The sequence below is a fragment of the Dipodomys spectabilis genome, unplaced genomic scaffold (genome assembly GCF_019054845.1).
Source record: "Dipodomys spectabilis isolate Male_0828 unplaced genomic scaffold, ASM1905484v1 ptg000692l, whole genome shotgun sequence".
Taxonomy (NCBI): domain Eukaryota; kingdom Metazoa; phylum Chordata; class Mammalia; order Rodentia; family Heteromyidae; genus Dipodomys; species Dipodomys spectabilis.
This window is the reverse complement of record NW_024871369.1, coordinates 371,687-483,528: the sequence shown is the minus strand read 5'-3', so window position 1 is coordinate 483,528 and position 111,842 is coordinate 371,687. Positions and strand designations below refer to the sequence as shown.

The 111,842-nt window shown below is 54.3% G+C and overlaps 5 protein-coding genes across 13 annotated transcripts; 2 read left to right on the top strand and 3 right to left on the bottom strand.

Annotated features, from left to right (window-relative positions):
• Nucleotides 1-1,808: 1,808 nt before the first annotated feature.
• On the top strand, nucleotides 1,809-14,711 carry Znf512b (zinc finger protein 512B). 3 transcript variants are annotated; one of them, XM_042672290.1, is made up of 17 exons: nucleotides 1,809-1,842; nucleotides 4,545-4,670; nucleotides 4,924-5,066; nucleotides 5,405-5,533; nucleotides 5,627-6,141; nucleotides 6,243-6,469; nucleotides 6,568-6,639; nucleotides 6,734-6,880; nucleotides 7,035-7,159; nucleotides 7,241-7,333; nucleotides 7,443-7,541; nucleotides 9,832-10,002; nucleotides 10,996-11,187; nucleotides 11,446-11,547; nucleotides 11,881-11,943; nucleotides 12,384-12,482; nucleotides 12,749-14,711. In XM_042672290.1, exons 2-17 carry the CDS (start codon nucleotides 4,547-4,549, stop codon nucleotides 12,998-13,000), a joined length of 2,553 nt encoding a protein of 850 aa, XP_042528224.1. In that variant the 5' UTR covers nucleotides 1,809-1,842; nucleotides 4,545-4,546; the 3' UTR covers nucleotides 13,001-14,711. The 3 variants fall into 3 exon arrangements, with proteins under 3 accessions (XP_042528224.1, XP_042528226.1, XP_042528225.1); XM_042672291.1 differs by lacking the exon at nucleotides 1,809-1,842 and having other exon boundaries at nucleotides 4,648-4,708; XM_042672292.1 differs by lacking the exons at nucleotides 1,809-1,842; nucleotides 4,924-5,066 and having other exon boundaries at nucleotides 4,597-4,670.
• Nucleotides 14,712-15,769: 1,058 nt separating this feature from the next.
• Uckl1 (uridine-cytidine kinase 1 like 1) lies at nucleotides 15,770-32,469 on the top strand. 2 transcript variants are annotated; one of them, XM_042672293.1, is made up of 15 exons: nucleotides 15,770-15,922; nucleotides 24,843-25,033; nucleotides 25,112-25,218; nucleotides 25,309-25,479; nucleotides 25,557-25,628; nucleotides 26,202-26,391; nucleotides 26,481-26,542; nucleotides 28,690-28,706; nucleotides 30,181-30,279; nucleotides 30,347-30,440; nucleotides 30,513-30,575; nucleotides 30,653-30,775; nucleotides 30,877-30,984; nucleotides 32,067-32,223; nucleotides 32,312-32,469. In XM_042672293.1, the coding sequence occupies exons 1-15, from the start codon at nucleotides 15,798-15,800 to the stop codon at nucleotides 32,389-32,391; spliced, it is 1,659 nt and encodes a 552-aa protein (XP_042528227.1). In that variant the 5' UTR covers nucleotides 15,770-15,797; the 3' UTR covers nucleotides 32,392-32,469. The 2 variants fall into 2 exon arrangements, with proteins under 2 accessions (XP_042528227.1, XP_042528228.1); XM_042672294.1 differs by lacking the exon at nucleotides 15,770-15,922 and adding an exon at nucleotides 20,070-20,152.
• A 7,388-nt stretch (nucleotides 32,470-39,857) lies between these two features.
• On the bottom strand, nucleotides 39,858-63,893 carry Dnajc5 (DnaJ heat shock protein family (Hsp40) member C5). Of its 3 annotated transcripts, none has more exons than XR_006146414.1 (6): nucleotides 63,731-63,893; nucleotides 42,233-42,350; nucleotides 41,279-41,492; nucleotides 40,572-40,743; nucleotides 40,418-40,489; nucleotides 40,071-40,162 (listed from the first exon to the last, which is right to left on the bottom strand). XR_006146414.1 is itself a non-coding variant. In XM_042672295.1 (5 exons), the coding sequence occupies exons 2-5, from the start codon at nucleotides 42,337-42,339 to the stop codon at nucleotides 40,059-40,061; spliced, it is 597 nt and encodes a 198-aa protein (XP_042528229.1). In that variant the 5' UTR covers nucleotides 42,340-42,350; nucleotides 63,731-63,893; the 3' UTR covers nucleotides 39,858-40,058. The 3 variants fall into 3 exon arrangements, 1 of the variants encoding a protein (XP_042528229.1); XR_006146415.1 differs by having other exon boundaries at nucleotides 40,149-40,168; nucleotides 40,423-40,489; XM_042672295.1 differs by lacking the exon at nucleotides 40,418-40,489 and having other exon boundaries at nucleotides 39,858-40,162.
• A 3,411-nt stretch (nucleotides 63,894-67,304) lies between these two features.
• Nucleotides 67,305-92,515, bottom strand: Tpd52l2 (TPD52 like 2). Of its 4 annotated transcripts, none has more exons than XM_042672237.1 (9): nucleotides 92,344-92,485; nucleotides 84,741-84,886; nucleotides 79,905-80,053; nucleotides 79,064-79,123; nucleotides 74,120-74,221; nucleotides 71,885-71,911; nucleotides 70,891-70,935; nucleotides 69,912-69,960; nucleotides 68,756-68,957 (listed from the first exon to the last, which is right to left on the bottom strand). In XM_042672237.1, the coding sequence occupies exons 1-9, from the start codon at nucleotides 92,360-92,362 to the stop codon at nucleotides 68,862-68,864; spliced, it is 693 nt and encodes a 230-aa protein (XP_042528171.1). In that variant the 5' UTR covers nucleotides 92,363-92,485; the 3' UTR covers nucleotides 68,756-68,861. The 4 variants fall into 4 exon arrangements, with proteins under 4 accessions (XP_042528173.1, XP_042528171.1, XP_042528172.1 ...); XM_042672238.1 differs by having other exon boundaries at nucleotides 70,891-70,932; XM_042672239.1 differs by lacking the exons at nucleotides 70,891-70,935; nucleotides 71,885-71,911 and having other exon boundaries at nucleotides 67,305-68,957; nucleotides 92,344-92,479.
• A 1,695-nt stretch (nucleotides 92,516-94,210) lies between these two features.
• Nucleotides 94,211-95,647, bottom strand: Abhd16b (abhydrolase domain containing 16B). Its single transcript, XM_042672286.1, has one exon. The coding sequence runs from the start codon at nucleotides 95,645-95,647 to the stop codon at nucleotides 94,211-94,213; it is 1,437 nt and encodes a 478-aa protein (XP_042528220.1).
• Between the last annotated feature and the right edge of the window lie 16,195 nt (nucleotides 95,648-111,842).

The following is a 111,842-nucleotide window of genomic DNA, read 5'->3' as shown; positions in this document are numbered from 1 at the left end:
TCAAAACCAAAAACATACCTTTAAAGTCAGTTCTAGACCAGGCACTGGTGACTCACACCTATAATCCTACCTCCTCAGGAGGCTGAGATCTGAGGATCAGGGTTCAAAGCTAGCCTGGGCAGGAAGTCCTTGAAACTCTTCTCTACACATAACAGAAAACCAGAAGTGGAGCTGTGGCTCAAAGTGGAACAGTGCCTAGTCCTGAGGCCGACAAAAAGAATAAAAGTCATCAATACACATGATTAGACAAGGTTACAACGGTATTGTGGGCACAAACTGGAAACCCAGCTTTCTGAGCTCCTACCAGGGAGAGGTGTGCGGTGACCAGCAAGAATGAACGGGGCTCTGGACGCAGGCTGGGGTCGGCCGACCTGCGGGGTTCATCAGGCCCGACCGGTCTTCTGCCTTCCTGCCGTCAGCCTGCGCTTGCCTCCAGCTCACCTGAGTCAGCACAGTGCTGGTCTCCACGTGGGGTCTTGTTAACATTGGGCCTGGCTCCGGGAACCAGGTTCTGGGCTCAAAGCCGGCACCAGGCCTGGCCGCGGGTCCAGGGCTACTGCCCGCTGCGCTGGGAGAGGCTGGGGTTGAGTGGTGGCTGGGGGCCGCCCCGGCCACGTTCACAGGAGGCCACAGCCCACGGGCGGCCAGGGCACACGGAGGCCAGGGCCCACGGGCGGCCAGGGCACACGGAGGCCACGGCCCACGGGCGGCCAGGGCACACGGAGGCCAGGGCCCACGGGCGGCCAGGGTGACACGGGCGGCCAGGGCACACGGAGGCCAGGGCGCACGGGCGGCCAGGGCGCACGGGCGGCCAGGGCGCACGGGCGGCCAGGGCGCACGGGCGGGCAGGGCGCACGGGAGGCCAGGGCGCACGGGAGGCCACGGCGCAGGGCGGGCAGGGCGCACGGGAGGCCAGGGCACACGGGCGGGCAGGGCACACGGGCGGGCAGGGCACACGGGAGGCCAGGGCGTACGGGAGGCCAGGGCGCACGGGCGGCCAGGGCACACGGGCGGGCAGGGCGCACGGGAGGCCAGGGCGCACGGGAGGCCAGGGCACACGGGCGGGCAGGGCACACGGGCGGGCAGGGCACATGGGTAGCCACAGCACACGGGCGGCCACGGTGCTAGCTGCGGGGAGGACAGGTCCTGAGCTCGGGCCCAGGACTGGAGGTTGTGCGGCTTGAGTGGAGGCCAGGGCCTGAGTGCCTCCGTTTGCTCCTCTTCATAGAGGCTTCCCCGCACTACGGGCGGGAGCACCGCCTGGGGCGGAGGCCGGGGTCTGGGGAGGCCGGGGCCGGGCGGAGGCCGGGGTCTGGGGAGGCCGGGGCGGGGCGGAGGCCGGGTCTGGGGAGGCCGGGGCAGGGGAGGCCAGGGCCGGGCGGAGGCCGGGGTCTGGGGAGGCCGGGGCCGGGCGGAGGCCGGGGTCTGGGGAGGCCGGGGCGGGGCGGAGGCCGGGTCTGGGGAGGCCGGGGCAGGGGAGGCCAGGGCCGGGCGGAGGCCGGGGTCTGGGGAGGCCGGGGCCGGGCGGAGGCCGGGGTCTGGGGAGGCCGGGGCGGGGCGGAGGCCGGGGTCTGGGGAGGCCGGGGCGGGGCGGAGGCCGGGGTCTGGGGAGGCCGGGGCGGGGCGGAGGCCGGGTCTCTCGGAGGCCGCACGCGGCCCCCTCCCCGCCGCACGGCGGCCGCAGGAATACCGCGAGAGTTCGCCCCCCCCACCGCAGTAAAACTGTCAAAGCGGGGAGGGGCGGGAGCGCGCATGTGCGCAGCGCGGCGCGCAGCCGACGCCGCCCGGACCCCGCGCCCCGGCCCGGCCCGGCCCGGCCCGGCCGCACCCCCGGCGCCGCAGGTAAGCGCCGGCCGCTGGCCCGACCCAGCCTCCCCCGGCGTCCGCCCCGCGCGGGCCCCGGGGCCCGGCCCGTCGCCACCCCCGCCCCGCACGCCCGGACCCGCGCCGCGCCCCGCGCCGGCGCCGTCTTCCTGCCTCCTCCTACAGAAAAACGTCGCCATTTTGGTTCACTGCCTGTGCCCCCCCGCCCTTCCGGCCGGGCGAGGCCGCGGGCCGCCGGTGACAGGTGGGGGCGACCCGCCTCCAGGTGCGCCGGACGTGGGCTGCCCGCGGCGCCCGCCCGGCCTCGGCCCCGGCCCTGGCCTCCGCGAGATCCGGCCTCCGCCCCGCCCCGGCCCCGGCCCCGGCCCCAGTCCCGGCCCCGGCCCCGGCCCCGGCCCCGGCCCCGGCCCCGGCCCCGCCGTCCGGCCCCAGTCCCGGCCCCAGTCCCGCCGGCCGGCCCCAGTCCCGGCCCCGGCCCCAGTCCCGGCCCCGGCCCCGGCCCCGCCGTCCGGCCCCAGTCCCGGCCCCGGCCCCAGCCCCGGCCCCGCCGCCCGGCCCCGGCCCCGCCGCCCGGCCCCGGCCCCGGCCCCGGCCCCGGCCTCCGCCCCGCCGCCCGGCCCCGGCCCCGGCCCCGGCCCCGCCGTCCGGCCCCAGCCCCGCCGTCCGGCCCCAGTCCCGGCCCCAGTCCCGGCCCCGGCCCCGGCCCCGGCCTCCGGCCCCGGCCCCGGCCCCGGCCTCCGCCCCGGCCCCGGCCTCCGCCCCGCCGCCCGGGCCCGTGGAAGGAAGGTCTCTGCCTCCTAGGCCGGCCGGCCTCGGGCTCCCAACTCGGAACGCTCTGCCCAGGCCTGGACTGGAAGGGGCTTGGACGGCGCCCCACCCAGCCCGGGGTCTTCCAGGCTGCGGGGACCAGCGCCTCCCTGTCTGTCCCCGGCTTTACCCGGGAGGATGGCCCGAGAGCTTGGGCCACAGGGACCCCGGAGCGGAGGGCCGCCCTCTGGCTTCGAGCGTCGGCGGGAGGACCGCACGGGGCTGGCCGGGCTCGCGCCACGAGGTGCCCCCAGCAGAAAAGCTCCTTTGGAGCGTCATCCTCGGGTGACCGCACAGTCCCATCACTGCCCTGGCGGGCTCTGGAGCCCGGGTCTCTGTTGCCAGTGTTGGTGGGAGGGTGCCTGGCTAAAGAGGGCTCGTAGAAGAAAACCCAGAGGCTGTGGGGAGGGCGGCCGGCTCGCCTGTGGTAGCATCCTCTGGGTGGAGAGGCTCTAGCTGAGCACAAAGTCCAAGAAGATAGCCAGGCAGGATGGCTCAGCAGGCACCGAGACCAGTATGGGCTGCTGGTTATCAGAGAAGTGCTTGTGTGGTTGGAGGCTGGGCTGGGGGTAGGAGTGTCAGCACTCAGCTTGGCCATCTAATGCACCTGGAAAAAAGGATCCAGTAGTGTCTGCCCGGGTAGGGTGACAGTGCCAGGCCCCGGCAGCTTGCGCACCAACAGCTGTGCTCATAGGTGCCATCATCGGCCCCTAGGAGGTATGTTGTCAGCCTCCTTCCTTCTGCGCAGATCGCCTCTCCTGAGGACCATCCCTTGCCCAACCTTCAGTCCTAGGGGATGGCCTGGGGATTTATTTGTCAACGCTAGTGAAAGGGGCTGGGAATGTCACTTAGGGGTAGAGCGCTTGCCTAGCATGCACAAAGCCTCGGGTTCAATTCCCCAGCACCACATGAATAGAAAAAGAGCTAGTGAAAGGTCTCAGGCCCTTTTCACTGCTTTGTGCTGTGTGTTTGTATGTGTGTGCATCATGCACACACATACACATGTATGCATGCATATGTGCATGTGCTGGTCCTTGAACTCAGGGCTTGGATGTCTTTTTATTTTTTTGGTGGGGGGTCCGGTCATGGGGCCTGAACTCTGGGCCTGCGCGCTGTCCCTCAGCTCTTCAGCTCAAGGCTAGCGCTCTACCACTTGAGCCACAGCGCCGCTTTTTTCCTTTTTGCTTATGTGGTGTTGAGGAATCGAACCCAGGGCCTCATGCATGCAAGGCAAGCGCTCTACCACTGAGCCACCTTCCCAGCCCTGGATGTCTTTTTATTGTTGTTGGTTTTGGGGCTTAAACTCAGGACCTGGGCACTGTCCTTGAGCTCTTTTGCTCAAGGATAATGCTCTACTACTTTTTTTTTTTTTTTTGTCGGTCGCGGGAATGCTCTACTACTTTGAGCCACAGCTCCACTCCTGGTTTTTTGAGTGGTTAATTGGAGATAAGAGTTTCATGGGGACTCTTCTTCCTGGGCTGGCTTCAAACCACAATCCTGAGTATCTAGGATTATAGGCGTGAGCCACCTGTGCCTGGCTTCCCTGAGCTATCTTTTTGCTCAAGGCTGGCACTCTACCACTTGAGCCACAGCTCAGTTGGAGATGAGAGTCTCACGGACTTTCCTGCCTGGGCTGGCTTTGAATGGTGATCAGATCTCAGCCTCCTGAGTGACTGGGATGGCAGCACCCAGCTGCTTTGTTATGCCTTTTGGATTATCTAAGAAGACGTTGGCTTTGAAGCCTCTACCATGAGTCAGAAACTCGTTATCACTTACTTTTCCAAGTGATGGACACTGGAAGCCAAGTCTCCTTTCAGACCAGAGGGGTTGGCAGAGGCAGGCTCTAAGGCGTCCCCCATGAAGGTCCTGAGTTGGGTCTCTCAGGCTCATAGATCTGTGTGTTTGCTCTGCAGAGATGACTGACCCCTTCTGTGTTGGAGGAGGCCGCCGGCTCCAGGGATCTGGCAAGAGTGGATCTGGGAAGGGTAGCGGCCGGAAGGAAGCTCGACTTCCCATGCTGCAAGACCCACTGAAGCTGGGTAAGGGGTTAGTGCCAACATCAACTCCAGGGAGTCAAGTAGGCAGGGGTGACCTGGGTATCCCGATGGGCCTGGGGCGGGGGGTGGAGACTGACTTGGATATAGCCTGAGGTCTGGGCTTTTATCCTGGGTGGGACAGACATTCTTGTGCCTTGGTGTTGGTGAGCTCAGTCAAGACTCCCTTAAGTCTACTGCCCCTGGGTGGCTGGTGATGCTGTGCAGCCCCTGAGCATTGCTGCATCCTGTGTCACAGGGATGCCAGTGGCCCACAGTGGACAGACAGTGCCTGGCCAGGCCCCACTCTGCTTTGACCCAGGAAGTCCAACCAGTGACAGGACAGAAGGGAAGAAAAAGGGGCGGCCGAAAACCGAGAACCAGGCCCTCCGAGACATCCCTGTGAGCTACCAGAGGGTTGGGGTAGGATTTACGCTGGGTCAGCTTGTGAAGGCCACTGCCCTGCTTAAAAACTGCCTTCAGCTCTCCTGTGTCATCTCTGAGTTTGAGCATGTCTCCTGGGGTCCTTGTATCTGATGTGCAGTGAGATCCCAGGGGACCACATCAGTGGCCCCCGGCAGAGGTCTGGAGTAGGACTTAAGTTCTCACTGTTGTCCTGAGATGGAGGGCTCACGTGGCTTCTGTGCCCTACAGGCCTGGGGAAGGCTCTAAGTCTGGCACTCAGGTTGAAGAGGCCTGAGTGGCTGAGGGTTAGCTGCTTTGTCTTTCCCTATGCCCAGCTCTCCTTGATGAACCAGTGGAAAGATGAATTCAAGGCACATTCAAGGGTGAAGTGTCCAAACTCGGGGTGCTGGCTGGAGTTTCCCAGCATCTACGGGCTCAAGTACCATTACCAGCGGTGCCAAGGGGTAAGGGGCTGTGGGTTGGGAAAGAGGAGGCCTGGGAGTGTGTCTGGGCAGAGGTCCCCCGGGCCCCATCCCACACCTGCCCTCCCTGCCCAGGGCGCCATCTCAGATAGGCTGGCCTTTCCTTGCCCCTTCTGCGAGGCCGCGTTCACCTCCAAGACCCAGCTGGAGAAGCACCGGATTTGGAATCACATGGACCGCTCCCTGCCTGCCCCCAAGCCTGGCCCGGTCAACAGGCCGGTCACCATCAGCCGGCCTGTCGGGGTCAGCAAGCCCATCGGAGTGAGCAAACCCGTCACTATTGGCAAGCCAGTGGGGGTCAGCAAGCCTATTGGTATCAGCAAGCCGGTCACAGTCAGCAGGCCCGTGCCGGTCTCCAAGGCCATGCCAGTCACCAGACCGGTGCCAGTCACCAAGCTTGTGACAGTGACAAAACCTGTGCCAGTCACTAAGCCAGTGCCGGTCAGCAGGCCTGTTGTGGTCAGCAAGCCAGTGCCGGTCAGCAGACCCATTGCCATCAGCAGACATACACAACCCTGCAAAATGTTACTTCTGACCAAGTCTGAAAACAAAACACCTCGTGCCACAGGGAAAAACAGCAGTAAGAAAAGGTATAGGAACTCGCTTCTGGGTGGGCAGTCCTGGCCTGGGCCTGAGGGTACATGGGGCAGGCCCAGGCCTGCCTGGCCTTCATCCTTCCCATTCCCTGCAGGGCTGCAGACAGCCTGGATGCCTGCCCCATCCTGCCCAAGCAGGCAAGGTCAGAAAATGGGGAGTTTGGCCCATCCTCCATGGGTCAGAACCCAACTTTCCAGCCAAGTGCAGGCTCCAGTCACAGCTCTGCACTGTCGGGGAGCAGGTCCTCAGCTGGAAAAGAGCTGCTTCGGTCTGCAGGCCCTTTGTCCTCACCTGAGGAGGACCCGGAGCGCACAAAGCACAGTAAGATGGAAGCGGAAGGGGCAGTGGGGGGTGGGCCCTGACCTCCCAATCGTTATTTGACCAGAATCTTGGTCCTCGCTTTCTCTCCTCCGAGTCAGGAAGGAAACAGAAAACACCCAAAAAGTTCACAGGGGAGCAGCCGTCCATCTCGGGGACATTTGGGCTCAAAGGTGAGACTCCAGTTAGCTGGATACTTCCAGCCTGGGTGCATCCACATACGTGCCAGCAGTTAGCCTCTACCTCCCACCCTGTATGTGTACACAGGCTTGGCCAAAGCTGAAGACAAGGCCCGGATTCACCGCTCCAAGAAGCAGGAGGGGCCCGGCGCTGATGAAGTGCGGAAGAAGGTGCCAGCCACTCCCACCACTGTCTGCAAGGAGTCAGCAGCTCCTGTGGCCCACCCAGCCCCAGGTGGGGGCTGCCTGCGGGGGCCCAGGGCAAGTCCCATGGTGGGCTGGATCCCGTGGTGCAGGCATGGGGGCTGACCGTGCTGCCTAGGTGCTGCCCCTGGTGTCCAGGGTGTCCCCTGGTGTCCACAAGCCCGTGGCCTGGCCCTGCCTCACAGGTGTCCCTGAGGAGCAGTGGCAGCGAACCATCCATGAACGGGGGGAGGCTGTATGCCCCACCTGTAATGTGGTCACCCGGAAGACCCTTGTGGGACTCAAGAAGCACATGGAAGTGTGTCAGAAGGTAAGGTGGACCCGGGAGGAGTCCTCAGTGGAGGTGCCTGGGCTTCTTGAGCCAAGCGACTCATGGCTGGGCTGTCTGTAGCTTCAGGAGGCACTCAAGTGCCAACACTGCCGGAAACAGTTCAAGTCCAAGGCCGGCCTCAACTACCACACCATGGCAGAACACAGCGCGAAGGTATGCTGCCCGCCCCACCCCACCTCTGGCTTCTCCCCATGCCAGTCCTCGGACCCATGAGGCCCAGCCCATGGGCCGGTGTCAGTCCTGAGGTTCCCCCTATCCCCAGGCCACCGATGCTGAGGCCTCTGAGGGTGGGGAACAAGAAGAAAGAGAGCGGCTCCGGAAGGTGCTGAAGCAGATGGGGCGCTTGCGCTGCCCCCAAGAGGTTGGTGCAGGGCCTCTGCGGGGTGCTGTACCGGGTGCTCTGTGCGGGGTGCTCACGGGGTCTGTGGAGGGGCCCATGCGGGTGCTCACGGGGCCTGTGGAGGGTCTGTGCGGGTGCTCACGGGGTCTGTGGAGGGGCCCATGCAGATGCTCACGGGGTCTGTGGAGGGTCTGTGTGGGGTGCTCACGGGGTCTGTGGAGGGGTCTGTGTGGGGTGCTCACGGGGCCTGTGGAGGGGTCTGTGTGGGGTGCTCACGGGGTCTGTGGAGGGGCCCATGCGGGTGCTCACGGGGTCTGTGGAGGGGTGTGTGCGGGTGCTCACGGGGTCTGTGGAGGGGTGTGTGCGGGGTGCTCACGGGGTTTGTGGAGGGGTCTGTGCGGGGTGCTCACGGGGTCTGTGGAGGGTCTGTGCGGGTGCTCACGGGGTCTGTGGAGGGTCTGTGCGGGTGCTCACGGGGTCTGTGGAGGGGTGTGTGTGGGGTGCTCATGGGGTCTGTGGAGGGTCTGTGCGGGGTGCTCACGGGGTCTGTGGAGGGGTCTGTGTGGGGTGCTCACGGGGTCTGTGGAGGGTCTGTGCGGGTGCTCACGGGGTCTGTGGAGGGTCTGTGCGGGTGCTCACGGGGTCTGTGGAGGGGTGTGTGTGGGGTGCTCATGGGGTCTGTGGAGGGGTGTGTGTGGGGTGCTCATGGGGTCTGTGGAGGGGTCTGTGTGGGGTGCTCATGGGGTCTGTGGAGGGGCCCATGCGGGTGCTCACGGGGTCTGTGGAGGGGTCTGTGCGGGTGCTCACGGGGTCTGTGGAGGGGTCTGTGCGGGGTGCTCACGGGGTCTGTGGAGGGTCTGTGCGGGTGCTCACGGGGTCTGTGGAGGGTCTGTGCGGGTGCTCACGGGGTCTGTGGAGGGGTGTGTGTGGGGTGCTCATGGGGTCTGTGGAGGGGCCCATGCGGGTGCTCACGGGGTCTGTGGAGGGGTGTGTGCGGGGTGCTCACGGGGTCTGTGGAGGGTCTGTGCGGGTGCTCACGGGGTCTGTGGAGGGGTCTGTGCGGGTGCTCACGGGGTCTGTGGAGGGGTGTGTGCGGGGTGCTCACGGGGTCGGTGGAGGGGCCCATGCGGGGTGCTCATGGGGTCTGTGGAGGGGTGTGTGTGGGGTGCTCACGGGATCTGTGGAGGGGTGTGTGCGGGGTGCTCACGGGGTCTGTGGAGGGGTCTGTGTGGGGTGCTCATGGGGTCTGTGGAGGGGCCCATGCGGGTGCTCACGGGGTCTGTGGAGGGGTGTGTGCGGGGTGCTCACGGGGTCTGTGGAGGGTCTGTGCGGGTGCTCATGGGGTCTGTGGAGGGGTGTGTGTGGGGTGCTCACGGGGTCTGTGGAGGGGTGTGTGTGGGGTGCTCACGGGGTCGGTGGAGGGGCCCATGCGGGTGCTCACGGGGTCTGTGGAGGGGTCTGTGGAGGGGTCTGTGCGGGGTGCTCACGGGGTCTGTGGAGGGTCTGTGTGGGGTGCTTAGAGGGTTTGTGGAGGGGTGTGTGTGGGGTGCTCACGGGGTCTGTGGAGGGGTCTGTGCGGGGTGCTCACGGGGTCTGTGGAGGGTCTGTGCGGGGTGCTCACGGGGTCTGTGGAGGGGTCTGTGCGGGTGCTCACGGGGTCTGTGGAGGGGTCTGTGCGGGGTGCTCACGGGGTCTGTGGAGGGTCTGTGTGGGGTGCTCATGGGGTCTGTGGAGGGGTGTGTGTGGGGTGCTCACGGGGTCTGTGGAGGGGTCTGTGCGGGGTGCTCACGGGGTCTGTGGAGGGTCTGTGTGGGGTGCTCATGGGGTCTGTGGAGGGGTGTGTGTGGGGTGCTCACGGGGTCTGTGGAGGGTCTGTGCGGGTGCTCACGGGGTCTGTGGAGGGGCCCATGTGGGTGCTCATGGGGTCTGTGGAGGGTCTGTGCGGGTGCTCACGGGGTCTGTGGAGGGTCTGTGTGGGGTGCTTAGAGGGTTTGTGGAGGGGTCTGTGCGGGTGCTCACGGGGTCTGTGGAGGGTCTGTGTGGGGTGCTTAGAGGGTCTGTGGAGGGGTCTGTGCGGGTGCTCACGGGGTCTGTGGAGGGTCTGTGTGGGGTGCTCACGGGGTCTGTGGAGGGGCCCATGCGGGTGCTCATGGGGTTTGTGGAGGGTCTGTGCGGGGTACATACAGGGTCTGTGGAGGGGCCTGTGTGGGGTGCTTAGAGGGTCTGTGGAGGGGTCTGTGCGGGTGCTCACGTAGGACTCAGGATTTGGTGCCTCATCAATCCCTTACTCAGCTGTACTCTGGACCTCCAGGGCTGCGGGGCTGCCTTCTCCAGCCTCATGGGCTATCAGTACCACCAGCGGCGCTGTGGTAAGCCACCCTGCGAGGTGGACAGCCCCTCCTTCCCTTGCGCCCACTGCAGCAAGACATACCGCTCCAAGGCTGGCCACGACTACCATGTGCGCTCAGAACACACAGCCCCGGTGAGTGCAGGGGACCCAGTGTCTTTATGGCTCTTGTGTGGTCTGTGCTGTGTACAGGCTCCTTCCTGGGTGCTGTGCATCTGTTTACGTGTCCACGTGTGGCCTGATACGTGTGATCCCTTTCTTTAAAAGTTACCCAAGCAGCCAGGTGCCGATTGCTCGCGCCTATAATCTTAGCTACTCAATAGGATGAGATCTGAGAATCACAGTTCAAAGCGAGACAAGAATGTCTATGAGACTCTTATCTCCAAATAACCACCAGAAAACTGGAAGCGGAGCTGTGGCTCAAGTGGTAGAGCACTAGACCTGAGAACAAAAGCTCAGAGACAGCGCCTCGGCTCAGAGTTCAAGCCCCACAATCACCATCACCACCAATAAGTTATCCTAGGTCTTGTGTTCTGGTAAGAGGGAGTATGGAGCCAGGCGCCGTGGCTCACACCTGTCATCCTAGCGACTCAGACTGAGATCTGAGGATCGCGGTTCAAAACCAGTCTGGGCAGGAAAGTCTGTGAGACTCTTATCCCCAGTTAACTACCAGAAAACCAAGAAGTGGCGCTGTGGCTCAAGTGGTAGAGCGCTAGCCTTGAGCTGAAGAACTGAGGGACAGCGCCCAGGCCCAGAGTTCAAGACCCAGGACCCATACACACACACAAAAAATCCCTGTGTAACTCTTACCTCCAATTAACCACTCAAAAACCAGAAGTGGTGTTGTGGCTCAAGTGGTAGAGCACTATCCATGAACTGAAGAGGCTCAGGGACAGCACCCAGGTCCTGAGTTCAAGCCCCTAACCGACCAAAAAGAAAAAAAGGAGCATGGGAGCCTGGGGCTTCATCTTCGCTGGCACTACTTATGTGGCCTACATCCTTCTCATACCTGCATGCACCCTGCATCCTCCCTGGGCTTACAATGGCCACGCACGGTCTGCACCTCATGCTGTCTGTAGCTATCCTGTGTTTCACTGTGGTCTCTGTGTCTTTCTCTTTGCTCTCCAGCCCTCCGAGGAGCCCACAGATAAGACCCCTGAGGCTGAAGACCTGGGTGTGGAGCGGACCCCAAGTGGCCGTATTCGCCGAACTTCGGCCCAGGTTGCTGTGTTCCACTTGCAGGAGATTGCTGAGGATGAATTGGCTCATGACTGGACCAAGAGGCGCATGAAGGATGACCTTGTGCCCGAGACTGCACGGGTGAGCAGCCCACCCGAGTGTTGGACAGCACTGGGAGCCACGGTCACTCCCAGGGTCTTCCCTCAAAGCCGCTGGCCTCCTGTCTGTGGCCAGGCCTTCCTTGCCTCATTTCAGAGGCCTCCATGACGGCTGTGCCCGTGGGGCCTTGATCATCTGCCTGTCCTCTTATCGAGGGGCCTTAAGGCTGCTGCAGAAACACATGTCAGAGCAGTGACACCTTAGCCTAGGCCTCAACAGGTGCTCTGCCTGGCTTTGCAGCTCAACTACACCCGGCCAGGCCTGCCCACACTCAATCCCCAGCTGCTGGAGGCGTGGAAGAGTGAAGTCAAAGAGAAGGGCCACGTGAACTGTCCCAATGACGTGAGCTGGGGCTGCGGATGGGGTGGGAGGTGGGCTCCGGCGCAGAGGGCCCAGGCATAGCCTTCAGGCAGCAACCGAGGCTGAGGCAGGCCTGTGAGGAGATGCCCACCCTCAGAGTGAGGCCCTGCTTCTGACCTGGGCTCCTGCAGTGCCTTAGGTGATGACCCACTGACAGAAGGGGCCTCAACCTTGAGCCCACATACCTGGCCTGTCCACACCCTACCATACCTAGGGTTAGTGCCCCTACACTGTCTCAACGAGGTCCTGGAACTCCCTGGGGCTGAGGTGTGGGGGGCCCTGACAGGGCACCCCATGGCTTTCTCCCGCCTACAGTGCTGTGAAGCCATCTACTCCAGTGTGTCTGGACTCAAGGCCCATCTTGCCAGCTGCAGCAAGGTCAGTGCTGGGGCCTCCCCGCACTTACAACCCTCTCCTACCAGGGGTCCGTGCTTATCAGTGCGAACCCTATCTTGGCCACGAATCTGTCAGTTGCAGGTCTTGCACTGGTGCTCCTTATCGGTGTGGATACAGTGCTCACTCTGACCTGGACACAGGGCATGCTAGTTTGATATGAGGACCTGTCGCTGGGGCACCTGCTTCTTCCCACTCCTTCACCTTACCTTTTGCATCCCCTGTGGCAGGGATGGCTCAGTGGGCCTCCTGAGGGGTGGTCCTAGGGGTCCTTGGAGCCTACCCATTGTATAAACATCTTGGCATGGAGACCGTGCGCTTCTCTGGCTGCATCTGCCCCTATCCATTAGCAGCTGAGCCAGGGCTGGGCCAGATCCAGTGATTGGGTCCTCATGGGTTGAGGACTATATTGCTTTGTGTTGCAGGGGGACCACCTGGTGGGGAAATACCACTGCCTGCTGTGCCCCAAGGAGTTCAGCTCTGAGAGTGGTGTCAAGTACCACATCCTCAAGACCCATGCAGAGGTGTGAAAGCAATGCTCTGGGCTTGTGCCCGGGGTTACATGGTGCAGCATGGGTATCTCAGACGGTGTACATGTGGTTTCTTCTCAAAGTGATGCCTAGCTTCCTGGAAGGGCCACAAGGCCTTGTTGTCCTGTGGTGGTGCCCTGAGCAGGAGCCTCTTTGGATGGAAGCCCTGCCCCTAATTCCTTGGGGTTGCCTGCCTAAAGGTGGCTATGTCTAGCTTTGGGGCAGGTCTCTGGTTTTTACTGCTGCTTTTCTTTCCCCAGAACTGGTTTCGGACCTCAGCTGACCCACCTACCAGACACAGGGGCCAGGACTCCTTGATGACCAGGAGAGAGAAGAAAAAAAGTCTAGCAAGCGGGAAGAAGCGGGGCCGCAAGCCCAAGGAGTGGTCCCCAGAGGAGTCTGAGTCCAAGCTGCCTCTCCATCGGGACGACTGGTCTCCAGGAGCCAGGGACAAGGGGGCCCGGGGCGGTATTGGGCGGAAGGTTGGAGCTGGAAAGTCCCCAGAAAAGTGAGCCTCTGGGGGCCCAGCCACCAGGCTGGCCATCAAGCCCCACTCTATTGAGAATAGGGGGCCAGTTTTGATCTCCGGTCTCCACTCCCCTACCCTTGCCCATCTGTTCAGTGGGAGGCGCCAGCTTCGCCTCCCTTCCCTGAAATAGCCCTTCCTGTTCAGGCTGGCTTGCACATCCGGACTGGGCGCCCCAGGGTGTCTGCGGCAGCAGCAGAAGTGCAATAGTCCGGGATACCAGCTCTTCCCACAGGCTGCACAAGGTCCTGGCAGGGCTTGGGCCTTGGCACCATGAGTGCGGTAGTGCAGTGCGTTCAGAAGGTCTTGGGTCCCTGCTGTGCCCTTTGGGCCCAGTGAGGTCTCCACTCGGGCCCCCCAAGGCTCAGGTCTGAGCCTGACCCAGTGGTTCTGGCTGATGCGGGCACCTGAGCAGCTGGCTGGCACCATCCGGGCCTCCCTCACCTTCATCCAACACTGGAACTCCGGTATCCCCAGCTACCTCCCAGGACAGACCCCGTCCAACCACTGCCATACTGACCTGACAGCCGCCTGCCCTCCCCCAGCCACCCTCTCAGACCCTTTCCTTTTGTTTCTACCTCTCTGGGCCTGCCCCTCTGTCATCCCTACTGTGCTTCAAGCCGCACCCTCCTCGCCTGTGTGCTCACAGTGCCACGGTGCAAGCAGCCCCACTGCTTGTTCTGCCTGCGGAGAGAGAGCTGGGCACCCAGCTGCCTGCCTGCTACCTGCCTGAGAGCCTGGTGTTTTCTGCCTCTAGTCTTCTGTTCCTGAAGCTGTAAACCTGAGATGGGCAGCCTGAAGCAAAAGGGCGGGGCGAGGGCTGGGCAGAAGGGACCCATAATGTGTGGCTTCCATGGGAGCAGCCTGGGCTTACCATGCCCGTCGGCCAGAGGCCTGGCTTGGGGAAAGCCCTCCCTCTTCTCCTCTATCAGCTTGCATGTCTGCTGGCTTGGTCATCTGAAATGAGGAACCAAAGGCCAGTGATGGGTGAGGTCTCAGCCAAGGTGCAGCCCTTTGGGGTTCAGGAGGGCCAGGTCTGCCAGATGGGCAGGGGCTGGTCTCCTGGGGTGGTAGCCCTGCATGCAGCCTCATCGGGTGGCTTCTTTCTTGGCCTAAGTTCCAGTCCATTTGCAGAGAGGAGGCTGGGAAGGGCTGGGTGAGGTGTTTTTCAGTGGGGGGAGGGCTGAGGGATCAGGCTCTGATCCTGGATGATGTGAATTTTGATATTGCCTGTGTGCGTGTCTTGGGTGTTGTGGATGCCAGTCTTGTTGCTGTGACAAGTAACACCTTTTTTAAAATTCTGTTTTTTATAAAAAAAAAAAAAATACATTTTGACATTTTGGTGCTAAGGGTGTCCTGGTGCCAGAGATGGGGCTGGGCTGGGGCTCTGGCCAAGGCCTCTCTGCTGCCCAGTGGGTAGTATTGACCCCAGCATCCCTTTTGCCTCTGAGGAGGAGGGCTCCAGGAGACTTGGGGGTGAGGCTGCTCTACTCTTACTATCTGGGAGGGATCTACCTCTAGGTAGCTCTGGCCAGATGGGCTGGTGTAGAGTGGGCTCCCTTACTCCCATACTCCTTGACCTGATCAAAAGATGGCTGCACTGGTAGAAATGGGTAGGATCGCTGGGCACCGGTAGCTCATCCTAGCTACTCAGGAGGCTGAGATCTGAGGATGGTGGTTCAAAGCCAGCCCAAGCAGGAAAGTGAGTGAGGCTATCTCCAGTTAACCACCAGAAAACTGGAAGTGGCTCTGAGGCTTGAAGTGGTAGGATACTTACCTTGAGCAAAAGAGCTCAGGGATAGCGCCCAGAGTTCAAGCCCCATGACCTACGAAAAAGAAAAAAAGTGGGTATGGGTATGATCTAGTGTCCAAGGGTAAGTTGAGGCTTTTGAGCAGTAGTATGCAGCTAGGTAGGGGAAAGGAGGACCAGGTAGGTGTACTTTGCCCTTGTTATTATGGCAGAGAAAGTTGTACCCCAACACCTCTGTATAGCATGGCCGCCCACCCCAGCCTGTCTAGGTACTTGGCACTTGGAAGGCAGTCCTTGAAGCCTACAGGAAATCCTGGTGGGAAATGGAGATCCTGGGTGACTTGATATTTAGCACTTTAACTCCCTTCTTTGTCTTTGAGGTCAGCGAGGATGGGAGCTGCTGTCAGAAGTGGCTGTTGGTTGGCCCCCCCCTTTCCACACTGGCGGCCAGCCGGTCCGCGTGCCTACCTCCCAGCTCTGGCCCAGTGCCCCAGCCCCCACGGCGGCCCCAGGGTCCGGCCCGGACCCTCAGCGCGACCATGCAGCCGGGGTTGCCTGCAGACCTACCTCTGGCGGGCCGCCCTCCCGCCCCGGCACTTTAGTTGGGCAGGGCTCCGGGGGAGGCTCCGGTTCTCAGCACACAAGTGCATTTTGGAAGACAGGTTCCAGCTATCCCGTGTAACCCTCTGTATACACGCGCACACCACACACGCACGCACGCGCGCGCGCGCGCATGCGCCGCGCACAGACACAGACGCGCTCTCTACAAAGTGTTTATTTGCCAGGTGTGACTGAGGTGAGCCGGCCCTGCCCGCGGCGGGAGGCCCGGGAGGCCCGGGAGGAGGGCGGGCCGCCGCTGTACGGATGAGAAGTGACTATCAATAAATGTCTATTGCTTTTTCCAGGCCTGGTGCGGCTGAGTTCGTGGGGGAGGGGCGGCTCGGGCGCCGCGCGGCCTTGTGGGGCTTGTAGTCCGCAAGCGCGGCCCCGGCGCCCCGCGCGTCTCCCCGGCCGCCACCGGGCTCGGGACGCCATGGCTGCGTCGCCGCCGGCCGCCGCGGACGCCACCCCCTCGCCCCCGCCGCCCGCCGCGGCTCACGACTCTCCGGGCGGGCCGGCGGAGCGGAGCGAGGCCGCCGCGCGCGAGTGCGAGGACCGGTAGGCGCGGCGCGGCCCGGCGGGCGGGGAGGGAGGGAGGGGGGGGGCTCCCCGCGCCGCCGGCTGCCGCTGCGGCCCCCGCCACCTCCACCCTCCACGGCTGAACGCCCGGTGTGCCCGGGCCGCCGCCGGCCCTCCCCGCTCCCCCCCGCCGCCCTCCCCGCTCCCCCCGCCGCCCTCCCCGCTCCCCCCGCCCCCTCCCCGCTCCCCCCGCCCCCTCCCCGCTCCCCCCGCCCCCTCCCCGCTCCCCCCGCCGCCCTCCCCGCTCCCCCCGCCCCCTCCCCGCTCCCCCCGCCCCCTCCCCGCTCCCCCCGCCCCCTCCCCGCTCCCCCCGCCCCCTCCCCGCTCCCCCCGCCACCCTCCCCGCTCCCCCCGCCCCCTCCCCGCTCCCCCCGCCCCCTCCCCGCTCCCCCCGCCCCCTCCCCGCTCCCCCCGCCCCCTCCCCGCTCCCCCCGCCGCCCTCCCCGCTCCCCCCGCCCCCTCCCCGCTCCCCCCGCCCCCTCCCCGCTCCCCCCGCCGCCCTCCTCGCTCCCCCCGCCGCCCTCCTCACTGCCCCCCTCCTCACTGCCCCCCTCCTCACTGCCCCCCCTCACGGGCCCTCCTCGCTCCCCCCCTCCTCACTGCCCCCCTCCTCACTGCCCCCCCTCACGGGCCCTCCTCGCTTCCCCCCTCCTCACTGCCCCCCTCCTCACTGCCCCCCTCCTCACTGCCCCCCCTCACGGGCCCTCCTCGCTCCCCCCCTCCTCACTGCCCCCCTCCTCACTGCCCCCCTCACGGGCCCTCCTCGCTCCCCCCCTCCTCACTGCCCCCCTCCTCACTGCCCCCCTCACGGGCCCTCCTCGCTTCCCCCCTCCTCACTGCCCCCCTCCTCACTGCCCCCCCTCACGGGCCCTCCTCGCTCCCCCCACCCCCGCTCCCCCCACCGCCCTCCTCGCTTCCCCCCTCCTCATTGCCCCCCTCCTCACGGGCCCTCCGCTCCCCCCCTCTTCGCTCCCCCTCCTCGCTTCCCCCCCTCGGGCCTCCTCATCCCCGGCCGCCTCTCAGCACGTCCTCTCCGTGAGGGGTGGGAGGTGGACAGGCAGCTAGTGCGTCTGAGGCCAGACGACGGACATGGCCCCTGTAGGACGGGAACACCTGGGTCGCCATCCCGAGTGGGTGGCCTCGACCCTGAACAGGCCGGCCGGTTGTGTGCTCGGCCCGCCCTCGGGGTCCAGCCCGCCCCTGCCCATCTGCGCCAGGGGTTTGGTTCTAGGGGTGAGCTAACGTCGTCGTGCCTCCCGACCGTCCCGCGAGGGGCTGGGCCTGCCTGCGCCGCGCCTCCGCGCCGGGGCGGGGCGTGGGCGTGGCCGAGCCGCCGGGGCGGGCGGGGCCGAGCCGCCGGGGCGTGACCGCCAGGGTGGGCGTGGCCGAGCCGCCGGGGCGGGGCTGCCGGGGTGGGCGGGGCCGAGCCGCCGGGGCGGGGCCGCAGGGGTGGGTGGCCGCCGGGGTGGGCGGGGCCGAGCCGCCGGGGCGGGGCCGCAGGGGTGGGTGGCCGCCGGGGTGGGCGTGGCCGGGCCGCCGGGGTGGGCGGGGCCCGCGGGGCGGGGCCAGGCTCGGGGCGGGGCCAGGCTCGGGGCTGCGCGGGCGGCTCTTCCGGGTCTGGCGCGCGCGGGCGGCCGCTCCGCGCCCCTCGCCGCGCTCCTGTAAGGTTTTCAAACGCCCAAGGCAGCTTTTGGGTCTCCAGCCTGGAGTCGGCCGCCGCCGGGCCGGGCTCGCCCTGCTGCTCCGGGCGCTCCGCTGTCGCCGTCCCGCGCTGGCTGGCTGCGGCAAGGTGGAGGCCGCGCTTGCCCAGCCGGTGCCGCACCGCTTCCAGGCAGCGCCGGCTCCTCCCTGGGCATCGGTCCCAGACCCAGCTTTGAATCAGGCTGCCCCTCCCTCCGGCTTCTCTCCGAGGAGCTCGGCTTTGTGTGGGCTCCGGGGGGGCTGAGCGCTGAGGGCCGCGGTTCGAAGCCAGCCCGGGCAGGAAAGTCCTTGAGACTTAACTCCAGTGACCCACCGGAAGACCGGAAGTGGCGCTGCGGCTCCAGTGATAGCGCTCGCCTGGAGCTGAAGAGCGCAGGGACAGCGCCCAGGCCCAGAGTTCAGGCCCCACGACCGACCAGAAAAGAAAAGAAAAAGCATGAGACAGAGCGGCCCTGGGCCCCGGGGCCGGGGGCGAGGCCGGGAGAGAGGCGGCGGGCGGCCAGGCGGCGAGCTTTCCCCTCCACAGTCCCCGGGGTGGACATTTGATTCTGGTTTTTCGGGCCTCGGGCTGTGTGCCAGGCCTCTGTGTCATCACCCGTGGTCTTTTATTACCGGTGAGGCACTGCTACAAGTCTCCCGCTTTTTTGGTGGGATGCGGGTCTGTCCCTAGCCTATGTGTTGTGTACCCAGTGGGCCAGCGGTGGCAAGATAGTGGGGTGGAGGGGCCAGAGCCCCACTCCACATTGCTCTGCAGGACTGGCCAGCAGAGAGCGAAGCCTGAGCCGGGTGCTTGTCTGCGGAGACGACTAGGCCACCCCCACCCCGAGGAAACTGCAGCGCAGGATGCACAGTTAGGGGAAGTAGGGCAGGACTGATGGGCTGGAGGCAGGGGGTTCTTTGGGGGAGTAGACTAGCTGCACACTTGGACTCAGACCTCCCTTTTCAGGGCTGGTGATGTGGCTGCCCAAGAATCTTGGTTTTTACCCATAGGTCTGGCCAGTGGAAGTGAGGACCGAGCAGGACAGGCTCAGCAGCCTGAGTCCCCACTCTTCTCAGACAGTAAGCTGCTAAGTCAGTAAACTGATTTCCTGGAGCTCCAACTCGGCACCCTGCCCAGGACAGCTTAAACTTACCTGAGGGCTGGGAAGGTGGCTCAGTGGTAGAGAGCTCTTGCCTTGCGTGCATGAGACCCTGGGTTCCATTCCTCAGCACCACATAAGCAAAAAGAAAAAAGCCAGAAGTGGCGCTGTGGCTCAAGTGGTAGAGCGCTAGCCTTGAGCTGAAGAGCTGAGAAACAGCGCCCAGGCCCAGAGTTCAGCCCCACGACCGGACCCAAAAAGAAACAAAAACAAACCAACAAACTTCCCTGAGTGTGGGCCAGGTCCTGCCAGTGCTAGAGTGAAGACAGCCCTTGAGGGTGGGATCCAATAGGACTCGCTTTTGGGGACATCTGGGGTTAGGCCTGCCTGGCTCAGGGGCCTCTGGAGGGGAAGCACCCAGTTACCTGTGGCCAGGGGAGGGTGTCTCCAGGGCCGCTCCCAGGAGCGGCTCTTTCACCTGCTTGAGGCCTGTGTAGATCCTCCCTTTTCCCCCGTCTCAGTGCTGGAAGCCAGCCGGCCGTCCCCCCACTCTGGAGGAAGGTGTGGGGCCAGCAGAACCCTCTGGGCAAGTCCCGTTCGTCAGCTGATCCTCCAGGCTGGGGAGAGGGAGGTGGCGGCTGTGTCCTTGCTGATGCTAAGCACTTAAGTGGGCAAAAGGACCTCCCAGGGACTGGGGGGAGGGGAGGGCAGTTATTCTCGGACGTGGGGAGGGTAGAGTTTCAGGTTTGTTTATGCTGTTGGAGGTACCCTGTGGCCAAGGGTGGGATGCCGGCTCAGCGCTGACAGAGTATCTGGCCAGCAGGGTCCTCAGATCCCCTGTTCTGTGTCTGGGGTGGGCAGGGACACCTGTGCTTTTTCCTGGGAATCCAAGGAGCTAGGGTGCTGAGCATGCCAGCCTGCACACAGGAGGGCAGCGCACACTGACTGCTGGCTGGCCTGGGGTTGTGCAGGCCACAGAGTTGCTGCTATTAATATCTGGAGTAGAAGCTTCAGCTGAGTGATCCTCTTAGGCCTATGGTCTTGGCCTCTGAAGCTGACAGTGAGTGTGTTTCCTTGCTGCGTTTGGACTTCTGGGGCCTCCAGCTATTGTGCCCCCTCCGGCTCGTGGAGGCTGCCTCTGCGAGGGGTGGAGGGCAGTGCTTTACCTGCAGGGCTGCCTGTAGGCGTGTTCCCTCCCATGGAGGGCCAGCTCAGTTGGCTGGAGCTCCTGGGCTGTTCTTGGGGGTGGCTGTGGGTCTGAGGTAGTAATACCCACCCTAACTGCCAACGCCTAGGCCACACACACCTGGGCCCCACTGCTGTCAGGAAAACCCACCTCTGGGACCTCTGGGCCCTCAGCCATGAGCAGCCCCCCAGCTTACCCTGGCATCAGGATCTCGGGGTGCTGGACCCTTGGAGCAGAAGGCAGGTGAGTTGCATCAGAGTCCTGCTGATAAGAATCCACTCCCACAGAGAGCTGCCACTCGACCTCGGTGCATTCTGCATGTCTGTGGGTATCAGGAAACAAACAGGCTGGCGGGCACTCTGGAGAGTTGTGCAGAGCTTGGGCTGCAGGCGTGGCTTAGGCTGGGGCTGTGGGTGATAAGGGTTTCTTATATCTGTGGTGACTCTATCCTTTTCTTTGAGATTCTTTTCTGGACAGGAGTACCCTTGTTCATCTGTAGAAATAAGCTCCTTTGAAAGTTTTGATAGTGTATGGTCCTAGTAAACACGGGGAGGAAAGCCCTTAGATACCTAACAGTAAAAAAGAAAAAAAGGAATAAGAAATAAGATCCTTTGTATAACTTTCTCCATTCAAGGAGTACCTTTGTTGAAAAGTCGGGTGGGGCTTTGTCCCTGGCTTCAAGAGGCAAAGACTAATTTGGGGGAAGGCAGTGGAGCTGCATTTGGTGCAGTCAGACCCAGGCTGGTGGTTTAGCCCCCATTACAAGGGAGGTGTGGGCCGGCAGAGTTCTGGCAAAGCCCTCCCCGTCTGCTTGTGCCTGAGCACCCTTCTCAACAGAAGGGTTTGCACTAGGTTAAGCACTAGGTTAAGAGCCTCAAGAAAAGCCTGTGGCTGGGCACTGGTGGCTCACACCTGTCATCCTATTTCAGTTTGAAGCCAGCCAGAGCAGGAAAGTGTAAGACTTTTTTTTGTTTTTGTTTTTGTTCAGTTGTAGGACTTGAGCTCAGGCCAGGATGCTGTCCCTTTGCTTTTTTGCTCAAGTCTGGTGCTCTAGTCCTTTGAGCCATAGCGCCACTTCTGGTTTTCTGGCGGTTAATTGGAAATAAATAGTTTCAAGGCTTTCCTGCTTGGGCTGGCATTGAACTGATCCTTAGAGCTCAGCCTCCTGAATATCTAGCTACCAGTGCCCAGCTTTCTGTGAGACTCTTATCTTGAATTAAGCACCAAAAAAAAAAAAAAAGCCAGAATGGAGCTGTGACTCAAGTGGTAGAACACTAACCTTGAGCAAAAAGAAGCTCAGGGACAGTGCCCAGGCCAGCACACACACAAACACACACACAATCTGTGCTAGTGTTCATGGGGGACCTTAAGGCTCCCAGGGAACCCTGTATGGTAAAGCCCAAGGGAAACAGGGACAGCTCCGGTTCCCTCCCGTGTCTGTGTTGTCCCTGCGTCTGTTACCACTGGGAGTCCCCGGCCTCCCAGGACAGCCTGCGAGTTTCTGTCAGGAAGTTAGAGGTTCAAGGCAGAGGACAGTTTCCTTTGGATCGTGAGTGCAGCACGGAGAGGAGGCAAACAGCTGGTTTGTGTTCTCTGCCTGCTCTGGCCTCCAGAGCTGCTGGCTCTGCCATCATCTTGCTGTTGCTAAGCCCAGGCTGGGCCACAGGCTCCACCCACTCTGCAGAGCTCTGGGCGCCTGGCTGTCACCACTGGGAGCAGCAGCCCTGGAGCCAGCCTCACAGACCCGTTTGTTTACTGTGGATGGATTAGTGTACCTAGGTAAGCACTCATCTGCCCTCTGTCCTGGGATCTGGGGACATCTAGGCAGGCCTAAGCAGGAGTATGGGAGGTAGCCAGCCCTTCAGGAAGCTCTTTACATCCTGGCCTATTTCTCTCACATACTGTCCAGCAACAATGCTGTGGGTACTTGCTCCCATCTGAGTGCAGGGTCCCCACTTAGCTGTCTCTGTACTGATTGTCTTATTTGTGCTCAGCCTCAGTGCCAACAGCTCTGGAGCCACAGACAGCTAATGAGTCCCTCTGCTTACTCCCAAGCTCTCCCGGTGACGGATGATGTAGCAACAGGTGGGCCTGGCTTCCTTTCCCCCAAGGACGAGTTCCCATGTTTTTTCAATCAGATGCAGATGGGCCAAGCTGTGTCCACATGTATGTGTCTGAGGATTGCCAGGTTGACTTGTTGCAGGTTAGGCTTCCACTTTTTTCTTTTTGTTGCTGTTGTTTTGCTTTTCCTGTCCTGGGGTTTGAACTCAGTGTCTGGGCATTGTCCTTGAGCCTCTAACTGCTTGAGCCACTTCCAGCTTTTTCTGAGTAGCCTATTGGAAATAAGAGCCTCACAGACTTTTCTGCCCAGGCTGGCTGCGAACCACAGTCCTCAGATCTCAGTCTCTGGAGTAGCTAGGATTACAGGCATGAACCACCTGGCAGGCTTCCTGGCTTGGGTTCCTCCCTGCTGAGCTCTAGGAGTACCTACACACTTAAGTGTTCCCAAGCTGGAGACGTTTAAGCTATTCTGAAAACCGGAAGAAGCTTGCCCAGGACCACCTTCTAGGCCACCCTGCTAAAAGAGTGAGAGGTCGCATCTCATCAGACCCTGACATCCCAACTGTCACAGGAAGCATGAATCCCTCCTGGCCAGGGGATAAAGTAATCACAGAAGGCCAGGCACCAGTAGCTCACATCTATAACCCTAACTATTCAGGAGATTGAAGTCTGAAGATTGTGGTTCAGTCTGGGCAGGAGTTAGCCACCAAAAAGTCAGAAGTGGACCTGTGGCTCAAGTAGAGCATAAAAGCTCAGAACCAGCACAAAAACATAAAACAAATTGAGGGACAGCCCCAGGCCCTGTGTACTGGCACCAAAATTAATAAAAGAAAAAAAGAAAAAGCAGAAGGGCTCAAGATGTGATAGAGTGCAAGGGTCTCAGTTCAGACACTAGCACTGTCCACAAGAAAAGCGTGTAAGTACATCCAGGCTGTGTTCTAGTGCATAGTTGTCCTCTGCTGTGGCCTGACCTGCGACAGCCCCTGGAGATGGGAGGGGTGACGGCAGGATGAACTTCCCAGCAGGACCCAGGGTTAGGGGTTTGTGTTTTGTTTTGAGACAGGACCTTATCTTATATCCCAGGTTTACCTTAAATTCACTGTGTAGCCCAGGCAGGTCTCAAACTCATAAGCTTTGCCTCAGCCTCTTGAATGCTGGAATCACAGGTGTTTGCTGTCATGCCCAGCTTCTGGCCTGGGGTTTGATGCTCAAGGGATTGTTGCCTGTAAGAAGTTCTAAAGGTAATGAGTCCCTTCCCAAGATTGGGAAATGTCTGCCCCCAGCTTTTCTGTGTGTGCACAGCTTGCTATCCAGGTGCACAGCTTCCATTTGTTTTGGCAGTGCTGGGAATCAAACCCCAGTCTTCTAATGCTGAGCCTCAGCTCCAGCCCTAGATGAGCATTCTGCTGCTGTTTACATACATGGAATCCTGTCTCCTTACAGTTTGCTTTTCTCACATAACTATGCTCCTGTTCTGCCCAGACCTGTAGATCTACCTCGTTCAGCTCAGGTGTACCTGGTATACCTGTAGATCTACTCGTTCAGCTCAGGTGTACCTGGTATACCTGTAGATCTACCTCATTCAGCTCAGGTGTACCTGGTATACCTGTAGATCTACCTCATTCAGCTCAGGTGTACCTGGTATACCTGTAGATCTACCTCGTTCAGCTCAGGTGTACCTGGTGCTTTGTGCAGTATTCCATCACTCATGGGACTCCAGGCCTTGCTGCTGCTGCTGGAAGGAACCCCAAAGATCTCATCCTGTACCACCAGCTTTTTTTTTTTTTTTTTTTTTTTTTTGCCAGTCCTGAGGCTTGAACTCAGAGCCTGGGCACTCTCCCTGAGCTTCTTTTGCTCAAGGCTAGCACTCTACCACTGAAGCCACTTCTGGCTCTTTCTGTTTCTGTGGTGCTGAGGAATTGAACCCAGGGTGTCAATGCATGCAAGGCAAGCACTCTACCACTGAGCCACCTTCCCAGCCCCACAGGCTATTTTTATAGATAACCTTCCGTGCCCTGGGACTCTGTCCTGCGCGATCATCAGCGGTCCACATGGGTGGGCTGACTTGTCTGGCCACACCACTGACCTGAAATTCAGGTGGTTCTGGGATCATGTGACGGGGCCGGTTTGCTCCCTCTTAGGCAGGGGCCAGAGTCTCTTCAGCCTGTGCTCATCGCGATGGGGTCTGTACGCCACCCCCTCAGGCAGACCGCGGAGCTCCCCTCTGGGTTTTGAGGCTGTGGCCACAAATGGCACGCCACCGTGAGGGCCCCAGGGGCCAGGTGGGGTGCGGGGTAGGTAAGGGTGCCTCCTCGGTTCCACGTTTCCTTCGTGGCCTCGGTGATGCTTCTCCATGCCAGCCCCCAGGGTCAGCTTCCCAAGCAGCCCAGGCTGGTGGCATTTGCAGGTTGCTGATGGTGTCCATCTTGGGCCCTCCCATCCTGTCTGTCCTGTTCCCTGACAGTCTGAGAGGCCAGGCAAGAACACAGCCTTGCACACGGCCTTTCTGTCGCTGGCGTCTGGCCTGCACACCGCTCTCCACCTCTCAAGGTGCCTGGCCCATGGGGTGACAGGACCAGACTGCTAGCGCGTACTGAGCTGAGGGGGAGAAAGAAACAGTCCTCCGTGGACCCTGTCCCTGAGTGCCTGCTTGCCTCTGGGAGCGGAGAGGAGCCGATGCTGTGGCAGTGCGTCCTGGTGTCCCCTGTTGCTGCTTGCTGTGGACAGACGGCCCAAGGCTCTGTCTGCCCCACGCCCGCCCTTGCCATGGGCTGCGGCCGACGTCGTGCGCGGGTCGTCATGCTCCTGCCTGCCCCCCTTGAGTGTGGTCTTGCCGGCAGCTGAGGTTGATGCTCAGTGTCCCTCTCTGCAGTGGCAACACAGGGTCCTTGGACAGACTCCTGCCGCCCGTTGGCACCGGGCGCTCGCCCAGGAAGCGTACCACCAGCCAGTGCAAGTCTGAGCCACCCCTGCTGCGCACCAGCAAACGTACCATCTACACGGCTGGACGGCCGCCCTGGTACAATGAGCACGGCACACAGTCCAAGGAGGCCTTTGCCATCGGTGAGAGTGGCGCCGGCAGGGCATGCCCGTGCGGCCAGCCCAGCTGCTCCTAACCACGGGCCTCCGCTCACCTGACAGGCCTGGGCGGGGGCAGTGCCTCTGGGAAGACCACCGTGGCCCGGATGATCATCGAGGCCTTGGACGTGCCCTGGGTGGTTCTGCTGTCCATGGACTCCTTCTACAAGGTGAGGCTCCTCAGTGCCCCAGAGGGCCCTCTTCCCTCTGCTCCCCATACCCCCGTGGTTCAGGCCTGCCTACAGTCCCACTGCCCCCAGGTCCTGACACAGCAGCAGCAGGAGCAGGCTGCTCGCAACAACTTCAACTTTGATCACCCTGATGCCTTCGACTTCAACCTCATCATCTCCACCCTCAAGAAGCTGAAGCAGGGCAGAAGTGTGCAAGTGCCCATCTATGACTTTACCACTCACAGCCGGAAAAAGGACTGGGTAGGCCTAGGGCCGGGGGCCGGACGGGGCAGCAGAGGCATAAGCTGGGCATTGACACTTTCTAGGTTCCTTTGCAGAAAACGCTGTACGGTGCAAATGTCATCATATTTGAGGGTATCATGGCCTTTGCTGACAAGACGCTGTTGGAGGTGAGAGCCTGCAGGGGGTAGGAGCCACCTCGATGCAGCTCCCCACTGGCTCACCCCAAGGCCTCCAAGCTGCGTCCCCAGAGCCCCAGGGCCTCCGAGCGAGTCCCACGCAGGTGCCCCGGGCATGGGGAGTGCTGCTGGCAGAGTGGGGGGTGGCTGCGGAGACCACGGTTCCTGTTTCCTCCCTCTGGAGCCGGTTTACAGCTGTTGTGCTCTTGTTATTCTCGTTCCTTGCTGAGGGCTGTACGTTAGGGCGGTTCACCTTGCACCCCCCCCCCCCCCCACAGAGTGAAGCCCGAAGCCCCTCTGTGCACACAACTGCCACGTGTCACCCGAGTGCCGGTCAGACCGGGTTCACCAAGCCCCTGCTCCCCATGTTTTGGGAGCTACATTAGGTGGTCACAGGAATACCATACTGCCCAGCCCAGGTCCTGTCTGATTCCTCAGGGCCCACGGCTCCGCACACCACTGCAAACCACAGCAGCTGGCCCTGGGTCACACTGGGTGCCAGGCTCCTCGGCCATCTGACTGCCCTCCGGCCTAGGCCTCAGCCCTGTCCCTGTCCCTGTGCAGCTCCTGGACATGAAGATCTTTGTGGACACAGACTCTGACGTCCGCCTGGTGCGGCGCCTGCGCCGGGACATCAGCGAGCGAGGCCGTGACATCGAAGGTGTCATCAAGCAGTACAACAAGTTTGTCAAGCCCGCCTTTGACCAGTATATCCAGCCCACCATGCGTCTGGCAGACATTGTGGTGCCCAGAGGTAAGCCTACCGGGCGGCCAGGCCCCTGCCTTGGGGTGGGGCGGACGGATACCTGAGCATCTGAGTGTCCCTCCTCTCTGCCCCTCCAGGGAGTGGGAACACAGTGGCCATCGACTTGATTGTGCAGCATGTGCACAGCCAGCTGGAGGAGGTGAGCTGCCCGGCAGTGCCCGGGGCCCTGGAGTCCCCCGCTGCTGTTTCCTCTCCCCTTCCAGCAGCTTGCTCACCTTCCCCCCACCCCCTTCACTCTCCCCTGCAGCCACCAGCCTCTGACTGCCCTAGGCCTGCACTCTGGGCCAGTCCCAGCCCTTTGTGATGGGCCGGGTCCAGGTGCTTGGCCCTGGCTGGAGGACTCCTCCCTGCAATGGTCCAGCCAGAGGCAGGCGCTGTGGGGAGGGTGCGCTCCCCTGTCCATGGCTCTGTGGGGAGGGTGTGCTCCCCTGTCCATGGCTCTGTGGGGAGGGTGTGCTCCCCTGTCCATGGCTCTGTGGGGAGGGTGTGCTCCCTGTCCATGGCTCTGTGGGAGGGTGTGCTCCCCTGTCTGTGCTCTGTGGGGAGGGTGTGCTCCCCTGTCCATGGCTCTGTGGGGAGGGTGTGCTCCCTGTCTGTGCTCTGTGGGGAGGGTGTGCTCCCTGTCCATGGCTCTGTGGGGAGGGTGTGCTCCCTGTCTGTGCTCTGTGGGGAGGGTGTGCTCCCTGTCCATGGCTCTGTGGGGAGGGTGTGCTCCCTGTCCATGGCTCTGTGGGGAGGGTGTGCTCCCTGTCCATGGCTCTGTGGGAGGGTGTGCTCCCTGTCCATGGCTCTGTGGGGAGGGTGTGCTCCCTGTCCATGGCTCTGTGGGGAGGGTGTGCTCCCTGTCTGTGCTCTGTGGGGAGGGTGTGCTCCCCTGTCTGTGCTCTGTGGGGGAGGGTGTGCTCCCTGTCCATGGCTCTGTGGGGAGGGTGTGCTCCCTGTCTGTGCTCTGTGGGGAGGGTGTGCTCCCTGTCTGTGCTCTGTGGGGAGGGTGTGCTCCCCTGTCTGTGCTCTGTGGGGAGGGTGTGCTCCCTGTCCATGGCTCTGTGGGGAGGGTGTGCTCCCTGTCCATGGCTCTGTGGGGAGGGTGTGCTCCCTGTCCATGGCTCTGTGGGAGGGTGTGCTCCCTGTCCATGGCTCTGTGGGGAGGGTGTGCTCCCTGTCCATGGCTCTGTGGGGAGGGTGTGCTCCCTGTCTGTGCTCTGTGGGGAGGGTGTGCTCCCCTGTCTGTGCTCTGTGGGGGAGGGTGTGCTCCCTGTCCATGGCTCTGTGGGGAGGGTGTGCTCCCTGTCTGTGCTCTGTGGGGAGGGTGTGCTCCCTGTCTGTGCTCTGTGGGGAGGGTGTGCTCCCCTGTCTGTGCTCTGTGGGGGAGGGTGTGCTCCCTGTCCATGGCTCTGTGGGGAGGGTGTGCTCCCCTGTCCATGGCTCTGTGGGGAGGGTGTGCTCCCTGTCTGTGCTCTGTGGGGAGGGTGTGCTCCCCTGTCTGTGCTCTGTGGGGAGGGTGTGCTCCCTGTCCATGGCTCTGTGGGGAGGGTGTGCTCCCTGTCTGTGCTCTGTGGGGAGGGTGTGCTCCCTGTCTGTGCTCTGTGGGGAGGGTGTGCTCCCTGTCCATGGCTCTGTGGGGAGGGTGTGCTCCCTGTCTGTGCTCTGTGGGGAGGGTGTGCTCCCTGTCTGTGCTGTGGGGAGGGTGTGCTCCCTGTCTGTGCTCTGTGGGGAGGGTGTGCTCCCTGTCCATGGCTCTGTGGGGAGGGTGTGCTCCCTGTCTGTGCTCTGTGGGGAGGGTGTGCTCCCCTGTCTGTGCTCTGTGGGGAGGGTGTGCTCCCTGTCTGTGCTCTGTGGGGAGGGTGTGCTTCTGTCTGGCTTTCCATGGAAGGAGTGCTCCCTGGGCATCCCTTTGGGAATGATGAGGATGATGCTCTGTCCATTGGCCTAGGCCTGTAGTTTCAGGGCTGAGTCCCACACCCAGCATGGGCCCCACAGCAGGCATTCTGCAGCCGAGTCTTAGAGTCTGTCGCAGACCTAATAGAGTGCTAGAGGCCCAGATCCTGCAGAGTGTAGCTAAGAGGTTCTGGCTCTTCCCAGACTGGAACAACAGGTTCTAACCCAGGCAGTCTTCATAATAAAGGGCCTTAGAAACTCACCGCCTCCCACTACTGGCGGCCACCTGAGCCTTTTCCCCATGGGGCTGTGGTGTGTCTGCTCCCGGGCGGGTGGGGTGGCCTGGCCACTGCCCCGGTCACTGATACGTCACCCATTCCCTTGTGTCTCCCTGTGTTGCTGCCACAGCGTGAACTCAGCGTCAGGTAAGACTTCCGCAGCCGTCTGCACAGATGGAGGCATTTCCACCATCCTCATGGAGCCCTGGGCTGGCTCTCCTCAGCCAGGCGGCCCGCAGCTCCCAGTCCCCAGACAGACCCGCAGGGCGGGGTGCCAGGGTCTGGGTCTGCCTCCGGCCGGCTGGGCTCCAGATGTGGCGGCCCAGGCTGGCCCTGGCTCCTCCCTCCCTGCCCAGCCCTGCGGTGCCCAGGCGGTGCCCAGGCGGGAGCAGCAGCAGGGGTCCCTCTGGCTGGAGTTGGTCTGGGGAGGGTGCGGTCAGCACCATGGGTCCGCCCTGCTCCCGAGCTGGGCCACGCGTGGGCGCCCGTGTGCCCCCAGGGCCATCTTTACCAGGCTGCCTCACTTCCCCACCACTGACCGCTGGGCACCGCAGGGCTCGGTCAGGGCCTCCCAAGGAAAGTGTCCAGGTGTAGCCAGCTCCGCTTTCCATTCTGGGGTCAGCCGAAGAGTCCAGGACGTTGCTGGTGTTAGGAGGGGGCTGCTGCCGGGTGGCCGGTGTGCCACCCCTCACCTCTGAGTGCCAAGGCTGGTGCCTGGCCTCCGCTTCTTCGCAGGAACTCTGCTGCTGCCCCAACTAAGTGTTCTTCTCTTTGTTCTTTTCCTCTTTGTAAACCCGTTTCCTGCCTTGTTCCCTCCCTGAACACGCTCTTCACCTGGCGAGCAGAGGAAGCTGCGTTGGGATATGTGAGCAGAGCGCGCTCTGGTTGTGCCGCGCTGTGTGCCACCCCCTCCCGCACTGCCCCTCCCCTCCCGTCCTCCCCTCCCCTCCCATCCTCCCCTCCCCTCCTCCTACTCTCCCCTCCTTCCCTGCCCCTTCCCACCTCCTTCCCCTCTTCCTGCTGCCCCTCCCTGCCCCTTCCCCTCTTCCCGCTGCCCCTTCCCACCTCCTTCCCCTCTTCTCGCTGCCCCTCCCTGCCCCTTCCCCTCTTCCCGCTGCCCTCCCTACCCACCGTGGCCCCTCCTGCTCCTCGCACCTCACCTCGCACACGTCCTCCCTCCCGGCCCCTGAGCTGGGCTGTGGGTGGGGCAGGTGCATCAGCGCCAGCCAGCCTTGCCAGCTCTCCAGATAGGGACTGAGCTCTCTGGGAGATTGGCCGGAGCAGGGCTCCGCCCCAGGGGTTGACAGCACTGCCCACCCCCACTGTTTGTCTCCCTTCCTCTCTGTCTGGCCCTCTGCTTCCTCTGAGCCAGGGAGGGCCCCTGGAGCCCCCTCCTCCCGGGGCCGGCGCAGCGGCCATGCTAGCACCTCACCTTTGCCTGGAGCTAAGACGGGGCTTTTCCAGCGAGGTTAACCGTGGCCAGGCAGCCCGCTCTCACCCTGCACACCCCGCTGCCCCCACACCTGCCCCCCAGTGCGGGGTGCAGCTGTCCTGTGGGGAAGAGCAGGGCTCTGGGCAAGATGCCCCCTGGGTGAGTCGCCCTGACCGGTTCATTCCCCAGGGCTGCGCTGGCTTCCGCACATCAGTGCCACCCGCTTCCCCAGACACTGAGTGTCCTCAAGAGCACACCCCAGGTGCGCGGCATGCACACCATCATCAGGTGAGCCTCTGCCCGGGGCGGGCCTTCTCTTGGAGCCCACGCGCTTCTAAGCACGCTCCCTCTCCAGGGACAAGGAGACCAGCCGGGATGAATTCATCTTCTATTCCAAGAGACTGATGAGGCTGCTTATCGAGCACGCACTCTCCTTCCTGCCCTTCCAGGTGCCGTGGGGCGGGGCTGCGGGTGGGCTGGGCGTCTGCCCAGGGCCCACTAACACTCCCCCCTGTGCGTAGGACTGTGTGGTGCAGACCCCGCAGGGGCAGGACTATGCGGGCAAGTGCTATGCAGGGAAGCAGGTAAGCCGGGGCTGGAGGTCAGGCAGGGTCTGGGGAGGACGAGTCCCCGGTCTTGCTCAGCCTCCCCCTCCTCCCAGATCACCGGGGTGTCTATCCTGCGCGCTGGGGAGACAATGGAGCCTGCGCTGCGTGCTGTGTGTAAAGATGTGCGCATCGGCACCATCCTCATCCAGACCAACCAGCTCACAGGGGAGCCCGAGGTGCTGGGGGTGGGCCGGGGCAGTGTGGGGCAGCGGCCCAGGGAGGGGCTGGGGGCCCTGGGAGCCCGACAGGTGGGCATAGCCTAGTCTGGCCCCCGCAGCTCCACTACCTGAGGCTGCCCAAGGACATCAGTGAGGACCATGTGATCCTGATGGACTGCACCGTGTCCACAGGTGCTGCGGCCATGATGGCTGTGCGTGTGCTCCTGGTAAGTGGGCTGCAGACGGCCACGGTGCCGCGCGCGCGCTCCACGGTGCCGCGCGCGCTCCACGGTGCCCTCCACGGTGCCGCGCGCGCTCCACGGTGCCCTCCACGGTGCCGCGCGCGCTCCACGGTGCCCTCCACGGTGCCGCGCGTGCGCTCCACGGTGCCCTCCACGATGCCGCGCGTGCTCCACGGTGCCGCGCGCGCTCCACGGTGCCGCGCGTGTTCCACGGTGCCGCGTGTGCGCTCCACGGTGCTGCGCGTGCTCCACGGTGCCGCGCGTGCTCCACGGTGCCCTCCACGGTGCCGCGCGCGCTCCACGGTGCCGCGCGCGCTCCACGGTGCCACGCGCGCGCTCCATGGTGCCCTCCACGGTGCCGCGTGTGCTCCACGGTGTCGCGCGCGTTCCACGGTGCCGCGCGCGCTCCACGGTGCCGCGCGCGCTCCACGGTGCCGCGCGTGCGCTCCACGGTGCCCTCCACGGTGCCGCGTGTGCTCCACGGTGCCGCGTGTGCTCCACGGTGCCGCGCGTGCTCCACGGTGCCCTCCACGTTGCCGCGCGTGCGCTCCACGGTGCCCTCCACGGTGCCGCGTGTGCTCCACGGTGCCGCGTGTGCTCCACGGTGCCGCGCGCGCTCCACGGTGCCGCGTGTGCTCCACGGTGCCGCGTGTGCTCCACGGTGCCGCGCGTGCTCCACGGTGCCCTCCACGGTGCCGCGCGTGCGCTCCACGGTGCCCTCCACGGTGCCGCGTGTGCTCCACGGTGCCGCGCGTGCTCCACGGTGCCGCGTGCGCTCCACGGTGCCCTCCACGGTGCCGCGCGTGCGCTCCACGGTGCCCTCCACGGTGCCGCGCGTGCGCTCCACGGTGCCCTCCACGGTGCCGCGCGTGCGCTCCACGGTGCCGCGCGTGCGCTCCACGGTGCCGCGCGTGCGCTCCACGGTGCCGCGCGTGCTCTCCACGGTGCCGCGCATGCGCTCCACGGTGCCCTCCACGGTGCCGCGCGTGGGCTCCCGGTGGGTGGCCTGGGTGGGCTGCAGGCGGCCCCTGTGGAGGTGGGGCTTACTTGATCCTTGTGCTGGGCAGGACCATGATGTGCCTGAGGACAAGATCTTCCTGCTGTCCCTGCTCATGGCGGAAATGGGTGTGCACTCGGTGGCCTACGCCTTCCCCCGGGTGAGGATCATCACAACCGCGGTGGACAAGCGGGTCAATGACCTTTTTCGAATCATCCCAGGCATCGGTAAGGCGCTTGGCCCTTCTGTGGGTCGTGGGGGCGGGGCTGGTGGTCCCTGGAGACCCCAACCACACTGGGCTGCCTCTTTCTCCAGGGAACTTCGGCGATCGCTACTTTGGGACAGATGCGGTCCCTGAGGGCAGTGACGAGGAGGAGGCAGCCTGCACTGGTTAGCACCCAGGCTGGCCTCGGCCGCCTCCTGTCCTGTGGATGGTTAAGAAGATGCTACCAATAAAGCTTGATTTACACATTCATAAAGCAAAGCTTCAGAAAGTAAAGATGTGACTGGTCAGCTGGGTTGCAGCGTGCTCTCCCCAGGAGTTAGGCTGCCCCAGTCTCACCCACCTCCACCCTGGCGCCCAGCAGGACTGCATGCTCCCGCTGTCCTCCCTGAAGAAGTTAGGATTCATTGCCAGATGGACATGAGGGCAGAACTGGGCCTAACAGGGCCTTCCTTTGCTAGACGGAGACCCTAACCACCTGACCTGGACCCAGGGGTCCACGCAGGGGCCTCTCTGACCCCTCCACAGCCACGTGTGTCATCAAGGGACTGCGCAGAAGCCAGGGCTGCTGTTGATAGAGGAGCTGAGCGGTTGCAGGAGGCACAGCTGCTGTTGTGGGCCAAGTGTTGAGAGTCTGGCTCCCCATGTGTAGCCCTGCCTTTGCCGCTGACTCCAGAGGTGCAGCCTGCCTCAGGTGGCTCACACCGTACCCAGGCTGTGTGGATGGCAAGGGGGCTGGGCCCTCCTGCCTGCCTCGGCTCACTGGGGGGGATGGGAAGCTGCCGTGTGCTGCCCGAGCCTCTGTCAGGCTGTCTGCGGGGTGGCCAGGCACTGGTGTCACACCCGAAGCAGGGTTGTCTCCAGGCCCCATGAGAGGGCCTTTTCCCATGCCTTCAAGACCCCATCCGTGGAGTCACTGACCTGCAGACAGGGTCATTCACTCCAGTCTTCCCTATGAGGAATGGGGGAAATGAATTAGGAGCTGAACAGGGGTCAGGTTATGGACTCCTCAGCCAGAGGGATTGTCTCCCAGAAGACAAAACCACATGCACACACAGTCTGCCTGCAGCGTACCACACACCACAGACAGACGTATCGAGTGTACACGGTAAGGCTCAGGGCTGGAAGGAATGGGCCCAGTGGCTTAGTCCCTCAGCATAAGTACTCTTTTTCTCCTTCCTGAAGCACAGAGGCAGAAGGCTTGGGCCTGAAGTCCTGCTTCACCCCGTGAAGACCAGGGTGCTGCTGGGAAGTCTCTCCATTAGGGGGTGGCCTGGGGCCTGCTGGCGTTCGGAAGTGACCAGGATTCAGCTCCCAGCTTCCAGCCAAGCTCAGCACAGCTGCTGCCATGACGAGGCTTGAAGCTAAATTTGGTCCTTATGCTGCCTTCTGGGTTCCGGGGTTCCCCTAGGCCCAGTGCAGGCCAAAGGGTGAGACGCCCCTGGGCTGAGGGAAGCCAAGTGCAGTGAACAGAAACCAAGCTGCAGACGGCCTGAGTTCCAGGGGCTGTGTGGCAAGCTGACGCAGCCCCAGCGCTCTGTGCATTCGTCCAGACAGTCGGGGCGAGGCCCCCGAGAAGCCCACCTGCTCTGGCTAGCAGCTGCACACAGGCGGTGCCTCCAGGTGTCTGCAGGGCATCTCCGGTTTGTCAGCCTGCGAGGTGCCGGCCTGCCCAGCACAGCTGGTCCATGGTGTGGATGGGAGCCTTGGTGGGAGGGTGGGGGGGGGGGGCTGAGGTGCTGGGAACCTTGGAGTGACACAGTGCTAAAAGGTACACGTGCCTGCCACCCTGACGGGGTCACGCATGCTGGGGGTGTGGTGGCCTGGGGTAAGCTAGGGAAGGCCCTGCTGAAGATGGCCAGACCAGCCCTGGGGAAGGCTGTTCTGGATGAAACACTGGCTAGGCTAGGACAGTTTTTCCCACCAGGCAGGAAGTGAGGTAGCCAGAGGGCCTTTTAGATTGGCGGGTTGTAAGCAAGTTTATGGGGAGCACGTGAATGCTGGCCTGGCTGCGTTTGGGTCAGGAGAGCAAGAACAGGGCAGCCCCACGAGGGTCTGGAAGGGTCGGGAGCCATGGCAACTCCAGAGGTGACGTCCAGGCTGGCAGCCTGGACTTGAGGCCTGGGTCGCATGCCAACAACCTTCCAGCTTAGGGCTTTGACTTGCAATGTCTAGTTCCAGTACAACCACACCCAAGCAGTGCCCTGGAGCTGGCCGGGCGGGGGGGGGGGGGGGGGGGGGGGGGAGGGGGAGAGAGGGAGCGCCTGTCCCTGACAAACAGGCCAGTAAGGAAGTCCGTGGGTCTATCCACTGGCACGTGCTCACCCCACTCCCTCCAGGTTTGCCAGTGGCCCTCCAGATCCTGCTGTGCCCCTCTCCTCCGAGAGGGTGTTGCCCTGGTCAAATGAGCAAGCGCTCATGGGGCACTGTGTTCCTGGACGGGACCGTGGTTCACCCAGCAGACCTGACAGCCAAACCCTGGTTCCTCTGGGTCAGGATGGCTTCTCTTGTGCTAATACCTTTTTTTCCTTTTGTGTGCCAGTTTTGGGGCTTGAACTCAGGGCCTGGGTGCTGTCCCTGCGCTCTTCAGCTCAAGGCAAACGCTCTACTGCTTGTGCCACAGCACCACTTCCAGTTTTCTGGGGGTTTACTGGAGATAAGAATCTCACGAACTTTCCTGCCTGGGCTGGCTTTGAACCGAGATCCTCAAATCTCAACCTCCTGAGTAGCTAGGATGACAGGTGTGAGCCACCAACGCTCGGCTCCTGGGCTGGCTTTGAACTGCAGTCTTCAGATCTCAGCCTCCTGAGTAGCTTACAGGTGTGAGCCACCAGCAAGAGCCCTCCCCGAGTATCACGCCTGCTGCCTTCCCAGTGTGTGGACTGGCCCCCAGGGTACACAAGCTCTCAGGCAGGTGCGTGGGGTCCCGCAGGACACAGGACCCGTCACTTAAATCTAGAGAAGGAGAACAGAGACCCAAGACACAGGGGCTGGAGCTAGTGTGGCAGCATGTCCCGGCCAGTGCTCTACGCAAGGCGGTGGGCTGGGCCACTGGTAGCCCCAGCTGCTCTGGGCGAGCTGCAGTGGTCACTGCTCCCGGAGACACACGGGCTGGCCCAATGTGGAAGCTGGGCTATGTTGGTGGCCTCTGCCCTCCGGCTGTGCTGCTCCATCAGGGGAAAGCGTCCAGGCACACGTAAGCTCAGGCGCTGACTTACAGCCGCCCTCACCGTTTCTGTGCTGCACCCATCTATTCAAACTGGAACTGGAACCAGGGAGGACAATCCCTACTGGGCAGAGTGAGTACTAGAGCACCAGGGAAGTTTCTGGAAGCCAAGGCAGGTGCGAGTTGGTCATGGTCAGCCAAGTGGATGGAAGAACAGGATGAGTCGGCTGACCAGCAGTGTGGCCCCAGGCTCACAGACGCTGTGGCTGTAGGGGAACATACTTACCCACGCAAGCCCAAACATGCTCCAAGCTTCCTTTTGCTTATGAGCTTCATTAGTTAGCAGATTCCTTTCCTTACTCCCATCTTGGTATCTAGAGGATAGAAGTGAGCAGGCGCTGGTGGCTCACACCTGTAATCCTACCTACTCAGGAGGCTGCGCTCAGAAGATCACAGCTCAAAGCCAGCCTGGGCAGCCAAGTCCATGAAACTCTTTTTGCCAATCAATCACCAAAGGGGCGGAAGCGAGGCTGCTAAGGGTCAGTGCCTCGGCAGACCAGACAGGAGGGAAGCGAGACTCTGGCTCCCAGGGGACCTAGGGGCGGCAGAGGTGCTATCTACCCCACGACAAGAATCACTGAAAATGGATTTCTGCAGGAACGTCAAGTAGGAGGCACACACCTGATCTGCAGTGAAAACATTTATTTTACAGTAGCTATCTTTATTGTTGGTCAACATTCGGACACAGGAGATGGAGGTCACCATGCGGAATCATCACAGCCTGTCGCGCGGCCCTTGGACTGCACGGGGGTCAGGCCAGCCTGGGATCGGACAGCAGCCCACACCATGTCCTCAGACTCCTACTGGGGTTAAGCCAGCGCACGGATGGCTGCTTTCCATGCACTTTTTAATTCTTACAGTTTCTATACTTCAGTGTAAACCTGCTCTTCCCACTGCGAGTGGCACACTGCCTGAAAGTCACCAAATGTAAGGCGCTCCAACCAGTCCCTCCCTAGAGAGGGTACCCCTGGGCCTGGCCCCTCCTGGCACACACAGCAAAGAGCTCACGGCTAAAAGCCGCCCTTCAGATGCGCCGTCACTGATTGTGTCTGGTGTTTGGAAAACTGTTTTTCATGTTTCAAGGGAGGAAGAGCTAGTTCCCTAGATTTCCCAAACCTGCAGCCCTGGGCGTGAGCTGAGGAAGAACCAGGGCCTTCCCTTCCCCACGCCTTCCACTCAGCCCTGCCAGGAGCCCGATTCTGATGAATGTCTCGCAGACAAACCCTGGTCCGGGTTTTGCCTGAACCAGAGCCCTTGTCTCTATCCAACTGGCCAAGAAACCACAGGCTGTCTTAGAGCCAACTTTTATTGTACTTGTTGATTCACCACTGGACAGCAGCACAACAGGCCTGCCGCATGATATATACATATACACATATGTACACACAGACACACAGCACAGCCCCACTCCGCGTGTGGCGACACACACGTGCTTGTGAGGACCGTGAAGACGTAGCTCTGTCAATCCCACAGGGTGGTTTATAACCAAAACAACAGAAACAGGCCAGTCAGTCCTGGGCTGCCTGGACCCACAGCTCAGAGCGCTAAGGAAGGAATGGGATCAGCCACTTGTTGCTCTCCCGCGGCAGGAACTCGGACAGTCGGCGGCGGAGGACGGACAGGACCCACCCAGGTTTTGCCACAGTGCCTGGAACCTCCAGGGACAGCGCCTGTGCTGGCACCGCGCTCTCTCCAGACCAGCCACGACAGGGCGACTGCTCCCCTACCGGAGGCTCCCTGGAAAGACCGCCATGGCTCAGCAGGACACCTGCAAGAGTCACAGCTGCTCTGATTCCGGGGCAAACGCAGCAACCAACAATGGAGGTGCCGCTTCTGACAGCCACAGCAAGTACTCGCTCCTTTTTCTAACAGGTTCCCACTGCGTTTTAGCTGCATTCACGGAGTATCACAGGACTAGGAAGGCTCATAAACACTGAGCAGTAGTAATATCTAAAGCCACTTTAAAATAGAGCAAAGCCAAAGGGAGACAAGACCACATCACTGAGTGCAACAGAAGTCCAGGTGCCAGCAGCTGAGGGACGGCGCGGAGCTCTCTCCCACACGCCTCCTGCAGGGCAGTGCCTGATACACTGCACAGGTCTTCGTGCACAGACCCCAGCAATGCTTTGGCACTGCACTGCCCAAGAGGCACGCCTATTTCAGCTACCAGCATAAGCATCTGGGGGCGGGGCAGGGCAGGAGCAATGGCCAACCCGATTGGCTAGTACTTAGACAGGAAAAGGCTCAGGCTAACCCAAGATTGGCCAGTTTTGCTTATGATAGAAAACAAAACCAGGGGGATCTTAAAGACAAACAGTAAAATCCTGCAGAGGGTGTGCCTGAGGGCTGGGTACAGGGCCCTGGGCCAGCATCCAGTCACCAGGAGCGGGGGCCGTGGATGACAACCACTGTCATCTTCAGCACTGTCCTATTTGAGTTTTCCAAATTTCACATGATTCAGGATTTTTGCTTTTCTTTTCCTTTTCCAGTCTTGGGGCTTGACTTGCCTGGCTGCCGTCCCCAAGTGTTTGCTCAAGGCTAGCACTCTGCCACATGAGCCACAGCTCCACTTCCAGCCTTTTTTTTTTTTTTGGGGGGGGGGGGAGGGTTGTGGAGATAAGTCTCAGATTTTCCTGCCTAGGCTGGCTTCAAACGTCTATCCTCACATCTGTCTCCTGAGTAGCTAAGATTATTTAGGTGAGCCCCTGGCACCCAGCTCATGATTAGTTTCACAAACCCCACCCAACACTGGGGTCCAGCCCCTGCCCTCCACACAGCGCTGGGCACAGAGCACCCTCTCCTCAGGACCATGCATCCCAGTGCCAGCTGGCGGTGCTCTACCCCTCCTCTGTACTGTGCACTGGTTCTTGGCTGAGGGAAGGCCATTGAGGCTGGCCGGCAGAGCCACCTGTTGCTGGATTTGCACACCACACAGTCTGCTACCTTAAGTCCTCCTTTTCCAGCATGAATCCAACAACGGATTTATGTGCCACCTTGCCTTGCCAGAGGTCTGATGTAAACAGATGACTTCTAATTCCAATCTAGCACCGTCCCCTTCTGACACAGACCTGCAGAAGGCCAGCTCACCAAACCCTGACAGGTTCTCTCGACCACTACCAAGTTTGTTCTCATGTCACAGTCCCTTCTTCCAATTTCCTGTCAAGCTGACCTGCCTACACCCTACACAGGTCCTGGTATGCCAGTGTGAGGTCGGGGGGGGGGGGGGGGGGGGAGTGTGGTAGTTCATCTGGGCCATACAGCCTCCACAGGAGCCTTCTCATTCTTCACCACCAATGAAAATGCACAAGACAGTCAGAAGCAGGCTTCAGAAAGTTTCTGCAGGAGCCTGGTGCACCAAATACAGAGAACCGCTTGGGGCGTGGGGTGGTTCTGAACCCTGGCCAGCACGGGCACTGTACGCTCACTTCCTCGGAAGCTTGGGGCACCGCACACGGGTCTGGGACATAAACCAGGCAGGGGTTCACAAAAGGGCTCTGGAGCCCAGTCCTGGCCTCGCAGACTGGCTGGCTGAGGCACCAGTGGCGCTCTCCTGGGAGCCATGCCCTCTGAGCCTTGGCCACCTTCTTTCAGGAACCCAATGTCCAGCTCTGCCTGGGGCATGAACAACGGGCAGGGGAGGGGGAGGAGAGGACAGTGGGTGGCCAGGGCTCTGGCAAGCACAGTGTGAAGGCAGGGGAGGAGGGAACAGAGGCAGTCAGGTAGTGAGGGTCTGTCAAGCCCAGCATGGCGGACCATGGCTGGGAACTCATCCTGCCCATCCCAGCCGGACTGACAGACCCCTGCCTGAACCTGGAGACGGGGGCTGCCATTCGTGGTTCTTGCAAGTTCAAAAAGACTTGAAAGATCATTGGGCTTGAAGGAATGTGGAGAGGAGGACTGGGGGAGAGGGGAGAGACTGTGGACAGTCAATCCAGCTCTTGGTCAGCAAAGTGCAGGAACAGTGGAGAGACCCAGGCGGAAACACAGGCAGACAGACAGACAGACACTTTCAGAAGGGGCAACCCCCTCTTCCATGGCAGACCTCTCAGCACAGTGCTGTGCAAACTGCCCAATGACCAACGCTGGCACTGCCTGTAAGGACGTGGCCCGGAAATGAGATCAAAGTCCATCTCAGGACACCACTCACTGTGGAGGAGACACCTGTCTCCAGCCCTCCCCCCCCCCCCACACACACGGGGAGGCAGGGAAGGCCCCTCCTTCCCTAGCCCACCTGGCGGGCAGAGTCTGGCAGCTGCAGCTTGAACTTTTCTGGACCCACTAGAATGAACGCCTCCATCAACCGGTTAATGCAGCCAGACTGCGGCACGTCCACAACACAGACATCGAACATAACCCATACATGCTATTAAAAAAGAAAAAGAAAAACAAAACAAAAACAAAAAAAAACAGAAGACCGTAGCTACACCGCTTTAAATACTGCATGCTACGCACTTCGTGTGTCAAGGGCGGGTGGATGGGCGGGCGCAGAGGGTGGAGGAGCCAGACCCAGCCAAGGCCGGCCGGTGACTGCCCCCATCTCGTGACTACAGTTCATGATTCTGGGTTGCAGTGGCCGGTACTGATTCATCCTCTAGGCACAGCTGCTCCTGAACTTAGTTGAACCCGTCGGTGTGGTAGCTGGGGTGGGAGTCAGCTGTGAGCTGGGTGGTCTCTGTGGCGGACGCTGGCTGTATGACAATTGGTGTGTCTGTAGCCTCTGAAAAGTAAGCAGGCAGACTCATCGCACAGGGCAGCGGCTGGGCTGCGCGCCCACCACATCGGTCCTCACAGCACAGCACTCGGCCACCTGGACACTCAGAGGGGAGAGGCTACCTGCCAACCTCCACCCAGCAGCACACCTCCTCACTGGCCGCAGGCCACGCCAGCCCTCGGCCCTCCCCGCCTTCTTGGCCCCTTGGATCTACGGCTACCACAGTTCATGGGTGGGGACAGCTCCCTGCGCCTGCTTTACCTCAGTGTCCATGTTCACACCTCAACCGTCCCCGCTGCCACCACACACACGCGGCACAGTGTCAGTGCCCTCCTGTTTGACAAGACAGTTGATGCCGTTGAGGGCCCAGCCAGCTCTGCCCCGCACACGCGCACCGGCCAGGGCAGGGACTCACCCCTCTCGTCCGACTGCAGCTGCGCCTCCAGGTCCTCGGGTGACACGTAGAACTCAGTCTCCTCGCCCTCCGGTGCCTTTGGCTTGCACCGCCCACAGCAGCAGTTGAAGCAGCAGCACAGGCAGCAGCAGCAGTAGCAGCAGGTGAGGAGGCCGCAGAAGACAAACAGGGCCTGGGGGAGAGAAGGCTCAGCCTCAACGCCACTACAGGCCACAGCCCAGGGGACGGCCTGGGAGGAGGGAAGTGGCAGAGGCTCTGCCCTGGGCTGAGGGGTGCTGACTTGAAAGAGCGAGGCGGGAGGGGCAAACGGAAGTCATCTAGAAGGGGAACTGAAGTAGACCAGGGAAAGTAAAAACTGAGCTTCCTTCAGCTAAGAGTCACGGAGAACTTGTGTTCTTTGGCCCTCTGTATGTGGTAAGCATGAAAGGGTCACGAAGCATGTGAAGTGACATTTAAAGGTATCTCTGACAACAGAAGATCCTACACACAGTTCGACGATAAGCTGGTTCCCAGGGCTGGGCCTCGGGTGGGGACTAACCTGAGGCTTTGAGCGACCCTCTCCAGGTGCCCTGCCCTGTGCTGGTCATGGCAGGGACACAGGAGGACAACAGGACAGCCAAGACCAAGTGTGGAGACCTCCGTCACATGCGCTTCCAGACACGCAGTGTGCCTGCAGCGAGAGCTCACCACCTGCCCCCTCTCCTCACCTTGGCCCACCAGCTGGAGAGCACGAAGTAGGTGTTGACATTCTCTTCCCCGAACTGCTCAGCCACATAGAGCCCCAATGAGCCATACTTGTCGTAGATGTTCCTTTTTGTGGCGTCGGTCAGAATGGCGTGGGCATTGTTGATCTCCTTAAACTTGTCTGCAGCCTCAGGGTTATCAGGGTTCTTGTCAGGGTGATATTTCAGGGCAAGTTTCCTGCAAACCAAAACCATTTCCTGGCTCTATCTGGTCTTGTGTTTCACACTTATCTATCAGAGTCCAGAAAAAGAAATGTTGATCCATTACCATTTCTACTTCCAACTTTCCAGAGGTCTAGAATGCTAGGTCCAAAGAAGTGCCTGCCACGGCTTCAGGGAAAATCTCCCTGGCCTCTGAATCCATGCACAGGGATCAGGCCCTGGGCAGCAAAGCTTTCAAAGGCAAGTCCTGCTGCTGACCTCTGGTGTCCTAGATAGCTAACTGCATACAGGCAAACTGCATTACTGCAGAATAGTGACACTGAAGCACAAGAACACAAGACCACTGAAAGTGTCTGAATTGATGACGATGGCTCTAGTCAGAGCTAGTCTTGTTATTCTGGAGGTAGTAGGTTTGAACTCAGGGCCTCAAGTTTCCTAGGCAAATGGGGCCAGTGCTCTACCCACCACCCGAGTCACCCCAGAAGTTGCTGAACCCCAATCAGAAGCCACACTACTCAGCACTGTGAGCTCTGCAGCTCTGCCGGTGTCTGGGGTCTCCACCAGTGTGGACCATGACCTCTTGCAGACTACGCAGCTGGAAACATCGGCCAAGTGTTTGTAAGAGAGTACCAACGTAACCGTTTGAAGACACAATAAGCACACCAGATACACACTATGAGCTAGGGAAAGGTGAAGTGCCAGGGTTCTGGTGAGACACAGATGAGTGCACATGGAGGCGCATGCGTGGCTGCTCACCTATAGGACTTTTTAATGTCATCTGAGGTTGCATTCTTGTCTAGCCCAAGAACATGGTATAGTGATTCCCCGGAGGTAGAGAGTGAGCGTTGCCTCTGATCAGCCATGTTAAGTTAATCTATAAGAGAAGATAAAAAGAACATCAACAGGCATGGATTTTGAAAATGTAAGCCAGGAGGTGGGTGCCAGCGGATGACGCCTGTAATCCTAGCTACCAGGAGGCTAAGATCTGAGGATCACGGTTCAAAGCCAGCCCGGGCAGGAAAGTCCCTGAGACTCTTACCTCCAATTAACCATTAGAAAACCAGATGTAAAGCTGTGGCTCAAGGTGGTAAAGCACTAGCCTTGTGCTTTTGAGCTCAAGAACAGTGCCTAGGCCCTGCATTCAAGTCTACAACTGATTAAAAAAACAAACATGCCGGGCTGGGAAGGTGGCTCAGTGGTAGAGCGCTTGCCTTGCATGCCTGAGGCCCTGAGTTCAATTCCTCAGCGCCATATAAGCAAAAAGAAAAAAACCCCGAAGTGGTGCTGTGGCTCAAGTGGTAGAGCGCTAGCCTTGAGCTGAAGAGCTGAGGGACAGCGCCCAGGCCCAGAATTCAGGCCCCACAACCGGACCACCCCCCCCCCCCCCCAAAAAAAAAAAGCCAGTTTGGTCAAAAACTCTTCCAGACCCTTATCTTCAGTGAATCGCCAGAAAATCAGAAGTGGCCCTGTGGCCCAAAGTGGTAGAACACCAGCTTTGAGTGAAAAAGCTCAGGGGGGAAGAGTGCCCAGGCCCCAAATTCAAGCTTCATGACAAAAAAGAAAAAAAAAAGTAGGGTCTGGGAAGGTGGCCCAGTGGTAGAGCGCTTGCTTCCCATGCATGAGGCCCTGGGTTCAATTCCTCAGCACTACATAATCAGAAAAAGCCAGAACTGTGGCTCAAGCGGTAGAGTGCTAGCCTTAAGCTGAAGAGCTGAAGGTCAGGGCCCAGGCCCAGAGTTCAAGCCCCACGACAAACAGACAGACAGACAGACACGGAAAAAAAAAGTTGAAAGGAGTCTTTCCTCCCCTTCTGAACAGGGGCTATGAGGACATAAGCTGAAGCTTAATCAATGCTTTCTACAATGTTTTATGTAAGTTAGTGTAAATTATATAATTTCTTTTTTCTTTCATGTTGGTCCTGGGACTTAGGAAATGGGTTCTGTCTCTGAGCCTCTTCACCACCCCCACCCCCTGGGCAAGCACTCTACTTGAGCCACAGCTCCAATTCCGGCTTTTTGTTGGTTAGAGGAAAGAGTCTTACAGACTTTTCTGTCTGCCTGGCTTCAAACCTCAGACGTCAGTCTCAGCATAGCTAGGATTCTAGGCCTGCCTAATTTGATTATGAAGCTGCTCAATCATCTTTATTCCTTCAGAATTAGGTTTTTTTTTTTCTTTAAATGGTCAGCAGTATTAGTATTTGAAGGGATATTCAACAAAATTAGTCATTTGGAAATGCAAACTAAAGTCACCAGATACTAAAAGACTGATGCATTCATTCACATAGGCCATCAGGCTATTGATGCATTCATTCACATAGGCCATCAGGCTATTGATGCATTCATTCACATAGGCCATCAGGCTATTGATGCATTCATTCACATAGGCCATCAGGCTATTGATGCACTCATTCACATAGGCCATCAGGCGATGCTTCAGCAAATGTGGCCACTAGATAACCCTGTTGCTGTCTCGCAGCCTGTTCTGCACACATCTGGGTGGCACAGCCTGCTACTACTCACCTTGGCCAAGGCAGTCTTGTTGATCCCAAGTTAAAAAGCATGCTACTGTGAATATAATAGATGACTGTAACATAAAGCTAAATGTTTACATGGCTAAACACAGGAAAAGGAACAGTAAGGACACAGCACACACGGTGTAAAAACTGGTGCACTACAGACAGGCGCTCGGCAGTGCAGCTTGCTTGCAGGAAGGCAGCATGGGAGGGGCCTGACAGCGAAGGGTGCTGGCCTCTATGAACACTGACGCTCAGGTGACTTGAAGGGTACAAAGTTTTCTTTAATAATATACTATCTTTTTTTTTTTTTTTTTTAAGTGAACTTGCCTTTTAACGTTTTCCTTTTGCCATGGTGTCTCACTCCATTCTGTAGGCTAGCCTCCTGCCTGCAGTGTGGGACCCTCAGCCTTCCGGGAGGCCGGGTGGTTATACCAGCTAAGACCAGCTGTAACTTAGTACCACTATTACTATTTTGGAAGTAAGTACTGGAGTTTGAACTCAGGTACTCTTCAACTCCAGCCATGCCGTCAGTCCCTTTTTTTGCTGTAGTCTTATTTATCTGTCTAGGGCTGCCCTGAGCAGCAGTCCCGTTTCCTATGTGGGCACATCACACATGGTTGAGATGATCCTCTTTGATCTCTGCTGTAGCTACCTTGTGGGAGAGTAGCTGGAACTACAGGCATGAGTCATTGTGACAGGATTTTTTTAACTTTTAAAAACTCCTGAGCACTGTGGTGTAAGCCACTAACACCAGGCTTTTCTTTGTCCTGGGGCCTTAACTCTGGGCCTGGGCACTGTCGCTCAGCTCTTCAGCTCAAGGATAACACTCTACCACCTGAGTCACAGTACCGCTTCTGGCTTTTTCTGCTTCTGTGGTGTTGAGAAATTGAACCCAGGGCTTCATGAATGCTAGGCAAGCACTCTACCACTGAGCCACCTTCTCAGGCCTAACACCAGGGCTTTTTTGCCGGGCACTGGTGGCTCACGCCTGTAATCCTAGCTACGCAGGAGGCTGAGACCTCAGGATTGTGGTTCAAAGTCAGTCCTGGCGGAAAAGTCCATGAGACTCTTATCTCCAATAAACCACCAGAAAATCGGAAGTGGCACTGTGGATCAAGTGGCAGAGTGCTTGTCTTGAGCTGAGGAGCTCAGGGATAGCGCCCAGTCCCAGAGTTCAAGCCCCATGACCAACAAAAAAACAAATCAAACTTTTTTTGGACTCTTTTATAACAACATTTAGCTTAAAACAATATATAGCTAAACAAACTATTTTCTTTCATTATATACTTTTTCCCTATCTTTCCTTTTTAAACTATTTTTTTGAGTGGAGAGGCAAGGTGGTGTGATGGGGGTGAGGCGGGTTGAGGATCGTTGTGCGCACTCAGGGACACGTGAAAAATGACCCCATACCCTGCGCAACCACCTGACACATGTGGCTCACACCTGTCATCCTAGCTACTCAGGAGGCTGACAGCTGAGGAGCACAGTTTAAAGCCAGTGATACTTTTATCTCCAGTTAACAACCAAAAATTGAAAGTGGAGCTGTGGCTCCAAGGCTGGTAAAGTACCGGCCTTAAGCAAAAAAAGCTAAGGGACAGTCCCCAGGCTGAGTTCAAGCTCTAGTACCAGTAACAATAACAGTAATAATAAGTGTAGGGAATGCTGGCCTGTTTCTCAGGAGGCTGACATGAGAGAATCTTGGCTTGAAGCCAGTATGGGCTGAAAAAGCCTGACATGAAGCCATAATTCACATGGTAGGGTGACAGCATTGAGGGAAAAACCGAGCAAAAGTGAGTTCCAGAACTGGAAAAGGGAGAGGAGGAGGCAAGGAGAGAACAGAAGAACCCTAATATACAATGCCAGGCGTGTAATCCTAGCACTACAGAGACTAAGCCTGAAGACAGCAACTGGTCTCAGATAGGTAGGTAGATAGATAAAATAGATATAGTTACAAATAGACAGACAGGTAGAGAGATACAAACAGGTAGAGAGATAGATGAAGAAAGGTAGACAGGCAGGTTGGTAGAAAATAATCAGGTAGAGAGACAGAGACAGATAGAGAGATAAAACAAACAGGTAGGTAGAGAGACAGAGACAGGTAGGTAGACAGGCAGATAGAGAGAGACAGGTAGATAAATAGGTAAAGACAGGTAAACAAGCAGGTAGAGAGATAGATACAATTAGAAATAGGTAGGTAGAGATAAAGATAGGTAGATAGGTAGGTAGGTAGACAGACATAGGCAGGTAGAGAGACAAAGAGTTAGAAATAGGCAGGTAGAAAGACAGAGACAGGTAGGTAGGTAGGTAGAAGAGATAGATACAGTCAGAAATAGGGAGACAAAGCAGCAAGGCCTAGACACAGGTGCCCTCTGGGAGGAGCTATCTTCTATGAGGACAATGTGGTCCTCCGGATCTCTACACAGGAACCACCAAGATGCTTTCTGAGAAGGAGGCTCTCTTCAGAAACGCACGTGGGTAACTTGTCTGGTTTCATTTCTGTCATCAAAGACTTGCTTAGAAGCAATACTGCACCATGTCCTGCACTCCTCTCCATGAATGAGCCCTTCTCAGTCTTGGGTCCATGTTGTTCAAATCTTTAAGGAGTTTGCTAAGTTTACAAACTGAGGTTTCCTAGGATTCTTCGGTAATTTCTGCCTCTTGATCCTTGTTCAACTGCTGTTCTTGTCTAGTTCCAAGTGCTCCTCATTGGTCAGTTAACTTCCAGGTCATCTGAGGCTCTTCCCACGTCCACTGCATGAACTACTCAAAATTCTGTTAGTCAGCTGGGTGATGGTAGCTCTTTCCTGTAATCCTAGCTATCAGGAGGCTGAGATCCGAGGATCACGGTTCAAAGTCAGCCTGGGCAGGAAAGTCTGCGAGATTTTTATCTCTAATTAACCACCAGGAAAACTAGAAGTGGCGCTGTAGCTCAAAGTGGTATAGCACTAGCCTTGAGCTGAAGAGCTCAGGGACAGCGCCCAGGCCCTCACAACCAAAAATTTTTTTTGTTCAGTCTCATTTTCTCTTCTTTTTCTTCTGCCAGTCCTGGGGCTTGAACTCAGGGCCTGGGCTCTGTCCCTGAGCTGCTTCTGCTCAAGGCTAGCTAGCGCTCTACCACTTTAGCCATAGTGCCATTTCTGTCATTTTCTGTGTATGCGGTACTGAAGAATCAAACCCAGGGCTTCATGCGTGCTGGCTAGGCCAGCACTCTACTAGGCCACACTCCCAGCCCAGTCTCATTTTCTTTTCTTTTTTTTTGCCGGTCGTGGGGCCTGAACTCTTGCCCTGGGCGCTGTCCCTTATGTGGTGCTGAGGAATCGAACCCAGGGCCTCATGCATGCAAGGCAAGCGCTCTACCACTGAGTCACCTTCCCAGCCCCAACTTCTGGCTTTTTCTGCTTATGTGGTGCTGAGGAATCGAACCCAGGGCCTCAGGCATGCAAGGCAAGCGCTCTGCCACTGAGCCTCCTTCCCAGCCCCAGTCTCATTCTTATCACACCTACACACGTGTGTAGGTATTGGTGCTTGAACTCAGGGACTGCTTCAGCTTTCTTCTTTTTTGGCACTACCATTGAGCCATATCACCACTTTTGGCTTTTTGGTGGTTAGAGGTAAGAGTCTCAGAGGTACCAGTGACTCACACTTATAAACCTAGCTATTCAGGAGGCCGAGATCTGAGGATCCCAGTTCGAAGCCAGCCAGACAGAAAAGTGCGTGAAACTCTTTATCTCCAATTAACCATCAGAAAACTCGAAGTGGTGTTGTGGCTAGCCTTGAGCAAAAAAGCTTAGGGACAGGCCCTGAGTTCAAGTCCCAAGACCAACAACAAGAAAAGCAAACAACAATATTTGGACAAGAGTACAGGGGAAGAACCCTCATACACTTGTTGGTAAAGCAGTGTAACCACCATGTAAGTAAGTATGGCAGTTCCTCAAAATACTATACCCCCTCCCCAACTAGGCATCTATTAGAAACAAAGTGAGTCGATACACCGGAAGGACACCTGCACAGCGATGTTTACTGCAGTACTATTTACAAAGCCACGAGGTGGCTTCAGCTCCGTTGCTCAACAGATTAATGTAATGACTGAGATTATATAGTCATACACCACACACCCGCACATTACGGAGTATCACACAGCCATAAAAAAAATGAAGTTGGCTGCCAGAGGTTCAGGCAGTAGTCTTAGCCCCTCAAGGGACTGAGATCAGAGGATCCAAGTTCGAAGCCATCCCAGGCAGGGACTCCTATTTCTAATTAACTACCCCAGACCCAGAAGTGGTAGAGACCAGCCTTGAACAGTCCCAGGACAGTACTGGACCCATTAAAAAAGTATTTGTTTTTAAAGTGAAAACCTCCAAAAGGTTTTTCTTTTTTTTTTTTTGGGGGGGGGGGTCCGGTCATGGGGCCTGAACTCTGGGCCTGGGCGCTGTCCCTCAGCTCTTCAGCTCAAGGCTAGCGCTCTACCACTTGAGCCACAGCGCCACTTCTGGCCTTTTTTCTTTTTGCTTATGTGGTGCTGAGGAATCGAACCCAGGGCCTCTGGCATGCGCTCTACCACTGAGCCATCTTCCCAGCCTCTTTCTTTTTTTTTTAATTGTGAAAATACCGTACAGAGGGGAAGATATTGTCTTTCTTTCTTATGTGTAACAATAAAAAATCTCAGCAATGGCTAAAGATAATGTATTTACCTAGTATGTACACAACCCAAGTTCAGTCTCTGGTACTACCACATACACCTAAAAAAAAAGTATAGTGATGCTAAGTCTTAAAGTCAGAATAAGAAAGTACTTTTAATGCAATCTAGCATCAAGGTACCAGAGCAGAATCAATCTAAAACCTAATCTACCAAAATTTGGCTTCCAGTAGGAAGCCAAAAAAGTAGGTGCGTGACAATTGGATAACTGGCAGTTTTTAAGTAATGATTAACTTTGTGTCCGTGTATTACAATTCACAAAAATAGTGAAATACTTGACACTCCTTGACAGTGATCACTCGAGGAAAAACAAACTACCTCTATTCAGGGCTCACATCCTTGCCTGGAACCTCCAGTTTCCCAAACTATAACCATTCCAGTGGTATAATTAACTACAGAGAAGTAAAAACCAAAGCTTATATTCTGAAACTCTTCTAAATCTATACTATACTATCAAGTCCTATCAGAGCATTCAGTAAGTTTTTGTCAAATTAATTTCATCAGTAATAATTTATGGTCTAGAAACTTTTTTTTTTTTTTTTTTTTTGGTAGGGCTTGAGCTCTGGGTCTGGGCGCTGTCTCTCAGCTCTTCAGCTCAAGGCGAGTGCTCTATCTACCACTTGAGCCACAGTACCACTTCTGGTTTTCTGGTGGTTCACTGGAGATAAGAGTCTCACGGACTTTCCTGACCAGGCTGGTTTTGAACCGTGATCCTCAGGTCTCAGCCTTCCAAGTAGCTAGGATGACAGGTGTGAGTCACTGGTGCCCAGTCTAATCAAAGATTTTAAGTAAACTGATGCTTAGAATAATTGAAAAGGAAAAACAGGTCAGAAACTAAGCAAAATAACGATAGATCTATGTTTATTTTTTCCTTCAGACTGAAACTTGAACTCGGTACCTGACACTTGCTGACTGGCTGGCGCTCTACCATTAGAGCCATGCATCCAATCCTAGATCTGTTTTTTTGTTTTTTGTCAGTCGTGGGGCTTGAACTCTGGGCCTGGCCGCTGTTCCTCAGCTCTTCAGCTGAAGGTCAGCACTCTACCACTTGAGCCACAGAGCCACTTCCGGCTTTTTCTGCTTATGTGGTGCTGAGGAATCCAACTCAGGGCCTCATGCATGAGGGGCAAGCACTCTACCACTGAGCCTCCTTCCCAGCCCTAGATCTGTGTTTAAGCACAAAGAAAACAAAACACAAAACCAAAACCTGGTACCTTTCCCCAAACCTCTTATTCAGGAAGTTACCTATTTTTTTTAGGGGCGGGGGGGGTCAGTTATGGGGCTTGAACTCTGGGCCTGGAGGCTGTCCCTCAGCTTTTCAGCTCAAGGCTAGCACTCTACCACTTCAGCAACTGAACCACTTCCAATATGCTGGTGGTTTTATTGGAGATAAGAATTTCACGGACTTTCCTGTCCGGGCTGGCTTTGAACCAGGATCCTCAGATCTCAGCCTCCTGAGTAGCTAGGATTAGAGGCGTGAGCCACTGGTGCCCGGCTAAGAAGTCACCTATTTTTGTCTACTCTCCTCCACTGAGTTAACCATCTCTGGCCTCTCAGTCCTGCCTGCACAGCAGAGAAAGAAAGAGATAGTGAAGACAGCAGGAAATGAGACCGGGAGGCTCTGTGACACTGAGCTTGGGGCCCAGCCCAGTGAAGGGAGACCTCAGGATCAAGAACCGCTCAGAAGGGGCTGGGAAGGAGGCTCAGTGGCAGAGCGCTGGCCTTGCATGCCTGAGGCCCTGGGTTCCATTCCTCAGCACCACAAAAGCAAAAAGAAAAAAGCCAGAAGTGGCGCTGTGGCTCAAGTGGTAGAGCGCTAGCCTTGAGCTGAAGAGCTGAGGGACAGCACCCAGGCCCAGAGTTCAGGCCCACGACCAGACCCCCCCAAAAAAAATTAAAAAAAAAAAAAAAAAAAAAAAACTGCTCAGAATGCAGTGTGCACCAGTGAAGGGAGACCTCAGGGTTAAGAACTGCTCAGAATAGTGTGCATTAGGCGTCAAATGCACTGAGCTGTGCACAAAGCTTGAGACAAGATCTCAGGAAAGAACTGTTATTCTGAGCTAAAACTACTCTAGAAAACTTACTATTGGGGCTGGGAAGGTGGCTCAGTGGTAGAGCGCTTGCCTTGCATGCATGAGGCCCTGGGTTTGATTCCTCAGCACCACATAAGCAAAAAAAAAAGAGCTAGAAGTGGCGCTGTGGCTCAAGTGGTAGAGCACTAGCCTTGAGCTGAAGAGCACAGGGACAGCGCCCAGGCCCAGAGTTCAAGCCCCATGACCGGACCAAAAAAATTAAAAAAAAAGAAAACTTACGGTTATCCTAAATATAAACAAGTAATACAAGAAAAAGTGCAATCCTTTTTTTTTTTTTTTTTTTTTTGTCAGTCATGGGGCTTGAACTCTGGGCCTGGGCGCTGTCCCTGTGCTCTTCAGCTCAAGATGAGTGCTCTACCGCTTGAGCTACTATGCTACTTCTGGTTTTCGAGTGGTTTATTGGAGGTAAGAGTCTCACAGACTTTCCTTGCCGGGCTGGCTTTGAACCATGATCCTCAGATCTCAGCTTTCTGAGTAGCTAGGATTACAGGCGTGAGCCACCGGCGCCTGGCTACCTTGTGTTTTTAACTTCACCATATCTAAACTCTCAGAATATCAAAGTCACAGGTAATGTCCTGCCTAGGTAGGCACCCTCTGCCTTCCAAGGGCACACTGTAGACTCTCTGCCTAATGATCAGTATCAAGACTACGTATCATCATGGCAGAAAAGGCATTAATCAGTGTGTACCTATGTGGAAATCTACTAGGATGCCAACTAGGAAGAACCTTCCTCTCATTTCTTAGAGGAAATAATCAAGAGCATTCAAATCTTCAACAGTGAATAAGAGGGCCATAAAAATACCTATGACTGCTGGGTATCATAGCACATATCTGTAATCTTAGCACTTGGGAAAAAATAAGCCAGGAAGATCGAAGTGTGAGTCCAATAAAAAGCTATATAGTAAGAACCTATCTCAAAAATAAATAAGCTGAACTGGGCGCCTGTGGCTCACACCTATAATTCTAGGTTTTCAGGAGGCTGAGATCTGAGGATCACCGTTCAACGCTATCCCAGGCAGGAAAGTCTGTGAGACTCTTATCTCCAATAAACCACTCGAAAACCAGAAGTGATGCTGTGGCTTAAGTGGTAGAGCTCGCCTTGAGCTGAAGAGCACAAGGACCGACAATAAATAAATAAATAATAAATAAATAAGCTGGGTGCAAGTAGCTTACAACTGTAATCCTAGCTACTCAGGAGGCTGAGATCTGAGGATCACAATTCAAAGCCAGCCTGGGCAGGAAAGTCAGTGATTCTTATTGCCAATTCATCACAGAAAAAGCTGGAAGTGGCTCTGTGGCTCAAGTGGTCGAGCGCTAGCCTTGAGCAAAAGGAGCTTAGGGATAGCACCCAGGGCCAGAGTTCAAACCCCAGGGCTAGCAATGAACACACAAACAAACAAACAAACTTGACTGCAATCTTATTAGAATAGTATGGGCTAACATACTTAAAAATTCTAGGCGTGTCCAAGGTTCAGAGAAGTACAAATGCCATCTTTGCCTGTTGGTTTGTAATGCTGACAAAATGATCTACCCTGACGGTAGTCTGGCTCCCACTAGACAGTGGACTGAATGATCTAACAGGGCAGATTCTGAGAGAGGTCAGAGTTCATAAAATGCTAGATAACAGAGGGTATTGCAATGAAACACATTCTGAGACAAAAACTGACAGAAATGGGTGCACCAGTGTTCCTGCACTCAGTCACTGGTCACGGCTGTTCTAAGGAGACACAGCTGGCCTTGTGTCCCGTATCTGGACTGCCTTGTGTGTGTGCGTGCACGTGCGCGCGGCAGTACTGGGGGCTCGAACAACATTTGGGCAAAGTCCCTTAGTTGTTTTGCTCAAGCCTCGTACTTTACCACTTGAGCCACAGTCTAGTTAGGCTTTTTTTGTTTTTTGTGGTTAAATGGAGATAAGGTCTTAACAGACGTTCCAGCCCAGGCTGGCTTCAAACCATTACCCTCAGGTCTTAGTCTCAAGTAGTAAGGATTACAGGGGAGAACTACAGCCAGCTGGCGGGGCTGCAGCAGATAACTGCCTAGAATGAAGTAATCTCATCAATCTAGTATAAAAAGGCGTGCCAATTAAATCATGACAAGCTGAGTATAAGACATGCCTAATCAGATGTGTCTGAAATTGAGTTATAACCAATTAGGCTAGTGCTGTGTGTCTACATATAAATATTTCCTGTCTAACTGCTGGGTGGAGTTCTCTGAACCTTTATTGGTTCCAGATGTTGCCCAAATCATGAATCATTTTTTTGTGCTCAAACACTCAACCTAATTTGTCTATTACAATTACCTGTAATACTGTTTATTTTTGTTTGTTTGTCTTCAGTTGTGGGGCTTGAACTCTGGGCCTGGGCGCTGTCCCTCAGCTCTTCAGCGCAAGGCTAGCACTCTACCACTTGAGCCAAGCACCACTTCCAGCCTTTTCTGTTTATGTGGTGCTGAGGAATCAAACCCCAGGGCCTCATGCATGCAAGGCAAGCATTCTACCACTGAGCCACCTTCCCAGCCCCTGTAATACTGTTTTGATCAAGTGTTTTATAGTCTAGATGCCTTCACTGAGCTTTTGTGCTATAGGCTAGCATTCTACCACTTGAGCCACAGCTCTACTTCCAACTTTTTTGGTAGTTAATTGGAGAGAGGAGTCTCACAGACTTTCCTGCCCTGGCTTCAAATCTCGTTCCTCAGATCTCAGCCTCCTGAAGCCAGGATTACAGGAGTGAGCCAGTGGCTTGTGGGAAGTGACATTTGTAACCGTACAGTGATCCCTCACCTATCATAATGGTCCAGACACCACTGCAATAGGTGAAAATTTGCAAAGTAGCAGTGTTATACAGTTTGTCCCTTGCTATATCATGGTTCACTTACTGCTACTTGGTAGATTTTCACCTAGCACAGGGGTCTCTGGAATGTAAACCCCCCTGTGATAGGTAAGGGATCACTATTTATGGTTTTGATTTTTTTGCTGGTCGTTGGGCTTGAACTCTGGGCCCTGGCATTGTCCCTCAGCTCTTCAGCTCAAGGCAAGTGCTTTACCATTTGAACCACAGCGCCACTTCTGGCTTTCTGGTGGTTAATTGGAGATAAGAGTATCTGAGGCTGGACAATGGTGGCTCACACTTGTAATCCTAGCTACTCAGGAGGCTGAGATTTGAGGATCTCGGTTCAAAGCCAGCGGGGCAGGAAAGTCCTTGAGACTCTCATCTCCGATAAAGCACTAGAAAAAAACGGAAGTGGTGCTGTGGCTCAAGCAGTAGAGCACTCGTCTTGAGCTGAAGGACAGCGCCCAAGCCCAAGGTTCAAGCCCTACAACCGACCAAAAACAAAAACAAAAGCCAACAACGAAAGAAACAACAACAACAACAAAAGAGTCTTATAAATGTTTCTGCCCGGACTGGTTTTGAACTGTGATCCTCAGATCTCAGCCTCCAGAGTAGCTAGGATGACAGACATGAGCCAGCAGCACCTGGCACTATTTATGTTTTTCTTTTTTAAATCCATGTTACAGTGAAGCAACAATAAGTGAACTGTGATACAGTTAGGGACAATGTACCCTAAAAGGTGAGTAGGAATAAAAACACACTGGCCATTAGTGATTCATGCTTATAATCCTAAGTAGTCGGAAGGCTGAGAATGAGGACAGAGATTGAAGGCCAGACAGGGCCAAAAAAGTTCTCAACCCACAGCTGAGTAAAGTAATGTGCTTCTGTCACCTCAGAAAAGTGCTAGAATCATCTCCATGTGGGAAGCTGGAGTGCAGACAAGAAGCACAAACGTAGGTAGTCTGTGGATCACACTCACCGGAGTGAGAAAACTTATCCTACAAATAAACAGTGTCAAGAGGGCTGAAGGTGCGGCACAGTATTACACCAGCCTAACAAGTGCAAGGTCCCGAGTTCAAACTCCAATACTGAAAAACAAAAAAGGCCATTAGAAGATTATTTTCCTTATGAAGCTTATCTGCACAGATTGCCAGAAGTGAGGCACTGGTTCCACTGCACAAGTGGGCAAGAACTAAGTAGGCTTTTCCAAATACATGGCATTAGGCAAAGCTAAGGGAGTTAACGGAGTCACTCTGGTGGAAAGCATTATTGGCTGACGGTAGTCAGATCCACCTCTGCAGGAAAACAAGGGTGGATCTCTAATAGTTACTGGAAAGCCTATGCTTGTAATAACTGAAATGTGAGTTATCTCACACTCTCATAAACACCGCTATAACTCAGAAGTACAGGCTTCACTCCACTACAACCAGAACATATTTTCACCAGGTGAAAGAAACCCATCTTGACCCACCAACTGATGACAGCCAGATCCTCTCATGATGCAGAATCCAGAAACTGTATCTTCTAGAACTGACACTAGACAAAGACTGAACTTCATATGGAAGAGACCATACAACAGAGCTTCATGGCCTTGTCTTGAACCCACACCCCTCAAACAGAGGTGGGGCAGTATCTAGAATCCTAGAAAGTGGGTCTGTTGGAAAGATGTTTTTTCCTGGATGTAGGGCTTGAACTCAGTCCCTGGGCACTGTTATTGAGTCTTTTTGCTCAAGGCTAGCACTCTTACTTTGAGCCACAGGGAGGTCAGAGTCTCATGGACTTTACTGCCTGGTCTGGACTTCGATCCTCAGATCTCCAGAGTAGCTACGATGACAGGTGTGAGCCTCCAGTACTGGGAGTCTGTGTGATTCTTTTTTTTTTTTTGGGGGGGTCCGGTCGTGGGGCCTGAACTCTGGGCCTGGGCGCTGTCCCTCAGCTCTTCAGCTCAAGGCTAGCGCTCTACCACTTGAGCCACAGCGCCACTTCCAGCTTTTTTTTTTTTCTTTTTGCTTATGTGGTGCTGAGGAATCAAACCCAGGGCCTCAGGCATGCAAGGCAAGCACTCTACCACTGAGCCACCTTCCCAGCCCCTCTGTGTGATTCTTATCTCTAACTACCAAAAAGCTGAAAGTGGAGCTGAGACTCAAGATATAGAAGTGCTAGCCTTGGGCAAAAAAGGTCAGGTAGCCCCTAGGGAGGATTGCTCAGTTAGGCAAGGTGATGTAAGAGAGAATGCTTCCAGAGGGGGTTCTGCAAACTCTGTGCTATTATGTTAACAGAGAAGGTGGCATTATTTGTGCTTACTCTTTCGGTACTGTATCTTTACACTGGAGAATACATGCTAACTCAGTTTCCTTAGCTATAGAATTGGGTAATAGCTAGCATGCAAGGTGTCCTAATATACGGCTAAACATATATTAAGTAACCCTTGCCTGGTCAACAAACCACTGTCTATCAACAAACCACTGTCTATCACTTCACAGTGTCTGCCCTTCAAAGGACTGCTCAGTGAATTCCCAGGAAAACACTTTCAAAGAGAGGACCAGTTAAGAGATACTTCTGTCATTCTCCAATTAAAGACTTTTTAGTTGTTATCTGAGGTTTAAACTGGAGCTAGCCAGGTATGGTGGTTCATGCCTAAAATCCCAGTACTGAGAAATGCTGAGGCAGGCGGATTTGAGGCCAACCTAGGCTACATAGCAAACTTTGTATCAAAACAAACAGCCAGGCATTGGTTGCTCATGTCTGTAATTCTAGCTACTCAGAAAGCTGAGATCTAAGGATCACAGTTCAAAGCCAGCCAGGGGAAGGAAAGTTCATAAGACTCTTATCTCCAATTAACCATCAGAAAGCTGGAGGTAGAGCTGTGGCTCAGAGTAGGTAGAGTGCTAACCTTGATCAGAAAAGTTCAGGGACACTGCCCAGACCCTGAGTTCAAGCCCCATGACCACCATCACCAACAACAAAAACTTTGGACTACATTGTTTTTTTTTTTCAAAGTTTCTGTGATTAGCTTTGATTAAAAGTATGACATTAATATAGTCTAGTCAAAACCTTTGCCTAAAGTACAATTTTTTTTAATTAATCTTAAATTGTTAGAAGCTGTAATCCTAATTACTCAGGAGGCCGAGATCCAGAGGATCATTGTTCAAAGCAGCCCATTCAAAAAAGTTGCTAAGACTAGCTGGGCGCCAGTGGCTCACGCCTGTCACCCTAGCTACTCAGGAGGCTGAGATCTGAGGATCATGGTTTAAAGCCAGCCTGGGCAGGAAAGTCCATGAGACTCTTATCTCTAATAAAACCACTAGAAAACTGGAAGTGGGACTGTGGCTCAAATGGAAGATCACTGGCCTTGAGCTGCAGAGTGCAGAGACAGCGCCCAGGCCCAAAGTTCAGGACAGACCGCCCCACCCCACCCCACCCCATCCTCCCTCCCCCCGGAAAAAAAATGTTGCTGAGACTCTATCTCCAAAATAACCAGCAAAAAAATCAGGATAGATGTATGGCTCAAGTAGTAGAGTGGATTTGCCTGGCCAGCAAGTACAAGGCCCTGAATACAAACCCTGTTACTAGGAAAGATTAAAAAAGGTACCAACTAGTTTCATGTATTCTAAAGTTTAGTTGTGTGTTAGTGCCTCATACCTACTAGGAGATCTGAGAGGAAGAGGAGAGAATAGAAATCCAGGGGGTTGTCTAGCTGAAAACCAAACATCTGCTAGGCTACTAATCCCTTCCTGTAATAAGAGAAAATAAAAGACAAGCCGTGAGTGGTGCTGTGCAGCGCACAGACTACTCCTATGCTGAGCCTGCTCAGGCCTCCCCTTCTTTCTTTATTTTTTTGGGTCAGTCGTGGGGCTTGAACTCTGGGCTTGGGCGCTGTCCCTTAGCTCTTCAGCTCAAGGCGAGCGCTCTACCACTTGAGCCACAGCGCCACTCCCCTTCTTTAGATGAGGACTGTCTTGGAGCCCTAGATCCCTGCATTCAGCCCTCGGCCACTGAGGTACCTCAGAGTTACTACATGATAGTTACTACATTTAGTTCTCCAAAATACTATTCTGCCTGGTACAAAGGGTAGCCTCATAAGACAGGAGAGCTGGCCACATTTCTTTCTCAGAGATAGCCAGAAGAGTGGGACACAGATGACAGGAGGGCACAGGCAAGTTAACATTCCAACTCTCTGACTCACCATGATAACTTTATAACCAACAGGGAAATACTCCCCAGAAAAGAGCCAAGGAGGAGCACATTTCACCTTGTAAACCAGTTACTAGCAATACAGGGTAAGTGAACAGTCACCAACTTACAGAAAGAAAATTACAAATAATCCATTATGATGAATAAGGTTCACTCACAGATTCAAGAAGATTCTCTGAAATCCACTATGTATCACAAAATTTAAAAACTCTGAGTTTACATCTAAAATGTAGAGCAATTTTGGAATGAAGTAAAATCTTTTCTTTTTTTCTTTTTTGTCTATCATGGGGCTTGAACTCTGGGCCTGCGCGCTGTCCCTCAGCTCTTCAGCTCCAGGCTAGCGCTCTACCACTGAGCCACCTTCCCAGTCCAATGAAGTGAAATCTTTAAGTATATACAGATAAAGTCTGAAGATGAAACTGATCATGACAGATTTTTTCATGACTTAGCCCAAACAATTCCAAAGGATTAGATTATTAAGAATTTCTTTCTTTGAAGAATGAAATGCTATACTTCATTTCTGCAATTTCAATGTGAAATATCAATGTCTGCAAAACTCTGACAATTAAAAGCAATGGCTCACAACCTAGTTAGCCTAGCTGCTCAAGGCCTAGATCTGAGGATTGCAGTTTGAATCCAGCACAGGCAGGAAAGTCTCTGAGACTCTTTTTTCCAAGTAACCACCAAGGGGCTGGGAAGGTGGCTCAGTGGTAGAGTGCTTGCCTTGCATGCATGAGGCCCTGGGTTCGATTCCTCAGCACCACGTAAGTAAAAAGAAAAAAAAGCCAGAAGTGGTGCTGTGGCTCAAGTGGTAAAGCGCTAGCCTTGAGCTGAAGAGCTGAGGGACAGCGCCCAGGCCCAGAGTTCAGGCCCCACAACCGGACCCCAAAAAAAACAAAAAAACCCCACGTAACCACCAAAAAGCCAGAAGTGAAACTGTGATTCAAGTGGTAGAACACCAGCCTTGAGCAGGGAAAAAAAAAAACAAAAAACTGAGGGACAGTGCCAGGCCCTGAGTTCAAGCCCTAGGATTGTAAGAAAAAAAGGGGGGGAGGGAAGGAAGGAAGGGAAGGAGGGAGGGGAGGGGAAGGAGGGAGGCAGGCAGGAAGGGGAGGGGACAGAAGAAGGGCTGGAGGGAGGGAGGGGAGAAAGGAAAGGAAGGCAAAGGAGAGAAGGGAAGGAAGGGAAGGAAGGGAAGAAGGGAGGAAAGGAGGGAGAAAGGGAGGGGAGGGCAGGTAGATAGGAGGCAAGGGAGAGAAAGCGAAAGCAAGACAGAAAGCAATGCCAGGTGTAGTGTGTCATGTCTATCAGGAATCTGAGATTTGAGAATCAGGGTTCAAAGCCAGTCCAGGCAGGAAAGTTGCGCTCAAAGACTAGAGAAACAGTGCCCAGGCCCCAAGTTCAAGCCCCAGGACAGTACGTGCCCCACCCCCCACACGAAAAGAAAACAAAATTTAAAGCAACATTTGTTTCTAACAGTACTTAGGGCTTTGTGCTCGCCAGAATGACACTCTACCATTAATCCATGCCTCCAGCCGCATTTTATTTTAAAGACCCGTGCCTATTAAGTGCCTCGGATGAAGAACAAAGCAGAACACTTTTTCATTAACGTGACGTACTCAGGTTAATGCAAGGTGTCAGGAGAGACAAAATCTACACTAAAGGTTGTTGGGTAATCTAATCCTTAAATCTTCCAGGTTGAATTCGTAGTGCCTGATAACGGGCTAACAGCTAATCCTCATCAGGAGATGTCCTTGTTTGAAGCAGCCCGGCACAACACTCCAGGTAGATCAAGGGAATCTTACTATTTTCATAAATAAAGGTATCGCCTTCTTTTTTTTTTTTTTTTGGGGGGGGGGGGGGGTTGGTCGTGGGGCTTGAACTCTGGGCCTGGGCGCTGTCCATGCACTCTTCAGCTCATGGCGAGCCCTCTACCACTTGAGCCACAGTGCCACTTCCGGTTTTCCAGTCATTTATTGGAGAGTCTCACGGACTTTCCTGCCCAGGCTGGCGTTGAACCATGATCCTCAGATCTCAGCCTCCTGAGTAGCTAGGATTACAGGCGTGAGCCACTAGCACCCGGCAATCACCATTTTTTTTTAGCCTCTTTGTCACTCCTATTTGGAAAGCAGGCAGTGAGATATCTTTTCATTGTATCTTTTGCTCCTCCAACAGGCAGGCAGATCGGGGACCATTACCCTCATTTTACAGCCCACAGAGGCCCAGGGACTGAAGGAGGGCTAATCTCATCAGCTCTAGTCTCTCTCTCTTTCAGGAAGAAAAAGCTAGCAGTTTGTACTGATTTACAGAGCAGAACTGAAACAGAGCAGAAAGTGTGTGTGACAAAATACCTTATTCCCTGGACACATCACCAGGACTCTACAGTACAGAATGATGTGGGGCGCTTTACACTTACGCCAGCCCTTTTCTGACATAGTGTCTCACTTTTCTGTAAGCCTGCACTATGCTCCTCCTGCTTACGCTTCCTAAGGTGTAGATAGGATGAGAGATGTATATTTCCATGTCGAGCTTATTCTGTTGGATTGGGTTAGGTGAGCATTTTTTGCCCCGGCTGGCTTAGAACTGTACTCATCCAGGGCTGGGAAGGTGGCTCAGTGGTAGAATGCTTGCCTTGTATGCATGAGGCCCTGGGTTTAATTCCTCAGTACCACCTAAGCAGAAAAAGCCAGAAGTGGCGCTGTGGCTCAAGTGGTAGAGCGCTAGCCTTGAGTTGAAGAGCTGAGGGACAGTGCCCAGGCCCAGAGTTCAGGCCCCATGACCAACCCAAAAACAAAACAAAACAAACAAAAAACACTGTACTTACCCATATCTCAGCCTCCTAAACAGCACCACCAAACTCCACTACTGATTCAGACAGTATCTTGTAAACTTTTTGCCCCAGATAGCTTTGAATCATAACCTTTCCAATCTCTGACCCCCTGAGCTTCTGAGTAACTAGGATTACAGATATGAGTCAACACGCACAGCTACACAGTTACATTAGTAACTACACCCAGCCACTCACAAGAGCCACTATGGAGGACTAAGGGTCCTCAAGAGTAGGACTGATTCTTTGGATCATTTACATACAAACACCCCTAACCAGCCCCCTGAAGACTCAGGGGGTCTTTTTCCCCACGGTTTCCCCACTGTTATGTACTACATGCCCACCTTTTTGTGTTGGTCCCAGGTCTTCAACTCAAAGGCCCTAAGCTTGTTCAATCTGCTCCCTCACCTTGCTTTCCTATGGGCACTCTAGCCATCTGAGCCACATATTTCCAACCCAGCTAGAGTCTTGATAATGAACTGAGATTGAATCTCCTAGGCTTTCTGCCTGGGCTAGGCTTCAAACCACAATCCTCCAGAACTCAGACTCCTGAGTAGCTAGGATTACAGGTGGACACCTACCATGGACCTGCTTTATACTCATCTTTTTTTTTTTTTTGCCAGTTCTGGGGCTTGAACTCAGGGCCTAGGCACTGTCCCTGAGGTTCTTTTGCTCTACCACCTGAGCCACAGAGCCACTTCTGGCCTTTTCTGTTTATGTGGTGCTCAGGAATCGAACCCACAGCCTCATGCATGCAAGGCAAGCACTCTACCACTGAGCCACCTTCCCAGCCCTGCTTTATACTCATTCTCTGACTTTAGAAGCAAACTTTAGACAAAACTTGTACCTTATCACAATGTCCAGCCTTCTGCATTTTAATCATTCATTCAGTAAACACCTACTGAGAATCTATTGTATACTCATCTATGAGAGTTCTAAAGGTTCAACAGTTTGTTATGGGATTCAGCATGATAGAGGTGGTCAATGGGAATACAAGAAACCTGGTTCAGAAGCTCTGAGTTCAAGTTCCAGGTCGATTATTATTAATAAAGAGACCTGAGCAAGGCAGATTGCCAGGGTGGCAAACAAATGGGTCTCATGAGCTCAAATGATGTTCAACCTCTGAGAACATAGTACAAAATTATCTTCAGGAACACAAGGAAATCTACTCACTAAGTCTAGATGGGCTGAAAGTGAAGGTCCTGGAAAGAACTCCAGACTCCTTTGGGCACAGAAAAGGTTCTGCTGGACTTTCACAGCACCCCAATAATAATCTTCCAATTGAGAGCATCAGGAATTGCTTACTCTTATGCTGTGAGTGTAATATCACTGTGTAGGGGATTGAAGCAGGAGGATCTCAAGCTCCATGCCAGCTTGTGCTATACAGCAAGACCCTATCACAAAAAAGAAAAAGAACTGCTTCAGAAGACCTGAGAGCCAGGTGGATGACCCCCCTCCACGTCACTCAATCACCTCAGGCCACAACAGAGTGCAGGTAACCAAGACAAAATTCCTAGCAACACTAGCACCAAGTGGCAGAGCTGACTTTAAAAACACTTTTAATTTTGAGCCAGCCACCACTGCCGGTGGCTCACGCCTATAATCCTAGCTACTCAGAAGGCTGAGATCTGAAGTTTGTGGTTCCACGACAGCCCAGGCAGCAAAGTCCATGAGACTCCCATCTCCAATTAATCACCCAAAAGCCAGAAGCAGAGCTCTGGCTCAAGTGGTAGAGCGCTAGCCTTGAGCCAAAAAGCAGAGACAGCACACAGGCCCTCAGTTCAATCCTTAAGACTAACACATGTGTGTGCACATGCACACATGTGCATGCACATACACCTTCGAACAGATTTACAGGAAAATCCTAAACACCTTTGACCCCCTTTTAATTGGTTGGCCTTTCCCCAGTAGGTAGCAGGGAGTTAACAGTTACTTTCTGGGGACATGTGGTACTTACTTCCCGTACACCTTTCAGAAGCCCTGTGCCTCTTAAGTGGTCAGTACTCACCAACATGCTTCCAGGTGACAAGGTCATCATGTAGCACTGCTACTAGTAAGCTCAATTTCTATAGACCAGGCACATTACTATCTGCAGACAACTGTTCTTTGAAAAAATAATTTCTCATGGATCACACCTAATAGGAAACGCTAAATATACTAAACGGGACATTAGCGAGGTCCAAGCGCTGCGGGAAAATGAAGCAAGGCAAGGAGACAGTAGGAGGTGGGAGGAAGTGGAACTGTGGCTCAAATGGTAGAGCACCAATTCTTGAGTGAAAAAGCCACCAAGTACGAGAGCAGGCCCCTGAGTTCAAGCCCTACTGCCAACACAAAACAGACAGACAGACAAGAAACGAGCGAATGGGAAGTGGGAAGAGGAAATTCTAAGTGTGTGCGTGGGGGGGGGGGCGAGGGTCCCAGGGCGGGGTCCTCGGTTTGTTCAGAGGTCAGCGCGGCGGCTTCTGACGCAGGGGAACGCGGGGGAACGCGGGTCAGGCCACCGACAGGCTGCCCAGCGCCGCCGCTGGCGACGGGCCAGCCAGAGCCGCCGGCCTCCGGCGCTGCCGGCCGCGGCGGGCCCTGCGGTCCGGCTCCCGCACCGGACGGCGGCTCCTCGCTCAGCCGGGGGCGACGCGGCGCGGGTCGGGGCTCCGCGGGCCCCGGGCGGAGGCGGCGCTTTGTCCTCGGGGCAGGTCCTGCGCCGACGGCCGGCGCGCCCCAAGGCTGCGGGTTCGAAGCTGCGCTTCCTGCTCCCGGGCCCGGCGGTCGCGGCGGGCGGGCGGGGCCGGCGAGCTCGCGGCCCGGCCCGAGGGGCGCCGCGACTCGGCTGCAAGCGCGGCCGTGCGGACGGGCGCCGCCCCGCCCCCGCGCCGGGCCCGGCCGGGCCTCGCGCCCCGGCCCCGCCGCCCTGGCCGCCCGCACAGCGCGGCCGCCATTTCCGGCCGCGGCCGCCGGCCCCGCCGCCCGCCCCTCCGCGCGCCGCCCTCACGGCCCGGCCCCCGCCCCGCGGCCGCGGCCCCGCTCCCTCGCCGCCGGCCAGATCCCCGCGGCCCTCGTCGGTCGGCCTCGGGGCTCGCCCGGCCGGCCCGCAACCAGCTCACCTGTTCTCCCGCCCGCCCGCCGGCTCCGCGGTTCCGCTCGCCGCTCCGCGGCGCTGCTGGGCAGCCGGCCGACGCGCTCTTCAGCCAGTGGAACCCGGGCGGCGGAGGGGGCGGCGGGGGCGGCGGCGGCGGCGGCCGAGGGCGCGGGAGCAGCACCGGCGGCGGCAGGGACGCGCACGCGCACGCTCACGCACGCACCCGCACTGGCGCGCGCGTCCCCGAAAAGACGTGAGCCGTCTCCACCCCCAGTTGCCGCGCACGCGCCCCAAGCGCCAAACGGAGGCTCTGCCCACGCGGAGGAGGGGCTCCGTATGACAGCCGGGCGCCGAGGCCCCGCCTCACGAGGGCGGGGCCTATGCTGACAGCCAACCGGCGATGCTTCCGGGCGCTCCCACCGCCCGGCAGGGGCGGGGCCAGGCCGGCGTGAGGGGGGCGGCCCAGAGCCTGCCCCGGAGGAAGCCCGGTGCCCCGAGCCCGGGAGACGGACGACACGACGGCAGCACGGAAGTGCCGGCTAGTCTCGCAGCCGGGCCGAAGTGGAGAGCCCGCCGCGGGCTCGGCTCCTTCCCCCTGCCCGCCGGCCCGGCAGCGCCGCGGCGCAGCTGGCCTCCGGAGCCCCGTCCCTCCCGCGGCACCCCGCCGCCCCGGCCGGCGCGCTCTAGCTGCCCGGCCATTTCTGCGGCTGTGTGCTCCCGGGGCAGGTGCGCGCCGCTTGAACGCGGGCCCGGCGCTGTCCGCGCGAGCCGCCGCGCCACTTCCGGCTCCCCGGTGGTTCATTGGAGTCCTGCCCGGGCTGGCTTCGAACCGCGATCCTCTCCAGAGTCGCTGGGATGCCAGGCGGGAGCCTGCACGCAGTGCCCGCAGCCTCCCTTCCAGCCTTGCCTGCTGGCCATTTTCAAGTTTCCCTTCAAAACCGGGAAGCAGATGGCAGCTAAGCCTTGCACCGTCGCTGTAAGTCCAAACCACTCCACCACACCAGCCCCCGCTCCCTTACCATCTTCCCCCACCTGCGTTTTGTTTCTACTTTTTTGCTGGTCTAGAGTTGCCACGCTTGTTCCAGGCTCGGAGGCCAGCAGCAGCAGCACAGTGCTGAAGACACCTCCGAGCAGTCAGTAAACTGTGTAACATCCAACAAGCAGGAAAAAATAATAAAAAAGACCTACGAAAACTGGGAATTGGCTCAGTGGTAGAGCGCTAGCCTTGAGCAAAAGCAGCTCAGGGACAGTGCCCAGGCCCTGAGTTCAAACCTCAAGATGGTAAGGAAAAACTAAACGAACAAGACACAGCTGGGCACTGGTGGTTCACACCTGTAATCCAAGCTCCTCAGGAGGTTGAGATGAGAGAATCTTGGTTCACAACCAGTCCAGGCAGGAGAGTCTGTGAGACTCTTACCTCCCATTAATTAACACCTCCCTCCCCCAGAACCAGAAAGCAAAACTGTGGCTCAAATGCTCAAAAAAAAAACTAAGGCCCTGAGTTCAAGCCCCAGGACTAGCAAAAAAATAAAACTGTGATGTTCCTCCCCATTGCCAGCCACTCCAAATATCTCACCAGCTTCAGTCCTCAGAGCCTTCAGAACACTTCACTAAGTCTCACCCCACTAGTTCCTCAGGGATCTTGCCCTAACGGAACTGCAGTGACCTCGAGGGCTGGTGCACACAAATCCATTCTTGTCCCACAGAATCCACTTCCAAATACAATTAGGCAAGTGTTGACTACAGGCAGCTGGGATGCTTTCTACTTTTTGTTACCACAAAGCCCACTCTAGGGGCTGGGAAGGTAGCTCAGTGGCAAGCATGAGGCCCTGGGTTTGATTCCTCAGCACCACATAAGCAAAAAGAAAAAAGCCACAAGTGGTGCTGTGGCTCAAGTGGTAGAGCACTGGCCTTGAGCTGAAGAGCTGAGGGACAGCGCCCAGGCCCAGAGTTGAGGCCCCACAACCGGACTCCCCCCCCCCCAAAAAAAAACCCCACTCTAGTGTTGATTCAAGGCCACTTAAAACTTCCCTGCAGTTACACCCAGGCCAGGTACTACCTACCAAGCCAGATGCAGTGCTCAAAAGAAAGGCAGCTTCTGCCTTGACAGCATACTTAAGACTCAGGAAGAGTTTGGGTTTGTTTTTTGTAGGTCCTGGGCTTGAACTCTGGGCCTGGGCGCTGTCCCTCAGCTCTTCAGCTCAAGGCAAGCGCTCTACCCCTTGAGCCCCAGCGCCACTTCCTGTTACATCTAGGCCAGTTCACAACAGAGAAGGACCTTACTACTAAAGGGGATTCCCACAGTGAACTCCCCAGGTGGCAGGGAACCATATCACAGGCAGCAAGGGAAAGGCTGGACTCCTCCTCCATAAGGGTCTTTAGAGGTGAAGCCAAGTAGTGATCTTAGCAGAGCACACTGAGGAGTGAAAAGCAAGCTGGTGCCAGTGGCTCATGCCTCTAGAATCCTAGTTGTCAGGAGGCTGAGTTCTGAGCATCACAGTTTGAAGTCAGCTTGGGCAGAAAAATCTGTGAAACTCTACAAAAGTGGAACGTGGAGCTGTGGCTCAAGTAGTAGAGCACCAACCAGCCTTGAGTGACAAAGCTAAAGGACAGCACCCGGGCCCTGAATTCAAGCCCAGGACACACACACACACACACACACACAACACACACACGAGACACGAGCAGGGTGCATAGTACCTGTTGTTGTTATGAGTAGGAAAGCCAAGAATACATGTTCATATTCCCATCTTTTTGCACGAAGAGACACTAGGGTGACTAGGGTGACGTTCCATAACAGTTGCCATAGAAAGTAGGTGGAAAATGGTAGCTTGTTTCTGAACACTTCTTTGAATAGTATTGTTTTTTTCTTTTTTTTCTTTTGGTTGGGGCTTGAACTCAGGGCCTGGGCGCTGTCCCTGAGCCTCTCTGTGCTCAATGCTAGTGCTCTACTACTTGAACCTCAGTGCCACTTCTGGTTTTTGAGTGGTTGATTGGAGATAAGGGCTGGCTTCACAGCGCGATCCTCAGATCTCAGCCTCCTGAGTAGCTGGGATGACAGGCGTGAGCCACCAGCACCTAGCCAGCTTTCACCTTTGAACACTGTAAATAAATTACTTTCAAACAAGGAGTTCTTCAAATGGATCGAGAGAGTGTGGCATATTTACAGTGAAATTTTACACATCCATCAGAAAGAATATTACATCATTGCAAAGAAATGGAAAATCCTGGGAAAAAAACCATGTTAAATAAGACAGGCCCAAAGAGACAACTGATACACGTTTCATCTCCTATATGGAAGCCAGAATTAACTTATAAGTAAACACTTCAGGGTGGTATGCTAGTGTACACAAAAGTATTAGTGGAAAGCTAGATGCCGGTGGCTCACACCTGTAATCCTAAATGCCCCAGGTCCTGAGTTCAAGCCCCACTACTGACATAAAAGAATTAACCAAAATAGGGTAGATTCAGGGGAGAACTAGATTGGGATTACAGGTATGAGCCACCTTCTAACTGTCAATGCTTGCCTCTCCCAAGGATGTGGGGCTTGTGACACCAAGGCCTTACACGCTCACTTTCCAAAAGACACACCACACATGTGGATTTTCCCCCAAAGGAATGCTTTATTGACAAATTTCCCATTATTCACTGTAGGAAGACACATCAGTGACCTGCACTTGCACTGCCTGCTCACACTAGTAAGTGTTTAGCTCTGGAAAGTGGACACCAAATAGTACTCTTCTCCAGCCCCAAGTGTTCTAATCATGGTGTAGTGCAGTCCCCCAAGGGTGTCCAAAGTAGCCAGAGCACTTGGTTGCCAGAAAACATCGTACAGTCCCATTGCAGTGTCCCATTAAGGACACTGTGAGCTAAACAGCCATTTTTCCCCAGGAAGAGTACACAGACACGCACACAGCACTGTCCCAGTGCCCTGCTAAGAGCCATTCAGGCCTTTGCTCCAAACCACACCTCTTAACTCAAAGGGTCCTGGTGTGAGAAACTTTGTCAAGGTGTGGCAATTAAAAATGGGGAAGAAATTTCTGTAGTTTCTGAGAAAAGATTACAACAGGGTTTGGACTGACCCATAACCTCACCCCTGACCTGACCTGTGGGGCTAGTTCTGCTTCTCGCTCATCCTGTATTCAGTAAACAGGCAGGCTAGAGGCACCAGCTACAGCTGGACCAGCCAGGCCAGGCCCAAGGAAGGAAGCACTATGCTGGACATGTATCATTCACAGGATGCTAAGGACAAAGCCTCCCTTCTCTTACTAGCCTGCAGGCCCCATAGGCACATGAGGTTTTTGGCCAGTGTGGGGAGTCAGGGCCAGTTTTGAGAGAAGCAGTTTTTGCATACTAGGAGAAAAGGTATTAGTGAAATAAAACACATAGGTTGGTAACAAACAGGCAGGGTGCAACAAGATCCTCATGTAAAAGTCTACAGAGTGCTCAGAACCCACTAAAGAACTCTTATTTTTTATATATAAAAAGATTATAAACAAAGCATAAGGCGATGTAAGGCTTGAATTTCAGTTTAAGTCCAAAGAAATAATATTCCCTAACAATGAGGCTAAAGCTGTTTTGCCTAGTTTTAATTTTTGAAAAGTCTGTTGCATTTAAAAAATAGTGAATCTGTTTCTGTCAAAGCCAGGTCATTAGTGTAACAATCAGGCAGCAGCTGACAATGTTTCCTTTCTAGAGTCTCAGAAAATGAACAGTCTTCTAATCTAGCATCTCAAAATAAAACCTTTGACCAGGCAGTAAATCTCCTGTGAATATATTCAAGTTAAGAAGGGGGAAAGGTCAGAAAATGTCACTCATACTCACAGCACTTCCTCCTTCAATGTTCGGTGAGCTAATCTCCAAAGGAAGCAAGGGCTTTGGCTCAGTACCCCTCCACCCTGCCCACTTCCTGTTGCTCTAGAAAGGATGGCACAGTGATCTGCTTCATCTATGAACTTTAGTGTAAAACATCTATGTACAAGACTGTGTTCTCTAACTCATGCGAAGGCAGCAGCCACATCTGCACGTAGACAAGCATGATTGTCCTCAAAACCAGCTGTTCACGGGCCCTGGCTGGTGGTTCCGTTGGGCAGAGTGGCAGATGTGATGAGGAGGTATGCTTGCATGTGTTCTGTGGCTGGTGAGCTCTTACAGGCTTAGAAAGGTGAGTGATCCGGCAGGGGCTGGTCACCACTCCCTGTCGGGGAAGGGAGGTTGTCGCCGCCATTCTCTTTGCCACCTACAACCTTAGACTACAGAAGAGAAAAGATCAAGAGAAAAATCCTAAGACATGTACACATACAAGGTAGGTACTAGCCCAGGCTAAATTGTCTACCTAGGTTTATGCAGTGTTAACACTGCAAAGCAATAGAATGGAATACGTTACTGACAGGCAACTACAACCTGGAGAGGTCACCGGAAAATTAGACAGAATGGAGAGAAAGCCAGTCCCCAAAGGTCTGAGGTCCCACTTAAGTAACTTTCTTCAAGTTACAAAATGGAGCACAGATTACCAGCTGGCAGAGCAGGGGCAGGAGGAAGTGTGTTCCTGGTGAACACAGACATTCTGTGTTTCCTGTCCTAGTCATGAGATTGCACCCAAGTTGTCCAAGACATCATTACTGCAGGAAATGGCATGAAATAAAGGGTTCAAGGAACCTCTGCATGATTTCTTGCAATCTGAGTTTACAACACTAAAGAAGTTGATGTGACAGGTCCTATCTGTAAGGTCCGCTCCTGGATGGCTAGCAGACTCCACCCTCCGCAGCTAAGCCTCCACCCAGTACCTGCGTTACCTAGGCAACTGGGACATCTGGAAGAGGTCACATCTGCAACCGCTGAGGTCACATCTGAATTTGATGTGGCCACACCTTTCTCCATAAGGCCTAGCCCAGGCCCAGATGCTCTCTCTCTCTCTGTTCTTTTCTAGCTCTTTCTCAGCAATTTCCTTTTCTTTTCTTTCCCAACTCTCCTCTCTTTTCCCAGCTCTCTCTCTTTCCCAGCTCTCCTCTCTTTCCCAGCTCTCCCAGATCTCTTTCCCAGGCCTTTCCCCACCTTGTAAAGGACCAAGATGGCCTGGTGCCAGCCGAACGATGAATAAACCTACCCCTTACCTGAATACCACGTGCGTGGTGATGTCCTTACTTGGCTACCTCTTTTTAAAAACCTAGCGTAAATATGAGAACCAACGGTCTAGGGACAGTTACCTTTATGGTCCCCACTCGGTCTTCAAATGACTTGAAGGTTGCAGAGTTCCTTTAAAGAAAGAGGGGACAAGTGTTGTGTGGTGAGCAGCTGCAGTGCCACCTCCTCAATCTGAAGAACTTTAGGGTTAGGATCACACCTAGATGGTTCCCTAACAAGGACCGCATCTCCACTGCAACAATGTGACACACAAGAAAGGGAGTGTGTGTATCTGTGTGTGTGTGGGGGGGGGGGGGGGGGGGCTCTTGGCATAGTCTATCCAGGACCACGTCAGGGCTTTCCAGGGAAGGTGCAAATGTCACACAGGAGCAATGCAAACCCCCTGACCATGTTCTGGGCAGGATGTTCTGTACATCCCAGGCTGGGTTGAGGATGTAGTTCAGTGGTAGCATCTATTTAATACATACATAAGGCCCTAGATTTTGTCCTCAAAATCTAGGGGAAGGGGTGGAGACCCCTTGGCTCTTCTGTACTGGGGTCATGGTAAGGCCTAAGGGCCTTTGTTATATGAAGTCAAGTAACAGGAGAGAGGACAGTTGTGAAGGGCTAAGGAAGCAGGCAGCCTCCATCCCACCAGTCCTCATACAACCAAGTCCCCAACAGAGTCTCCCTGACAAGAATGGGCTCTGCAAAGCTACACTGTTCTGAGGACTATCACCATGGGGCTCAGAGACATGAGGACTCTCCTGCAAGCCGCTTCTGACTGAGAGTGGGTTCTCTGCCCTATTCTCAGTGACCCCTCAAGCCTCCAGGACCATGTTTGCCAAGCTCTGGATAGGGCTGTTATGAAGCCTCAGGGAGAGTTTCATTCCCTCCAGCTCTTCCTTGCCAGCCGTTAGCTAAAAGGAAGCCACCAGAGGAATGACCCTGCCCTGGGGATTCCCGTACTGGAAGAAAGAGGAAGTACGTGGTATAACTGACAGAGCTGCCCTGCCCCTACCCAGGGATGACTCTGGAACAGCGGAAGTAAGTATACTTTACCTCATGGTTGGCATGCTTATCGAGTGGCGGATGGAATAGCTGCTGCTTGGAAGCATGGTAGAAGCAGAGAAGGAGGTTAAGAGTTAGCAGGGGGAGCTAGACCAGCACAAGCTTGCCAGCCTTGGTTACACATAAACTTCTAAGTGGGGGAAGTGGTAGGACCCTGGAAAGAGATACTGGCCCCTCTGCATAATGTCTAGGAGGAGAGCTGCCCTAGGCTTCCCTCCTGCCTCCACAGGAGGTACCAAGGCCACCAGAGGAAGACCTTTAAAATAGGAAAGCTGTGAGGAGACCTAAGCCTGGAGCTTCTGGAAACATTCAGTCCACAGAACCTTCAGATACACTCACAGCAAGATAAATGATCTCTTGGTGAAAGAAAAACATAGATTTGGTAGTTGGCCTCCAGAACCAACAAGGGCACCTGGATGCTACCATGTCAGCACAGGGGAGGAACCTCTGTCAAGGATTATCCAAAGGTAATTACAGGGAATGAGAGAACACACAGCTTGAGGGACAGGACTGCTGGTCAGGGAGCAAGGAGGCAGGACCTGGGGTCTCCAAGGACAGGGAACAGAGGGCTAGGGGCAGCATCACCGCCTATAGAAGAGTGCTTCTCTTCAGGAGTACAACAAACACTGAGACACAGTCACTGTGCCAGGCCAGGTCAGCCACTCATGTCCAGCAGCAGCAGATGACATGTGTCCACCAAGCACCCAGAGTAGATACACTTGCCAAGGAAGCTAGGGATGGTAGCCCTATATGGACCATGCTGCTTTCAAAACAGCAGCTGCCTGGTGGGTGCTGCCCTGCTGGGAGTTTTTGTCACACCAGCTTATCCACTTCCACTTAGCACAGCTCCCAAGGAGCCCTGCTTCAGAAAAAAGCCATCCACCAGTGTGTCCACCACACCAGTTCACCCACCTCCACCCAGCACAGCTCCCAAGGAACCCACAGAGAAAAAGCCTTCCACAGGTTTGTCCGAGATCACTCTTACCTAAAGGAATGCGAGAACGGATGAGCCCTGAATGGTGGCCGCAGGAAGAAAGAAGAAAAGCAGCATTATGCAAAGGAGGCCAGCACCCACAAGACAGCCCCATCCACCCTCAGCAACCCTATGCCTCTCAGGCTTCTCTGCTCATGCTTTGTAAGGAAACCCCAACCGCCCTCCAGTGCTCACACCAGCAGAGATGGAAGGACACGTGCCTCCAAAGAGGTTCGCAGGAGAGCACAATCAGCAACTAAGGGGCCCATGGCTCTCTATTTCTGGGCACAGTCACGTATACGAGAGGCTCCGTGTCCACACAGTGGAGGTTAAGAGCATGTGCTACAGTGAAGCTGGTTTGTGCTACCAGCAGGCTGGTCTGACACTATCTCCATGGAGTGGCCTACGTTTTCTAATGCTAAATGGGAACAAAAGCATCATAAAAGGACCTAAAACACACTCAATGACAAGTATTTCTGTTCTAGGCTGTCACTTCAGAGAGGCCAGCTTGGAAACATTTATGTATAAAAGTGGCTGCTAGCCAGGCGCTGGTGGCTCACACCTGTCATCCTAGCTACCAGGAGGCTGAGATCTGAGGATCTCGGTTCAAAGCCAGCCTGGGCAGGAAAGTCCGTGAAACTCTTATGTCCAATAAACCACTAGAAAACCAGAAATGGCGCTGTAGCTCAACCAGCAGGTTGCTAGCCTTGAACTGAAGGGCACAGGGACAGCGCCCAAGCCCATGACCGACCAAAAAAAAAGTGGCTTCTGGCACAGGGGTAGCATGCTAGACATCCTTCTGCAGCACATTCAGACTTCCACCATTAACGTGCCTAAAGTCAAAGAAGGCCACTCACAACATGGAAAGCAGCCCTCAAGAATTCACTCACTACTACATGGATGCAAGTAGGCTTGGTGCCTCTTGTACCAGGTGGTCACAGGCCAGTGGGCACCCTAGGGCAAACCACTGTGACACAAACCCAGTTTCAGCCCCCCCCCCCCACCGTTACCTGTAGCCCCAGGGTGCACCAAAGGGCCTGGGGAAGCATTGCCTCAGGAGGGCCTGCTGTAAGACTTGGACCCAAGGGTCAGAAAGGGTCATAAGGGATCATCTACCTATAAACTCATGCTCATGCTGGGAGCCTCCTAAGTCTGGATGTCATTTTCAAGAAGCCCTCAACTCTCAGTCACTGTCATTAAACTAGGAGGCTGATGGACTTGGCCTCAGAAACTACTGTGACCATCTGGTGAGATGACTGGGATCTGCCAGGGCCCCAAGAGGTCAGTGTTCACACAATTAGTACAAATACCAACAATAGTGCCCTCTCAGGGGAGACATTAGCATATGAAAAAACCCTTCAGGTACTTAAGCAACCATCAGAAGAGAGTCAGTTCTTCTAAAGCTCTTGCTCACCCTGGCTGGCCCAATTCATGCAAAGTGGTGAAGCCAGGCATCCAGACACGACTTTGCTAGCACAGTGGCCTGCCAGGGCCCAGAGGCTGTACACCCAGAGTGGGGGATAAGTCTTAGTGCTCTAGGTGGAGAATGGAGGCTGCATTCCTTAGCAGAGAAGGAACAGTGAAGATGTAGTAGCAGGTCCTTGTGCTCCCATAAAAGGCAGGCTATATAAGAATGGCCAACCATATGGCTCACATTCCCATCAGCACCCGGGGCTTGCTCTACCATACTTCCACCTGGATGCTCTAAACAAACCCAGAAGAAAGAACACTTAAAATGAGTAAGCCACCCAGAATTAAACACAAGCGCTCCTCATGGAGATAGGCACTTGCGTATCCAGTGCACTTTGGGTAAGATGGACACGTTCAAAAAGGAGGGGGTGGCATCTTCCCACAGTGGTTCCAAGAAAACCCTGTCTCACCTCCGTGCCAGTCCCTGAGAGCCAGGACAGGACAGCAGTGGCATGCCCAATTGTCAGGAGGCTTACCACCACGCAGCTTAGCCAGCCCTAGGCCAGGCAAACATCCTGAGGACATGTTGTGCTGGCCCTAGAAACAGGCTGTGCTCTGCCTCATCCCCTCCTGACCCTAATTTCCAGACTGTATCATTGCCTCTTTACAGAGCCCGATGGAAGAGAGACCTAAGCATCAAGAGCTACTCTGAGGACTAATGATCCCCCCAAGAATACAGAGGTGAGCCAGCAGCAAGCACCTCCTTCCCTAAAAGGTCCACAGGAGGCTGGTCCAGGCCTCGAGCACTGGCTGCAAGCGACCAAGTGAGGGGCTCACCTCATGTCGCCGAGCTTTCTGCTGATCGCGGAGCTTACGGTAGACAAGGCAGCAGATGTCTTCTGTCCAGCCTGTGACAGCGTTTCCTGGGTCTTCTTGTAGCTAGGAACAAGACACACATTAGAACCACCAAACAGCAAGGACAGCCAAAAAGAACAATCAAGAAAGGAGAAGAGAGAAGTCTGGCTGGTGGTAAGCACCACCTCACAGGGGGAGCATTCTTCTGGCTCCTCTGCCCTTAGGGGTCTTTGCCCTGCAGGCTCATGTCCTCATCTCATAACTCTAGCTCCACCTCTACATCATCTGAGACTTCCTTTACTTTCTCATCTTCCCACAGCACCTAGGACTGCTTGGGAAATGCAACACCTGCCTGCTACAGAGAAAACAAGCCAAAGAGATACTGGGTCTGAATGCACACCAGTGCATTCAGAAAATGCCTGAACAGACAAAATCAGCCAGAAAAGTTTGCAACTCCTGAACCAAGCAAACACAACTCACCCCCGGAGGATGTTCCCAGCACAAACTGCACCTGTGTGGTAGCTTCTCCAGACTGAGGAGTCCTCCACTCTCTGCACTGTCTGACAACGTCCTTCCAGAAGCTCCATTCGCACACTCCCTCCAAAGTGCATATGGTCTTAACCCTTTTTCCTTCTCCTACCCTATCCATCCACATGTAGTCACCAAGGAGCCCACGGTGTCCTCCACACCAACAGGAGGAACGTAGGGATGGAAGAGACTTCGAGGCTTACCAAGAAAGTCAACAGGTAAGAAGGCTGGCTTTTGCAAAAGACCTGGAAGCCTTAGTGACAAAACCTATGACCAAGCCCCAAATTTAACACATCTAGGTCACAGAGCCTCACTGAAAGGCTGGAAGAACTTAGAGCTTAGTGGACTAGGTGAGGTCATCTAGCACAACCAGAGAAACTCGAAGAGTTTATTCCCAGAAAACTCGGCCAGTCCTGAGGGGCAGCAGCTGAGCAGCCTCCCCAGAAGCTAAGGCTCCTCCAATCCCTGTTGGTGTCACTAGGTCACAGCAGGCACCAGTAACGGCCTTCCAAAACCTTCCTCTCATTCCATGCTCACTCCCTGCAGGAGATCCTGAAAGCATCTGTCAGCCACAGAACAAGCAGACTGACAAAGGCTGGACATGGGTATGTCTGGCAGCTCACAAAGGACTCCTTTGCTTTTTCCTGGCCTGGATGGCATTATCTGTGCCTGTCACCTGGCACTTTCCTGCCAAAGCAGGGAAGCAAAACTGTCTGTAAGAAATAGAGCAGCACTGGGACCAAGCCCTTTTTGTATAAGATACCAGGTCTGAGATCACAAAAACGGCAACATCTAGTTGCCAGCCCCATTAAAAAAAAAAAATACAGAAATATAGCAGCTTTGATGATAAAAATCTAAGTCCCAGAACTTAGGAGGCTGAAGCAAGAGGACCTTGAGTTTGAGGTCAGGCTAGGCTAGCTCTGTCTCCAAGGAAAATAGAAAAGGGGGGGAAAAATCATCTCAGATCTCTAACCGTTCCATGAGTTCCAGTGCCTTGTACACTCACACACAGACACACACACAGACACACATGCAAATACACTTACTGGTGCTCTAGAAATCATTACAAGGTAAGGATGAGCCGGGTGCCGGTGGCTCACGCCTGTAACCTTAGCTACTCAGGAGGCTGAGATCTGAGGATCCAGGTTCAAACCCAGCCCAGGCAGGAAAGTCCATGAGACTCATCTCCAATAAACCACTAGAAAATTGGAAGTGGCACTGTGGCTCAAGTAGTAGAATGCTCACCTTGAACTGAAGAGCTCAGGGACAGCGCCCAGTCCGAGTTCAAGCCCCACAACCGACACACACACACAAAAAAAAGGATGAGGAGGCTAGGCTATGCCTCCCCAGGTAGCTCTTTTTTTTTTGGATAGTTATTTAGACCTCTTAAGAGTCCTTTCAAGGCTGCCTCAATTCAAGTAGGGCCAGCCAGACACCTGGACCATCTTGTCAGCCTGCAAAACTAGAAGCAGGGGCTTCTTTACCAAGGGAGTCCTCCTATCTCACTGCTTGGTTGACACTTTTTTTTTTCTTGTTGTTTTTTGGGGTGTGAGGCTTTAACTCAAGGACAGAGCCCTGTCCCTAAGCTCTTTTGCTCTACCACTTTGAGCCGCAGCTCTACTTCTAGCTTTTGAGTGGCTACTTGGAGATAAGAGTCTCACAGGGACTGTTCTGCTTGGGCTGGCTTTGAACCATGATCCTTGGATCTCAGCCTCCAGAGCAGGTAAGATAACAGGCCTGAGCCATGGGTACCTGGCAATGGTTGACACTTTTTAGCTAGGCTGCCATCGATAGCCTGAAAAATTAAAAAATGCATCAACTATAAACTGCAGGCTTTCAGATACATCTATATAAAAGAAATACAACAAGGTAAGTTTCATGACTCACAGAAGTCAGCTGCTCCCACTTACAGAAGTGGCTGAGAAGCCCAGTGGCTTCTAAGCTGTGTAAATGACACACAGCTTTCCGAAGCCCCAAGAGGCAGACATCACAGCACCTACAGGAGCTCTACTTTCTATTCTTGCCCGCTTAGGGTGCTGCTGGCTAAAAGGAATCTATAAACACATAGCTCATTGAAGTTCAAGAGCTCACCTTTCCCTACAAAAACTACAGGTGTCAAATCCTACCAGTAATCTATATCCTGAAGCCTGACCAGAATAGGTCCTTCCCAGGCAGAGGCATGGCACAGCAAACATGCTCAGCTTCTGGCCTCCAAGGTGCACTGTGCTCCTGGGCTCTCAGTGCAGAAAAGCCTCCAGCTCCAGAGACAGCATCATGACAGCTTTACCAACACAGTCACAGGTGAGACTCCAGGGGGATGGGATAATGCTTGGAAAGGGGCATCCCATCAGCCACATTTATACACTGAGCCTCAAACTTCTCCAAGGGACCAGAAAACCACTGAGGTAATGTTCTAGCAGCTCTATGTCAGGTGGTTTCACTCACATACGCACAAAACATCTCCCAAAACGATCTTCAGGGCTGGGAAGGTGGCTCAGTGGCAGTGCTGCCTAGCAAGCACGAAGCCCTGGGTTCGAATCCTCATTACCACATAAACAGAAAAGGCCAGAATTGATGCTGTGGCTCAAGTGGTAGAGTGCTACCCTGAGCAAAAAGAAACTCAGGAACAGTGCCCAGGCCCTGAGTTCAAGTCCCATAACTGGCTAAAAAAAAAAAAAAAGATAAAAAATGATCTTTAGACTAGAGTCTGCTTGCGAGCCCATCCAGAGCCCTAGCAGAGCCATCGCTTAGTGCAACCCTAAAGGAGTGCCCACACTTCCCTCATGCCCCTGGAATACCTAAGGCAACAGCTGGCTAAGCCATCAGAGCTTCTGGCAGCTAGGACACCAGACCTGAAGGTCCCGTGCACAACAAACCAAGTCTAGCAGCATTTCTTTCAGATCAAGTGTGCAAGGTCCTGGCCATGTTTTACAACAGCATTCCCTATACTCCCCTACCTAGTGACAGGACACAGTAATCAGTACACACAAATAATGTGCTATTGTTTAGATTAAGGAGGCATTCTGCACGGTAGCTCTAGCAAGCACACACCTATCCATGCGTAACATGGCACTGTTGGCACCTCGCACGGCCAATGGCGCAGCAGACGAGACAACAGGGCTTTAGGTCTTGCCAGCCCGGCTCACGAGTCCCACCAAGCTCCCCTCAGAGCAACTGAAGCTGTAAAGCCCCAATAGCTGGCCTGTAAAAGAAGAAAAGAGACCAAAAAAAAGAGGGGCTGGGAAGGTGGCTCAGTGGCAGAGCGCTTGCCTTGCATGCCTGAGGCCCTGGGTTCCATTCCTCAGCACCACATAAGAAAAAAGAAAAAAGCCGGAAGTGGCGCTGTGGCTCAAGTGGTAGAGCGCTAGCCTTGAGCTGAAGAGCTGAGGGACAGCGCCCAGGCCCAGAGTTCAAGCCCCACGACCGGACCCCCCCCCCCCCAAAAAAAAAAAAAAAAAAAGACACAAAAATTCACCAATAGCCAGGCCCCAGAGGCTCATGCCTGTAATCCTAGCTACTCAAAAAGCTGAGATCTAAGGATAGCAGTTTGAAGCCAGGCCCGGCAGGAAAGTCTGTGAGACTCTTTATCTCTAATGAACCACCAAAAAACTCGAAGTGACACTGTGGCTCAAGTGGTAAAGTGTTCACTTTGAGCTGAAGAGCACAGGGACAGAGCCAGGCCAGAGTTCAAGCCCCATAATCAAAAAAAAAAAAAAAAATTACCAACAAGAGCTGGATGCTATTGGCTAATCCTAGCTACTCAGGAGGCTGAGATCTGAGGATTGCTACCCAGGTAGACAAATCTGAGACCTTTGTCTCCAATTAATCAGCAAAAAGCTAGCAGTGGAGGCACAGCTCAAGTGGTAGAATGGCAGCCATGGGCAAAAAAGCTGAGCAAGAGCTCAAGCCCTTGAACCTAAGCAACAGTATGAGCACACACAAAAAAAGAGTATGGTCACTGGCTGAGTAAATCTCTTTCTGCTACGGTACCCTGTCTCACTCTTTCTACTTGGAGGAAGACAGGCTGGGAACTGGTGGCTCCCACCTACAACCTTAGCTACTCAGAAGGCTGAGATCTAGGAACACAGTTCAAAGCCAGCCTGGGCAGGAAAGTCTATGACACTCTTATTTCTAATTAACCACCAGAAAATCAAAATTGAGTTGTAGGTCAAAGTGCTAGAGTGCTAGCCTTGAACAAAAGAGTTCAGGGACAGCATCCAGGCCCTAAGTTCAAGCCCCACATTGATTAAAAAAAAACAGAAAAGAAAAGAAGAAGAAGAAACAGAAAAAGATAGCCAGTAAACACTAAAAGGAGGTTGGTACCAAGTGTGTATGGCTCCCCTGACCCAGGGAGAGTTGAGGGACAGAGAACTGGGGAGTCAAAGCATGAGTACTCACAGGTCAGACTGGGTCACTTTCTCATTCCATTCTCCAAGTTTCTCAGAAGTTTTCACATAGCTAAAAACAGAAAGTCCAAATATTAAAATGCCCATCCTCTTTCCTTGAAGCATATGTTGTTATCAGAGGAGTCATGTGGCCATAACCATGGCAAAAGGCTGCACTGATCAAATTCAGAGCTGAGTCACACATTAAGTCAGAGGTCCTGGGGGCTGGGAAGGTACGTTAGTGGTAGAAGGCCTGTCTACATGCATGAAGCTCTAGGTTCTCTTCCATAGTACCATATCCACAGAAAAAGCCAGAGGTGGAGCTGTGGCTCAAGTGGTAGAGTGCTAGCCTTGAGCAAAAACAGCTCAGGGACAATAGTGCGTAGGCCCGAAGTTTAAGTCCCACGAGTGACAAAAAAAAAAAAAAGAGAGATCCTGGGTTGTGACCTTATTATGCTCATGTGAAGGACTGGTGTCCGTTTCAACGTACAGAAGTCATTTTGATTGGAGACCTAATTAGTGCTCTAGTCAATCAGGACCCTTAAACTTCTTTCATGACAACTCTGCTTGGACTACTAGTATGTCCATTCACCTTCTTAAACACAGGTAAACTTTACATTCTGAATAAACACTAGGACAGTCCCTCAGTGAAGGACTGAAGGCCTCTGGCTGTCTGCTGCCAGAAGGGCCATCCAGTGCCCATGGCTGTAAGGCAGCTCATCCCAAGCACTCACACACCCCATCCCAAGACAGAAGCACACCCCTGGGAGTGCTTTCGATGGGGCTGGTCCTACGCACTAGAGTCTTGCACTTTGTGCCATACCAGGGGTGACCACTCTGGGGCTGGTACCTACGCATTAGAGACCTGCATGTCATGCCAGCTCTTAGACAGGTTCTGCTTCAGCCCATCTAAGGTGGAGAGGCCCAGCCTTCTTTTCAGCTCTCCACAGTGCCTTTCCTTGGCTGCCAGGACTTGGCGCAGAGTGACAATTTCTTCTTCTACCTGTAAAACATGCGGGTGTCATGACAAGCCATCGCTATCAAGGAAAGTGACATCCTTATATATACTACAGTGAGGGTTCCAGAATTACTTAAGAACTTCCCACTTAAAGAAATAACTTGCTGGGAGCTAGTGGCTCATGGCTGTAATCTTAGCTACTCAGGAGACTGAGATCTGAGGATTGCAATTCAAGGCTTGCCCAATCAGGAAAATCTGTGAGACATTTATCTCCAATTAACTACCAAAAAGCTAGAAGTAGAGCTGTGGCTCAAGTGGTAGAGCACCAGCTTTGAGTGAAAAGCTAAAGGACATGCTACTCAGGAAGCTGAGATCTGAGGATTGTGGTTCAAAGCCAGCCAGGTGAAGAAAGTCTATGAGACTCTTATCTCTGATGAAACACCAAAAAGCCCGAAATGGAGCTGTGGCTCAAGTGGAAGGGCACCAGCCTTGAGTAGAAAAACTAAGAGAGAACCAACATCCAGACCCTGAGTTCAAGCCGCAGGATTGACACACACAAGAGAAACAAAGTTCATCTTAAGAACAGACCCAGGATGGGAAGGTGGCCCAGTGGTAGAGTGCTTGTCTTGCATTCATGAGGCCCTGGGTTCAATTCCTCCATACCACATAAGCAGAAAAAGCCAGAAGTGGCACTGTGGCTCAAGTGGTAAGAGTGCTTGCCTTGGGCTGAAGGACAGTGCCCAGGCCCAGGGTTCAGGCCCTTTGACCAGCCAAAAGAGAGAGAGAGAGAGAACACATCCTAGCCTGGTGTCAGTGGCTACTCAAGAGGCTGAGATGTGAGGAACACAGTTCAAAGCCAGCCTGTGCAAGAAAGTCCGCAAGACTTTTTTTTTTGGGTCTGGTTGTGGGGCCTGAACTCTGTGCCTGGGCGCTGTCCCTCAGCTCTTCAGCTCAAGGCTAGCGCTCTACCACTTGAGCCACAGCGCCACTTCCGGCTTTTTTTTTCTTTTTGCTTATGTGGTGCTGAGGAATCGAACCCAGGGCCTCAGGCATGCAAGGCAAGCGCTCTACCACTGAGCCACCTTCCCAGCCCCTCCGTGAGACTCTTATCTCTAACCACCAGAAAACTGGAAGTGGCTGTGGCTCAACTGGTAGAGCACTGGCCTTGTGGCTCCGGGACAGCGCCCAGGCCCTGAGTTTAAGCCCCAGGACTGGCAAAAAATGAATCAAGGACTCTACTACAAGAGCTGTTTTGCTCACCTGGCACCAATACCCCAACTTCTAGAAAACTATTCATTCCAACTTCCCACCCTACGCCATGTTGTTCTGCTGGGTCTTCCAATCACTGAACAGACAGACCCCTGCCCAGGGGTCTGAAGTCTCTCTCAGGAGAACCAAGTGAGGCCGGTCAAAAACTCTTCCTGAAGCCAGGCACTGGTACCTCATACCTATAATCCTAGCTACTTAGGAGGCTGAGATTTGAGGATCGTGGCTCAAAGCCAGCCTGGGTAGGAAAAGTCTATGAGACTCTTATCTCCAACAGACCACCAGAAAACCAAAAGTGGCTCTGTGGCTCAAGTGGTAGAGTGTTATCCGTGAGCTGAAGAGCTGAGGGACAGCACCCAGGCCCAGAGTTCAAGCTCCACAAACGACAAAAAAACAAACAAAAAAACCCAAACTCTTCCTGGGTCTAAGTATGCTGTCAAGACAGAAGCTGCCTTTCTTTTGAACACTGCATCTGGCTTGGTAGGTAGTACCTGGCCATGCTGCCAGCACAGCCTCAGCTGGGCCCAGGAGAACCCCGTACAGCAAGGAGGAAGCAGAGCAGCAGGTGGCTGAACAGGGCCTGGGGGAGAGAGAAACACCTATGCCTATCTGTTTCATAGCTTAGCTCTAGGCCTTGGCAAAAGACAGCTACACAGACCAAAAAGTAAATTCCCTTTTGTGCCTTAAGGCAGCCTGAAGTGGATTACCGAAGACTTGACAGAAGGACTTGATTTTTCTTTAAGTGACTAATGAAAGGGTCCTCTTTGGAGCTTTTCTGTCATAAAAGCTTCAGTGAATATTTTCACTCTCTATGTAAGTAGCTATGCGAAAAATATAAAATCACACACACACACACTTTTCAGCCAGGCAAGGTAGTGTACCCTTCTAGCAAAAGCTACTTAGGAAGCTGAAGCAGGAGGGTCACTCCAGCAATATGGGTTTGGGGCCAGTTTGGGCAACATAGGAGACACGGTTCAAATAGCAGAGTAATTAATAGCCATGAATGAAAAGCCAAGCAAGAATATGAGGCCCTGAGTTCAAGGCCCAGTGCCAGCATAAAAGGAAAGAAGAAGAAGAAAAGAAAAATCAGTTTAGGTATAGTGTAATCATACTACTTGGGAGGCAGGGATAAGAAGGAACACAGTTTAAGGCCAACCCAGCCCTCTCCTACATTAAAAAAAAAAAAAAAAGCTGGCAAGAAACCCCATCTCAACAAATAACCTGGGTATAGTGATTCATATCTGTAGACCTAGATAACTGGGAGGCATAGGTAGGAAAATGAGGTAGGAGGCTTGCCCCAGACCAAAAGGCTTGACTATGAGGGAAAAATAAAGGAAGAGGCTGGTGGTAGGGCTCAAGTAGTAGGGTACCCACCCTGCAAGAATGAGTCCATGAGTGCAAACTCCAGTACCAACAAAACAAAAAACAGCGTTTGGCTTAAAGCAGGGAAAAACAAAACAAAACACCAAAACCCCTCAACAACTTAGCATAAGCCAATGAGTAAAAGCATCAGATCAAGAGATCTTCAAGTCCTGATCTTGGACAAAACAAAACAAAAAACAACCTTAGGGCCTGCTTAACACCAGGTTCTACTCTGGGAAGTAGATGAAACAAGAATGATCACCTATGGCCCAACCAGTGCCACAATCATGCAGCAGCAGAAGCAGTGATGTGCACATCACACATCCAGTGTGATGGACAAAAGGGCACAACACACACAAATTAGTTTTAAAAAAAATTGGGGGGGAGAGGTCAATACTGGGGCTTGAACTCAGGGCCTGGGTGCTGTACCCCTAGCTTCTCTGCTCAAGGCTGATGTTCTGCCACTACAGCCACACCTCTACTTGCTGTTTTTTGGTGGTTAACTGGAGATAAATCCCACAGACTTTGATCCTCAGACTCAGCCTCCTGAATAGTATGATAATAGGCACAAGCCACCTGTGCCCAATTCAAATTGATTTTTTTTTTTTTTTTTTAACATTTTTGGTACTGGTCCTGGGGCTTGGATTTAGGACCAGCTCTACTTCTGGCTTTGTTATTGGTTAATGGAGATAAGACCTCATGGACTCTCCTGTCTAGGCTGGCACTGAACTGCAATCCTCAGATCTCAGCCTCTTGAATAGCTAGGAATACAGGTATGAACCACTGGTGTCCAGCTCAAATTGTTTTTTTGTTTTTGGTTTTATTTTGCCGGTCGTTGGGCTCGAATTCAAGACGTTGGGCACTGTTCCTGAGCTTCTTTTGCTGAAGGTTATTTAACACTCTAACACTTGAGCCACAGCACTACTTCCGGCTTTTTCTGTGTATGTGGTACTGAGGAATCGAACCCAGGGCCTCATGCCTGCTAGGCAAGCACTCTATCACGAAACCACATTCCCAGCCCCTCAAATTGAAAATTTTAAGTGACACAAAATTTCACCTTGAAATTCAACTCTGAAAAAAAGACTTTGTGTTCAGTCTCCACGTCAACCTATTCTAAAATCAAAGTGGTCACCCTGGGTCTGAAAGCTGTTGCTGAGCAGCCCAGCAACTTCAGCTGACTATGCTCAGATTAGCCTCAGACTATGCTCAGAAGGGAGCACATCGAAACTGGGCTGGCCTCTAGCGACAGACCAGAGGACTTCGGCAAGCAAAGTTCCACATTTTGCCTGGCTACGTGCTTTTTTTTTTTTTTTTTTTTTTTGGGGGGGGGGGGGGTTAATCAGTAATTGTAAAAATTGAAATAAGTCACTGATAAAATCTTATCGTGAGATGGAATAAAACTCTTAGAAGTTAGTTTGAATAAAAAAATTATGATTGGAGAGCTGGGAACATAGCTCAAGTGGTAGAGTACTGCCTGCCCAGCGAGCACAAAGCCCTACGCTCAAACATTAGTCACACACACAACCTAGTACAAACACATTTGTAAGGTTTTGGTTTGGTGCCAGTACCGGTGATTGAACTTAGGACCGAGATCTCCTTCTTGCTTGGCTTTTTCACTTAAGCCTGGCTTTCTAACACTTGAGTCACAGCTCTACTTCTGGCTTTTTGCTGGTTAACTGGACAGTCTCTTGGATTGGTTGCTAGACTGGCTTTGAACCTTGATCCTCAGATCTCAGCCTTCTCAGTAGCTAGGACTACAGGCATGATTCACCAGTTTCAACAGCAACTTGTGAGGTTGTAAAACAACTGTCTATTGCTAATCCTAGCAGAAAGCATGCCTAAAGAGGCACCATGTATGGACATGCTCTTTATTGAACACCTACAAGGTACCAGGCCAAGGCAGGAGGATGAGGCCAGGCCCTGCCTCATCTGCCAGATGGCTGAGTCCAATCTCAGGAGCTGAGAATATACAAAGAGACGGGTGGGAACACACAATAGGTAGACAGCCACCTAAGCAATTCCACCAGAGCACTATCAGTGTTCTGCTCTTACAACTCAAGGCCTTAGCTCATGATCACCAGGATAGACAATAGAGCTGCAGCACCTTGACAAGCTCAGCCCGGAGCTCCTCCTCCTCCGCTTCTGACAGACCCTCCACAGCAGGGGTCCGAGCAGCCACACCTGGGTCAACAGGGACGTCAGTCAGGAAGTCAGACAGCATACCTTTGTTAGGAGAATTCAAATTGATGTCTGTCAGAAACAAAATGAGGTCAGAGGGTGTCAAGTAAGTTATCACTCCACTGAAAGAAAGCCAAAAATGGAAAGCCAGAGAGAGAGATGGAAGGAAACAACAAAGACCAATGACACTTGCCCTGTGAGAGGCCTATCAACAGTGCAGGCATTGGATGCAGAGCAGCACTGATGTGTCAGACAGCTGAGACACAAACACATCACCGTCTTACATTGCTGGGACACCAGAAACACAGGCCAAGGCAGCTAAACCTTAATTCTGTTTTCCCAGGGAGAGCATCATCTCTTCTTGCAGGAAACCATTGCTTTAAAATAAAAATAAAAGCAGCCAGAACGAACCAATTTTCCATTTTTTAGAGTGAGTGAAGAAACAATATGCCCAAAGCATAGTAAGTCTTGGGGCTGGGAAGTTGGCTCAGTGGTAGAGCGCTTGCCTTGCATGTAGGAGGCCCTGGGATCAATTCCTCAGCACCACATGAGCAGAAAAAGCCAGAAGTGGAGCTGTGGCTCAAATGGTAGAGCACTAGTCTTGAGCTGAAGAGCTGAGGAACAGACCCCAGACCCAGAGTTCAAGCCCCATGACCGACTCCCCCGCCCCCCAAAAAAGGCAAAACAATTGGAAAGGAAGAAAACTGTATTAAAACAGACTGGATGCACTGAAAATCAAAGATTACAAGTGTCTGGTTGCACTTATATCCTTTGCATGTCCCATATCACTGAAGTTGTCCAATTCCTAGGCAAAGACGTTTTGTAAATGAAACATGTTTGCACATCTTTTTTTTTTTTTAATTTACTGACTGATTTTCCCCCTCACTGGTTTTCTGCTCAAACAGGGTCATTACACAGCCCAGGCTGCTCAGACTGGGGATCCTCCTGCCTCAGCTCCTCAGTGCTAAACACAGGCCTGCACCACCACGACCACCTAATTCTATTTAAAAAAAAAAGTGTTAGAAACAATCTTGTATAACAGTGTTCAAGTAGGCAGAAATAGAGAAAGAAACATTTCCTGCTATCAATGCAGGAAATGGGAGTTAAATACTCCCAATTCTGACCTTTTTTAGGAGGTAGAAGAGCTGGTCTGAGGGCATAAACTCAAGTCTGGGTACTATCTTTGAGTTTCTTTGCTTGAGGCTAGCATTCTACCATTTGAGCCACAGTTCCACTTCCAGCTTTTTGCTGGCTAACTGAAGATAAGAGCCTCATAGACTTTCCTGCCTGTGCTGCCTTTGAACTGTGATCTTCAGACCTTAGCCATCTAAGTAGCTAGGATTACAGGTATGAGCCACCAGTGCCTTCAGCTCAAGGCTAGTGCTCTAGCACTTGAGCCACAGCACCCTTCTGGCTTTTTCTGCTCATGTGGTGCTGAGAAATCAAACCCAGGGCCTCATGCATGCAAGCAAGTGCTCTACCACTGAGCCACCTTCCCAGCCCCAATAGTAAGTTTTCTAGAGTAGTTTTAGCTCAGAATAACAGTTCTTTCCTGAGATTTTGTCTCAAGCTTTGTGCAAAGCTCAGTGCATTTGACGCCTAATGCACACTATTCTGAGCGGTTCTTAACCCTGAGGTCTCCCTTCACTGGTGCACACTGCATTCTGAGCAGTTCTTTTTTGTTTTTTTTTTTTGCCTGTTGTGGGGCCTGAACTCGGCCTGGGCACTGTCCCTCAGCTCTTCAGCTCAAGGCGAGCACTCTACGACTTGAGCCACAGCACCACTTCTGGCTTTTTTCTTTTTGCTTATGTGGTGCTGAGGAATCCAACCCAGGGCCTCATGCATGCAAGTCAAGCGCTCTACCACTGAGCCACCTTCCCAGCCCGAGGTTGCCAGTTTTTAAGTCAGGTAATGAGCACATTTCTCTTTTGGGACAATGTCACCCATTCCTTTGCTTTCCCTGTTTCTCCCTCCCATCCCTGCCCACAAGCTGCTTAGTTCATTCTCCACATAGTATATAATGAATACCATGACTGCATTTGGTCACCCTTCCTCCCTCCCGCACTGCACCTGAGTCTAATTTTATTTTTTCAGTCATGGGGCTTGAACTAAGGTCTGAGCACTATCCCTAAGCTTGTTTGCTCAAGGCTAGTACCCTACCACTTTGAACCACATCTCTACTTCTAGTTTTCTAATGGTTAATTGGAGGTGAGAGTCTCATGGCCTTTCTTACCCAGGCTAGCTTTGAACCATGATCCTCAGATCTCAGCTTCTGCAGTAGCTAGGATTACAGAAGTGACTCACCAGTGTCTGGCTCTGATTCTGGTTTTTAACTGAGACCAGTCTGATATTACTTCATCATTTCTAGCCAATGTTAAAGTTACTCAAGGGGCTGGGAATGTGGCTTAGTGGTAGAGTGCTTGCCTAGCTTGCATTCAGCCCTGGGTTTGATTCCTCAGTACCACGTAAACAGAAAAGGCCAGAAGTAGCACTGTGGCTCAAGTGGCAGAGTGCTAGCCTTGGGCACAGAGGCTCAGGGACAGAGCCTCCGCCCTGAGTTCAAGCTCCAAGACTGGCAAAAAAAAAGGGCTGGGAAGATGGCTCAGTGGTAGAGTGCTTGCCTTGCATGCATGAGGCCCTGGGTTCGACTCCTCAGCACCACATAAGCAAAAAGAAAAAAGCCGGAAATGGCGCTGTGGCTCAAGAGGTAGAGCGCTAGCCTTGAGCTGAAGAGCTGAGGGACAGCGCCCAGGCCCAGAGTTCAGGCCCCACGACCGGACCCAAAAAAAAAAAAAGTTACTCATTGGGCGCCGGTGGCTCACGTCTATAATCCTAGCTACTCAGGAGGCTGAAATCTGAGGATCACAGTTCAAAGCAAGCCTGGACAGGAGACTCTTATCTCCAATTAATCACCAGAAAGCCAACCAGAAATGGCACTGTGGCTCAAGCAGTAGAGCACTAGCCTTGAGCTGAAGAGCTCAGGGACAGAACCCAGGCCAGAGTTCAAGCTCCAGGACCAAAAAAAAAGTTACTCAAGTTCAGTATACTCTTTGAAATCTCTACAAGTTTTCTCACATATGTTAAAAAAAAAAAAAAGGAGCCAAGATCCAGTGGCTCATGTCTGTAATCTTCACTACTCAGGAGATAAACGTAAGGATCACAGTTCAAAGCCAGTCCAAGCAGGAGAATCTGTGAGATTCTCATCTCCAATTGAGTCATAGCCTTGAGCAAAAATGTTCAAGGATATCACTCTGGCCCTGAGTACAAGCCCCAGAACCAGCACTAGGGGAAAAAAAAAGTGAAGGTCATCAAAACAGTTTCTGCCTGTGAAGTTAAAATTGGATCCCACAGAAATTACTCCCAGATACAAACTTGGTAATTACCAAATATGTACTAAGCAACCTATAGTCACTCTGCAAGATAAGAACCTCACAGGTAGAAGGCATTCAAATCCCAGGCTCCAATCTTGGTGGAGGCCAGGATTTGAATTTAATACTTAGCAAAAGAATTACAGAAAATAATTGAGAAGCTGATGCCAGAGGCAAACTAGTGATCCGGAGCCCTCACCCCTAGGGTCTTTAAGACAGTGTACTCAAGGCAGGTATGATGGGGCTGAGGCTCGGTGGGCTGTAATTCCAGCTACTCAGGAGGCAGAGACTGGAAGGATTGTAGTATGAGACCAGCCTAGGCAAAAAAATATTAGGAAAACGTCATCTCAACCAAAATCTGGACATAGTGGTAGAGGTCCTATAAGCTAAACTACAAGGGAGGCCATAGGTAGGATTGGTCTGAGGCTAGACCCTACAAGAAAAACTACCAAAGACTCCCCCATGGTATTACCCGTTTTCACTGTATTTGATATTGGTATAATTTGGTGAGGGGAAGGGAAAAAACAAATTGTTTAAATAGGGATACAGGCTGACCCACTGCAACAATGAGATGTAAAGACGCTATGTTGAAAAACAAACTTTACAATTTAGGCTGGGGGAGGGGGGGGAGTGTAGTTGTGGAGATGGGAGGGAAGGGATGGTAGGGGAAAAACAAAGGAGGAGGCCACAATGCTTGGTAAGAAACATACTCATTACTTTGCTCATATAACTATAACCCATTTGTACAGTATTTTCACAATAAAAAACTTACTTTAAAAAAAAACCACCAAAGAAAAAAGGACTGAGGCATGGCTCAAGTGGTAGAGCATCTGCAGAAAGAAAGAAAGAAAGAAAGAAAGAAAGAAAGAAAGAAAGAAAGAAAGAAAGAAAGAAAGAAAGAAAGAAAGAAAGAAAGAAAGAAAGAAAGAAAGAGCTGGGCACCAGTGGCTCACACCTGTAATCCTAGCTACTCAGGAGGCTGAGATCTGAGGATCGCGGTACAAAGCCAGCCAGGGCAGCAAAGTTCGTGAGACTCTCATCTCCAATAAACCGCTAGAAAACCAGAAGTGGCGCTGTGGCTCAAGCGGTAGAGCGCTCGCCTTGAGGTGAAGAGCACAGGGACAGCGCCCAAGTCCAGAGTTCAAGCCTCACAACCGACAAAAGAAAGAAAGAGAAAGAAAGAAAAAAAAAGAAAGAAAGAGGGGAGAGGGAGGGAGGGAAAGAGAAAGAGTGAGAGAGAAGAAAGAAGGGAGGGAGGGAGGGAAGAAGAAGGAAGAAAAGAAGGAAGGAGGAGGGGAGGGATGAAAAGAAAGACAGAGAAGGAAAAGAGAAAGAAACCAGGAGGAGGGAACTGGGGGAAGAGAAAGTGGGAGAAAAATGAGGGAGGGGATACGAATGGTCGACAAGAAATGTACTCATTGGGCTGGGAAGGTGGCTCAGTGGTAGAGTGCTTGCCTTGCATGCATAAGGCCCTGGGTTCGATTCCTCAGCACCACATAAGCAGAAAAAGCCGGAAGTGGCGCTGTGGCTCAAGTGGTAGAGCGCTAGCCTTCAGCTGAAGAACTGAGGGACAGTGCCCAGGCCCAGAGTTCAGGCCCTACGACCGACCAAAAAAAAAAAAAAGAAAAAGAAATGTACTCGTGGAAGTGGCGCTGTAGCTCAAGTGGTAGAGCGCTGGCCTTGAGTTGAAGAGCTGAGGGACAACGCCCAGGCCCAGAGTTCAAGCCCCACGACCGACAAAAAAAAAAAAAAAAAAAAAAACTATATAGAGCACTCAGAACCCCGGCGATTTAAAAAAAAAAAAAATTAAAAAAAAAAAGAAATGTACTCGTTATCTAACCTATGTAACTGTAACCCTTCTGTACATCACCTTGACAATAAAATAAAATTAAAAACAAAAAAACAGAAAAAGGAGGAAGAAAGGGAAGAAGAGAGAAAGAGAAGGAAAGAAAAACAGAGAAAGAAAGAAAAAAAGATGCAAGCAAGTTGGTGTCTCACAAGGCTGAAGATCATAGTTTCATAAACCATCCCAGGTAGACAAATTTGAAAAACTCATCTATAATTATCCAGCAAAAAGCCAAAAGTGGAGGTGTGGCTCAAGTGGTACACCACCAGCCTTGATCAAAAAAGCTGAGCAAGAGCTTAAGGTCTACATTCATCTTCAAAATGGGAATAATACAAGGATAAATCCTCAGTGGGTTACTCTGAAATTACAGAAAGCCATTTGAGAAACAGACTAGTGTCTGGCCCTAGTTAAGCGATCAGTGTTTTGTTTTGTTGTTTTTATGTATTGCTGAGGATTGAACACAAGGCCTCACATAGCGAGGCGAGTACTTTACCACTGAGCTCCAGCCCCATCACCTGTAATATCAGAATCTAGTGATTGTGGTGCTTAACTGAATCAGAGATGCAAGTGAAATAATAAAAACGACTGAATTCGTCAGAGCTAGAGACCTTCGATCTTGAAATATTTGCAGACATGCATCAAAAGTAGAAAGACTGCACGGCACCAGTAGCTCACACTTGTAATCCTAGCTACTCAGGAAGCTGACATCTGAGGATTGTGGTTCGAATACGGTGCAGGCAAAAAAGCCTCAACGACTCTTGTTTCCAATTAATCAATAAAGATGCCAGAAGCGGAGGTATGGCTTAAGTGACAGAGCTCTAGCCTTAAGCAAAAAAACAAACAAACCAACAAAAAAAAACACTGAGCAACAGTGACACGCCTTGAGTTCAGATCCCAGGAAACACACATGAAAATCATCCAGAGTGTATCAAATCTTGGATATTCTAGTGCTTAACTGAAATACTGATGCAGGTCAAATGGTGGAAAGGCGTCCGTTTGAACTTCTCTTGTAGCTATGACAATGCAGGAATGAATTCAGCATCCTCTCTCTCTGGAGGAAGACTTTGTACTACTTTCTCAAGATTTTACTAAATCCTGGATCTGCCCTATTCTCCACAGGGGCCATCTCCTACTGGTTTGGAGTATGTGTGTGTGTTGTGTGTGTGTGTTTGGTGTGTGTGTGTCTGTGTGTGTGTGGTGTGTGTGTGTGTTTGGGGTCTGTGGGGGGGTGTGAGTGTGTGGTGTGTGTGTTTGGGGTGTGTCTGTGTGTTTGGGGTGTGTGTCTGTGTGTGTGTGGTGTGTGTGTGTTTGGGGTGTGTGTGTCTGTGTGTGTTTGGGGTGTGTGTGGTGTGGGGGGTGTGTCTGTGTGTTTGGGGTGTGTGTGTGTGGTGTGTGCGTGTTTGGGGTGTGTGTGTTTGGAGTGTGTGTGTGTTTGGGGTGTGTGTGGTGTGGGGTGTGTGTGTCTGTGTGTTTGGAGTGTGTGTGTCTGTGTGTGTGCGTGTTTGGGATGTGTGTGGGGTGTGTGTGTGTGTGGTGTGTGCGTGTTTGGGGTGTGTGTGTTTGGAGTGTGTGTGTCTGTGTGTGGTGTGTGTGTTTGAGGTGTGTGTCTGTGTGTTTGGGGTGTGTGTGGTGTGGGGGGTGTGTCTGTGTGTTTGGGGTGTGTGTGGTGTGGGGGGGGTGTCTGTGTGTTTGGGGTGTGTGTGTGTGTGCTGGAAACCGGCCTGGAGTGCTGGGTGTGCCCCATGAGGAAACCCCTAAGTAGACTGGGCTGGGAGCAGCGTTGCCACCCAAGGGGCACCGGGAGGAACGCGAGGAACAGCTACAACGCCTGGGCCCACGGCCGGCGCCCGCTGGGGTCCCCACGGGGGCCCTGCGCTCGGGCCAGGCGGGCGGGCGCAACGAGCGCCACTCCGGGAACCAGGGGCCGGCGCCCGGGGAACAGGCCGCGGAGCGGCCGGAAGGGCCCGGGGCCCAGCCGCGACCCCCGTAAGCCTCGGGGCCCCAGCCGCGACCCCCGTAAGCCTCGGGGCCCCAGCCGCGACCCCCGTAAGCCTCGGGGCCCCAGCCGCGACCCCCGTAAGCCTCGGGGCCCCAGCCGCGACCCCCGTAAGCCTCGGGGCCCGGGGCCCCAGCCGCGACCCCCGTAAGCCTCGGGGCCCGGGGCCCCAGCCGCGACCCCCGTAAGCCTCGGGGCCCGGGGCCCCAGCCGCGACGGGGGCCGTGCGGCGGGAACCCGGGGAGCGAGAAGCCGAGACCCCCCGAGTCGGGGCGCGGGCCGGCGCGGGCCACCCGTGCCGTGCGGGCCCGGCAGGTACCTTGGCCCGCGGAGTCCATGGTCCGGCGACGGCCGAGCGGCAGCTGGGGTCGGAGTCGGGGGCGGGCGCCGGAGGAGCGCCGGCAGGGCGGGCAGCGCCGGGCGTCGCCAGCCGAGAACACACAAGCCAGCGGAAGCGCCGAGCCCCGCGGCGACGCGTCATCAACGCTGCGCCAGCCCACTTCCGCGGCGGGCGCCTCGCCTTCGTCCCGCCCTCTCAAGAGCCGTCCAATGGGGAGCGTCTGTTGGCCAGCTCGGTTTCTGCGCTCCAACCTGATAGGCCGAAGCTGCAGCGAGGCCGGAAGCCGAGGCGGTGGGGCGTCCTCCCGGGCGGACGCCGCCAGCGAGGGGCCCGGGTAGAGCGGCCCCCGCCGCGCCGCGGCCGCAGGCGGCGCGCGCGGCCCGGCAGCCCCCGAGGTCGGCCCTCGGTCGCTCCCGTCAGTTCCTCTCCCCGCGCCGGAGCTCGGCCCCCTTCCCGGGAGGCCCGCGGCGCGGGGAGGCGCGGGGCAGGGTCGCGCCCCGGCCCGCCGGCGCCGCGCGGTGCCCACGGCCCGGCCCGCGTCTCGCCGCCACCGGCGTGAAGCGCCTGGCCGAGGCGCGGCCAGCCCCGGGCCCCGCCGCGCGCCTGCCACCCAGCCCCTCCGCGGGCTGCGCGCGAGGACCGCGGTGCAGAGCCAGCCCGGGCAGGAAAGGCCGGGAGACTCATCTCCAGGGAACCGCCGGAAAACCGGAAGTGGCGCTGCGGCTCAAGCGGTAGAGCGCTCGTCTGGAGCGAAAAAACCCAAGGACAGTGTCCAGGTCCTAAGTTCCAAGCCCCGGGCCGAACACACACACACACACACGAGAAAGAAAAGAAAGAACAGAGAAAATAGTTCCATAACTATTTGGCTTCTGTTTACTCATGGAAGAAAATCCAAAAATGGGTTTTCAGGCTTGAGCCCCCTACACTGCACTTCACACTTCCATGCCCCTGCAGATACAGCCCCCAGGCATGGAAACCTGCCACTCACTGCCTGTCCCTTTACCTAGTGCCCATTGCTACAGGTGTCATCCACAGCATGTCTGTATTCTGTTCTGGGTTGCCCAATAATATGTCTTTTCTGCCTGCCTCCTTACTCAATCCAATCTGGCCATCCTGTCCACATGGCTAGAGGTGACAGACAGCCAGCCGTCCCTGCTTTGTGAGTAGCTGCCTCACAGGAGGTGGTGACAGAAAGTGCCTTTCTGTGTTGCAAACCTGATCAAGGTCCAGGCCTGGCCCAAGAGGAGACACCAGTAACAACTGGTTCATGCTGGTATGGTTAGGATCCATGATACCCTGCATACTGTTGAGTCTTCAATACCTCCGGCTCCCCACTGAATGTGTAGGTGGGAAGAGAGCCTTGCACAACATTTGAGAATATCCAGCTGCTGAGCCGTGCACTATAGCCCTGCAGTACCAATGTCCTCTTTACATAGCTAGAGACAATTGTACACACAACACTCAACTGACACTTCCTGGGAGCCATACTGGAACCCAGTCCAGTAGGAAGGACGCCCCCCTGTGGCACACAGTTTTCCCAGGAGCCTTTTGTTTTGATTAGACATCTTATCACGCAGCATTACCATAAATTAGGCCAGGGTATATCTTTGCATTCCCTTTGCACCGGCATCCAGAAGTGTTTGTGGGAGGGAGAGAAGAGGAGGAGGAAGAGGAAGAGCAGAACAGACAGAAGGTCCCAGCGCAGTCCGATAGACCAACCGTAGTCCAGATATACTGCTTGCCTTCCCTAGACACAGAGTCAGCATCCTAGAGGGCCAGCTTTTGTGGTTGGGTGTAGAGGGGAAACAGACTCAAAGCCTGGAAGATGCGCTAGTGCTGAGACATCTTAGCTACGTGGGGGCAGCCCCCAGGGCAGCTGGAAGTCCTCTGGCTCTAGTGGGCTGCAGTGAGTTGCCTCCACATTCTTGAGGTGCTTGCGGGCCAGGAACAGGGCCAGCTGCCGGCGCCGCCGGCGACTCAGGCCCCTGCCCACAAGCCAGGGGAAGGTGGGCCCATGTGGTCCCCAAGTCTCCACATCCTCCAACTCCTCCTGACAGCGTTCACGGTAGGAGCGCAACATCGCCAGACACCACTCATCATCTACCCTGTAGCGGGCATAGAAGGCAGCCTCCTGCGCCAGGCTACTGGCACGCAGCCAGCGGGTGACAATGCTACGGCCCTCCCGGGCCATCACTGATGGGTATCGGTGCTGCAGCAGTTGTAGCAGCAGCTCATTCCCCCGGTTGCCTTCCACATCACCTTCCATGTCACCAGATGCTAGGGTGGGCAAGTGGTCCGCAGTGCTGACCACGTCATCCTGTGTACGCCGGAGCAGCAGCACAGGCCCTGGGTAGCAGCACAGCTGCTCGGCGACATTGAGGTTAAAATGCTCTCGTACTGTGCGCACCACCAGCCCCTTCCAACTATGGGGCATGACCTTCAAAGCAAGTGGTACAAGGTCATCGAAAGTGGCATCCAGCACCAGCGCACCTAGCTCTGGGTAAGTCATGGTGGCCCATGTGGCCGTGAAGCCTCCGATAGACCAACCGTAGACCACCACACGAGCCGGGGGGAAGTGGAGGCGGTGCAGCGCGTACTTGACCACCACGTCCATGGCATTGGCGTCGTGCTGAGGGAAAGGTGCACCTGTGCTGCCCCCAAAGCCCGGGTGGTTCCAGCCTAGGACTGAGTATCCAGCCTCAAGTGGTGCGGAAAGACAGCCCATCTCATAGAAGCCAGCATTGCCTTCACAGCAGATGACCAGGCGCAGGCCGCGGCCGTGGCTCCCAGGGTGCTGCCTGCGGTCCATAAACATGGTGTCAATCTCATTGCCGTCACAGGCCACCAGTTTGGCGCGCCGGCCACGGTAGCGCTCTACCAGGCGCTCTTGGCCCTGCTGTAGCAGCGGCAGCAGCGCACGCGTCATCAGGAACATGGATCCAGGATATACCAGCCAGCGGCCTAGCGAGTGAGCCAGGGCGTAGCTGGCTAGCTGGCTGGGCAGTTGGCGGATCTGCTGCAGGAGGCACTGGACCTGGCTACGAGCCCCCCGTGGCGGTCGCCCAGGCATGCCCCCGCCCAGCGCTGCGTCATGCAGCAGCCACACTCCAGCAGCAGCTGCTGCGCATGTCAGCGCGCGGTGACCACTGCCACCAGCGCTGGCCTCACGCACATCGTCCCAGCGGAAGTCCACTGGCCAGCTGCGGAAGTTGTAGGTGTAGTTTGCTGTTAGGTAGATCTTGAACACATGCACCAGCGCCTTCACGAAGCAGATGATACACATGGGCACCAAGGCTTCGCATTTGTCCACACTAGCCTTGAGGCCCAGTGGAGGGACTGGGGTGGCTGTAGAAGTCCCGAATCCAGGCCCGGCCCAGCGGGCAGCTGCTGGGGTGAGCACAGTGCAGGGTGGTCTCCTGGTGTGCCTCCTCCAGGTAGGCCCTAATGTCCTTTGTGACCTGGGCCTTCCAGTACAGAGGGGAGGCTCTGTCTACCCCTGCCTTTGTGAGTCATCGTTGCTGGGGCAAAGGGTGTTAGAGCTCACAGAGGGTTCTAGGGTGTGGTGGACCTGAGTTTCTGTCCCTCCTCTGTGACAGAGGGTTGCCTTAGGGCTCTGGGGGCAGTCCCACCCTCCCTAGGCCCTGCTTCACTTTGAGTGACTACCTAGTCCTTGGGCAGCTAGAATCCAAAAATGACCCTTTTCTTGATAGATGAAGGGATCTGGCTCAGAAGAAAACAAGAATCCCCATGTCTGCCAAATCTGCTGTTTTTATCCGTGGGTTTGCATCTGTCAGCAAGGGTCCAGTGAGAACAGGACTGCTGCTGAGCAAGGTGGTGTCTGTTTAGGGAGTTGGACTCCTGCTACTCCATTCTTGCTTCTCAGAAGGAGGCGAGAGCAAGCTGGAAGCCCCCTCCCCTGCCTTTACTGCTCCTCTCTTCACCACCAGCAGCAGCAGTGAGGGCAGGTAAGCCCTGCCTGGCCCCGGCTCCTCTTTTTCAGCCTCTAGTTGAGCCTTTCCTCATCCCTCACACAACACCATAAACTGTACCTTCTTTTGTAGAGCGATCTAGCAGGTTCCTCTTTTTTTTTCTCCTGCATTGGAGAGGGTCAGTCTGCCTGAGATCAACGGGGCAGTGAAGGGCGCTGCCCAAGGGACTCATTTTCCCACTGCCCAAGCCTGAAAAATGCTAATACCTCAGTCACTCAGCCCCTCCCCCGAGCCTCAGGGCCAGGCCATGCCAGCCCTCCTGAGAGACCCCAGGCTTTAGTGAAGGGCATTTCCAGGCCCTAGAACCTTCCCCCCTTGCTCTCCAGTTTGGAGGAACGGGGTTGCTACTGTGTTGAGGGTTGGAGAATAGTAAGGGCTAAATGACAGAGTGATTTCAGGGAAGCCAGCAACTTACTCACCTGAAGTTGCAGATAAAATACAGAATATACAAAATTGAATTTCAGATAAAGGTGTGTGTGTGTGTGTGTGTGTGTGTGTGTGTGTTCAAGACAAGATCTTGGTATATAGCACATGCTTGCCTTGAACTTAGGATCCACCTGCCTGAGTACTAGGATTATAGACACATACTAATATACCTAGCTTAAGCAAAGTTGTTTTTTTTTTTGCTACATGTGCATCCTAAATATTGCATGGAACATACTTATATAATCTGACTGAGATGATACCTGTACAGCCATTTCTGTTTTCACTTTCAGTGCAGTATTCACTAAATTACATGATATAGTCAATATTTTATTACAAAGAGTCTTTATAGCAGATGATTTTGCCCAACTGGCAACTGATAGAAGTATTCTGAGTTCACTCCCTCCCTTCCTTCCTTCCTTCCTTCCTTCCTTCCTTCCTTCCTTCTTTCTTTCTTTCTTTCTCTTTCTTTCTTTCGCCTGTCCAGGGTCCGGATACAGTCCCTGAGCTTTTGCTCAAAGCTAATAGTACCCTATCACTTGAACCACAGCACCACTTCCAGCTTTTTCTGTTTATGTGAAACTGAGGAAATGAACCCAGGGCTCAGACATGCTAGACAAGCACTCTACCACTAAGACACCTTCTCAGCCTTTTTTTTTGTTTTGTTTTGTTTTGTATGAGTCCTGGAGCTTGAACTCAGTTTGGGTGCTGTGTTTTTGTTTTTGTTTTGTTTTTGTGCAAGGCTTGTGCTCTGACGCTTTTGCCATAGCTCCACTTCTGGCTTTTTGGTGGTTAATTGGAGGTAAGAGTTTCACTGATGCCAGGTGTTAGTGGCTCCTGCCTATAATCTTAGCTATTCAGAGGAGACTAAGATTTGAGGAGTACAGTTCAAAGCCAGTCTGAACAGGAAAGGCCATGAGACTCATTTCCTCCAATTAACCAGAAAACCAGAAGTGGAACTGTGACTCAAAGTGGTAGATAGCTAGCCTTAAGCAAAAAAACTCAAAGACAGTACCAGGCCCTGAATTCAAGCCCCATGACTGACCAAAAAAAAAAAAAAGATAGAAAATGGAGGCTTTTCTTCAGCCAGGCCCACCTGCCCTTAGCTTGCCCCCAGTCTTTACGAAGAGGGGGCAGTGGTGAGGAGCAGTGGCTGGATCCTAGGAGGGGCCAGGGATCAGGGCTGGATCCTAGGAGGGGCCAGGGATCAGGGCTGGATCCTAGGAGGGGCCAGGGATCAGGGCGAGAGCCCCAAGCCCCTTCGCCTGCGTTGGCCTGGCCCCTGACCCTGCCAATCCACAGGAGCCCAAGTGCTCCAGAACTGCCCACTCTGTGGAGATGGGAAATCATGTGACCGGAAAGGAGCTGTCCCCTCCAGAAACCCCTGGACTGGACCAGCTGCAGCAACAAGGACTTCTTATGTCCCACCCCCTCTGCTCAGCGCTGTGCAACTGGGCTGAGGGACTCTGTCCCTGCTTATCAGTTCACGAAAGAGTTCCCCCCATGTCCTCTGGCGCATGCACCCCACCCCCCACTGGGCCTGCTAGTCCTGGCCTTCCGCCCTCCCCCCACTAAGGCCATGTTTCCTCCCTGGCCAGTTCTGTTTGCCTCCCTAGAGGCCTTTGATTTATGCTGCTGAGCCTACAGAGCCAACCTTGGAGAAGGAAGGAAAGGAGAGAGAGAAAACCAGTCCCAGAGGCTGGAGGGGCTGGAGCTAGGATCAGAGCCCCTGGCAGAGGATGCTCAGCTCAGCATCAGCTGACCACAGTAGCCCTGGACCCAGGGAGCTGTACACTGGCCTCAGGAAAGGTGACGCCGTCCGCAGGAGGGGGAGCTGAGTCTGCACAAATGCTTCTGCTCAGGAAATGGGGAGCAGGGAAGGTGGGGGTGGTTCGAAGCCCAAGGACAGGAGGGAAAGCTTCCTGGGCGGATGCGGGGTCAGAGAAGGGGCGGAAATGTTCAAGACAGCTGCTGAACATCTGGAGTCACAAGGAATTAATGACCCAGCACCCTGGAGGACAGGGTGGCAAGGGAGCAGTCCTCCTCCTGGCCCTCCACAGAGCCTGTCTTTCCTACCCAGGGTGAAGGACCCAGTGAGCAGCCTGTCCACTGACTGTCCCTTGAGACACTCCAGCGGTGATTGTTTCTTGTGATCTTCAGCCACAATGAAACCTGTGACCACACAAGACACACCCTCTGAGGGCCAGGGCCTGGGCAGGGGCTGGAGCTGGTGCCCCCTGTGCCTCCTGTGGGAACAGGCCAACATTCCTCCAGTCTTGGTGGTAGAGGATGGCCACTACCACACCGCTCCCCACCTCGGGTCAGCTCTGATGTGGACTCACCACCCTCCTGGGCAGTGCTTTGTCTGTACTTGGGGTAGACTCCAGAGATGGACAGTCCCCGTGGAGTTGCCCAGGCCCATTCTGCTCTCAGGTCTCGGGGGGCCAGAAATGCTAGAATCATTGCACATAGCCGTCTTACCATTGTCTTGCTTGAGCAAGTCTTTGCTCATAGCGAGTCTTACCCTGGGCATGAGTGGTTCTTTGGTGCATGATGCTGGGATTTGACACTTGCCAGGTAGGTGCTCTATTACTGAGCCACTCCAACTCTATTTTGCGTTATTGTTTTGGAGATAGGGTCTTGCTTCCCACTTGGGTGCACATCTGGGTGCCAGTCTGCTTCCTGTCTGCTAGGATAAGAGAAACACATCACTGTGCCTAGATGTCAGTTAAGGAGTCTTGAAAATTTTTCTGTATGCACTGGCCTCAAACCACAAACCTCCCAATCTTAGTCTCTGAAGTAGCTACGATTACAGGTGTGGGTCACTCTTTTTTTTTTTGGTCGGTCGTGGGGCTTGAACTCTGGGCCTGGGCGCTGTCCCTCAGCTCTTCAGCTCAAGGCAAGTGCTCTACCACTTGAGCTACAGTGCCACTTCCGGTTTTCTGGTGGTTTATTGGAGATAGGAGTCTCACGGTCTCTCCTGCCCGGGCTGGCTTTGAACCACGATCCTCAGATCTCAGCCTCCTGAGTAGCTAGGATTACAGGCGTGAGCCACCAGCACCCGGCTAGGTGTGGGTCACTCTTGACCCATGCTTGTGAAGTCTCTTAAAGCAGGGACCTCAACATTGTATCATTGCAATACCTGGATTTTGAAATAATGTTAGTACTTATTATTGTTTTCAGAATATAACATTCTAGGGCTGGGAATATGGCTTAGTGGTAGAGTGCTTGCCTAGCATACATGAAGCCCTGGGTTCGATTAAAAAAAAAAAAGCTGAAAGTGGCGCTGTAGCTGAAGTGGTATGGTGCTAACCTTGATCAAAAAAGCTCAAGGACAGTGCCCAAGCCCTGAGTTCAAGCCCCAGGATTGACAAAAAAAGAAAAGTTCTCAAAGCTTTATCTCAAAAGTAACAAGCAGCCACGTGCCCATGACTCACACTTGTAATTCTAGCACTCAGGAGGCTGAGATCTGAGGATTGTGGTTCAAAGCCAGCCAGCCTGGGCAGGAAAATCTCCAATTAGCCATTAAAAAGCTGGAAGTATGGGGCTGGGAAGATGGCTTAGTGGTAGAGCACTTGCCTCCCATGCATGAGGCCCTGGGTTCGATTCCTCAGCACCACATAAGCAGAAAAAGCCAGATGTGGCGCTGTGGCTCAAGTGGTAGGGCACTCGCCTTGAGCTGAAGAGCTGAGGGGCAGTGCCCAGGCCCAGAGTTCAGGCCCCATGATGGACCAAAAAAAAAAAAAAAGCTGAAGTAGTGCTATGGCTCAAGTGCTAGAGTGCCATCCTCAAGCAAAAAACTCAGAACAGCCCAGGCTCTGGTTAAAAGGACCAGCACCCAGATGCTGGCGGCTCTCACCTGTAACCCTAGCTACTCAGGAGCCTGAGACCTGAGCATTGAAGTTTGTATCTGTATCTGGGTATATCTGAAAATTGAGGTTTATAGCCACCACCTGGAGTTCAAGCTCCAGTGTCTGGGCTGGAAGTGTACCTCAGATGGTAGAATGTTATCCTAGCAAGCACAAGGCCCTGAGTTCAAATGCCAGTACTGCAAAGAAGGAGGAGGAGGAGGAGGAAGGAAGAGAGAAAACATTCTCACCAAACCAGTAGAGAGACGTTTTCCCCAGGCTCCTTCTGTATTACCTGCCTGCCCTGTCCCTTCATTGCCTTTATCTGCCTGTAAATGTGTGCACATGCAGCCTCCTCAAAGCTGTCATTTTATAATTTTCTTCTTCAGAAGCGGAGCTAATGTACTCTGCATCTTGCTTTTTTTTTTTTTTTTTTGGTCCGGTCGTGGGGCCTGAACTCGGCCTGGGCGCTGTCCCTCAGCTCTTCAGCTCAAGGCTAGCGCTCTACCACTTGAGCCACAGCGCCACTTCCGGCTTTTTTCTTTTTGCTTATGTGGTACTGAGGAATCGAACCCAGGGCCTCAGGCATGCAAGGCAAGCACTCTACCACTGAGCCACCTTCTCAGCCCCTTGCTTTTCTTGATGATGTGTCCTTACCCGACTTCTTGTATGGTGGGCGGAAGCTGGCCTGGACAAGGATGTATTTTTTTTTTCTCTCAGTTGTGGGGCTTGAACTCAGGGCCTGGATGCTGTCCCTGAGCTCAAGGCTAGTGTTCTACTTCTTTGAGCCACAGAGCCACTTCTGGTTTTTGAATGGTTAATTGGAGATAAGAGTCTCCCTGGGACTTTTCTGCCCAGACTGGCTTTGGGCTGCGATCCTCAGATCTCAGCCTCTTGAGTGACTAGGATGAGGGGTGTGAGCCACCAGTGCCCAGATTAAACATGTACTTTTAATGTCATGAGATCTGGTCTATGGAATCTTGTATGCCTTGAAAGGGATTTTTTTTGGGGGGGTACGTTCTGCAGCAACACTGAGCTCCTCAAGCTTTTACTATCTGCCTGTGTCTGAGTGTATATATTTGTAAAAGTTTGATAAACACTGACTGTTCTTTTTTTTTTTTTGTCCGTCGTGGGGCTTGAACTCTGGGCCTGGGCGCTGTCCCTCAGCTCTTCAGCTCAAGGTGAGTGCTCTACCACTTGAGCTACAGCGCCACTTCTGGTTTTCTGGTGGTTTATTGGAGATAAGAGTCTCACAGTCTCTCCTGCCCGGGCTGGCTTTGAACCGCGATCCTCAGATCTCAGCCTCCTGAGTAGCTAGGATTACAGGCGTGAGCCACCAGTGCCCGGCACACTGACTGTTCTTGACCTTAACCAGGACAGCACCAGAAGCCCACTGGTCCCTGGGGCCTGCTCACCTGTGTGGGAACACACCTTCCTTAGTGACCAGATAAACACTGGGGCCTGGATTTTAGACAATTAGCCGTGACTGGAAGAGAAGAGCTGGATTAACCCAGGCTGGGGTGAATGGTGAGTAGAAAGGGCGAGGATGAAAGTATCTGAACTCTTGGCAGCACAAGACCCCCAAAGCAGCCATGAAGGCCAGGAGAGGTCCCATCCCAGAGGACCCCAGATAGGAAACATGTACAGTGGCTCTTATACCACAAGGCAAGGGCCGCCCTCTCCTGCGTCCTTGAAGTTATGGAACTGTACAAAATTCCTGAGGGGTGGCATATTCTAGTAAGGAGTCACGGAAAGAGCAGTCCACGGAGCAGTCCACACACAGAAGTGCACACACACAGCATCCACACACAGTCCACACACACACAGTCCACACACACACACAGTCCACACACATACACAGTCCACACAGTCCACACACACAGCAGTCCACACACACACAGTCCACACACACAGTCCACACACACAGCAGTCCACACACACAGTCCACACACACAGCAGTCCACACACACAGTCCACACACACAGCAGTCCACACACACAGTCCACACACACACACAGTCCACACACACACACAGTCCACACACACACAGTCCACACACACAGCAGTCCACACACACACACAGTCCACACACACAGCAGTCCACACACACACACAGTCCACACACACAGCAGTCCACACACACACACAGTCCACACACACAGTACACACACAGCAGTCCACACACACACAGTACACACACACACACACAGCATCCACACACAGTCCACACACACACACAGCATCCACACACAGTTCACACACACACAGTCCACACACACACAGTCCACACACACAGTACACACACACAGTCCACACACACACACACAGCATCCACACACAGTCCACACACACACAGCGATCCACACACACACAAAGTCCACACACACACAGTCCACACACACACACAGTCCACACACACACACAGTCCACACACACACACACACAGTCCACACACACACACAGTCCACACACACACAGCAGTCCACACATACACAGTCCACACACACAGTCCACACACACACAGTCCACACACACACACACAGTCCACACACACACAGCATCCACACACACACACAGTCCACACACACAGTCCACACACACACACACACAGTCCACACACACACAGTCCACACACACACACAGTCCACACACACACAGTCCACACACACACAGTCCACACACACACAGCATCCACACACACACAGTCCACACACACACACAGTCCACACACACACAGCATCCACACACACACACAGTCCACACACACAGTCCACACACACACAGTCCACACACACACAGTCCACACACACACACAGTCCACACACACACAGTCCACACACACACACAGTCCACACACACAGTCCACACACACACAGTCCACACACACACAGTCCACACACACACACAGTCCACACACACACAGTCCACACACACACACAGTCCACACACACAGTCCACACACACACAGTCCACACACACACACAGTCCAAACACACACAGTCCACACACTCACACAGTCCACACACACACAGTCCACACACAGTCCACACACACACACAGTCCACACACACACAGTCCACACACACACACAGTCCACACACACACAGTCCACACACACACAGTCCACACACACACACAGTCCACACATACACAGCAGTCCACACACACACACAGTCCACACATACACACAGTCCACACACACACACAGCATCCACACACACACAGTCCACACCCACAGCAGTCCACACACACACACAGTCCACACATACACACAGTCCACACACACACACAGTCCACACACACACAGTCCACACACACACAGTCCACACACACACACAGTCCACACATACACAGTCCACACACACACACAGTCCACACACACACACAGTCCACACACACACAGTCCACACACAGTCCACACACACACACAGTCCACACACACACAGTCCACACACACACACAGTCCACACACACACAGTCCACACACACACAGTCCACACACACACACAGTCCACACATACACAGCAGTCCACACACACAGTCCACACATACACACAGTCCACACACACACACAGCATCCACACACACACAGTCCACACCCACAGCAGTCCACACACACACACAGTCCACACATACACACAGTCCACACACACACACAGTCCACACACACACAGTCCACACACACACAGTCCACACACACACACAGTCCACACATACACAGCAGTCCACACACACACACAGTCCACACATACACACAGTCCACACACACACACAGCATCCACACAGACACAGTCCACACCCACAGCAGTCCACACACACACACAGTCCACACATACACACAGTCCACACACACACACAGTCCACACACACACAGTCCACACACACACAGTCCACACACACACACAGTCCACACATACACAGCAGTCCACACACACACACAGTCCACACATACACACAGTCCACACACACACACAGCATCCACACACACACAGTCCACACCCACAGCAGTCCACACACACACACAGTCCACACATACACACAGTCCACACACACAGCATCCACAATGAGCAACTCCCTCACCCCTCACACTAAGTGTGATGGCAGGCTTCCCACAGGAGTGGGCTTGTTGGGAGCAGATTCTGGGTATGTCCCCCTTGTCAAAGCAGGGATTCAGGGGGCAGAGGCCCTCGAGCCTCTCCCCTGAGCCTTCCCTCCTGAGCTGTGATTCCCCCCTCCCAGTGGAGGCTAAAAGCTGTGAGGTCAGACTTCTGCACTCACCCCAGGGGAGCTAGCCCACGGCACATGGTCACACCGGGGGTCACTGGGAGGTGTGGACAGCCTGGGCCTTCACTACAGAAAGAAGTCGGGCCCAAGGACGGGGTTGCCTACCAGGGCACCCAGCTGGGGGAGGGGGCTGCCTCCTCAGCTTGCTCTGAGTAGATCTGGGTTAAGGCCCTCCCTTGCGGCTCCTTCTAAGTCACTTGCACAGATTAAAAATGGCAACTGTCCCAGAGCTGACCCCAGGGGACCCTGAAGGCGGCCTCCTCCCACCTCCTAGCACTGTGTTCTCAGTGGCTTCGGGCTCTAGGATGCGCTTGCGGACTCACACCCCCTCCCCCACCCACCAGGTCCAGTTGCTGGCTGAGGTCAGCCCTGGCTGGTGGGGCCCGGGCTCCCAGGGCAGGACCAGACAGGCAGGCCCTTATTCTAAGTCCTCTCCCCTCCCTCTGAGACCCACCCTCAGATCCAGGGGAGGGGGAGAGGAGAAGGGCGGCTGTCTGGAGGATGCCCCGTTTTGGTTCCTGTGGTTTCTGTAACTGGGACAAGGACTCCAGGCAAGGCCTCCATACCTACATGGCCACGTAGACAGCCAGGCCGCCTCACTCCAGGGCAGGACTTGGAGGAAGGAATGTGCCTGGGCCCACCCGGGAGGGCAGTGGGTGCAGAAGGGAAGGGAAGGAGGGGGCTCTCTCCCCCAGAGCCCAGGGCTGCCCACCCCCGCTGCTTCGAAGCTGCCCTGAGCTGGGCCAGCTGCCGGGGATCCATGCGCCCAGCCTCCGTGGCTGCGCGTGGAAGCCCAAAGTGACCACAGGGCTGCAAATGGCCTTTTGTGCTGGGATGAGGCCACAGGCAGTGGACAGCAGCCCACCCAGGCCTTGGGCCCGCCCTCGAGGGCAAGTGCTCCTACCCGCTGGCTAAGAGCCTATCTTAGGCTTTCCCTTGACAACTGTGGTAGCTCAGGTGTGTGTGCCTGCCTGTGGGGGTGGCTACCCCGGCCAAATCCCGGGCCAAGGTTTTTTTCTTTCGCCCTGGCTCCTGTAGGGACAGCAGTGGTGCCAGAAATCGGTGCCTCTCAACTGAAAATAGCAGGCTTTGTGGAAAGCCCCTGGGTGGAAGAAGGAGCAGGGACAGTAAGTGGGAGGACGGTAGCCCGTGTGGTGCCCTGGCCTCACCAGCAATGCTCCTGCTCAGTGCCTTGGCCCACTAGAAAGCCCTGGCAGTGCTTCAGGCCTGATGGGGGCAGGGCCAGCAGGGCAGCTGGAGCCTTGTAGGTATTAGCCTGGGCCTTAGATTCCAAGGCTCCTTCTTCTGCCTTACTTAGTCTCTGGTCATGGATGCCGCAGGACAGAATGAAGGCATTCATTCCCTGCATCTGGCGATGACCTGCACCTGTTCTCTGCGCTGCCCACTTTCCCCTTCACCATCCTTGTTTAAGAAAAGTTTACTCTGGGGCTGGGAAGGTGGCTCAGTGGTAGAGCGCTTGCCTTGCATGCCTGAGGCCCAGGGTTCGATTCCTCAGCACCACATAAGCAAAAAGAAAAACGCCGGAAGTGGTGTGTGGCTCAAGTGGTAGAGCGCTAGCCTTGAGCTGAAGAGCGCAGGGACAGCGCCCAGGCCCAGAGTTCAAGCCCCACGACCGACCAAACAAAAAAAAAAAGAAAAGTTTACTCAGTGCCGGTGGCTCACACCTGTAATCCTAGCTGCTTGGGAGGCTGAGATCTGAGGATTGTGGTTCAAAGCCAGCCCGGGCAGGAAAGTCTTTTAGACTTATCTCCAGTAAACACCAGAAAAACAGAAGTGGTGCTGTGGCTCAAGCAGTAGAACACCAGCCTTCAGCTGAAATGCTGAGGGGCGGCGTGCAGCCCCAGAGTTCAAGCCCCACGACTGACAAAAATGAACAGTTTAGTCATCTGAGCAATGTAATTGTCACTACTCAGAAGGCTGGTATCTGAGGACCATTGAAGCCAGTCCGTGAAGGAAAACTCCACTAGACTCTTACCTCTTAATTAGTCAGCAAGAAGCCAGAATTGTAGATATGGCTCAGGAAAAGGCTCAGGAACCATGCCCAGCCCCTGCATCCAAGCCCAGTATCCTGGTGTGTGTAAGTGCACACACACACACACACACACACACACACACACACACACACAATTAGTTTTTATTCAGCTATTATTTGCTGAAGGTACAAATAAGGATTTGACCCAAAGGAAAACTTTTCAGAGAGCAGGAATAGAAATCAGAATGTGAACATCAATGTTTGGTAGGAATTGGGCTGAGGACTGGGGCTTGACAAAGGACAACTCTGGGCCAGACGTTTTGGAGGAGCTTGAGGGGCAGGAAGTAGGTTAGGGATGAGGGTGGGAAAATAGGTGGGGTTCACTAACTAGAACATGGAGTTTGAATGAAAGCAAGTGGAAGATTCTCAGCCAGAAAATTCAAGGCCTTAATGTGCTTTGCAGAGTTGAAATCGGCCCTCCCCCTCTGTAGGTAAAGACTCAGATCCAACCAGCCTCCAATCCAAAATACTTTGGCAGAAAACCACATATACATTGAACACACAGACTTGCTTTTCATTCCCTACTATAGCTGGACACTGGTGGTTCATAGATACCTGTAATCTTAGCTACTGTGGAGCCTGAGATCTGAGGATTGTGGTTTGAAGCCAGCCAGGGCGGGAAAGTCCATGAGATTCTCATCTCCAATGAACAACCAGAAAACCGGAAGTGGCGCTGTGGCTCAAAATGGTAGAGCACTAGCCTTGAGCAAAAGAGCTCAAGGACAGTGCCCAGGCCCAGAATTCAAGCCTTACAACGACAAAAAAAAATTTGTTAGTCTCACTTTCTTAACACACAAACTATGTGTGTGTGTGTGTGTGTTTGTAGGTACTAGGGCTTGAAATCCTGGGACTGGGGCTGGGAAGGAGGCTCAGTGGTAGAGCGCTTGCCTTGCATGCCTGAGGCCCTGGGTTCAATTCCTCAGCACCACATAAGCAAAAAAGAAAAAAGCTGGAAGTGGCGCTGTGGCTCAAGTGGTAGAGCGCTAGCCTTGAGCTGAAGAGCTGAGGGACAGTGCCCAGGCCCAGAGTCGAGGGAGGCTCCACGACTGGACCAAAAAACAAAAACAAAACAGAAATCCTGGGACTGGGTGCCGAGCTTCAGCTTATTTTTTGCACTACCTCTTAAGACATACCTCTACTTTCAGATTTTTTGGTGATTAATTAGACATAAGAGTCTCAGGCAAGCACTAGTGGCCTTGCCTATAATCCTAGCTTCTCAGGGGACTGAAACAGTTTGAAGCCAGCCTGGGCAGGAAAGTCTGTGAGACTCTTATCTCCAGATAACCACCAGAAAACTGGATGTGGATCTGTGGCTCTAAGTAGTAGAATGCTGGCCTTGAGTAAGAGCTAAGAGACAGTGCCCAGGCTGAGTTCAAGCTCACAACCGGCAAACAGAGTGGTTATAGAACCAACACTGCTTGAAAAAGGAAGAAGCAGAGGGGGGGTGGGGCAGAGGCCTGGGCTGCGGGAGGATGGAGGACTGAGATGCGGCAGCCTGGGGGGCGGGCGCTGTAGACACCAAGGGACAGCATCAAAATGGTCGCTTTAGAGCGTGTGCTTGGGCCACAGCAGGCTCAAGGCACGACCGGAGAATCGGTGGGAGATGGTGAGGAGGTGGAACATGACATCTGGGTGGGTTAGGCTTTGTTACCTGGCCTCTCTAAAGAGCCCGGCGCAAGGCGTTTACCAGGGGACACCTGACCCCTCCCCTCCAGCGGCTCCCACAGCCCTGCTCACGGTCACCGCGTGGGCCTTGTCCCTGCGTCCAGCTCCGTATTCACTTCTCCACTCGGACCAAACTCACCATCACTCATAATTCACCCATTCAGTAGATGTCAACAATAGTGTCTTGGAGACAGGTGCTGGTGGCTCATGCCTGTACGTGTGTGTGTGTGTGTGTGTGTCCGCGCGCGTGCTGCTTTTGGGAATTGAACTCAGGGCCTGGGCACCATCCCTGAGCTTTTGTGCTCAAGGTTACTGCTCTACCACTTTGAGCCACAGCACTATTTCTGGCTTTTTGGTGGCTACTTGGAGATAAGAATCTCATAGACTTTTTTTTTTGGGGGGGGGGGAGTTCCGGTCATGGGGCCTGAACTCTGGGCCTGGGCGCTGTCCCTCAGCTCTTCAGCTCAAGGCTAGCGCTCTACCACTTGAGCCACAGCACCACTTCCGGCTTTTTTCTTTTTGCTTATATGGTGCTGAGGAATGGAACCCAGGGCCTCAGGCATGCAAGGCAAGCGCGCTCTACCACTGAGCCACCTTCCTAACCCTCTCATAGACTTTTCTACCTCAGCTGGCTTTGAACTGAGATCCTCAGATCTGCCTCCTGAGTAGCTAGGATGATAGTTGGGAGCCACTGATGCCCCACAAGCCTGTAATCTTAACTATTCAGGAGGCTGAGTTATGAGGATAACAGTCCAAAGCCAGTCTGGGGGGAAAAAAGTTGGTAAAGCCCCATTTCACCCAGCTAGCTGGGTATGGCTGTGGGACCATGAGGCCTTACCTGAAAAATAAAGCAAAATGGGGCTGGTAGCATGCTTCAAGAAGTAACAACACCTGCCTAGCAGGCTTGAGGCCCTGGGTTTAAACGTCAGTACAGCCAGATAAAAGCTGGGAAGAGCCTCACCAGGGCTCAATGAGCCTAGAGGAGAAGGGTCCTGAGTGAGTGCAAGGCCAGTCCAGCACGGGCCCACTCCTGAGGATAGGCACCAGAGGCGGTACTGCGCTGGGCTGGGTGTGTGGACAGGTCCACAGCCTGCTGGCCGTGGCAGAGCCCAGGGACGGCAGGGACTGGGACCTGCATCTTCCATCCTCTCCACTCGCTTCAGGTGCCCTGGACTGGCCATTGCGGCTACTCCGGAGCCCCAGGCCCTAGTGACCCTCCCACCCAACTCTTGCCCACCCCACTTCCCTCCTAATCCCTCCTGGGAGCTGCCTGGGGCCTTCAGGACTGGAGGGGATGAAGTGGAGGAGGCCCCAGCTACTCTCAGAAGAAGAGGTAAGAACGGCAGAGAAGCACAAAGAAATGCTCATCATCCCTGACCATGAAGGAAATGCAAATCCAAACAACTCTGAGATTCCATCTTACCCCAGTTAGATTGGCCAGCATACTGAGTTCCAACAATGAACGTTGGGGGGAATGTGGGGGGAAAGGAACCCTACTGCACTATTGGGGGGAATATAAACTAGTACAACCACTCTGGACAGCAGTCTGGAAGTTTCCTGAAAAACTAAACATCGACCTTCCCTACAACCCAGCCATACCATTCCTGGGCATCTACCCTGGGCATCATGAGCCAGAATATAAGGACACCTGCACATGCATTGCTGCCCTATTCACCATGGCTAAGTTGTGGAAACAGCCCAGATGCCCTACAATAGGTGAGTGGATCCAAAGATGTGGTACCTACACATAATGACTATGTCATTCGCAGGGAGGTGGATAGAACTCGAACAAATCATGTTAAGCGAGGCAAGCCAAACTTAGAGAGAAATGATACATTTTCTCCCATACGCAGAAGCTAGATCTAAAACACACCAGGACGTGATAAATTAAACAGGTCTCTGTGCCTTCACACAGTGAGACCATAGGAGGACCCTTCCAGGAGAGGAGCACAAAGGAGCTGCCGATGGGCATCTGATCACACAAAATAATATTTATCGAAATGGTAATGTATTTTTGTTGCTGTTTTCATTTTCTGTCTTGTTTGTACATCTTTGGGAAGGTAAGAGTAGGCACAGAAATGGAGGGACAAAGGGTAAACATGCAACAATGGTACTCACTGGACACTGTTGAAAATGAACTATGTAATTTGTGGGTGAGGATGGGAGGGAAAAATAGAAGGGGAAAGGGGTGTCCAAAAAGAAATGTACTTGTTACCTGACTTATGTAATTGTAACCCCTCTGTATATCATCTTCATAATAAAAAAATTATAAAATAAGGGGCTGGGAAGGTGGCTCAGTGGTAGAGCGCTTGCCTTGCATGCCTGAGGCCCTAGGTTCGGTTCCTCAGCACCACATAAGCAAAAAAAAGAAGCCGGAAGTGGCGCTGTGGCTCAAGTGGTAGAGCGCTAGCCTTGAGCTGAAGAGCTGAGGGACAGTGCCCAGGCCCAGAGTTCAGGCTCCACGACTGGACCCAAAACAAAACAAAACAAAAAAATAAATATATAAAATAAAATACATCGAGACACAATAAATTATACAGGGCTCTGCATTCTTACACAGTAAGACCAAAGGAGAGCCGGGTGCTGGTGGCTCACGCCTGTAATCCTAGCTACTCAGGAGGCTGAGATCTGAGGATCGCGGTTCAAAGCCAGCCCGGGCAGGAGAGACCGTGAGACTCTTATCTCCAATAAACCACCAGAAAACCGGAAGTGGCGCTGTAGCTCAAGTGGTAGAGCGCTCGCCTTGAGCTGAAGAGCTGAGGGACAGCGCCCAGGCCCAGAGTTCAAGCCCCACGACCGACAAAAAAAAAAAAAAAAAGACCAAAGGAGGATACTCTTGGCGGGTAAAACAAAGGTTCAATGCCTCTGTGCTTCTGATCAGATAAAATTATATAAGGCTGGGCGCTGGTGGCTCACATCTGTAATCATACTCAGGAAGCTGAGATCTGAGGCTCGCAGTTCAAAGCCAGCCCAGGCAGGAAAGTCCATGAGATTCTGATTTCCAGTGAACCACCAGAAAACTAGAAGTGGCGCTGTGGCTCAAAGTGGTAGAGTACTGGCCTGAGCAAAAAAGCTCAGGGACAGAGCCCAGGTCCTCAGTTTAAGCCCCACAACCAACAACAAAAAACAAATACTCATTATCTGACATGTGAAACAATAACCTCTCTGTACATTACCTTTATAATAACAATAAAAATATTTATTTTTTGCCAGTGC

Coding starts and splice junctions, on each gene's coding strand:
- Znf512b (XM_042672290.1), top strand. CDS start 4,547: ATGACTGACCCCTTCTGTGTTGGAGGAGGCCGCCGGCTCCAGGGATCT. Junction 4,671..4,923: donor GCAAGACCCACTGAAGCTGG/GTAAGGGGTTAG, acceptor CCTGTGTCACAG/GGATGCCAGTGGCCCACAGT. Junction 6,881..7,034: donor TGTGGCCCACCCAGCCCCAG/GTGGGGGCTGCC, acceptor CCTGCCTCACAG/GTGTCCCTGAGGAGCAGTGG.
- Uckl1 (XM_042672293.1), top strand. CDS start 15,798: ATGGCTGCGTCGCCGCCGGCCGCCGCGGACGCCACCCCCTCGCCCCCG. Junction 25,034..25,111: donor CAAGGAGGCCTTTGCCATCG/GTGAGAGTGGCG, acceptor CTCACCTGACAG/GCCTGGGCGGGGGCAGTGCC. Junction 30,441..30,512: donor TCTCCTTCCTGCCCTTCCAG/GTGCCGTGGGGC, acceptor CCCTGTGCGTAG/GACTGTGTGGTGCAGACCCC.
- Dnajc5 (XM_042672295.1), bottom strand. CDS start 42,339: ATGGCTGATCAGAGGCAACGCTCACTCTCTACCTCCGGGGAATCACTA. Junction 41,493..42,232: donor GACATTAAAAAGTCCTATAG/GTGAGCAGCCAC, acceptor TTTGGTTTGCAG/GAAACTTGCCCTGAAATATC. Junction 40,163..40,571: donor GCTGCAGTCGGACGAGAGGG/GTGAGTCCCTGC, acceptor CTTACTTTTCAG/AGGCTACAGACACACCAATT.
- Tpd52l2 (XM_042672237.1), bottom strand. Junction 71,912..74,119: donor AGAAAGCTCGGCGACATGAG/GTGAGCCCCTCA, acceptor GCCACCATTCAG/GGCTCATCCGTTCTCGCATT. Junction 68,958..69,911: donor ACCGAGTGGGGACCATAAAG/GTAACTGTCCCT, acceptor TCTCTTCTGTAG/TCTAAGGTTGTAGGTGGCAA.
- Abhd16b (XM_042672286.1), bottom strand. CDS start 95,647: ATGTGTATCATCTGCTTCGTGAAGGCGCTGGTGCATGTGTTCAAGATC.